General features: G+C 48.4%; 2 protein-coding genes across 6 annotated transcripts in view; both read left to right on the top strand.

Annotated features, from left to right (window-relative positions):
• Positions 1-16621: 16621 nt before the first annotated feature.
• On the top strand, positions 16622-70783 carry LOC119976226 (hepatocyte cell adhesion molecule-like). 5 transcript variants are annotated; one of them, XM_038816570.1, is made up of 6 exons: positions 16622-16710; positions 27259-27363; positions 44206-44565; positions 59221-59502; positions 64919-65010; positions 69767-70783. In XM_038816570.1, the coding sequence occupies exons 2-6, from the start codon at positions 27315-27317 to the stop codon at positions 69878-69880; spliced, it is 897 nt and encodes a 298-aa protein (XP_038672498.1). In that variant the 5' UTR covers positions 16622-16710; positions 27259-27314; the 3' UTR covers positions 69881-70783. The 5 variants fall into 5 exon arrangements, with proteins under 5 accessions (XP_038672498.1, XP_038672497.1, XP_038672496.1 ...); XM_038816569.1 differs by lacking the exon at positions 16622-16710 and adding an exon at positions 17854-18215; XM_038816568.1 differs by lacking the exon at positions 16622-16710 and adding an exon at positions 17854-18290.
• A 21498-nt stretch (positions 70784-92281) lies between these two features.
• The window catches only part of LOC119976227 (hepatocyte cell adhesion molecule-like), a 42325-nt gene continuing 32806 nt past the window's right edge, over positions 92282-101800 (top strand). Inside the window, exon 1 of the mRNA XM_038816573.1 lies at positions 92282-92381. The gene's annotated coding sequence lies outside the window, so the exon portion shown is untranslated. The remainder of the gene's footprint in view (positions 92382-101800) is intronic.

Raw genomic sequence — 101800 nt, 5'->3', positions numbered from 1 at the left:
GCCCCGCACGAGTGGAGGATGTGGAGTTTCTGCTCCTTGGTGGGCTTGCTGGCTGCAGTCGTCAGGTAACTGTTGAAACACGCCAGCCAATGTTTAAAGATTGAAGGCGCCTTTGAAGCATGCGGGCTGATGCGGAGGCAGTCAGGCTTGATGCGTAGCTCCATTTCAAAATTCTAGCTGATTAAATTGATGTACCATCAATTGGACGCGAGACACGATGAAGGTCCAAACTTAGGTTTTAATCAGCTAGATGTTAGCCCGGTGTTCAACGAGAGTGAAAGGCCGACCGCCGGGAACTCTGGGTACTTATATCCCGCCTCGGAGGCGGGGTCTACTTGCCTCTTGACCAATTGGTGAGCAGTCACATGACTAGTCCCAGCTAATCAGCCGAGAGGCACATGACCAGCCAGAGCCAATGGGAAACCAGTGCTCTGCACCAATGGCAGTGCTCCTATTCATACCACCACACACCCTCACATCAATGTGGTCAGTGCAGGCCATGCTGGAGATGGTCAGGAAATCACTGGTGTTAAGGAGCTGATTTTTAAGAGGGGCACCTTTTCTTTAGTTTGCAGTTGGTGTGTGACTACGCATAGAAAATCATGGCAACAAATGTTTACTTTCCTGGCACCATCCACAATGCTTTTATCCTGTGTTAGTCAGCTGTGCAACCAGAACAAACAAGAGGTTGGCTGTTTGGTAATAAGGGCTACCAGCTCTCCATGTGGTTGATTCTTCCGCTCTGCCATGTGATCATAGGAGAACAGTGCATGTACAATGAAAGCCCTTCTGCGACTACAAATGTTCTGGTGCAAATCATCAGGTCTTATAAAACTATGGTTCCATTGCTTTGACCGCTTGGCGTAGCCCTCCAATACGTACTGGGTATGTCTCCAAACTCCTGATGTTCTCTGTGTTCTCCATTAACTATCTCTCATGAGGGTGCAGCCCTTGCCTCTAGGACATTGTGAGGAACTCGCAAGAACAAGAGGAGGAGGAAGAGAATGAGGAGGAGAATTGAAGTCATACAGGATCTCAACCAAGCTGTTGATGAGCGTCTAATCAGATTTTGGTTCCCTATAGTAGCATCCCCACATCACTGCTGCTCTATACTTCCCCTCTTCTCCCCGCTACTCCAACCCCAACCCATACACCCCAACCTCCCTTCCATTGCTCTGAAATACAGAATCTGTTTAGTCAAAACCATGAAATAAAAGACACCACAAAACAATTCCGTAACAACTTTATCCAAAAGCGATTCCAATATTTAACAGAAAATTGAAATTCACTCTCATTCATTTCCTTAGTGCCTGTCTGGCGGCTGCCTTCAATTATCCCAGTTTTTCCATGTAGTACCATCCCAGTCCTACAGTTGCAGCATAGCTGGTGGGGGATTACTGACTTTCACTGGAGAGACTGTAGATGGCCAAGTAGAATGACCTCAAGCAGCTGGGCTGTGAGGGCCTAGCTTGAGGCTGCACCACCTCAAGATAGATGGCAGCAGCCTTCGCTGCTTTGCTAACATTCTGGCAGAATAGTAATGGTGCCAGTATTTATTTTAAAAATTTGTTCATGGCTGGGCTAGCGTTTATTGTCCATCCCTCATTGCCCTTGAACTAACGAAAACAACCTCAAGTCCATCAGCCTTTCCTCATAAGATTTTCCCTCCATACCAGGCAACATCCTGGTAAATCTCCTCTGCACCCGTTCCAAAGCTTCCACGTCCTTCCTATAATGAGGCGACCAGAACTGTACGCAATACTCCAAATGCGGCCGTACCAGAGTTTTGTACAGCTGCAACATGACCTCATGGCTCCGGAACTCAATCCCTCTACCAATAAAGGCCAACACACCATAAGCCTTCTTCACAACCCTATCAACCTGGGTGGCAACTTTCAGGGATCTATGAACATGGACACCGAGATCCCTCTGCTCATCCACACTGCTAAGAATTTTACCATTAGCCAAATATTCCGCATTCCTGTTATTCTTTCCAAAGTGAATCACCTCACACTTCTCTACATTAAACTCCATTTGCCACCTCTCAGCCCAGCTCTGCAGCTTATCTATGTTCCTCTGTAACCTGCAACATCCTTCCACACTGTCTACAACTCCACCGACTTTAGTGTCGTCTGCAAATTTACTCACCCAACCTTCTGTGCCCTCCTCTAGGTCATTTATAAAAATGACAAACAGCAACGGCCCCAGAACAGATCCTTGTGGTACGCCACTCGTAACTGAACTCCATTCTGAACATTTGCCATCAACCACCACCCTCTGTCTTCTTTCAACTAGCCAATTTCTGATCCACATCTCTAAATCACCCTCAATCCCCAGCCTCCGTATTTTCTGCAATAGACGACCGTGGGGAACGTTATCAAACGCTTTACTGAAATCCATATGCATCACATCAACTGCTCTACCCTCGTCTACCTGTTCAGTCACCTTCTCAAAGAACTCGATAAGGTTTGTGAGGCACGACCTACCCTTCACAAAACCATGCTGACTATCCCTAATCATATTATTCCTATCTAGATGATTATAAATCGTATCTCTTATAATCCTCTCCAAGACTTTACCCACAACAGACGTGAGGCTCACCGGCCTATAGTTACCGGGGTTATCTCTACTCCCCTTCTTGAACAAAGGGACCACATTTGCTATCCTCCAGTCCTCTGGCACTATTCCTGTAGCCAATGATGACATAAAAATCAAAGCCAAAGGCTCAGCAATCTCTTCCCTGGCTTCCCAGAGAATCCTAGGATAAATCCCATCAGGCCCCGGGGACTTATCTATTTTCACCTTGTCCAGAATTGCCAACACTTCTTCCCTATGCACCTCAATGCCATCTATTCTAATAGCCTGGGTCTCAGCATTCTCCTCCACAACATTATCTTTTTCCTGAGTGAATACTGACGAAACGTATTCATTTAGTATCTCGCTTATCTCCTCAGCCTCCACACACAACTTCCCACCACTGTCCTTGACTGGCCCTACTCTTACCCTAGTCATTCTTTTATTCCTGACATACCTATAGAAATCTTTTGGGTTTTCCTTGATCCTACCTGCCAAAGACTTCTCATGTCCCCTCCTTGCTCGTCTTAGCTCTCTCTTTAGATCCTTCCTCGCTTCCTTGTAACTATCAAGCGCCCCAACTGAAACTTCACGCCTCATCTTCACATAGGCCTCCTTCTTCCTCTTAACAAGAGATTCCACTTCTTTGGTAAACCACGGTTCCCTCGCTCGACCCTTTCCTCCCTGCCTGACTGGTACGTACTTATCAAGAACATGCAATAGCTGCTCCTTGAACAAGCTCCACATATCCAGTGTGCCCAACCCTTGCAGCCTACTTCTCCAGTACCAGTAACAGTACCAGTATGATGCTCCTTCCCCTATGATGTGCATGCATGGCAATTAGCATGGATCCCATGATCTCAGTTTGCACTGCAGTGTGATTAAGGCTTTGGTTGTTTCTGTATGTGTTGCAATGGAAGCTATGACATTGGCCACTGCCTGCTGCCTCATGGTTGAAGCAAGTTCCGCCATATTGTTGACCACCTCTTCCACACAGGAAAGGATTGGCTCCAAGCTCTGAGCAAATCTTGTGTCAGAATCCTCCATACTCTTTGGTAGTAACACTAAGCTCTATGGTAGGCCTGCCAATCCATCAAGCATATCTGTGTGGATACCCATCCTAAGCATCACTGCATTGAAGCCCTTGTCTGAGTCCTCTGCAGGACATCTCGTGTACAAATTAACACTTTGGGGAGCTGGCACATATGCTACCCTTTCCCGCCGACCTGACTCGTGTGCAGTGATCCATCAATTCTGAGTCACATCTCAATATTGTCTTCCAATGTTCATGTTATACCTGTTCCTGAGCTGGTGGTTGTAAATGTTAGATCAAATGATGGTGAGTCTTCATCAGGAAACTGCCTTCGGGTGCAACCTACAAATTGAGGCTGTACTGGCTGACCAACCAGCAGGTCTTGAGTATCTGACAACAAAAATGGGTGGGTGGAGTAGGAAGCAAGAGGTCGATGGTTACACCATCTGCAATTTTAATTCCATGGCAGATAGCAGGATGAAGGGGACATAGGTCTGAGAATGGGGCATAAGGCAGGTACATTCCATCATCTTGGATGTACATAGGCACACTGGCTACAACTACCTCAGTCACTGGCAGCCCAATAATTCACAGCATTTCTCTTCCAAAGGCTTGGCTCTACCTGTCCTGTGCTAGGACCCTGCTGCTGTTTCCTGCTAAGTACAACTATGTTTTTCAAGCGAGGAGGAAGAGGCAGTTAGTGGGCACTAATGTGTTTGGGTAATGAGCTGTCAGAGATGTGTAGCTGGAAGCTGTGAGATGTAGGTGTGAGATTTTCTTAATTTGTAAGTGTGAGACTGTGGTGAAGCTAATGAATGTTGGCATGAGTCTGAATTGCTGATTGATAAGTGATAGGTGAGGCGCATTGAGCAGTGTGGGAGGTTGGTGTTGCAGTGGTTTGAACAATGCAACAGCCAGAATGCACCCTTTTTTAAAGAGGTCCAGACTGTCTATAGGCTGTGCAGGTTGTGGTGTTCTTAGTGATTCTTGTTCTCAGGATGGATGTCGTAGTGTTCACAAAGACTACAGAAGCTAAATTTATTTACAAAGCTAACTTTTATTTACACTGCTGATTAAAGCTCGGCCACTTAATCCTATAGTAAACAATAATCCACTAATCTACATTCTACACTCCAACACTAGTCACTACACTCCATCTATAACTACTCTGATCTCTCTCACTTCTCCTATGCTGTTCTCCCCAGCTTTCCCCCAGAAGCCTGTGAGTCAGTGCCTAGTAAAGTTCTGAATCTAGCTCCATCTAGTGGGTAATTATGATATGACATCAACCCTTTGTATTCTGAACATTTCTATAATGTCACACAGGTTAGCTGTAACGGGTGCTGTACACTCGTATGTGCAGCCGGTCAGCAGCATATTTAGTATTCGATTCCATATGACAATCAGTGCCGGAAAAACTGCAGACCATCCTCAGGGCAGCCAGGGTAAGTAGGCAGCTCTGTGCCCCTGGCACTAACCCAGTCTCACACACTCGTAATATGACACCCCCCCCCCCCCCCAACCCCCCCCCCCACCCCCCCCCCGCCCCGGAGGGTGGCAGAACCCTCACCCTGCTCCACATACCGGCACCATACTGGCCGTCATGGCTGGGTGCCATGGACATGAAGGCCACCAGCTCCCTACCACCTGAACTGCATGCGCCGGATTGTCTGACACTGTCATTTTCTATCTGTTCCCCCTCCCCCATTCTATACCACTCCCACCTTCAACACACTGCACCCCCACCCACAGGCTCACCCCCACCACCCCCCCTCCCCCCGGGTCCGCGGTCTTTTTGTGTGTCTTGCAGCACCTGCTGGAAATGGGGCAGGTTCATCTGGTGTCCCCCGCCCCCAGCCAGTGCCACAGCCAGAGCGCCCCCCCCCCACCTCCCCCGCCACCAGTCCCGTGAGCTGAGCAGCGACAAGGAGAGAAGCTCAGACACAAGCCCTCCGCCCGAGACTTAGGACATCCCGGAGTCCGGGGTAGAGGCAGATTTCCTGTCACAGCTATCTCCAACACTCTCCACCATAGGTTGGGCACTTTAGTGAAAAGGGCCCTGGGACACTCTCTGGTGCTCACCACACAACTGATCCGGTACAGGAGGTGAAGGTCGGAACACCTGAGGGGGCGGACAGTCGGAGGGCAGACCGACCCCAGGAACTAGCTGCCGTCCAGATGGGATTCGGCCTTTTGGAATGGACAGTCCCATCAATCATGGAGATACAGTCACAGAGCCAGAGACTACATGAGTGTCCAGCACCTGCAGGTGCAGTTGGAGGAGTCCAACCCTGTACAGGAGTAGAATGTGGTGGCGACAATGCATGTCACCCAGGCCAACATCGCACGGGTGGTGTCTGCGGTGGAGACATTGAGGAATGGTTTTGGCTATGGATCAGCATGTCCAAGGCCTGGGGCATTCTTTGTAGTTGTTGGCCGAGGCCCGGGACAGGGTTTCCACCTCACAAGCAACCCTGTGCCAGAGCCACCTGGACACGCAACGGCAGTCCTGAGCGTGGCCCAGTTACAGAAGACCACAGCTGGGAACATCGGCGGCATTGCCCAGGCACTGGCCCGCATGGCACAGACACAGAGTGAGATGGCCCAGTCCCAGAGGGAGATGGCGCTGTCACTGGCTGATTTGGCACAAATTCAGAAGGTGGTGGCATAATCACAGCGTGATGTAACACAGTCCCAGGTGGAGATGGTCCACTCCCTGTGCTCCATTGCTGCGAGCATACAGACCCGGGTCAAGAACAGAGCGGGCCTCCAGGACCGGCAGTGCCAGGTGGTAGGGGAGCCTCAGGGGATAGCTCCCCTTGCACCCACATCCTATGGAGTAGCCTGGGGGCCATCGGGCATCTCGAGGAAGGAGGAGGTGATGGAGCCCGTGTCGGTGACACCCGCAGGGGAGGTGCCAGAACACCGCAGCACCTCAAACTCCACCCCTCCTTTCCCTGGTGCATCTGGTGGGCAGCGGGAGAACAGGGCGACGCACACCGTCTGGGACACCCAATCAGCAGTCGGGCCCATCCAGGACTGGTCGCCCCAGAAGACGGCTGCCAACGGGGCTCAGGTCACAAGGCAGAAATCATAGCAGGCCGCCTCCACTCCTGCTGTACCCACCTGGGAACCCACCTAGATGTAGCATTAAGGCCCGTAAGGCCAGAAAGGTGGACACCATTTAAGTTGGCACAGGTACGCTCTCTTGGATCCGGCCTATGCCTAAAGCCAAGTGTAGCATTACGACCAGACAGACAAGTTCAAGACCAACGATCGCTACCAGATGGATGAGCCCAGCAGAGACAGAGCCACTTATTCCACCCAGCCATGCAAGATCTGGACAAAGGCCTTTTCCATCTGCATAGAGCCGGTTGCCCTGAAGCTAAGTATAAGTTATTGTAGTTGTTAGGTGTAGTTTAACTTGTAGTGTTTTGTGTTGCATGTCGAAGTAATCCTTGTGTATAAATAAACCATCTTTGAACTTAAAAAAAAAGAAGTTGGCACGGGTGTAGGGCACAGTTTAGTTATAAGGGCTCGGGCACATATTTGTGCACATTAAACATCTGTTAGCACTGTTACAACCTGCCTCGGTGCTTGTCAGAGGGGTAGGCTGGTCTGGTCTGGCCAGAGATAATAAACTTTTCCGGCTGGTCTGCTCTGGCCAGAGATAATAAACTTTTCCCAAATCATGAGTTTCAGTGTAAAACCTGCAACCATAGTCCTGGGAAGTATAATGAAATGTTCCCTGCATAACAGCAGGCTGCAATGATAACTCTTCTATTTTGCAAAATCAGAAAACAGATCAGGAATGTGTCTGATTCAGAAATATGCATTCCATTAATGTGTAAGACTTCACACTGCAAACAAAGCCTTGCACAATCAATCTTATATGTCACGGATGATAAACTTTGGAATGACAAATTTGACAAGTTTTTTATCCTGAGAAGAGATTATTCACTGCCGGGAATGGAATTGAAGCTGAGAAACTAATAGCCAAGCACAAATCAGTGAAGCGGGAGACAGTAATGTGTCAGCTCCGTGGTCAGGGTGCATTAAATGAAATTGGAGGATTTACTGTGTTTAAAAATACCTTCTATTCGAAGAGCGAATGTAAGTACTGAATGAATCATACAAGCGTAATGGCATATCAAACGTCTTCTAAATCAGTGCAAAATTGAAGCAAAGTTGTACTATATCTGTGTGAACAAAATCAAATTCCTGTTTTTTACACGAATTAGGCTGTGTCGAATATTAGTATTTAATAGCACACACAGCACGATGCAAGATAAATCCACATTCATGTGATACTCAACATCATCGAACCTGGGACCTCGGCGCCGTGAGGCCGCAGTGCTAACCAATGCGCCACCGTGCTGCTCATCATCTCCATATTTTAATGTCCAGGGTAAAACAACTTGGTGTAAGCCAAATTTATAATCACTTTTATTATGATCCTAAACCCCAACAATGGCTAGGATACTGGTCAGACATTCCAATATTTTACTTTATGTTAAAACTGTATGGAAAGAATGATTCCCTCCACAGGTGATTGCATGATAAAAAGGGCGTTGGTATTTTTAAAACATTATTATGAGTACTGTTAAACTTTTAATTTCACACCCATAAAGAACAGCTTACTCTTGCCCATTATCACAACTAGACAATTTCGCATTGAAAAACAAGAAAAGAAACATACAGCCCTTAATCCATCTTAGAATTAGCAAGGATAAAGTAATGCATAGAGTAATGCTTGCTTTATAAAACAGATTTGACTCCGGTTGGAACCCCTTCAGACTCTGGCTGATTATCTTCAAAATTGCTGCTTCCCCTAGGTTGTTTCAGCCTCTTTCTTGTCTTCAGACAAGTCTGCTCGGCTTTAAAATATTATTACTCATTTTTTTAACTATCCTACAGAGTCAGACAGATCAGAAATCAGCTCCTCTTTCTCAAAGCTTCTCCAAACTCACTGTCACTCTGCCTTTCCTGGTCTCCATCAAGCAATGACCTAATTTCCCCAAGCAAAAAAAGCAAACCATCTTTGCAGGCTGCAAAAACAAATCAACTACCCAGGGAATTCCCCAGTCATTCCCCATTTCTCTGGTCAATTTCACCTGCTATTTTATAGATGCAAAACAAAATCATTTTTAAAGTCATGACTGCTGCAGCCAAACACACTATACCCTCAGGCTTTTAACTCTTAACTTGTCTCAATATTCCTAAAATCCTCCAATCGTCTCAATATATATCGAGCAATGACTTATCAAAGCGAATTCTGACATATTTTCTGATCAGTTATGGGTATTTTAATGTTGACACCAATTATACCCATTCGATAATCCCCACATCCACCATCACTCAGATAGTACTGATGCAAGTCATCAATTTTGAGCCATTTGTACATTAGAAAAACTGCAATTGTAAAACAAGATCATAATCATAATCGTTATTAGTGCCTCAAGTAGGCTTACATTAATACTGCAATGAAGTTACTGTGAAAATCCCCTCGTTGCCACACTACACGCCTATTTGGGTACATTGAGGGAGAATGCAGAATGTCCAACGCAAGCACGTCTTTCAGGACTTGTGGGAGGAAACTGGAGCAGCCGAAGGAAATCCATGCAGATTCGGGGAGAATGTGCAGACTCCGCACAGACAGTGATCCAAGCTGGGAATCGAACCTGGGACTCTGGAGCTGTGAAGCAACATTGCTAACCACTGTGTTACTGTGAACCAAAATAGGCTGCAAATATAGTTAAATCATCATTGCAAAATAAATAAGACATTCCATTCAGACTGGCGCAGCTCAAGACGGGACTGAGACCAGAAATAAAACTGAATGAAAATGTTAATCTTGTTCCAGAAACAATCACAATTTACATTTTCAACCATTTCACCCTTTGGTGACTTCAGTCTTGCTGCAGCAGTTTATTGGCGAGAGGTGCCCGATAACTAAGGAGACAAAGATTTTCAAAAAGCAACCCATGAGAGGTTTAGGTTGATGGGTGCTATTCCTGATTCTGATTTCCTCTGCCCTCTGCTGGCTCATTGACTTCATCACAAGGCAACTATGAAAAGCAGCAGTTCCCAATGACCAACTCTGCATTTCAGTGTTCCTAGATTCCAGCCTGTCTCTCCCTCTCTGCTCATCGCTGATCTGGGGAAGAAAAGTACAGCAATGTTGCCAGCTATGACATTTAAACTAAGTTAGGACAGAAAATTGTGAATTACATCGAGACAGCAGGAGAAAGTCATTTAAACAACGTGGAAGGCCAGCAGCACAGTTCAATTCCCGTAACAGCCTCCCCGAACAGGCACTGGAATGTGGCGACTAGGGGCTTTTCACAGTAACTTCATTGAAGCCTACTCGTGACAATAAGCGATTTTCATTTCATTTCATTTCACATGGGGAGGTAGAGATGGGGCAGAGAAAGACAAGATACAGTAAAATAGAGATCATTGGGATGGACTTTATGGGGATGGTGGGGGGGGGGGGGGGGGGGCGTGTGGATTAAAGCCTGCGGTCAGCCCACCCACCTGAATCCTGGTTTCCCCAACAGTGATATTACCATAATATAGCGGCAGAGGCAGAATTAGGCCCTACAATGGTCACTTAATTGGCCACTCAAGGCCCTCAATAGATCCAAAGGTAGCCAGATTGCCTGATGCCTTCCCCACCCACCATAATATGAGGGACAGGTAGGGGGTAGATGGAAATGCCCAGGGGTGGGGCTGCTCCAGTCCACAGGGTAGATGTTTGTGAGCAGGCTGGAATGAATCAAACTCAAGTGGAACAACCAAAGCAGAGACCAGGAATAGCTAGTCATTGTGGTACATGAGGGAAGATAGATATATCATAATATATCTATTATGTATATATATGAACTAGAATTAGATGTAAAGTCATGGAAATGAAGGCTGTTATGATCATATGTTGGGAACATTAGAAAAATGGCTAAAACTAATGGATGGAAATGAAAATAACATCTACACGTGTGGAATGATTACAACAAGAGAATCACTATAAAAGGAGAAGGTGTGACCCTGAATGTCAGGAACACAGAGGAATATGAATCGGCTTTTCAGTCTCTCAGGCTTCCTATAGATTCAATTAGATTATAGCTGATTGATACGTCAAACCCATTTATTTGCCTTTGCTCCATATTCCCGGAGATATGATCTAAAAAGAATATTAATCTCAGTCTCAAAATTTCAATTCAATCATCATCCACAGTTTATTGGGAGGCAGCATTCCAGGAAATGAATGTACTCTAAATGACCCAGCTCTGATTTTAACAATAGACCCTGTGGTGATCTTTGTGAGGTTGACTTCTGGATGGAAAGCATAGTTTTTGCAAAGACACTTGAAGCTCTTTTCATGAACTAAACTAATTTTATTTACACTACTTGATTTAGAGTTCGGCAATTTTTCCTCTGGTAAACAAATAGATTGTGAAACTACACTCACTGACACTATTTCTATATTCTAACTATAACTATATTCTCTGGTTCTACAATGAACTTTACTCCAGTCTCCTCTACCTCTACTCCACTCTCTCCCAGAAGCCTAAAGAATCAGTGCCTTTTATAGTGCTGTCCCTTAGCTCCATCTAGTGGCTAGTTTTAACATAACATTAGATAAAAGCAAATTACTGCGGATGCTGGAATCTGAAATGAAAGGGAAAATGCTGGAAAATCTCAGCAAGTCTGGCAGCATCTGTAGGGAGAGAAAAGAGCTAATGTTTCGAGTCCGATGACTCTTTGTCAAAGCTTTGACAAAGCTTTGACAAAGATCGACGGTGAATTGAGGAAGCCCGTAGACATAATCGTGAAATTTCACAACAAGTCAGAAGGCCCAGGCATTCCTTTTCTATCTGCGCGTAGCTCTGCTCCGTGGGGGTCTTCGCCCATGACACATATGCAACGGGGGCCCATGACGAGGCCTCATCACGTTGCAGGAACACGGCTCCAATGCCGGATTGGCTGGCATCTGTCGAAATTTTGGCCTCCTTTGCTGGATCAAAGAAAGCCAGGACCGGGGTTGTGGTTAGTTTAGCTTTGAGTTCCCTCCATTCACGCTCATGGGCAGGGAGCCACTGGACGTCTGTCGTCTTCCTGACCAGGTTCCTGAGAGCCGTGGTATGAGAAGCGAGGTTAGGGATGAACTTCCCAAAAACATTTACCATCCCCAAAAAATGGAGGACCGCCTTCTTGTCTTCTGGCGTTCTCATAGCTGTGATGGCAGCTACCTTGTCCGCATCCGGCTACTCACCCAATTGGGAGATGTGGTCCCCTAGGAACTTGATGTCTGTCTGACCGAAAGAGCACTTGACTCTGTTGAGGCGGAGGCCATGATCATGTATGCGTCTGAAGACGCGCTGGAGGCGATTAACGTGCTCCTGTGGGGTGGTGGACCAGATGATCATGTCACCGACATAGACGCGAACACCTTCAATCCCTTCCATAATTTGTTCCATGATCCTATGAAATACTTCTGACACTGAGATGATCCCAAACGGCATCCTGTTGTAGCAATATCTTCCAAAGGGGGTATTAACGTGCAGAGTTTCCTGCTAGATTCATCAAGCTGGATTTGCCAGAATCCTTTTGAGGCGTCGAGTTTGTTAAGAGCTTGGCGTGAGCCATTTCACATGTGAGCTCTTTGCGCTTGGGAATTGGATAGTGCTCCCTTATAATATTGCGATTGAGATCCTTGGGATCGATGCAAATTCTCAATTCGGCGGAAGGCTTTTTTACACATACCATGGAACTGACCCAGTCGGTTCTGTGACCCTGGAGATCACTCCTTGGTCCTGGGGGTCTTGCAACTACTGCTTGAGGCGGTCCTTAAGGGGCGCTGGGACCCTGTGAGGTGCGTGCACCACAGGCGTGGCATTCGGCTTTAATAAAATCATGTAGGTGAAGGGGAGCGTGCCCATGCCCTCGAAGACGTTGTGGTACTGGTTGATAATGGCATTGAGTTGCGCCCTGAAGTCAGTGTCCGGAAAGGCAGACGTATCAGTAGGAGAGAGTGAACCCTCTGAACTAGGTTCAACAGCTTGCATGCTTACGCGTCAAGCAGGGAGGCTTTAGAGGAGCCTATGATTTCAAATGGCAAGGTGGCTTTGCGTGACCGGTGCGTCACTTCAGGTTGGCATGAGCCGCTGGCAGCAATGGCATTGCCATTGTAATCTCATAGTTGGCAGGCTGATGGCAGGATGGCTGGTTTGAAACGAAGGCTTTGGAGGTCAGACCGCGCAATGAGATTGCCGGAGGCACCGGTGTCCAGGCGGAATCGTATTTGGGACCGGTTGACCGTAAGGGTGCCACAACACTTATCATCCGGAATGATGATGTGTATCGGTAGAGGCTTGTTTCTGTGCTTCCGGGTCACCCTGTTTTTTGTTATGATGCCAACTTGAAAAGGCGCCTTCGGATCCTCGGTGTCAAAATCAGGTGACAGGTCTGAATCGGGCTTGGTGACTGTGGGTTGATTGGCCCGGACATCCCTGCGAGGCTGGCTGGAGCGACAAAAGCTGGCAGGTTGAGTTGATCTGCATAAGGCAGCATAGTGGGGATCGCGGGATTTGGCAGGACACTGCCACTTTAAATGGGCAGAGCCACAGTTGCCGCACGCTGTTGCGTCAGTGCGTTTGTTGCGCCACCACGCATGATAGCACCGCGCATGCATGGTGTCTGCCTGCGCAGTATGTTCGTCGACGTCCCCTCGTTCGGTGCACCCAAGCGTGGGAGTCCGCGAAAAGTGTACAAAATGGCCGCCCTCATTCAGGCTGAGGTTGGAGTTGTTTGATTGCTTGGACCTGTTCTGCCTCTTGGGGAGCTTGCCACGCCATTTCAGCCGCTTGGATGTGGGAATACCGACTAGTGGCGTGTTCAGGGAGCACGCAGGTCTCGATGGCAATCGCTAGGGTGAGCTGCTTTACCTTGAGGAGCTGTTGGCGAAGGGGGTCCGATTGAACACCGAAAACGATCTGGTCGCGTGTCAGGGAGTCGGAGGTGGACCCGTAGTTACAGGACTGCGCAAGGATGTGGAGATGGGTGAGAAAGGACTGGAAAGGTTCATCCTTACCCTGAAAATGCTGTTGGAAGACATAGTGCTCGAAACTTTCATTCACCTCAATGTCGCAGTGACTGTCAAACTTGAGGAGGACTGTCTTGAATTTAGATTTATCTTCACCATCGGCAAAGGTGAGAGAATTAAAGATGTGGATGGCATGGTCCCCGGCTATGGAGAGGAAGAGAGCAATCTTCCTGGTGTCTGAAGCAGCGTCCAGGTCTGTGGCTTCCAAGGTAGAGCTGGAAGCGTTTTTTGAAGATCTTCCAGTTGGACCCTCGGCTGCCAGTGATGCGGAGCGGCGGCGGCAGGTGGACACTGCCCATGTTGCAGGATGACTGTATGCTGGTGGAAGGCAGATCACTTGCAGGTAGGTCTAAGAAGTTCTAACATCCCTCAACTACTGGTACTGTGATGTGTTGGCTGCTCTGGATCCGTGGAACACATACAGGCCACCAACACTTAAAATAGTACAACACTATTTTATTAAACTATAAACTGTTGAACATACTCTTACTGTGGGTTAACACAATGTTAGATTAAACTAAATACCTGTGCCTATCCTAACCAGTCTGATCACTCAGCACATGGTGAGGGTCTGTGCTGTAAGCTGTAAACTCTGTACTTCTGAAAGGCTGCATCCCAAATGAGTGGGAAAACTGATGCCCCCTGCCCTCTGTCTTCAGCGCCGGCCCTAGGGTTGCTGGCGCCCCGGGCAAGCTGAACTTCGGCGCCCTTCGTGGGGGGGAGGGAGGGGGGGCGGTACCTTGAGCCGGCCCTGTCTGTCTTTATAGTGAGTGAGCTCTAACTGGTGATTGGCTGCGGTGTTATGCATGTTGATTGGTCCGACTGTATGTCCATCAGTGGGTGTGTCTGCACCATGAAATACTCGTGTATATTATGACACTGGGGTCCTCGTCAATATTTATCCCTCGATTGCTTAACTATCCATGATCATGTTGTTGCCTGCGGGAGTTGCTGTGCACGAATTGGATACTTCATGGCCTCCATTTTAACAGTTTTAACACTTAAACAAACACTTCATTGGTTCTAAAGTATTTTTAAAAATAAATTTAGAGTACCCAATTATTTTTTTTCCCCAATTAAGGCACAATTTAGTGTGGCCAATGCACCGAACATGCACATCTTTGGGTTGTGGGGGTGAAACTCACGCAGACATGGGGAGAATGTGCACACTCCACACGGACAGTGACCCAGGGCCGGGATTCAAACCTGGGTCCTCAGTGCCGCAGTCCCAGTGCTAACCACTGTGTCACATGCCGCCTGGTTCTAAAGTGGTTTGACACAAGTGGATGGACATCTACATATTTGTCATTTTTCTTCTTAGGATCATTTCAGATACAACTGGATACTTCACAAGGGAGGGAAGCATTAGCATCTCTCTGCAGAAATGGATTAGGATGGAAGCCATTGGATAGCACAATGGCTTCACAGCTCCAGGGTCCCAGGTTCGATTCCGGTTTGGGCCACTGTCTGTGCGGAGTCTGCACATCCTCCCCATGTGTGCGTGGGTTTCCTCCGGGTGCTCCGGTTTCCTCCCACAGTCCAAAGATGTGCAGGTTAGGTGGATTGGCCATGATAAATTGCCCTTAGTGTCCAAAATTGCCCTTAGTGTTGGGTGGGGTTACTGGGTTATTGGGATAGGGGGAGGTGTTGACCTTGGGTAGGGTGCTCTTTCTAAGAGCCGGTGTAGAGTCGATGGGCCAAATGGCCTCCTTCTGCACTGTAAATTCTATGAATGAAGAGTCTTGCTTACCTATAATTATTGAGATACACTGACAACCACTGAACCCTGACTTAGCACATGGCTAAATTGCGGGCTTTGAAAGCAGACCAAGGCAGGCCAGCAGCACGGTTCGATTCCCGTATCAGCCTCTCCGAACAGGCGCCGGAATGTGGCGACTAGGGGCTTTTCACAGTAACTTCATTTGAAGCCTACTCGTGACAATAAGCAATTTTCATTTCATTTCATTTTCAACTCTGAATTGCTTCTGATATGTGCAATAACTACAAAGAGTCAGTAGATGGTGCGATTCCTGCTGCACGCATGTTCGTGTTCATGCTCCGAAAAGGGTTAGAATCTACAAACATCCTTGTGAACTACCATGAAGGCTTGTTATTTCCATCTGTTAAAGGCCTAATTACACATGAACATTTTATTGCAAACATTTCTTTCTGGGGTTTTACACATTTTGTGAACTGCTTACAAATATTAAATTGTTCTTACAGTCGGGTTTCGCTATTCAATTCTTCAATTCTCATTGCTGTTTGCAATTTAACCAGTCTCAGCTGAACCACAATTTCTGTGTATTTATCAAGATAAGTACATTTTGGCAGTAAACAGGTTTTGCTGATTATTCAGATCTAAACATGATTTGGATTGGATTTGTTTATTGTCACGTGTACCGAGGTACAGTGAAAAGTATTTTTCTGTGTGCAGCTCAAACAAATCATTTGTACATGAAAATAAATTAAATGTCATCATTGTTGCTGAGGTACAATCAAAAGCAGAAGAGAACCCATAGAAACTGAGGACAAATTGGAGAAATGACAGAAAGGAACATAGAGCACAATAGAATTACTGTAACCATTACTAGTTTCCATTCATTTTAAGATTAACTATTCATGGGCAAAGTGCAGCTCCAGCTGTCAGGATTCTCAGCATTAGGGATAACAGAGAAGAGATGGAACTCCAGTGCAACTGAACCAGTGACAACACATTTCTGAAGATCAACATTGACACTGCGGTAAAGCTTCTGTGAGAATCCCCTAGCCGCCACACTTTCGGGTGCACAGAGGGAGAATTCAGAGTATCCGGTTCACCGGGCAAGCACGTCTTTCGGGACTTGTGGGAGGAGACCGGAGCACCCGGAGGAGACCTGCGCAGACACGGGGAGAACATGCAGACTCCACATGGACGGTGGCCCAGGCCGGGAATCGAGCCCAGGCCCTGACGCAGTGAAGCAACAATGCTGGCCACTGTGCAATCGTGCCACCCTTTGTAAAGGTCAGTGTGTTTGCATTTGAGAATGTTTGGGGTCGGACAGGTATATGGAGATGAGCAAAATGTTCTTTTCAGACAATTAGTGTAGAAGTATATAATGTCTTCTGTTGCTGCAGTTGACACTCCAAAATGTTCTTGCACTCTTTCGAAATGATATTTTGTGTGGCAATAAAGGTTATGAAAAACGTATTCTTCGACATTAACTATTCCAGTGTATTCCTGACAGACCTGAAAGTGTTTCCCAGCAAGTCTGAGAGACAATAATCGCTACTTGCATGTAGGAGCAGAGATTAGTTATGGTGGACAGTGAGAGCCTTTTTCCTCGGATGGTGATGGCTAGCATGAGGGGACATAGCTTTAAATTGAGGGAGAGAGATATAGGACAGATGTTAGAGGTAGGTTCTTTTCTCAGAGTAGCAAGGGTGTGGAATGCCCTGCCTGCAACAGTAGTGGACTCGCCAACATCAAGGGCATTTAAATGGTCATTGGATAAACATATGGATGATATTGGAATAGCGTAGATGGGCTTTAGAGTGGTTTCACAGGTCGGCGCAACATCGAGGGCCGAAGGGCCTGTACTGCGCTGTAATGTTCTATACTGCTGCAGGAAATAGGAGCAGGAGTAGGCCATTGAGCCCCTCAAGCCTGCTTTGCCATTTAACCAGATCATGGCTGATCCTCCATTTCAATGCAATTTTCCTGCACTATCACCAAATCCTTTGCTGTCAACAGTGTCCAGAAAATTCTCGATTTCTGTCCAGTGACCATGCTCAGTGATTGAACTTCCACAGCCCTCTGGGGTAAAAAATTCCCCACCCTCTGAGTGAAGAAATTCCTCCTCATCTCGGTCCTAAATAGCCTTCCCTGGATTCTAAGAAGATTCTAACAGGCTGCAGATTCACTGTTGATACAGCTGCTGTTTAAAAATAGGACAATTTGAGAATAAGTTGTCACTTGTTTTCGTACACTGGGAGTAAACTACAACGGAGCGAATCCTGAGCAGACTCAGACTCTGGGGTTGGATACTCCTAAAGAGCAGCAGAATGTGTCTGAAATTGAACACTGAGCAACATGGTAACTCCTGTGTATGGAAAGTGGCTTCTTCCAGGTTTTGGCAATTCCCAAACTGCCAGAAGATCAGGCTTGGTTATTTATTATGCAAATGATGTGTTGCATAAATCTGCCTGGAGGCAGCAGCAGATGACAGTATTCAAAGGCTTCAATTCGTATGCGTCTCTCCTGGTGCTGATTTGAGAAGAATCAAGTGATATTAATTTATTAATAATCTGTCAACGCTTATCAGTTAACTCCAGATACAATGTATCAAACAAGAGATTTCAGTAAAACATGAAGATCGATTCCATCGTCAAAGACAACTTATTTTAAAATACGTTTAAATTTTAATTTTAACGAATTTCCTGACGTGTCGTTTGTACGAGAGCCAAGAGGGAAGCTGCGCCTGAACTGAAAATTGAACAAAAGTACAGGCATTTGATTATTTGCTGAAGGCAAGTTTAAGTTTAAGAAGCTGCTGTTTCTAAAATTCCAGCCCGGTTTGAGTCCAATCGGATCGAAATGGAAAAGTAGGTGAGTTGGTGGTGATTGGGAAGTAGCTTCTGGACGGAAGGGAACGAATCCCGTAAAACATGAGCTAGTGGATTTGAATAGACGGGAATGAATGGGGCTGAGTTCAGCTTGACTGTCACTGAGACTCTGCTCAGTCACTGCCGGTCACTGAGACTCTGCTCAGCCACCAACTGATCAAATTGTCCATAAAGGACAGAGAACAACTATTGGAAGGAGAGAATTTCAGGAATAGGTTCAGATGAGGTTCCATATGAAAGCTTCTCTTTTTATTGTGAGGAGTAAATGGGATTTGGAAAACTGTTTGATGAAAGTGTCCCACAGATATTAAATTACTTTATGGATCAGCACAGAAAGGTAATCTTTCAGGTGACTTGATAGTGATCCATACACTGGGAATTTAAAAACAGGCTGCATTCAAAATAAAGTCCTCAGCTTGGCTCAATACATGGTGAAGTTTTATTCAGTTAGCTCCATGGCTACAGGTTAGACTGAGAAACCCAGGCAGCTTCAACTGTAAATTTACTGTGATCTGTTCAGTTGTGTGACAATTACATTTAAATTTAGCTGTTAGCAAGATCTGTAACCTTAGAATTTGAGGTTTGAATGTTCAAAGTATTGCACAATTTAAAACATTCATAGAAATAGATCTAGACAGTTTTAAAAAATTATTCTTGGGGTGTGAGTATTGTTGGCTCGGCTGGCGGCATTTATTACTGATCCCAAATTGTCCTTGGGTCGGTGGTGGTGAGCTGCCTTCTTGAACTGCTGGTGTCCATGTGGAGTAGGTACACCCACAGTGCTGTTAACCCAGTGACAGTGAAGGAACGGCAATATATTTCCAAATCAGGATGGTGAGCAGCTTGGAGGGGAACTTGCAGGTGGCAGTGTACCCCTGCTTCTGCGGCTTTGTCCTTCCAGACTGCAAATTGACAGGCTTTTACGTTGCTGTTGAAGGAGCCTGAAGTAGATATTGTACATGGCACACACTGCTGCAATTGTGCACCAGTGGCATAGGGGAAAAATGTTTAAAATGGTAAAAGTGGGATTCTACGGCCTCCCAGCCACGTGTTTCTCTGCGATAGGAACCAACGCGCCATTTTCTGTTAGTCATATTCTCTGCTCCTGCCGTTGTCAATGGGATTTCCCAGTGAAGCCACCTCATGTCGTCAGAAATCCGTGGGTGGGGGGAGGGTGTTAAGTAATGGGTTAAGAGACATTGCAATTAGTTGTCTCATTTATGTTAAGTGTTCAATGATTGTCTCATTTATGTTAAGTGTTCAATGATTGATACTGATATGTAAAGGGGCTTCAGGTGGACTCTTGGGTTGGTGATGATCTGTAGAGTTCTCTGCAGAGTGAGTTGAACCATTAAAGGTGTGTTGGTGAAAAAGGAGCTGAACTCTTGCCTCTTCATATCACAGCATCTAGTACATATTAACAATGGTAGCAGAGGATGGTTGCTGTGTAAATGTGAAGGCTTGAAAGATACAATTTTTCCAGATCAAACCAAGGAGTGAAAAAAAAAGGGAAACATGACTGAACCCAGGACAAAGATGGCTGGTTATGATTATCCTCCCCTCTTTTCTGAAAGGGAATCATACGACCAATGGAAAAGTGCAGTAGTTATGTGGACTAAGGTGACTGCTTTAGGAAAGAGAAAACAAGGTATGGCATTGGCTCATTCTTTAACATATGGCAGTAAAATCCGAAACAAAGTGCTTTCTGAGCTGGAGTTGGAATGTTAGACTCGGAAGAAGGTCTGGTGACTTTATTACTTATATGGACAAGATTTATAAGAAAGATGACTTGTTAAGTGCGTATGGAGCATGGTTGGATTTTGATAAGTTCCGGAAAATGGAGGATTTATCTATGGAAGATTATTTAATGGACTTTGGCAGACTATATAAAAAGCTGCAGAAACACAGGCTGAAATTTCCACAGTCTGTGTTGGCCTTTAAATTACTTGACTGTGCTAGAGTGAGCAACATGGATAGGCTCCTGGTTTTGACAGGAGTTCAATTTACGGATAACGATACCTTATTCGAACAGATGACAGCAGCTTTAAAAAAAATTTGGGGGAAACTTCAATTCCAATGGCTCTGATGACCCAAATAGGTTAGCCTGCTATAAGGCAGAATATGGAAGATACACTACTAACAGGATGGTGAAATCGTATGGCTACGAACAGGCCTCAAGACTATAAAAGAAGACCGAGACAAGGAAATTATGAAGACAGAAACCCAGTTAGAACCTACAATAGGAGGATGAACCCCAGAAATGCACGGGGCATGATAAATCGATGTTTTCGATGTGACTCTCAATACCATTATGCTTTCAACTGTCCAACTCGTTATGATAGAGTATTTGAAGTGACACATGACACGGAAGAATCAGAAGAGGAAAAAGATAGTGACCAGAAAGAAGGCATTGTCCTATTAACAAGCTGCTTTATGCTGATAATGAGGGTGTTGGTTGCAGAATCTTTTAACTGTGCTGTATTGGACAGTGGCTGCACATCTACTGTGTGTGGGATTGACTGGTTAAAATGTTATCTGGACTCATTGGATTCTGAAAATCGTAACAAGGTTAAGGAATTTAAAAGTTCCACAAGTTTCAGGTTTGGGGATGATAATACTCTGAAGTCGCTGAAAAGAGTGGTGATCCCTAGCAATATTGCTGGAGTGAATCATTTTATTAGCATGGATGTTGTATCAAGTGAGATACCTTTGCTTCTGAGCAGACCGTCGATGTAGAAAGCACACATGAAGCTGGATATGGAACAGGATAAGGCAACAGTTTTTGGAAAGACGGTGGACTTACAATTTACACAGTCGGGACATTATTGTATTCCATTATTGACAAATAATGTTTCAAGTAGAGTGGTTAAGGATGTAATAATGACAGTTGATAAAAAGCTTATTGTAGTAAAACTGCATAGGCAATTTGCACATCCGTCTCCTCGGAGGCTGAAAAATTTATTAAAGGATGCAGGGGTAAGGGATGATGACTATACTAAACTGATAGAACAGGTTGATGCAGGGGTAAGGGATGATGACTATACTAAACTGATAGAACAGGTTAGTGATCGCTGTGAAGTTTGCAGGAAGTACAGAAGGACACCAGCACGACCGATAGTAACCCTACCTTTGGCCAGGGATTTTAATGACATTGTGGCCATGAACCTTAAGATCTGGGATAAAGCAAATAATATATTTATTTTGCATTTTGTAGATTTAGCTACCAGATTTAGTCAATCAACGATTGTACGAAGTAAAGAAAAGAGAGTAATTTTGGACAAAATTGTGGAAAAATGGATCGGGACAGGAATGGGTTCACCAGCAAAATTCTTTACGGACAATGGGGATAATTTGCTAATGATGAGTTTAGGCATATGTGTGAAAACATGAATCTTAGAGTTATGAACATGGCTGCCGAAAGCCCGTTTAGTAATGGTGTCTGCGAAAGAAATCATGCTGTTATCGATGACATGCTTCGTAAAATTTTGGGAGATCGACCAAACTGCACGCTAAATTCAGCTTTAGCATGGGCGGTACATGCAAAGAATTCATTGCAGATGGTTGGGGGCTATAGTCCTTATCAATTAGTGTTTGGTAGAAATCCAAAAATTCCCTCCATTTTGGATGACCAGCCTCCAGCTTGGGAAGGGACTACAATTAGCTCAGGTTTTGCTAAACATTTAAATGCGTTACATAGCAGTAGAAAAGCATTTTTGGAAGCAGAAGTCTCTGAAAGAATTCGCAGAGCTTTAAGACATAATGTACGGCCATCAGATGCCGTGTTTCAACAAGGAGAAATGGTATACTATAAGAGAGACAATTCTAATGAATGGAAAGGCCCAGGGAAGATCATAGGCATAGATGGCAAAACATTTATTTTGCAACATGGTAATCAAACTGTTAGGGTACATTCATCAAGGATAATGGGTACCGATTACAAATTTTCAAATTTAGACAGAGCAGACAGACAAGACGAGGAACCAGAGTCATCTGGTACGCATATGTTACAGGACTATGAGGACCAGTTAACTGATATAGACAGGGTTTCTGTAGAGGAACACAACACTTCTGATAAATTAGATCAGGCCATTTTTCCGAAAGGGCAACTGCCAAAGGTTGGTACAAAAGTGACATACTTGCCTGAAGGGTCTAGTCAATGGAAGAATGCAACTGTTATTAGTAGAGCAGGGAAGGCCACTGGAAAGTATAAACATTGGTTGAATGTCCAGCATTCAGGGGAGGAAGTTAAGACAATGGATTGGGAAAACAAAGTTCAAAAATGGAAGGCACAGAAACGCAATGCCAGTTCAGATAGTACATCGGATAGTGAACAGGTTCGCAGGAAAAGGTCAAGAACTATTGAAAGGACATCCCGCTGCAGAAGAGAAAGATCAAGCAGTAGCAGTACAGAACGAGATACCAGGTAGGAACGGGGACGTAGTTTATCAAGATCTCGGAACAGGAGTAAGACTACGAATACTAATAGAAGTAGAAGCCCACATGCACGTGAGATTTTGGTGGCTTCAAATAAATTAGATGAAAAAGTTATCAAAGATGCTAAACAGCAAGAATTGCATAGTTGGAGTGAATTTGGGGTATACACGGAAGTACCGGATAGGGGACAAAAAGCTCTATCCCACAGATAGATTTGTACAGAAAAGGTTCTTCCAGATGGAACTTATAAGGCAAAGGCCAGGCTTGTGGCAAGGGGATTTGAAGAAAACAGACGATCAGGACCTAAAGGTAGATTCGCCTACAGCAGGAAAGGTTATTTTAAAGATCTTCTTGGCTCTATTAGCCACAAAGGAATGGGAATGCAAATCTATAGATATAAAAGCTGCCTTTTTGCAGGGGCATCAGCTCCAGAGAGACATTTTTCTCCGTCCCTCTAAAGAAGCAGCTAACACAGAAGGGGTACTGTGGAAGTTGAACAAATGTGTATATGGATTAAATGATGCATCTAGAGTGTGGTACTTTTCAGCGAGGTCAGTCTTGTTAAAGTTAGGCTGTTGCCAGCTGAAAGCAGATCCTGCAATGTTTTACTGGCACTATAAAGGAAATCTTGCTGGCATCTTCATGATGCATGTTGATGATTTTTTGTGGGGTGGGACTAGTGATTTTGAAGCTATTGTAATCTCTGGTTTGAGGAAAGAATTCAGCGTTGGAAGTCAGGCTTCCGGTGCATTTAAATATATTGGTTTGGAAATCGGACAGACTCAGTTAGGAGCAACTTTACGTCAGCAATCTTACTTGAAAAGCATCAGTCCAATAGCAATTAGTCGTGGCCGGGTTTCACAAAAAGACGCAATGGTTTCGAAGATAGAAAAAGAGCAACTGCAAAGTTTAATTGGGCAACTGAACTGGTTAGGAAGACAGACTAGACCGGACGTGAGTTTTGATGTTTTAGAGTTGAGTACAAAGATGAATGATCCCAAAGTGGAAAACATAATAAGAGCAAATAAAGTGTTGGCCAAACTAAAAATGCAGGAGTGTGTTTTGAAGGTCCCTGTTTTAGGTGATCCTAGGCATTTGAAACCCATAGTTTATAGTGATGCGTCCTATGCAAATTTATGTGATGGAGTTTCAAGTGCAGGAGGTTTTATAATTTTTCTTTTGGGAAACAATGGTAAATGTTGCCCTCTTGTGTCGGAAACAAAGAAAATAAGGAGAGTGGTCAAAAGCACTTTGGCTGCTGAGACATTAAGCTTAGTAGATATGGCCTTTTATATAAGTCAGATATTGGGATTAGAGGATTTAGGGAATATACCTATTGACTATCACATTGACAATAAATCCCTGTGGGAAAATGTGCACTCTACAAAAAGTGTCAATGAAAAGAGGTTCCGGATAGACATCGCAAGTTTAAAGCAGATGTTGGACAGAGGGGAAATAACAAAAATTAAATGGGTTGACAGTAGCTATCAACTGTCAGACTGTTTCACGAAAAGAGAGGCTAGTTCACAGAAACTTTTAGATATCTTGAATGAAGGGCGCCTATTTCTGTGAATTTTTTTTTTCTTCTACTTAAAACAAAAGGTGGGGAATCAGGTGTGTGTTTTAGTTTCTTTAAATTTTAGTTTCTTGAAATTTTGTTTTTACCTAATTGTTTTTTTTTCTCCAAGGAAGGGGAGACTGTTAAGTAATGGGTTAAGAGACATTACAATTAGTTGTCTCATTTATGTTAAGTGTTCAATGATTGATACTGATATGTAAAGGGGCTTCAGGTGGACTCTGGGGTTGGTGATGATCTGTAGAGTTCTCTGCAGAGTGAGTTGAACCATTAAAGGTGTGTTGGTGAAAAAGGAGCTGAACTCTTGCCTCTTCATAGCACAGCATCTAGTACATATTAACAAGGGTGGGTGGCGGGTGCTGTTGGCAGCACCGGAGTATCCCGCTGCCGAGATTCCAATGAAGCAGGCTGTTTTGTTCTGGGTGTTGTCAAGCTTTCTGAGTGCTGTTGGTGCTGCACTCATCCAGGCAATTTGAAGATACATTCTATCATACTCTGGATTTGTGCCTTGTAGATGGTAGATAGTTTTGTGGAGTCAGATGGTAAATTTTTCACAGCAGAATTCCCAGCCTCAGGCCTGTTCTTGTGGGTACAATATTTATATGGCTGGTGCAGTTGCATTTCTGCTCAATGTTGGTGTTTGCACCCAAAGTAGCAAAGACTAGTAAATTAATTGAATCACTACAATTCATTTGCAGGGGTCTTCCCCGCGGGGTCTTCCCCGTCCATACACATTCTATGATCAGCGCATTAAACTTCTTTAAAAATGCTTTCGGGACGAAGATTGGGAGGTTCTGAAATATAAACAGGAACCTTGGCAGCACCGTCATCTTCGCTGTCGGCATGTGTCCTGCCAATGACAGTGGCAACTCATGCCACCTCTTAAAATCCCCCTTCATCTGCCCAACCAGCCAAGTCAAATTCAACTTATGCAGCTGTGCCTACCACCAGGTCACCTGACTGCCCAAGTACCCAAAGGCTGCCCCCACCACCTTGAATGGCAGCTCCTCACACCTCCTCTGCTGCCCCCTGGTCTCAATCGGGAACACCTCGCTCCTTCCTGTGTTCAACTTGTACCCAGGGAACTGACCAAAGTCCTCCAAAATCCCCATAATACTGCCAATGCCCCCCAGTGGGTCCGAAATATATAATAACAAGTCGTCCACGTACAACATCCTGTGCTGGACCCCCCCCCCCCCCCCCCCCCCCAAACCGTACAACCCCTTTCCAATCTCTCGATGCTTTAGGCGCCATAGGCAATGGCTTTATAGCCAACATGAAAAGCAATGGTGAGAGTGGGCACCCCTGCCTCACCCCACGGTGCAACCCAAAATATCCTGAACTCACCCAGTTCGTCCGTACTGTTGCTCGTTTTACTGGAGTGTGATTAACACGCCTCCGTTTAAAGGCCGTGTGCTTAACACAACTATGGCTCTGTGTATGTAATTATGCTCAGGAGTCACCAGGTGCCGTATTTAGACACCGTCACAAGTATATCAAGGTCAGGTTCAAAGTAATAAATCTGTACACCGATTAGTAAGTCCAAACGATTGGTGTTTATTATAACAAATATAATAAATACACATGCATACGCTAAAGAGACTAACTTACTTCTAATACTAAACAACTAAAATACTTATCTAGACAGGAACAGGCAAGGTCAGGGGACAAGGCCTTCGTCCCGTTCTTGGTCTGCAACTCTCAGGTTCTTAAAGTTGTCAGGATCTAGCAAGGTCTGGATCACGTAGCGATCATTGTATTGGCACTTACAGTTCGATGGCTGATGGCTCAACGGCTGGTGTTGGAACTGGAGTCAGGATGCGATGTAGCAGCAAAGCAGAGCCGGAGCAACAAAACAGCAGAGCCGGAGCAACAACAGACCGGACCATGTGCGGGGTCTATTCTTATAGGTCCTAGAAGTCCGTGCCCCCTTGGGGCGGTCCTTTTACCTGCCAGGTATCGATTGGGCCTTTCCCAATCGACATCTTCCAAACCCCCCAATCTGAGGGTCGTTCCTTTACTTTAAACCCTAATATGCTGCAATGTAAAGATATTTAACAGTCTATTCTCCATAATTGATGTGTGCCAACAGTTGCAGACTGCCATTGAGAAGGTGATAGATATGAAAACTGGTGCAAAATGGCCACCGATTCCCTTTCCCGGGGGGTGCTAGCAGCCAAGCAGCAGAGAGCTCCCAGTTCTAACTGCCAATACGGCCTGAAGAGTTGCTGGATCCATGGCTGCGCATGCGCAAGGCGGCAGCCTGCAGCGGCCACACCATGCTTCATGACGAATGCCCTACCACAGTGCCCCCAGCCCTGAGTATGTCCCCCGCTGCCCGCGGATCGACCCTCCTCCGACTGTGGCGCCGCTGGACTGAGTCCGCAGCTACCATGCTGAGATCCCGACAGGGATAGAGCATCGCGGGGCGGTACTCAGCCAACATACGGAGGCCGTGGATATGGCAAGCGCCGTACTCTCTGAGTACGCTGTTTTTCAGGAGGCGGAGCATCGTGAAAGCTGCGCCGCACCCGATTTCGGTGTCTTCGGGGATTCTCTGCCCCATCGCCGAACGCTATTGAGGCATCGGTGATCGGAGAATCCAGTCTTTATTTCAAACACATTCCTGACCTTTATTTAACCCCCAACCAACACCACTAAAAGCAAATTACCTGGCCATTTTAACATTGATGTTTGAGGCACCTTCGTGTTTGCAAATTGGCTCCTGCATTTTCCAAATTTCCACAATGGTAAAATTCAGAAGCACCCAGTACTTTATTCGCTGCAAAGTGCTTTGAGATATCCTGACATCAGGGAAGACATTATATAAATGCAAACCTTTCTTTCTTTTCCTGGATTCGGGCAGCTGATGTTTCGAGGAGAACCTCGGCTGAGCACTGTACCTTTCCTCATGCTGTAACTTTTATCCCCTTTTAGGATCAGCCAGAGCTCATGAAGAAAAGGAAAAGGATTCACGTTGGGCAGAATAAACAATGAAGTGCTCATATTCATTGAACGTTGACATCTTCAGATTTACCTCAGGTAATACCTGTTAGAGGTCGCAAGCCAACCTTTGTTGCCAATTATAGAGTTGACATTGACTTGTGAATGTAAACTTTCTGTTTGTCGGAACATCTCCCAGGGGTTCCCAAACTTTCGAACAGCGCAACCCCTCGTGACTTCCCAAGAGTTTAGGGGAACCCCAAACAGGCCTTTTTTGCCACAAAATATGTTTGAACACAGAAATCAGGGCGGGATTCTCTGTTGAATGACGCAGGAGTCGGGAAAGATGATTGGGCACAGTAACAGTTTTGACGCCAATATCGTGGTGGGTGCCGGATTCACGCCAAATCGCAACTCTCCGGTGCCTCGACAGCAGTGCCAATGTGTTCTACTCCGCACGTACAGTAAATACCATTAGATTACCATTAACGGGCCTGACCCTGTATTCTCCGGGCTCTCTACGATTCTCCGCCTCCACTGGGGGGAATTCCGAACAGCGAGGTTCACTTGTGCTTTCAAAATTGAGAAACAGGCGCTGTGGCTGATGTCAGGAGGTAAGACACAGGGAGGCGTGACCGTGGGCTGTCGGGCTGTACACTGGCGGGGCTGGGGGGGACTCTGCCAGGGTCAGTGTGGGGGGGGAGAGGGGGGGGCGGGGGTGGGGGGTGGTGGGAACCAGGGGATGGACCATGAGGCCGGTATAAACCCCATGGGACTGTGTAGTGTTGAGGCACATACCACCATTGCCATGGCCTGTATGACAGCCGGGCACCGAAGGGGATAGTGAAAAGGGGATGGGAGGGAGTAACATGGGGGGGGGGGGGGGGCAGGGTCCACAGTGCCAACTGGGGCCACCGTTTAGCCCATTGGACCATGCTGGGCATGGGGGTAAGAAAAATCCTGACATGTCAGCTTTTCACCCCCGGCACACAATGGATATTGGAATTCAGCCAGCAATGGTGGCCTTCCTCCTAGTCGCCGCAGCTCTGGGGGATGCACTATGACTATGAGCTGGAGCTGCTCGAGGAGGAGGAAGCTGCAGCAGTGGAGCTTGCACCAGAGGAACAGGAGGCAGTCGGTGAGGATGGACAGTTGGCCGCCCAATAGGCCGAGGAGGTGCCAAGGAAACGCCGCACAAGGTCTCGCGTGGACCGGCAGCGGCTGTCATTCGAGGACCTGCCAGACCGGGCATGCTGTTGAAGATTCCGGCTGAGCAGGGAGACAGTGCGACATATCTGCCAGATCATGGCACACCTGACACTGCATGGGAATGAGGGAGGCACCCGTTCCTGGTGACTGTCAAGGTGGCAGTCGCCCTGAGCGTTTACACCATGGACTCTATCCAGGTGCTGAGTAGGGACCTGTCCAGGATCTCACAGAACTCGGTGCACAGGTGCACCTGTGCCATCAAAGAGACCCCGGGTGGGATACTCCCAAATCCCCCGATGGCCCGACGCCAGCGTAAAAAAATGGCGCAAACCACTCCAGCGTCGAGACATCTGGAAGTTGCGGAATCCACACTTCCGGGGGCTAGGCCAGTGCCAGAGAGAGGTTGGCGCCGCGCCAACCGGTGACGAAAGTGCAGCACGAGTTAGCGCATGCGCAGAACCGCCGCCGTGGTTCTGCGCATGCACTGACCTGCCGGCGTATTCTTGCCCGACAGAGGTCGGCGTGGAAGGAAGGAGTGCCCCCACGGCACAGGCCCGCCCGCAGATCAGTGCAACCCGATCGCGGGCCAGGCTCCGTGGGGGCCCCCACCAGGGCCTGATCCCCCCTCCCCCGAGGACCGCACCAGCCGGCCTACCAGCCAGGTCCCGCCGTGTGGGACCATGTCCATTTTACACCGGCGGTACTGACCAGAAACCGACGGCTGCTTGGCCCATCGGGGCCCGGAGAATTGCCGGGGGACCGCTGCCAATGGCCCCCAACCAGCGTGGCATGATCCCCGTCCCCGCCTGAAACCGGTGCCGGAAAATACGGCAGCCGGTGTCGGAGGGCAGGGCGGGATTCACACCAACCCCCGGGGATTCTCTGACCTGACGGGGGGTTCAGAGAATCCCGCTTCCTGTATGCCCAGTCAGCACAATACATCCATTTCAATGTGGACCGAGCCCACCGGGATTCCCGGGCAGCAGTGTTCGCTGCCATCGCCGAGATGCCCCGGATCCTGGGGGTTACCGACGAGACGCATGTTGCCTTACGAGCATCTGCAGATGACAGGCCGGTCTTCACAAACTGATAGGGGTTCTGACAAACAGATACACATCATTCATGTCTGCGCCTGATACCCGGGTAGTGTGCATGACGGATTCATCCTGGCACACTCGACGATTCCCGACCTCTTTGAGGTGCACCCCCGGGTGGGGGGTTGGCTCCCTGACGACAGGGGTTATCCGCTGCGGTTGTGGCTGATGATATCTATTGGAGGCCACAGACTGACACGGACACCCACCATAATAACACCCATGCAGCAACCGGGACTGTCAATGAGCGGTGCTTCGCCCTCCTAAAGGTGGGTTTCAGGTACTAGTGTGGGAGGGCACCCACATTGTGGCGGCCTGCTGCGTCCTCCACACATCGCGCAGCAGAGGGGTGACGTGCGGAAGGAGGAGGATGAACGCCAGGCCTCTTCCAATGAGGGGGATATGGGGGAGGGCAAGGATGGACAGGACATGGGCCCCGAGCAGCACAGGAGGCCGCACAATGTGTGCGACAGGCCCAACACTCACGGGGCACTCTGATCGCCTCCAGGTTCACCGACTGGGGGTGGAGAACTAGCCAGGGGCACAGACACTGCATCCCGCCTGCACACAACAACCCCCACCTCCCCACGCACCGCCCTCCCTTCCCTCCCGCCTGCAACCCACTCCATCATATATACCTGCCGGACAATGGGATGAGGGCCCTGGGCTGGCAGTAACAGTGGGTCTGGTCCATGGGATGGAGGATGATGACAATGCACTCTGCAATGATCTCTGATGCTTCGCATTGTTTGCCAATATCTGACGTGCCCACGGTAGCACTTTCCACCATCCACCTGGATGATCCCTGCATGCAAGTTGGTCAATCCATCGCATGGTGCCATTGTCTCCCCTGGGGTCACAGAGATGGGGACGGTGGGGAGGAAGGGGAGAACGGATGAGGGTGAGACACTGGAGCCGTGAGCGCTGGCTGGACTGCAGTTCCTGAGACCAGCTCACCCCCAGCATCCACCCACGCCCCCTCTGTGGCCAGCTGAGACCAGCCTACCCCTCACACCCATCTGACAGAGCACCGAGCAGGTTGTAACATTGTGCACCGGTGTTTAATATGAAAACATGTATACAGATTTGTGACCTAGCTCCTATCACTAAATTACACCCTGCTCCCGTGCCAACTGTAGCCACCTAAGATGGACACTGGGCTACCAAAATGGAGAACTGCTAAGGCTGCAGGGAGAAAACAGTCTTAGCAGGACAAGCAGTTTGCAGAAGGCTAATTAGCATTCTGCACGTATCGAAACCAGTTTATGGCCAGGTGCAAGATCTCAACCAAAGGTGTAAATGGCAACAACGCTTTGCATAGTAATGAGGTAATCCAGATCTGGGCCCACACAATAGAAACATTTGGGTTTGAATGGATACTTTGAGTGGACGCCCAGACGAAACGGCACCAGAAGTATCCATCACAAAAGACCCTAGAGACCGCCCCACCCATCGAGAAGAAACCCTCAGATTGGGGGATTTGTAAAATATCGATTGGGAAAAGACCCAATCGATACATGGCAGGTAAAGGCCCGCCCCGAAGAGGCACGGACTTTGGGGGACCTATAAAGGTAGACCCCGCACATGGTTCTGTCTGTTGTTGCTCCGGCTTGCTGTTGATTCCGGCCCAGATCTGTTTTGCTCCGGCTCCGCTTCTGACTCCGACTCCAGCCTCCAGATCCTGTCTTTCATCACCGGCCGTTGAGCACCAGCCATCGTTCAGTAAGTGCCGAAACGACGCTCGCTACGTGACCCCGGTATTGCTTATACTCTAGCCGACTATTAGAGAACAGAAGGTGCAGTCCAGAAAGGAACAAAGGCCTTGTCCCCTGACCTTGCTGGTTCCTACTTAGATAAGTATTTAGTCATTTAATAGTAGAAATAAGTATTAGTCTTTAGCGTATGCATGCGTATTTATTATATTTGTATAATAAATATCAATCGTTTGAACTTACTAATCGGTGTATAGTTTTATTACTTTGAACCTGACCTTGATATACTTGTGAGGTGTCTAAATACGGCACCTGGCGACTCCGAGCTGAAATTACATACACAGAGCTGTAGTAGTGTTAAGCACACGGCCTTTAAACGGAGGCGTGTTAATACACTCCAATAAACGCGTAATACACTCAAGTAAAACGTGCAACACAACTTAACTGTTTTCTCATTTTCTGGCCTTATGGGCCCTAACATTATATCTAGGTGGATCCCCAGACAGTACATCAGGAGTGGAGGCAGCCTACTCTGATTCCCATCATGCAACCTGAATCTCCGTTTGCAGGCATCTTCTGGGGTGGCCGGGCCTGGATGGGCCCGGCTGCTGCTCAGATATCCCAGGTACTGTGGTGCCTCCCTGTTCTACCCGCTGCCCACCAGATGAGCCAGGTACAGGGGTGGGGGGAGACCAAGGGTATTCTGGTACCTCGCCTGTGGGAGCCACTGGTATGGGCCCCATCACCTCCTCCTTCCTCAGGCTGCCCGATTGGCCCTGAGCTACTCCATGGGACCAGGGCACGAGTGTAGCTATCCCGCCACCTGCCGCATCCACTCCTGGAGGCCCGCTACCGTCTCGGCCAGGGTCTGCATGCTCGCGGCCATGGAGAACAGTGAGTGTCCCGCCCCCATCTGGGACTGCGCACATCATCCATTGACTGTGCCAACACCTTCTGGATCTGTGGCACATCAGCCAGTGACTGTGCCAACTCCCTCTGGGACTCGACCACTTCCCTCTGCATCTGTGACATGCCAGCCAGTGCCTGGGCAATGCAGCCGATGCTCTGAGCCATGGTCCTCAGTGACTGGGCCACGCTCAGGGGCACTGCAGTAATATTCTGGTGGCTCTGGCACATGGCTGCCTGTGAGAAGGCAGACCTGTCCTGGGCTTCGGCCAGCACCTGCAACTGCATCTCCACAATCGATGAGACTGTTTGCTCACACACACAAACACTCTTCTCTCACATTCACCCCACTCGCACACACACATTCACCCCTCTCACACACACTCACCCTCTCTCACACAGCCTCGCTCCCTCACTCACAGACACTCACTCTCTCTCACACACATAAACACCCCTCTCTCACACAAAAACTCACCTATATCACACAGTTACCACACTCACACACACTCACCCCTCATCCATACACACACAGTCACCTCTCTCTCATACACACATTCATACTTTCTCTCACATACACTCACCGGTTTGTGGTCGCAGCGACCAGCAGTAGCCGAGTAGGTCAGTGTCCCGTATGGGTGCTGGAACTCCGCAAGTATCTGCAAGGAACCCTTTGGAAAGAGTTCTGTATGAATGAGGAGACAGGTCCCGAAAGTATAGGACATACTTGGTGGGAGAACCTCTCTCAAATTCATAAGAAAACCCTTAGTAAAGCACGCAAGCCGATGGCAATCGTGTCCTGTTTGGCACAATTGCGAGGCACAGAGGAGGTCGTTCAGACGCTCCGGGCAGAATTAGAAGAGAGAAATCGGATGAGCAAAGTGGATGTCAGGGACATCGAGAAAAAGAATATGGAACTTAGAGGGAAGCTGGCAGAGAAAGGTAGAGAGGTGGATGATGCCAAGAGGGCACATCAGTCTTGTCTAGCCCATCTCAGCAGTTCCCAGACCCAGTACGAAAAGGCCTACCAGGACGTGCAACGTGCCGTCCTGATAAGAGAAGAATCAGAGAAGCAGGTAGAGGCTTTGCAGAGGCAATGCTCTGACCGAAAGGCAGCTTTAAGAGCACTCCATGCTGCCACCACAGAACAAAGACAGAGTACAGTAGACCATGCAAAATGCAGGAAGCAGATTGCGGAGCTGCAATCGCTGCTTTCAGTGCAAAATGGGTTCCAAAGCACCTTTGGAACGCAGTTAGATGAGGAGAATGCCCCAAACTGGAAGGAATTAAGCGAGAGAGCGCAGCGTTATGTTCAGGGAACATGTGCGCCAGCAGCGCAGCAGAAAAGACAAGCACCCCAACCCCCCACAGATCAGATAGTTACCGCACCAATGAATCCAGTCACCACCCAAAGGAAAGCGACCACAGAAGGCGCACCCGATATTACCTACACCACCCCCTTAACTGTAACCCAACTCAGGGATGCGTGTGAGAAGATCACTCCGTTTCTCCCCACCGCAGACCCCCACCAATTTTTCGCAAAAGTAAAGCAACAGGCAACCATGTACGGCCTGGACGAGAGAGAGCAGGTTAAGCTCACGGTTCTGAGCTTAGACCAATCGGTTGTAGCAGCCCTCCCCGACCCACAGAACGTTGGCGGAGGCACCCTAGAGGAAATGCACACCTCCATTTTAGATGCCATAGGGTATAACCGAGGTGACCCAGTCGAAGGACTTAACAAGTGCCGACAAAAGAAAACCGAGCACCCCACAGCATTTGCAGGAAGGCTGTGGATCCATTTTAACGCAGTTTTCTGCGATTTAAATAGAGCCCATTTGAACCGTGAAAACATGGTTAAATGGACGCGCACCATAATTTCCCATGCCACAGATGCAGGACAGAGTGCTTGCAACAGTTATGACCCCTCAGAAGAGGCCCACAATGAGAAATGGGTCCTGAAAAGATTGTCCCGCGCTTGGGAGCAATCAGTTCAGGGCAGAGGCAAAGTGAAATCCCCAGAAGAAGCTCAGGCTGCAGCGGACATTCAGGCAGTGAGAGCGCACCAAAACTCCGCATGGGTAAATGAAGGAAAGAACAGCCCTCCACAGAAGTCGCAGGAATGCTACAACTGTGGCCAGTTAGGACATTGGGCTAAGGAATGCAATGCACCCCAGAGATCACAGAGAGGCCAGCAGACAGGCACTCTGAATAGAAACAAAGCAAAACCGATCCATAGCATAGGGATACAGTCAGGACAGACCAATGTGGACGGGACGGACTGACGGTGTTCGGGCTCCCCCACTTGGGTCTGTGACACTCTTTGGGATCAATCCGGAAGACCGGTAGTCACAGCTAAGGTTAGAGGGAAGCCCATAGAGTTACTTTGGGACACAGGAGGGTCCCGCACCACGATTAATTCCACCACCACGGCACAGGCAGACACGTGGCCGACCACCTCCACCATCACACTTAGCGGTTTCACAGGACACTCGCAGCAGGGACACATTACAGCACCCGTAGCAATCCAGCTAGGGAACATTTCCACCAAACACCCCGTCGTTCTAGTAAATCTTCCCCGGACAGAACACATACTGGGGATAGATTTTATGAATGTCCATAGCCTGTCATTCGACCCAGTTAACCAGTGTGTCTGGCGAATGGCGAGATCAGACAGAGCACCCGCTACTCTCACAGTCGGAGAGTACGCCAATAGAATTAGCGCAGTAGGCGACTATTCATTTGACCTGACTGCACTAAACACGGACAGACAAGTAAAGGCAGTATTACACAAACACAGGACAGCATTTGCCAGTCACCGGCACGACTGTGGCAGAATGACTGGACAAATTCACGTTACCGGACCTGACCCCCGACCACAGAAACAATACAGATTTCCCCTAGAAGCAGAGGGAGAAATAGAGACGGTAATAGGTAGCTTATTGGAGCAAGGGGTACTTAGAACAGTAGCCTCCACCAATAATGCTCCTATTTGGCCAGTGAGAAAGCCCGACGGATCATGGCGTCTGACCATTGATTATTGGGAGCTCAACAAAGTAACCCCAGCAGTAGCCCCCACGGTAGCAACAAGTCCCGAGACCATGCTCAAACAGGGACTCAACTCCAAATATTTCACGGTATTGGACATTAGCAACGGCTTCTGGTCAATCCCATTGGCAAAGGCGTGCCAGTACAAATTTGCCTTCACTTTCAAAGCACAACAGTATACGTGGACATGCCTTCCACAAGGATTCCACAATTCCCCCTCCATTTTCCACCGACAGCTGGCGAATGGTTTAGAAAAATTTTCCCGCCCCGAATGCCTGGTACAGTATGTAGACGACCTACTACTGCAGACAGACACAAAGGCAGAGCACATTATGTTTCTGGCCGAGCTCCTGGAACTTTTAACCGAGATTGGATGTAAAGTTAACCCCAGAAAGGCCCAGATTTTGGAAAATAAAGTGATGTATTTGGGTACAGTCATCCCACACGGCAAACGCGAGATCGAATTCAAAAGAATTGATTCGATTGTCAAATTGCCCCTTCCCCAGAATGTTTCAGCCCTCCGGTCGTTCTTAGGACTGGTTGGTTATTGTCGGAACCACATCGACGGATTCGCGACAAAGGCAGCCCCACTCTCAGACCTCCTTAAGAAAGGAGCCCCCTGGGAATGGCTTCCGCAGCATACAGAGGCTGTGGAAGAGTTAAAGAAAGCCCTTAGCGCAGCACCCACGCTGCAAGTCCCAGACCACCTTTCCCCCTATGCAATAGAGGTAGCGAGCACAGATCTGACCCTCTCGGCCGTGTTACTTCAGGAACGGCACGAGCAGCTAAGACCAGTGACTTATGCCTCCCGACTTTTAGACCCAGTAGAACAGGGATTTTCAGCCTGCGAGAGGCACCTCCTTGCAGTTTTCTGGGCAGTTCAGTACTTCTCGTACATTACCGGACTCAACCCCATCACCATTTTAACCGAGCACACCCCCACACAGTTACTCCTAGACGGTCGACTGAAGGACGGTTCAGTTAGCCAGATTAGGGCAGCTAGGTGGACACTACTTTTACAAGGACGTGACATTACGGTAAAACGGACCCGGACACACACATTTTTAGCCGACAACCTCCAATATCCAGGACAGCCCCATGAATGTGAAATTGTAGCACCCCTACACAACACAGGACCCTTCATAGCGAAGACACCCCCCAGGAAGATAGGGAACCCAAGACAAAGCCCCCAACACACAGACACGTGTGGCCCACTAAGGATATACGTGGACGGTTCGTCCACGGTTTTAGATGGTGAACGTATCATGGCATGCGGCATCTATGTCGAGGACGCGCAGGGTCGCGCACTCGAAGAAATAGCTTTAAAATTGCCAGGTCACTTAGGCGCGCAGGCAGCAGAGCTCGCGGCCATAGCTTATATAGTGGACCACCCCGATTCTTTCCCCAGCCCGGCGGACATATATTCGGACAGTCTATATGTCTGCAACAGTCTAACAGATTTTCTACCCCTGTGGAGGACACGAGGTTTTGTCTCCGCAGACGGGAAACCCCTTCCATCAGCCCCTTTACTCCGCCACATCCTAGACAAAGTGAAGGACAGAACCTTCGGCATTATAAAAGTTAGAAGCCACCATAGGTCATCCCCCCATGGAATGTAAAAGCCGACGCACTGGCTAAAGCAGGTTCCAGGCGAGGACACTTGTGGACACCCCCAGCTAGGGCACCAGCTAGCGCCCCTGTGAGCGCAGTTCAAGTCTCACAGACTGACATTAAGGATTTAGCAGAAGCACAGAAACAGGATGAGGATCTCGGAGATTTTTAAAGGCAACTTTGTGCCTCAGTTTGACAAGTTTAGACATGCACTGACCACACATGAGGGTGTGATCATCAAGGACCAGCTTTCTGTGGTCCCGCAGCAGGACAGAAATCAAATGATTGCCTTGTTCCATGACGGGCATGGACATCAAGGGATCGACACGACCACGAGGCACGTCAGGCAGCTCTGTTGGTGGCCTAACCTAAGGACCGATGTAACCCACTACATCGAGAATTGCCTTATTTGCGCCCAGAATAACCCGGAGAGGTATTCCAAAAAGGCACAGCTTCGGCATACTCGACCAGTTAATGGCCCCTGGACAAACCTCCAGATCGACTTTATAGGACCATTGCCCCCTTGTAGGAATGGCTATAAATACGTGCTGGTGGTAATTGATACCTTTACCAAATGGGTAGAGGCATTCCCCTCTAGAACAAATACAGCTAAGACAGCTGCAAAAATCCTGACCCACCACATCTTCACGAGACGGGGTTTACCCAGAAGTATTGATTCGGACCAGGGATCTCAATTCACAGGACGTGTCATGAAGAACCTCCTGACCATATTCGGCATCAAACAAAATTTTCAAATTGCGTATCACCCACAGTCCAGCAGGATTGTAGAGCGCATGAATCGGACCCTAAAATCCACACTTCGAAAAATGGTTCAAGAGAACAACTCAACATGGGATTCAGTGCTCCCATTTGCACTAATGTTTATCCGAAATACGGTTTCCACATCTACAGGTTTCACCCCACACACACTCATGACCGGACGCCCTATGAAAGGTACAGAATTCCTTTTGGGACTGGACATGACTAGCCCCGAAGTGACGGCCCTCACCCATGAGAAAGCTGTTAAAGACCTAGTTGAGACTGTGAGGTCTGCACAGATCGCAGCCGCAGTTCAGCTAGGGAAACGGCGCAGACAACGCACAGCCTGCTTTAACAAGACCGTACACCCCACAGAATTCCAGGTTGGGCAACAGGTAATGCTATCTGTATATAACTCCAGCAGTTTTTTGGCACCAAAATATTCCGGCCCGTATTCAATTTCGGACAAAATTAGCCCCTCAGTTTACAGGATAAAATACCCCAATGGAAAGACCGCGTGGTTCCATATTAACCAGCTAAAGGCATATGGAACACAGTCTAACCATGCACACCATGTCCTGCTAGACGCAGCAGAACACCTCGCCCCGCCCACTAGAGACACGTTTCCACCATCCCCCTCACAGACCAGTTCTTCATCGGACTCGCCCACGACTCCGCCCACTGACCATGACAGACCACGCCCCGAAACGCCCACAAGCTGCCGCAGCAGAGACAGCGATACAGACACTGACTCTGAGGACAGCCACAGCACACAACACTACAGCCCACACTGCAGCGACTATGACCCCGACTCCAGTGACCCCATGGAAGTCACCTATATCAAATATCCAGCCCCACCACCCGACCCCGACTACCCCGACAATGCCCATTCAAGTTTAGACCCAACACTTTGGCACAGGGACAATTCGTACAGACTTGTCCGCAACGACGAAAGTGACCCCTGGTCACACAATTACAAAATTGCATGCCTGATCCACACAAGGGTGTGGGATCCGGGAGAGCAGGATGACACGGTGTCTGAATCCCGATACGGCAACCCCTTTGTGACCCTGTTCACAGAGGCAGAGAAAAAGTGAGGTGTCCAGATTATGTAAAATAGGAACCGCTTGAGGGAAGCGATATCCTTTCTGATGGAACCTGCACGTATGTTTGTTTGTTAGTTTATGTTTGTTTGTTTTAATGTTATTGGTTCAGTTGGAGGTTGGACACCTTCTTTTCAGCTGAAAAGATTGTGACCACCTCGCACGCACTTTAGCTTGTCCGCCGATACCTTTGAGAACTTCGGTTCCCAACCCAATGGTTTGATTGGAGATCTTTTCAGCTGTAAGGCTTGTGACCGCCTTACACGCACACTATGTTTCTCTGCTGAAATCTCTGAAAACTTCAGTTCACTGTTTTCAGATGTTGGAGCATCTTGGCTCCTCCCTTGTTTTTTAGGTGCCCCTCTATTCGGTGAATAGAGGCTGCAAACCCACGGTAAACACATTCTTGCCCGTTTATTCCAGGTTACTCAGGCAGTGGACAAACGGCACTGAGGACCTGCCCTGTCTGAGAACCCACTTTGGTCAGCCAAGCTCGGGTACGGCACAGCACGCCTTACCCAGGGATCCAATTCAAATCTTACCCGTAGCGGCCCATACGCAACCCATTCGACCTTTTGTTTCAAATTTGTTTTCATTTTTCTTTAGGTAGCCCTTAGGCCGCCATCCCACATGCTATTTACATCCAGGAACATTCGGATGGTAAATTAGCAAAGCCTGCGAGACGGCTCGCAGGAGGAAAGTTGTTAGGTGTATTCTGTTCCTAAAATTCGCTTTTGAAAAAAAAAATGAGGGGAGTCACAGGGTGTGACTTGGCCAGTCATTTTAATGGGTCAATTGGAATTGGAGGACAGATACACTAACAAGTATGGATATTAAACTGTGTATTGACAGATACTGTGCTTGATTCCATAGCTTTCGAAGGACGAAAGAGGGTTCACAGCAAGGATCGGCCATACAGGAGGAAGAGAAAGAGAACGAAGAGAAGACCATGATGGAAGCCTACCTATTACTGTTAAATGTTATAGTTGTATATGTGGAAGCGAGTCACGTTTCCCCCACAACCCCCGCCGTTAATGTTTCCCTCACACCAACTCCCACGTGCTCAGCTCTGATCAGTGAAGTTCAGACCTGGTGCACAAAATTTATGACATGGTACTCCATGTCATACGTGATTGAATCACTGCTAGTGATTGCAATCCTCTGCATAATTGTACAGACCCTCAGGTTGAGGAAATGGAAAAGGAGAGCCTCCCGTTCCTGCCCCTCAACCGTTTATGGAGTTCGATCCCCTATTTTTCGGTTTCATCAATCCCCCTTGCCCCTTGATGAATAAAGCACAATGTTAATAAAGGATACCCATGTATTATATTGTCCTGGAATCGACTGCCGAGTCAGGAAGCGATATGTAATGTGGTGTGAATGGATAAGGTTTTTAGACTGTAATAAAATGTTTAAAGTAAGGATAAGGATAATAGTTGTGATGGGTAGAGGTTCCCGGTTTTGGTAATGCATGTCCCCTTTGACATAGCGCCAAGTAGAGATGTCAGATAAAAAAAATTTCTTCCCATAGTCAAGGACAGAGTAGACGCCCAGGAACTTTCTGAGGTCAGGGAACACAAAGAGGGCACCCAGAAGCACTCGAAGCAACGTGCATAGGTGATCCTTCACAATTTTATTGTGAGGATCACAAGGAGGGAATGTAGCCACCTAAGATGGACACTGGGCTACCAAAATGGAGAACTGCTAAGGCTGCAGGGAGAAAACAGTCTTAGCCAGGACAAGCAGTTTGCAGAAGGCTAATTAGCATTTTGCACGTATCGAAACCAGTTTATGGCCAGGTGCAAGATCTCAACCAAAGGTGTAAATGGCAACAACGCTTTGCATAGTAATGAGGTAATCCAGATCTGGGCCCACACAATAGAAACATTTGGGTTTGAATGGATACTTTGAGTGGACGCCCAGACGAAACGGCACCAGAAGTATCCATCACAGAAGACCCTAGAGACCGCCCCACCCATCGAGAAGAAACCCTCAGATTGGGGGATTTGTAAAATATCGATTGGGAAAAGACCCAATCGATACATGGCAGGTAAAGGCCCGCCCCGAAGAGGCACGGACTTTGGGGGACCTATAAAGGTAGACCCCGCACATGGTTCTGTCTGTTGTTGCTCTGTTTTGCTCCGGCTCCGCTTCTGACTCCGACTCCAGCCTCCAGATCCTGTCTTTCATCACCGGCCGTTGAGCACCAGCCATCGTTCAGTAAGTGCCGAAACGACGCTCGCTACGTGACCCCGGTATTGCTTATACTCCAGCCGACTATTAGAGACCAGAAGGTGCAGTCCAGAAAGGAACAAAGGCCTTGTCCCCTGACCTTGCTGGTTCCTACTTAGATAAGTATTTAGTCGTTTAATAGTAGAAATAAGTATTAGTCTTTAGCGTATGCATGCGTATTTATTATATTTGTATAATAAATATCAATCGTTTGAACTTACTAATCGGTGTATAGTTTTATTACTTTGAACCTGACCTTGATATACTTGTGAGGTGTCTAAATACGGCACCTGGCGACTCCGAGCTGAAATTACATACACAGACCTGTAGTAGTGTTAAGCACACGGCCTTTAAACGGAGGCGTGTTAATACACTCCAATAAACGCGTAATACACTCAAGTAAAACGTGCAACACAACTTAATTGTTTTCTCATTTTCTGGCCTTATGGGCCCTAACATTATATCTAGGTGGATCCCCAGACAGTACATCAGGAGTGGAGGCAGCCTACTCTGATTCCCATCATGCAACCTGAATCTCCGTTGGCAGGCATCTTCGTGGGTGGCCGGGCCTGGATGGGCCCGGCTGCTGCTCAGATATCCCAGGTACTGTGGTGCCTCCCTGTTCTACCCGCTGCCCACCAGATGAGCCAGGTACAGGGGTGGGGGGAGACCAAGGGTATTCTGGTACCTCGCCTGTGGGAGCCACTGGTATGGGCCCCATCACCTCCTCCTTCCTTAGGCTGCCCGATTGGCCCTGAGCTACTCCATGGGACCGGGGCACGAGTGTAGCTATCCCGCCACCTGCCGCTTCCACTCCTGGAGGCCCGCTACCGTCTCGGCCAGGGTCTGCATGCTCGCGGCCATGGAGAACAGTGAGTGTCCCGTCCCCATCTGGGACTGCGCACATCATCCATTGACTGTGCCAACACCTTCTGGATCTGTGGCACATCAGCCAGTGACTGTGCCAACTCCCTCTGGGACTCGACCACTTCCCTCTGCATCTGTGACATGCCAGCCAGTGCCTGGGCAATGCAGCCGATGCTCTGAGCCATGGTCCTCAGTGACTGGGCCACGCTCAGGGGCACTGCAGTAATATTCTGGTGGCTCTGGCACATGGCTGCCTGTGAGAAGGCAGACCTGTCCTGGGCCTCGGTCAGCACCTGCAACTGCATCTCCACAATCGATGAGACTGTTTGCTCACACACACAAACACTCTTCTCTCACATTCACCCCACTCGCACACACACATTCACCCCTCTCACACACACTCACCCTCTCTCACACAGCCTCGCTCCCTCACTCACAGACACTCACTCTCTCTCACACACACAAACACCCCTCTCTCACACAAAAACTCACCTATCTCACACAGTTACCACACTCACACACACTCACCCCTCATCCATACACACACAGTCACCTCTCTCTCATACACTCATTCATACTTTCTCACACATACACTCACCTCTCTCTCATACACACACCCACCCTTTCTCATACACACACTCACCCTTTCTCATACATATACTCACCCCTCTCTCATTTTCACAATCACCTCTCTCACATACATTCAGTCCCTCTCCTACAGACACCGCTTGCTCTCACACTCACAGCCCTCTCTCATGCACATATTCACCCCTCCCTCAAACACACACTCACCTCTTTCTTTCACACACATCCTCTCTCCCTCAGAGATTCACTCCCTCTCTCTCAGACACACACTCACCCCTGTCTCTCACACACACTCACCCCTCTCTCACACAGACACACATACACTCACCCTTCATTCATACACACAGTCACCTCTCTCTCATAGACAGACACTCACCCCTCTCTCATACATACATTCACCCTTTCTCACACACACACTCACCCTCTCTCTCACACAGACACACATACACTCACCCCTCTCTCATAGACAGACACTCACCTCTCTCTCTCACACACACTCACCCCTCTTTCATATATATAGTCACCTCTCTTTCAATCACACACACTCACCCCACTCTCATAGACACTCACCCCTTTCCCTCATGCACACACCCATTTACCATACACACACATTCACTGCTTTCTCATGCACACTCATCCCTCTCTCATACACGGAAACACACAGACTCCTCTCTCTCTCACACACTTGCCTCTCAAACACCAGCTCCAAGGGCTGCCCACTCCGATGCCAGCCTTCCCACTCTGATGGCCGCCCACCCGTTTCGAGGACCACCAGTTCGCTCCGAGGACTGCCTGCTTGTTCGGAGATCCCATAATGCCACCTTTCCGCACGGGCTTTGCTGTTGGCAGTGAGCTTTTCTGCCCAGTAACAGCAAGTTCAAAGTAATCAAACAGGCTGTGGTGAAAGATTCACACAGTATTATAAGTTACCAATGTCACTCGGTTCCCATTGTATATATGTACCGATATTGTAAGTGCAGTTGCACTACCTGACCACCAGGGGGAGTAGCTCTGGGAGTACTCGAGAGCTTGTACTGGGCTCCCCCCTTGGCTCTGCCCAGAACTCCTCCCCCTGGATCTGCTGTATAAAGATCCGTGCAACAGAGCCAGCCGGCCAGTTCATCGAAAGTTCAACGGCGAACAGGCTGGCTCTGTTGTAAGTATATTAAAACTGCTATTCTAATCCTACAAGCACGTGTGCGTAGAATTGATGGTTCCATCACAGGCCAATCCCAGCAATGCCTCTTGCAGACTCCAGGGCTCCAAGAGGCCTTGCTCTGATTGGCCTATTTGTTTTCTCTAATTAGTTTTAAACTAAACACATTTGGACCATCGTTTGCCAGTCATGTGGCAGCCACCAGTTTGACGGATCCCCTGGAGAACCTTTGCGGACCCGCAGGGTTCACCGGACCCAAGTTTGGGAACCCAGGATATAAACACTCAGCCTGATGAATGTTGGAGCTGAATTTAAATACTGAGGGTTGTGCCCAACACTGCCCACCTCCCCACAACATACAAAGTATTACGATTGGAGCTTAAATCACAAAGATTATTAGCACAGGGAGAAATTCAGCCTCCACTGAAAGATGAACGATTGCAGCACTCACCAAGCAACCCTTGGGCTCAGTGGACACCTTACTGAGTCTGTCACAAAGGATTGAGCAATTCGAATTTCCAAATTGAAGCAAGATGAACCCCCAAAACAACCCCTTAATTACATTTCCTTCCAACCTCACGAGTCATCGGCTGATAATCCATTTTATTTTTCTTAAGCTAGCAACAAAAGATTGATGTATGAAAACTCTGTGTTGTGTTTTCCAGTATTCCATTTCTTTGTCGCATGCGGAGGACGAATACTTGCCCGACCTGATACCATCACAAACGCCCCTGCAGGAGAACAGGTCCTCTTCCCCATCCAGCACAATGGCACTGACCAGTATGACGTAACATTTAGATTGAAGTTTCCAGTGTCCTTTAAGATTTTTACATGGAAATCTAAGAATCCGGAGAAGCTGTACATTGTCCACCCACTGTATAAACACAGAGTTGGAATCCACAGAGGTTTTGTGATGCTGAATGATGTACAGGTTGATGACACTGGAGAATATGAAATACACATTGACTACTATGGGACAGAACTGAAAAACCGTGATGAAAGTACTTTCAGGGTGCAGGTGTTTGGTAAGTGTTTACACTGGAACTTCTGTTAACTTTGAGAATTGCAGTAGCATTTTAACATCAGGGGTGGGATTCTCCAATCCCGCACTGGGCCGGAGAATCGCTGGGGGGGGGGGGGGGGGGGGGGGAGGCGTGAATCCCGCCCCGCCACCCCGACGCCGGCTGCCAGATTCTTCAGCGGCAGTATTTCGGCAGGGGTGAGAATTGTGTCACGCCAGTCGGGGGCCTTTAGCAGTGGACCCCCCCCAGCGATCCTCTGCTCACTGATGGGCCGAGTGGCCGCTCGTTTTCGGCCAGTCCCGCCGGCATCAATCAAACAAGGTTCCTACCGGTGGGACCTGGCTCTGGGGCAGCCTGTGGAGTCCTCGGGGGGACATGGGGGGATCTGGCCCCGGTGGGGGGGAGGCCCCCACGATGGCCTGGCCCGCGATCGGGGCCCATCGATCAGCGGGTGGGCCTGTGCCATGGGGGCACTCTTTCCCTCCGCGCCGGTCGCTGTAACGGTCTGCCATTGCTGGTGCGGAGAAGAAACCCCCTGTGCATGCGCTGAGATCATGCCAGAACACGCTGGCGTTCCCGCGAATGCGCCAATTCGCACCGAGGATTCCGCACCTTCCGGGCGCACCAACTCCGGAGTTGTTCACGCGCTCCTTAGCACCGGTACGGCCTGCCCCGCTAGTTAGGGGAGAATCCCGGCCCAGGTTTTTCATTGAAGCCTGAATGAGTCGAAATAGAAATGTTTTCGCAGCAGTTTCTGTGTTAAGTAACCTGAAGATTCACCTGAAGAAGGAGCCGTGCTCCGAAAGCTCGTGTTTGAAACAAACCTGTTGGACTTTAACCTGGTGTTGTAAGACTTCTTACTGTGCTCACCCCAGTCCAACGCCGGCATCTCCACATCATGTGTTAAGTAAAGACTGGGTCAGAACCTAGGCTCACTATCAGTAATGCAGGATATACGTTTGCTTCAACTTATCATTTGCAAGGTACTTATAAAGCTCCAGTTTCACAATTATTTGCTTCTCTGTGTAATGACATGTATATATGTAGATAAGTAAAGGGTTAATTATTACTTCTCTGGGGATCTTGGGAGATTCTAGCCAGTAGAGTGTAAGAGAGAGAGATAGATCACAGCAGAGTTAAGATTAGATAGAATCAGCATGAACAGACCAGTTATGTAAGTTTTTAGTTGACACAATGAAAGATAAAGGCCTCCACTAAATAATAATAAATATAGTTTCACCACCAGCTTTCTCACAGCTTCATTTAAATAACCATTGACACCCAGTTACTGTTATAACCATTGACACCCAGTTACTGTTGTGCCATTTAGATAAGAATGATCAACCCATACAACCGTCAGTCACATAGCTATTGGTTTTACAATGTGTTCGTGCTGGAAGAATGAGCGAACGTTTCACCTAAATATGGGTGCGGGCAAGCAGGCAAGTAAGTTCACACCAATTGTTGTCAGTTGAGGAGGAATAAGAGGCAGGAAGAGTCAGACCCTCAAGAAGAAGATACCTGGACATTTCAAGAAATCAGCATCACAGGAGACTGAGCCGATCCTGGCAGACAGTTGGTGACTCCTGAGATTTCTGCCCTTGCTGCAGTGAGCTACATTATAACTGACCATTCCCACTCAGGAGCCATCAATGTCACCTTACCGAGACTCCTTCCATAGCACCTTCAAAACCTGCCTCCTCTACCACCTTGAAGAGCAAGGGCAACAGATACATGGGAACACCAACTCTTGGAGGTTCCCCGCATGATCCGCCGTTTCTTCACTGTCACTGGCTCAAAACCCTCAAACGTCCCAACAGTCTCAGAGTATATCTACAGTGGTTCAAGAAGACAGTTCAGCACCATCTTCCCGAGGCTAATTAGGGATGGGCGACAAACGCTGGTCTTGCCAGCCATGTTCACATCCTGGGCATGTTCACATGCCCAGGATGAGGCAACCAGGCTGGTTCAGGGTACAAACCTCTCAACAGAATGGCATGAACATGAGATCATATCTGATACAGGCATGGTTCACCCGAGTGCTACTCAGCCAGCAAGAACACATGTTCTGGTACTCACTTTACTCTGCTTACTACCAATGAAAACATCCTTTCAACACACAATTTTCAATTGTCCCATTCTTACTGACACATCTCTCCATCAATCTCTCTGTCCGTTTCACCACCTCTTCCCACCTCCTTTTTAAAAAAAAATTTAGATTACCCAATTATTTTTTCCAATTAAGGGGCAATTTAGCGTGGCCAATCCACCTACTCTGCACATTTTTGGGTTGTGAGGGCGAAACCCACACAGACACGGGGAGAATGTGCAAACTCCACACAGACAGTGACCCAGAGCCGGGATCGAACCTGGGACCTCAGCGCCGTGAGGCGGTTGTGCTAACCACTAGGCCACCGTGCTGCCCTTCTTCCCTCCTCTCCTGTCATTAAAGAATAAAAGCTGACAGGTCTGGAATTATGGGCTGGATTCTCCGATTTAGAGACTATGGGCGAGATCCTCTCAGCCCGAGGCTGGGCCGGAGAATCTCGGTGACCGGCGCGAATCGCACCACGCCGCCCTGATACCGGCACATGGTGCAGTGGCACTGGCATGGTTGGCACGGCGGCGGTCGCGTGCTGCTCTACACGGCCAGCCCTCCGATTCGCGGGCTGGGATGGGTGGAGCGGCCGTTATGGAAACGCTGAGTCCCCCCAGCGCCGTTCTAACCTGTTCTCAGCCGGCGGGAACTCAGTGTTGAAGGGTTTGGTGGCGGCCTGTGTGGGGGAGCGGGGGTCCTACCCCAGGGGGGATTGTTGCTCGATTTACTGGAGTGTGATTAACATGCCTCCGTTTAAAGGCCGTGTGCTTAACACTGCTATGGCTCTGTATGTGTAATTATGCTCGGAGTCGCCAGGTGCCGTATTGAGACACCGTCACAAGTATATCAAGGTCAGGTTCAAAGTAATAAATCCGTACACCGATTAGTAAGTCCAAACGATTGGTGTTTATTGTAACAAATATAATAAATACACATGCATACGCTAAAGAGACTAACTTACTTCTAATACTAAACAACTAAATACTTATCTAGACAGGAACAGGCAAGGTCAGGGAGCAAGGCCTTCGTCCCGTTCTTGGCCTGTAACTTTCTGATTGGCAAAGTTGTCAAGATCTAGCAAGGTCTGGATCACGTAGCCATCATTGTGTTGGCACTTACAGTTCGATGGCTGATGCTCAACGGCCGGTGATGAGACTGGAGTCAGGATGCGATGTAACAGGTCTGGGCCGGAGTCAGGAAGCAACAGTTGGAGCAAACAGATCTGGGCCGGAGCAAAACAGACCGAACCATGTGCGGGACCTACTCTTATAGGTCCTAGAAGTCCGTGCCCCTTGGGGCGGGTTCTTTCACCTGCCAGGTATCGATTGGGTCTTTCCCAATCGATATCTTTCAAACTTCCCAATCTGAGGGTCGTTCCTCGATGGGTGGGGCAGTCCTTTCGGCTCTTTGTGTTGGTTGCTTTGGCGCCATTCTGTCTGGGCGTCTATGGAAAAGTATCCATTGATACTTAAATGTTTCTATTGTCCGGGGTCTGGATCTGGATCACCTCATTACTATGCAGATCTGTTTCCCATTTGCACCTTTGGCTGAAACTCTGCACCTGGCCAGAAACTGGTTTCTGTACGTGCAGAATGCAAAACAGTCTTCTGCAAGCTGCTTGTTCTCACTATGACTGTTTTTCCCTGCAGTCTTAGCAGTTCTCCATTTTGTAGCCCAGTGTCCATCTTAGATGGCTACAGGATGTTGCCAATCGGCACCGGAGTCACCAATAATGTTGCTCTTTTTAATGAGTGGAATACTCTCCCACCAATCGGCACCAATAATGTTGCCAAATAAACTAGATATGGCAGTTATTAATGACAATATTGCTTTTCAGAGTCGCCAGGTATCAAATGATACCACCACAAGGCTTCAGCGGATATCGATCAAAGGACCACACAACCAGTTAGTCAGTTCAAGTTCAAAGATGGTTTATTTACACACAAGGATTACTTTGACATGCAACACAAAACACTGCAAGTTAAACTACATCTAACAACTAAATAACCTAGACTTAACTTCAGGGCAACCGCCTCTATACAGATGGACATGGCCTTTGTTCAGATCTTGCATGGCTGGGTGGAATAAGTGGCTCTGTCTCTGCTGGGCTCATCCATCTGGTAGTAATCGTTGGTCTTGAACTTGTCTTCTGGTCGTAATGCTACACTTGGTTTCAGGCGTAGGCCGGGTCCAAGAGAGACCGAACACATGGCTGTGCCTCTTCTTATCCCTCTGGGATTTCGTGCTATTTGGGGCGGTCCTTAGTTGAATTATTGGGTCTAAAGCTAAGGACCGCCCCAAATAGCATAAAATCCCAGAGGGATAAGAAAAGGCACAGCCATGTGTTCGGTCTCTCTTGAACGTTATTGTAGTTGTTAGATGTAGTTTAACTTGCAGTGTTTTGTGTTGCATGTCGAAGTAATCCTTGTGTGTAAAACTACTTTTGAACTTGAACTGACTAACTGGTTGTTTGGTCTTTGATCGATATCCGCTGAAGCCTTGTGATGGCTGGGTATGTCCTGAGCGGTCATTGACCTTGGCTGTTTGGGCTTTCTTAGCAAAGGGAGTGGCGCCGGTTAGTCTGTATCTGTACCTGTTACCTGAGTACAGCCCTTTCGTTCTGGGGAAATAGGCCATTAGAATGCAAAAGAGCGGGGTTTTTATTCGGGGCTCGCTATCTGTGTTGGAAATACACACACAAGCTCTGAGTGTGTCTGTGTCCTGGGTTGGCTATAATTCCCATGGTCCTTTGCAGGTGGCCATCTGAGATGGCTACAGGGGCATCCGATGTGGCCTGGCCCGCGATTGGGACCCACTGGCCTCTCTGTCTCCCGGCCTCCTTTCTTGCACGCCGGCACCTGTACTCCTGCGCTATGTTGGGTCGGGGCCGGCGCGGACAAGGGAGACAGCACATGTGCAGAAATCACGCCGGTGGGACTGCGCATGCTGCGTGAACCGCTCCAGTGCCCTGTTGGCCCTCTGGAGGGGCCAGAATTGCTGAAACTCGGGCCGTGTTGACGCCGTCAAGAAACACAACGGCATTTCTGACAGCGTCAACACTTAGCCTCAGGATGAGAGAATCCTGCCCTATATCCCCATGCCAGCGTGGGAATGGTGGCGTTTTACGGCAGGAAAACTGGTGCAAAATGGCCACCGATTCCCCGTTTTGCTGGGGGCTAGCAGGAAGGCAGCGTCAAGCACCCGGTTCTAGCTGCCATTACGGCCTGGAGAATTGCCAGCAGCCGCGCCGTGTTACATGGCGGATGCCGTTCGCTGACGCAGCCTGCGAAATAGTGCTCACCTTCGGCTGGCTTGCACGACCCGGACTACTGCACCACAGTGCCCTCAGTCCCAAATAATGTTCCCCCTACCCACGGATCAATCCTCCCACTCACTCATGATGTGCTCCTCACTCTGTGTCACCCTATCTAAACATGTAACTGTGTCTGTGCTGGGCTTGAATGATGTGACGAATGAACATAGAACATACAGTGCAGAAGGAGGCCATTCGGCCCATCAAGTCTGCACCGACCCACAAGCCCTCACTTCCCCCTATTCCCGGATCCCAATAACCCCACCTAACCTTTTTGGGCACTAAGGGCAATTTATCATGGCCACGCCACCTAACCTGCATGTCTTTGGATTGTGGGAGGAAACCGGAGCACCCTGAGGAAACCCAAGCACACACGGGGAATGTGCAGACTCCGTACAGACAGTGACCCAGTGGGGAATTGAACCTGGGACCCTAGCGCTGTGAAGGCACAGTGCTAGCCACTTGTGTTACTGTGTTGCCCACAATGGGGAATGGTGCTAGCTCAGTTGTTTTATGTTTACTGGAAGCTAACAGTGATGCTGCTAGAGCATCGGCATGTTCCCCTCCACAACTGACAATCATGAGAACACAGTGACAATATATATCTTTGCAGAACTATGGCTCCCAAAGTAGCTGAGGCTTTGACTAGGCAAGTTGTCAGATTGGGAGGATTGCACGGCACAAGATCTTTCCACCCTCTTTTCCCATCTCCCTATTACCCACGTCTTCATGTGACGATGTCCAGTGCCACCTCCTCCATAACAGTCAGAATAGTGAGCTGGGGCACTCCTTCTCCAATGTATGCCCCCGACCTGGCATTGTGCACCGTTTTCTCTTGCAAGGTGAAAAGAGACATCGAGAGCAAGAGAAAAAGCAATGCTGGCCTCTCTCACCAACACCAGTGGCTCATTTACAGAGGAGGCTTCATACACAACTCCTTTAACAATTCTGGTGCTCTGAATCTTGCTGACAGGCACACATTTCTCCCACATTCGAGAACAGCATACATCCTCAAGCTGTTCAACTGCTGCTTCTGTTCCTGGCTGCAGGCCTGTTATACAGATGTTGTGTTGTATTCACCTCGCCAGAACTAAGAAGGTCACTAAACCTCTCCGGCACTGACCCAAGTCCTCTGGCCGTCACTACCGCTTCTCTCATGTTCTTTCACCTCCAACAGGCCTGCTGAGTTCAGCTGGGCGACCTTCTCCTGTTAGCGTCCAGGGATAACCGGGGAGAATATCCACCCCTTTTTTCATTGCCGCCAGCATCAGTAAACTGCAAACCAGCCCAGCTGTGGATACTTGGCTTCTGCCATCTCTGCTGACTGCTGCCTTTTACTGTTTTGCAAAGCAGCAATCAAGCACATTAACATTGAGTGTCACATGGTAATGTATCAACCTCCCTACAAACTAACTTCAGAGATATTTCAGGGAGAATTCTCCAGCCATTCGCTGGTGGCGGGATTCTCTGGTCCCGCCGACAGCTCACCTCCGCCCGTGGGTTTCCCGGAGCATGGGGTGACTTCAATGGGAAATCCCTTCCACAAACGGCAGGAGTGGAGAATATCGCCGCCAGCGAATGGTGCACCAAATTCTCCATCCTCGCCAGCAGCGGTAGCGGAACAGACTCGCAACGGGGAGACTGGGCCTTCATGTCTTGTTTGGAAATAATCACCTCAAGGCTTATTGTATCTATGGTGTATTTATTTCTGCATCATTTTGTAAGGGCTGGATTCTCCACACCCCAACACCAAAATCGTGTTCAGCGAAGGGGCGGAGAATCAAGTTTTCCGCACAAAATCAGGCCCGGCGCTGGTTCCGCGATTCTCTGGCCCCCGAAAGGCGGCGTACTCCCGTGCCGATTATCCACCAGCTGAGGCCATTGCCTGAGGCCCGCCCCGCTATTCCCCATCCCCGACCGGCCGAATTCCCGACGGCATGGACCACTCATGGTCCCACCATATGTGATACCCGCATGGCGGCTGCGGACTCAGTCCGGGTCCGCCACAGTCAGGGGAGGGCAGATTGGAGGGCAGGGGGGGGGCCTCATTCGGGACTGGGGTTTTTTTGTGCGGGTGTCCGGGTAGGGCACGCGGCCAATCGGGGGCACTATTTCCACAGTACAGGACATGCAGCACGACAAGGCCACTGAAGACCGCTGTCGTGCGCGTGCGCGGCCTCTGACCCGGAAGTGCGGGCGGCCGTGTCAGCAGCTGGGGCTGCGATCTCCATGACAGCCCTCTGCTAGCCCCCTGCAAGGCTGTGAATCTGTGGCCTTTTGACACCAGTTTTTCTGGCATAAAAGACCACAGAGTTTTCACAACGGCGTGAGGACATAGTCCCAAAAACGGAGAATCCAGCTCTTGGTTTCTGAGACAGAATAAATACAAGAATGCTGAACGAGGGCTGAACAAAGCTAGGAATTATGCAGTCTTTGATACTTTTATATCTTTACTTGATGGCAGTGTGCACAGAAAGGAATCTTAGAAATATATCGTTCGGGACGTTGCCAGCTGGGGAAATATGTTCTTGAGAGCATTCAAATGAGCGTTTGAAACACAATACACTCACCAGTGAACACCTGTTAACAACATTAACTGTGTATAAAGATAACAAACAAACAGACGGTTTACTATGTACATAATAAAGGGTAGTGAGTCAAAGCACGTGGCTTTTTCCACTGACTACGTTTCTGAAAGCGCTCAGAAAAAATACTTTTTTTATAATCACAGAATCATAGAATTTACAGTGCAGAAGAAGGCCATTTGGCCCATCTAGTCTGCACCGGCCCTTGGAAAGAGCACTCGACCCAAGCCCACACCCTATCCCTGTAACCCAGTAACCCCACCCAAACTTCTTGGAGACTATTGGCATGGCCAGTCCACCTAATCCGCAAATCTTTGGACTGTGGGAGGAAACCAGAGCACCTGGAGGAAACCCATGCAGACTCAGGGAGAACGTGCGGACTTCGTACAGATAGTGACCCAAGTCGGAATCGAACCTGGGACCCTGGAGCTGTGAAGCAACTGTGCTAATCACTATACTATATGTTCCAGTGATGTTTCATTACGTAGAAATGTGGAAAATATGAGCAGGAGGAGGCCATTTGGCCATTCAAGCCTGCTCTGCCATTCATTATGGCCATGGCTGATTATTCAACTCAATAGCCTCATCCTGCTTTCCCACCATCTCCTTACCCCAAGTGCTATATCTAACAGCTTCTTGAAAACATACATGTTTTGGCCTCAACTACTTCCTGTGGTAACAAATTCCACAGGCTCACCACTCTCTGGGTGAAGAAATTTCTCCTCATCTCTGTCCTAGTTCTGGACATCCCCACCATTGGAACATCCTTCTTGCATCTACCCTGTCTAGTCCTGTTGGATTTTTATAGGTTTCTATGAGATCCCCCCTCAATCTTCTGAACTCCAGCGAAAACAATCCTAACCGACTCAATCTCTCCTCATACGTCAGCCCTGCCATCCCAGGAATCACCTTGGTAAACCTTTGCTGCACTCCCTCCATAGCAAAAATATCCTTACGCAGACAAGGAGACCAAAATGGCACACAATATTCCAGATGTGGCCTCACCAAGGCTCTGTATAATTGGAGCAGGACATCCCTGCTCCTGTACTCACACACTCTCGCAATAAAGATTCAGCATTTGCCTTCTTTACTGCCTGCTGCATCTGCATGCTTTCCTTCAGTGACTGGTGTACGAGGATACCCAGGTCGCATTGCACATTCCCCTCTCCTAATTTATTCAGATAATAGTCTGCCTTCTTGCTTTTGCCACCAAAGTGGCATTTATCTAAATTATACTGCATCTGTAATTTATTGGCCCACTCATTCAACTTGTCAAAATCACGCTGAAGGATCTCTGCATCCTCGCACTCAATGGTGACATCTGAAAATTTGGTGATATTGGCCGGGATTCTCCCTTCTGGGGACTAAGTCAGGGGCGCGGCGTGGAAGAAAGAAGTCCCCCCATGGAACAAGCCCGCCGGCAGATCGGTAGGCTCCGATCACGAGCCAGGCCACTGTGGCCACCCCCCCCCCCCCCCCGGGATTTCCCCGCGCCCCCCAGAGGACCGCCCCCGCATACTCACCTGCCAAGTCCCGAGATGGGTGAGGTGAGTAATTCACCGCTGGGACTGGCCAAAAATGGACGGCTGCTCGGCCTATCGGGGCTGGGAAAATCGACGGGGGAGCCGATGTCAACGGCCCCTGACCAGCGTGGTTGGAATCCCTGTCTCACCCGGAAAATTGCGGCGGAGCATCGGGCATCCGGAGTCGGGGGGGTGGGGGGGGGGGGGGGGGGGGGGGAGATTCGCACCTCCCCCCGTGGATTCTCCAACCCGGCACAGGGTCGGCGAATCCCGGCCATTACATTTTTGTTCTATCGTCTAAATTATTAATATATATTGTGAATAGCTGGGGTCCTAGCACCAATCCCTGCAGTACCCCACTAGTCATTGCCTGCCAATTTTAATTCCTACACATTGTTTCCTGTCTGCCAACCAGATTTCTACCTATCTTAATACACTACCCTAATCCCATGCGCTTTAATATTACACGCTAATCTCTTATGTGAGACTTTGCCAAAAACCTTCTGAAAGTCCAAATAAACCACATCCCCTGTCTCCCCCTCACCAACTCTACTAGTTACATCCTCAAAGAAATCCAGAATATGTGTCAAGCATAATTTCCTCTTCATAAATCCATGCTGACTCTGTCCAATCCTGCCACTATTTTCTAAATGCTCTGCTATTAAATGGATTTGATAATGGATTCTAGAATTTTCCCAACTACCGACATCAGGCTGACTGGTCCATAATTCCCTGTTTCCTCTCTATCTCCCTTTTTAAATAGTGGTGTTACATTAGCTACCTTTCAATCTGCAGGAACTGTCCCAGAGTCTATAGAATCCAGGAAGATGCCCACCAATGCATCCACTATTTCTAGAGCTATTTCCTTTAAGGACTCTGGGATGTAGATTATCAGGCCCTATGAATTTATCAGCCTTCAATCCCATCAATTTCCCCAACACCATTTCTCTACTAATATTGATGTCCTTCAGTTCCTCTCTCTCACTAAACCCTACGTTCCCCAACATTTCTGCTATCTTATTTGGGTCCTCATTTGTGAAGAACCCTATTATACATTCCCCTGTTTCTATCTTCTGTAATTGTTTTCTCTTTACTTACATATAGAAACTTTTACAGTCTGTTTATATATGTTTCCTGCAAGTTTACCCCCGTACTCTATTTTCACCCTCTTAATCAAACCCTTGCTCCTTCTTTGTTGAATTCCAAGCTGCTTCCTATCCTCAGACCTGTTATTTTTCTTCCACAATTTGTATGCTGCTTCTTTGAATCGAATACTTGAATACTGTCTCCAATTTCCCTTGTAAGCCATGGATTGGGCCACCTTTCCCATTTTATTTTTGAATCAGACAGGAATAAACAATTGTTGCAGTTCCCACATGCGCTCTTTGAATGTTTGCCAATGCCGATCCACTGTCGTTCCTTTAAGAAGCATTCCCCAATCGATCATAGCCAACTCACGCCTCATATCATCGTAGATTATTTTATTAAAATTCCGCAAATCCTCCATGCAAAACCTCTTTCTTCGTCCTATCCATGTCATTGGTACCTACCTGGACCCAACAACGGGATCCTCCCCCTTCCACCATAACTTCCTCTCCAGCCTGGAGCAAATGTCCCAAACCCTTGCACTGGACAGGCAAAACAGCTTTCATGATTCTCGATCCTGGCTACAGAGAACTACTGTCTCCAAGTATGACTACATTTCCCTTCTCTCACTCCACTCGAATGTCTCCCTGTACCATGGTGCTATTGTCAATTTGCTCATCCTCCCCACAGTCCCCACTCTCATCCACGCAGGGAAGAAGAATCTTTAACCTGTTGGACAAGGGCAAAGGCTGAGGGTCCTGAAGTGCTTCCTTTTGGATCCCTCTACGTGCCTCACTTTTAGTCATATCCTGGTATCCCTGACCACTGGCCAAATTCAAGATAATTAATCTAAGGGGTGTAACTGCCTCCTGAAATACAGCATCCAGGTCTGAATGTCTGAAGCTTATTAACTACGAGTCGAAGTTCCTCAAGCAATTACCACAATTACTACATTTGTGGTCACTATGAACCACAATGGGGTCCACCAGCTCCCAAATGCTGCAGCTACAACACATTGCCTGGACCTGCATCCCTATTTTATTTCATTAGGTTTTCAATTTGTTTTTAATTTGACTACTAGGGGCAGCACTGTAGCATTGTGGATTGCACAATTGCTTCACAGCTCCAGGGTCCCAGGTTCGATTCCGGCTTGGGTCACTGTCTGTGTGGAGTCTGCACATCCTCCCCGTGTGTGCGTGGGTTCCCTCCGGGTGCTCCGGTTTCCTCCCACAGTCCAAAGATGTGCAGGTTAGGTGGATTGGCCATGATAAATTGCCCTTAGTGTCCAAAATTGCCCTTAGTGTTGGGTGGGATTACTGGGTTATGGGGATAGGGTGTTGGTGTTAACCTTGGGTAGGGTGCTCTTTCCAGGAGCCAGTGCAGACTCGATGGGCCGAATGGCCTCCTTCTGTTCTGTAAATTCTATGAAAGCTACTGCTCTTTAATTTTCGCACTATTTTTTTCGACCTAGCTCTCAATATCAAAGCAAGTCCAAAAAGGTAGAAGAGAGAAATATTCACCGACCAAACTTACCTATGATATTGCACAGTGTTCACTCGATGTTGTAGGACGACTGCAACTTATATCCCAGTTCTCTGGATTGGTCTGCTCCTGCCCCCACTGATTCTATTCTGCTTGCTCTGACTTTTACTTATCCCTGGTTCTCCTCAGTTGATATATTTCAACAAGAATTGACTGCAGAACACTGTTCCCAGACTGTTCACTCTAGTGCCGACTGTGGCAGGATAAAGAAAATGCTTCAGAGACACTCTGCAGCTCCCCTTCAAGTGCAGAAACACTGACATTAATGACCTGGAGGAGCCTGCTACCAACTGTTCATAGAGGCAACATCTTGTCCATCAACCTGTAACACACTTTGAGACAAAAGTCTTAATGATGAAGCAGAGTTGCGACAAAGAGGAAAGGAAAATAATTCTACTCTGATCCCACTTGCTCATCATCCTACCCCATGCGCCCAAAAATCTGTTGGTCACAAATCGGCCTGTTCAGTCACATGAAGAACCTTATGGCAGACACTTGTGACCCTGAATAGATATCATCCTCAATCAGGGGACAACCAATGAGAATGCATAATGCACAAACTGGATGCATCTGTGAAGTATATGAACAATGCTTAAGTTTATATCAGGACCTCCATTATATTGGAAGTTTAAGTTATGATATGTGAAACGTAGAACAAAGGGGTAACTTCATGTGATAATGCGCGTGTACAGCTATCAATGTAGTTAAGTATCTTATAGTGTATTAGTCCTTCTTGTCATGTGGCAAATGGAGTTTAATGTGGAGAAGTGTGAGGTGATTCACTTTGGAAAGAATAACAGGAATGCGGAATATTTGGCTAATGGTAAAATTCTTGGTAGTGTGGATGAGCAGAGGGATCTCGGTGTCCATGTACATAGATCCCTGAAAGTTGCCACCCAGGTTGATAGGGTTGTGAAGAAGGCCTATGGTGTGTTGGCCTTTATTGGTAGAGGGATTGAGTTCCGGAGCCATGAGGTCATGTTGCAGTTGTACAAAACTCTAGTACGGCCGCATTTGGAGTACTGCGTACAGTTCTGGTCGCCTCATTATAGGAAGGACGTGGAAGCTTTGGAACGGGTGCAGAGGAGATTTACCAGGATGTTGCCTGGTATGGAGGGAAAAACTTATGAGGAAAAGCTGATGGACTTGAGGTTGTTTTCGTTAGAGAGAAGAAGGTTAAGAGGTGACTTAATAGAGGCATACAAAATGATCAAAGGGTTAGATAGGGTGGACAGTGAGAGCCTTCTCCCACGGATGGAGGTGGCTAGCACGAGGGGACATAGCCTTAAATTGAGGGGTAATAGATATAGGACAGAGGTCAGAGGTGGGTTTTTTACGCAAAGAGTGGTGAGGCCGTGGAATGCCCTACCTGCAACAGTAGTGAACTCGCCAACATTGTGGGCATTTAAAAGTTTATTGGATAAGCATATGGATGATAATGGCATAGTGTAGGTTAGATGGCCTTTAGTTTTTGGACTTCCCATGTCGGTGCAACATCGAGGGCCGAAGGGCCTGTACTGCGCTGTATCGTTCTATGTTCTATGTTCTATATTAATCATTTAAAACACAGAACTGAAAAGAAAGACGTCAGTTGTGTTGTGATTTATCATGTTAATCAGAAGTGTCTCACACGCATAAGATATAAAGTGAATTATTCTAAAGTGCTGTGTTAAGAATTGAGGAAAATTAAAATTAAAAAATGGATTGGGATAAAATAAAAAGGGAAATATATGAGAGGAGCTGTCTTAACGGGATATGATATGTTAATTAGCATGTGGGAAAAGCAAATGTTTACCTATGTGACTGGGAGAAGACAATGGCTTATGTAAGAGTTAACTTCAAAGTCAATTGGCACTTAAATGCTAAAAAGCCATGTCCACAGGGCAGGTGACATCACAGAAAAATAATGATACATCCATCGCACAGTAACTGAGAAAAAGGGCCACAGGACATAGAGGCAGCTGCCATCACAGCCACACCAGCTGCAGAAAACAGTCTCTCCAGAAAACAAGTTATGGCTCAAAGGGCAGCCATTCAAATGAAAAAATTTGAATCGAGAATATTACGTCTTCGCTGAAGGCAGTTTTCCCAAATGTGGACAAATAACCTTTGTGTGATAATTATCTACTGGATTCAGCTCATGGAGTTACGTAATATTGGATGTTGTTTGGGAACAAGGGTGTCTCAGAGTTCAGGAAACGTAGAACAAAGGGGTAACTTCATGTGATAATGCGTGTGTACAGCTATCAATGTAGTTAAGTATCTTATTATAGTGTATTAGTCCTTCTTGTCATGTGTCCTTCTTTTAAGTTAACAAATAATTGATCACAAAATGACCGGACTATTCATTCATCCCTTGTCTGCATATCTTTTCTCACATTATACCAAATTGAAAATATACATCACTAAGAACCAGTGTTCCAAGTTACAAGGGTTTTGGGATGCCCTCGCATTTAACATCAGCAGGGTTCTTAACAGTTTTGTTGGTTAATTAGTATCTGTTTATTTCAGAACCAGTTTCCCAGCCTGTGACAGTGATTCATGGTAACTGCGTCAGTTCACCAAACATAAGTTTGAACTGTTCTGTCTCCAACGGAACAAATGTTATAATTCACTGGGAAAAGGTGTCCAGTTCTGGAGATCACCATGAAATATATGATGGGTCAGTGCTTGTGATAGACTGTGTTACTGAAGAGGAGCAATATGTATACAAATGCATAGCAGAAAACCCAGTCAGTAACGCAACCAGCAATCCAGTGAATATCGACCTATGCAACAGGACCAATCACACTGGTAAGAAATTTGGAAAAGTGATCTATATTATGACAGCAACTCTTTATTGTAGTTTTTTTCTCGCAGGTATTCGCCTGAAATTATTCTGTCATGCTGTTATATAGAGAAATACAGCACAGAACAGGCCCTTCGGCCCACGATGTTGCGCCGAACTTTTGTCCTAGGTTAATCATAGAATTTTGGACAATTTTTCATGGCCAATCCACCCAACCTGCACATCTTTGGACTGTGGGAGGAAACCGGAGTACCCGGAGGAAACCCACGCAGTCACGGGGAGGATGTGCAGACTCCACACAGACAGTGACCCAAGTCGAAATCGAACTTGGGACCCTGGAGCTGTGAAGCAATTGTGCTATCCACAATGCTACCGTGCTGCCCTTAAGAAGTTAACCTACACTCCCTTATTCTACCCTAATCCAAGTACCTATCCAATAGCCGCTTGAAGGTCCATAAATTTTCCGACTCAACTACTACCACAGACAGTGCATTCCATGCCCCCACTACTCTCTGGGTAAAGAACCTACCTCTGACATCTCCTCTATATCTTCCACCATTTATCTTAAATTTATGTCCCCTTGTAATGGTGTGTTCCACCCGGGGAAAAAGTCTCTGACTGTCTACTCTATCTATTCCCCTGATCATCTTATAAACCTCTATCAAGTCGCCCCTCATCCTTCTCCGTTCTAATGAGAAAAGGCCTAGCACCCTCAACCTTTCCTCGTATGACCTACACTCCATTCCAGGCAACATCCTGGTAAATCTCCTTTGCACCTTGTCCAAAGCTTCCACATCCTTCCTAAAATGAGGTGACCAGAACTGCACATGTGGCCTGACCAAGGTTTTGTACAGCTGCATCATCACCTCACGGCTCTTAAATTCAATCCCTCTGCTAATGAACGCTAGCACACCATAGGCCTTCTTCACAGCTCTATCCACTTGAGTGGCAACTTTCAAAGAACTATGAACATAGACCCCAAGATCTCTCTGCTCCTCCACATTGCCAAGAACCCTACCATTAACCCTGTATTCCGCATTCAGATTTGTCCTTCCAAAATGGACAACCTCACACTTGTCAGGGTTAAACTCCATCTGCCACTTCTCAGCCCAGCTCTGCATTCTATCTATGTCTCTTTGAAGCCGACAACAGCCCTCCTCACTATCCACAACTCCACCAATCTTTGTATCATCTGCAAATTTACTGACCCACCCTTCAACTCCCTCATCCAAGTCGTTAATGAAAATCACAAACAGCAGAGGACCCAGAACTGATCCCTGCGGTACGCCACTGATAACTGGGCTCCAGGCTGAATATTTGCCATCCACCACAACTCTCTGTCTTCTATCGGTTAGCCAGTTTGTTATCCAACTGGCCAAATTTCCCACTATCCCATGCCTCCTTACTTTCTGCATAAGCCTACCATGGGGAACCTTATCAAATGCCTTACTAAAATCCATGTACACTACATTCACTGCTTTACCTTCATCCACATGCTTGGTCACCTCCTCAAAGAATTCAATAAGACTTGTAAGGCAAGACCTACCCCTCACAAATCCGTGCTGACTATCCCTAATCAAGCAATGCCTTTCCAGATGCTCAGAAATCCTATCCCTCAGTACCCTTTCCATTACTTTGCCTACCACCGAAGTAAGACTAACTGGCCTGTAATTTCCAGGGTTATCCCTATTCCCTTTTTTGAACAGGGGCACGACATTCGCCACTCTCCAATCCTCTGGTACCACCCCTGTTGACAGCGAGGACGAAAAGATCATTGCCAACGGCTCTGCAATTTCATTTCTTGCTTCCCATAGAATCCTTGGATATATCCCGTCAGGCCCGGGGGACTTGTCAATCCTCAAGTTTTTCAAAACGCGCAACACATCTTCCTTCCTGACAAGTATCTCCTCAAGCTTATCAGTCTGCTTCACGCTGTCCTCTCCAACAATATGGCCCCTCTCGTTTGTAAATACTGAAGAAAAATACTTGTTCAAGACCTCTCCTATCTCTTCAGACTCAATACACAATCTCCCGCTACTGTCCTTAACCGGACCCACCCTCGCTCTAGTCATTCTCATATTTCTCACATATGTGTAAAAGGCCTTGGGGTTTTCCTTGATCCTACCCGCCAAAGATTTTTCATGCCCTCTCTTAGCTCTCCTAATCCCTTTCTTCAGTTCCCTCCTGGCTATCTTGTATCCCTCCAGCGCCCTGTCTGAACCTTGTTTCTTCAGCCTTACATAAGTCTCCTTCTTCCTCTTAACAAGACATTCAACCTCTCTTGTCAACCATGGTTCCCTCACTCGACCATCTCTTCCCTGCCTGACAGGGACATACATATCAAAGACACGCAGTACCTGTTCCTTGAACAAGTTCCACATTTCACTTGTGTCCTTCCCTGACAGCCTATGTTCCCAACTTCTGCACTTCAATTCTTGTCTGACAGCATTGCATTTACCCTTCCCCCAATTATAAACCTTGCCCTGTTGCTCGCACCTATCCCTCTCCATTACTAAAGTGAAAGTCACAGAATTGTGGTCACTACCTCCAAAATGCTCCCCCACTAACAAATCTATCACCTGCCCTAGTTCATTACCAAGTACTAAATCCAATATGGCCTCCCCTCTGGTCGGACAATCTACATACTGTGTTAGAAAAGCTTCCTGGACACACTGCACAAACACTACCCCATCCAAACTATTTGATCTAAAGAGTTTCCACTCAATGTTTGGGAAGTTGAAGTCGCCCATGACTACTACCCTGTGACTTCTGCACCTTTCCAAAATCTGTTTCCCAATCTGTTCCTCCACATCTCTGCTGCTATTGGGGGGCCTATAGAAAACTCCCAACAAGGTGACTGCTCCTTTCCTATTTCTAACTTCAACCCATATTACCTCAGTAGGCACATCCCCCTTGAACTGCCTTTCTGCAGCTGTTATACTATCTCTAATTAACAATGCCACCCCCCCCCCACCTCTTTTACCATCCTCCCTAATCTTGTTGAAACTAACCAGGGACCTCCAACAACCATTTCTGCCCCTCTTCTATCCAAGTTTCTGTGATGGCCACCACATCGTAGTCCCAAGTACAGATCCATGCCTTAAGTTCACCCACCTTATTCCTGATGCTTCTTGCATTAAAGTATACACACTTCAACCCATCTCCTTGCCTGCAAGTACTCTCCTTTGTCATTGTTACCTTCCCCACTGCATCACTACGTGCTTTGGCGTCCTGACTATCGTCTACCTTAGTTGCTGGACTACAGATCCGGTTCCCATTCCCCTGCCAAATTAGTTTAAACCCTCCCGAAGAGTACTAGAAAACCTCCCCCCCAGGATATTGGTGCCCCTCTGGTTCAGATGCAACCCGTCCTGCTTGTACAGGTCCCACCTTCCCCAGAATGAAATGAAAATGAAATGAAAATCGCTTATTGTCACGAGTAGGCTTCAATGAAGTTACTGTGAAAAGCCCCTAGTCGCCACATTCCGGCGCCTGTCCGGGGAGGCTGGTACGGGAATCGAACCGTGCTGCTGGCCTGCTTGGTCTGCTTTATAAGCCAGCGATTTAGCCTTGTGAGCTAAACCAGCGCTCCAATTATCCAAATACTGTTCTGACACATACCCTCCTCTATCCATGGCTAAAACATTTGGGTACTTGGGCTATGGTGGGGGGGTTACAGAAAACGGCCATCTTGCTGAGAGATGGCATTTCGAATTACCATCTGTAGGATAATGGAGAAAACTAGCCTAATTATTGGCCGATTCACAAATTCTCCGAATCTCGATGGTTTTCTGTTCCACAACAATAAATATATTTTGAGCCAGGAAGTTTAAACTGGTTCAAATAAAACAAAAGATAATTGGTGCCAATGAGAACAAAAGGAGAATTCACTTGATCTGTGTTAAAGTATGATAATGCTTTATCACAGGGCTAAAGAGCTGGCTTTTAAAGCAGACCAAGGCAGGCCAGCAGCACGGTTCAATTCCCGTACCAGTCTGCCCAAACAGGCACCAGAATGTGGCGACTAGGGGATTTTCACAGTAACTTCATTTGAAGCCTACTTGTGACAATAAGCGATTTTCATTTCATTTCATTTCAGTGCATAATTTTACGTGCACTACAAAACATTGTTTACACATCTACAATGATCATCATCTGCCGATTTACAATGAAGCTTTTCAAGCTCTACCAAACCCAACGATTCATTCTTTGCTTTATGCTTCGCCTCCCCCCCCCCACATCCAATATAATGGTTTGTTTTAAATTGCTGCATATTTTTACATTAATATAATAGTAAAGAATATTGTAAATAATATGCCAAATGATGCAGGTGCTATTTTGACAGAAGCTGATGTAATTTGTGTCCAAAACATGTAATTGTTGACTTTTCCAGCCAATTTCTCTATTGATGGTTTTGTATAGCTTCAATTCAGCTGTGAGCAGATAGCCATTGCATAATTTGAACTGTAAGCATCAACAGCATCTAAATAAAAATCCCTCATCACAGTGTTCAACCTAATTTTATTTGTAATATTTCACAAGTCAATTTGTCAGGTCTTTAAAAGGAAAATTGACAGTCCTTTATAGGATGTATTGCGACAGAGACATAATTCAAAAAGCTTCCCCTATTTGCACAGCTGACCTGTGGATTTCTAAAGATTCCATAGAGTTTTAAAATTATTGTTCAAATGTTTATTTATGATAATGTTGGCTTCTACCTGAATCCCGTGAATGTCCAATCTTTGTTTCCTATAAAATTATAAATAGTAAACGATAAACCAGTTTATTACTTCAATGTGATAGGCTGCTTAGCCTACTTGAAGACACCAAAGTTGCTGCTTGCCAGGGATTCCCTACAGCTGACACCAGAATGAAGTTAGGGGGTAAAGCTGAACTGCACACACCATAAACCTTCTATCAGGTCAGCATCAGATGCAAAATGCAGTTTTTTGCAACATGAAACCAACCTTTACATTGTGCATAAACTAAGTACATGATCCGGTGTTCATAAATACCCACAAACAGTTCAGACCATATTTTGGGCGAGATACCATCAGAAAGAACAGGGAAAGAAGGAAAAGAGGTAAAGAGGTCTCTTAGAGCTGCCTTGATTGTAACTTAAGAATAACTATTTCCACCCATCTGATTGGATACAAGCTTATCACCAAAAAATAAAAGAAGTTAGCAGATGTTTTTTCATGCAGGTAGTTTATCGAATATGGAATGCTTCACCAGAAACAGCAGTAGTAGCAGAATCCAAAATGGCATTCAAATGAGAAGCAATTGAGGTTTGTAAAATGAAATTTTTAGAAAGGATGTGTATAGGAGTGGGTGGCTGAAGTGGTTCTCTCAGCGTCGGCATGGGGGTGATGAGTTGGATCATCCCCTCTTCTTTCACAAAATACTATAAATCTGTTTTAGGTAAGAGAAAACATTTGATGGTCCTGGCCGCTGTGGTGACATTTCTGATTTTATCCATTGTGCCTTTGATAAAGCTGACCGTACTTAAAGGGGTAAGTACCACAGTTTAAATGATCATGAAACCCCCAAAGAATGCAGACATTACCCAGTGACCTGTCACTTCATTATCAGCTACTATTTGTAGAGAGGCTGCGGGCGGGACTTTCCACGTCCTCCGTGACATGTTTCCTGGTGACGGAGGCAGCTCGGTATTGGCCACCAGCAGGATCTTCCGGTTCCATCAATGCCTTAGGAAAATCCTGCCCTATATGTCTTTATTCTCCAAATGTTTATCAAGTAAGAAAGTGATGAGAATATTTTCCAGCTGATGAAAAGAAAACAGGAAGAGGTCATCATAGGGAACGTTTTCTCTTCCAGCAATGGTCCGGGACTGAAATCCTAATTTCACAGAGCTTCTGACAGAAATTTTAAAGCAGAACAATATCGTCATACATTGTTAACTAACTAGTTCTTCATGAAATGACCTAGTTATATTTTAAATAATTACTTATCTAAAACACACATATTATTCTTGAATCCACAAGGATGATAAAATGACCAATAGCTTTCTTGTTGAAAGATGAACTATTTAATGAGTAATAAAATAATAAATTGTGAGTCCTTTTACTCAATACTAAATTAACAATAAAGACTTAAAATACAATACAGATAACTATATAACTTTACACTATTATAACAAACTAGTTCTAACTTCTCTCACTAGCCATATGTCTTGCTTGATCACTGTTCTGAATCACATCTTCATCATGTGACTTAGAAAAGGCGGGAAACCAGTTCTTATAGTACTGTACCTGACTGTGAGCCATCTAGTGTTGAAATGACTGTACTGCACTTACATACATTGATCAGGTATATTGATATCTCAACACCACTACAGACCTGATGGCAGTTTTTGTGAATAAATAAAGTCCCTTACAAGCAAATCTCTGTGGGCGTGATTCTCTGAGCCCACCCGCCACCGGAATGTCCAATCTTGCCAAACATCAATGGACTTTTAGCAGGGCTGCTGAATCTCCCACGGCAGGTCCCACCACAACAGGGTGAGAAAATCCTGGCCTGTGTTTCTGAACAGCATAGTCTGCAGTGCTCTGAATACAAACAGAAATGGCTCCAAACACTCAGCAGCTCTGGCAGCATCTGAACCCCTGAAAAAGAGTCATATGCAATTCAAAACATTTCTCTCTCTATGGATGCTGCCAGACCTGCTGAATATTTCCAACTCATTCTATATTTATAGAAACTGTAGTAATTTTCTTTTACAATGAAGTGCAGCCCTGCTCCATTTACAATGGGCCATTTAGTGTCTTTAGAAAGGATTCCTCAGTCTTCTGAAATTTGGGAAATGTCACAAGACCACTTTGGGCAAATAAGTAATTCAATTTATATCCAATTCATTTACAGCAGAGAAATTATTAGACAAAGACAACTTGTAGAATAAATAAGTGAATAGAAATCATCTGCAAGGGGTTAGTTCAACATTTTCAACATTCAAACCTTCTCAACGTAAAAGCAATCAGTTCTAGCAATCACTTCTTTAAAGTTGATTTCAGGGATTTTCTTAGTGATAAAGCCATAATTCTTTAAAGGCCATTGTTAGTCAAATGCTTGCACAGTTCTTAAATTTGGCCAGACTCAAGAAACCAAATCACAGAACCTGAATGCGCAAAGATCCTCTTGTTTTATACTCTTAAATTCTTGGATGGTTATCTTGCAGATTAATTATGATCAAAGATGTATTAGCACAGTTAAAACAATGGAATGCAAATGAGACATTGGTGGAATTTAATGCTTTCCCGGAAAAATGTGATAATGTCTGTAATGAATTAGAATCATGGAATCATAGAATTTACAGTGCAGAAAGAGGCCATTCGGCCCATCGAGTCTGCACCGGCCCTTGGAAAGAGCACCCTACCCACGGCCACGCCTCCACCCTATCCCAGTTAAGCAGTAACCCCATCCATCCTTTTTGGACACTAAGGGCAATTTAGCAAGGCCAATCCACCTAACCTGCACATCTTTGGACTCTGGGAGGAAACCGGAGCACCAGGAGAAAACCTATACAGATACGGGGAGAATGTGCAGACTATGCACAGACAGTGACCCAGGCCGGGAATCGAACCTGGGACCTGAAGCTGCTGTGCCATCAAGGGTGGGACGAATTCAGAGCAGTATCCCTCCCAGAGGTCAATTAAGGCACTGTGATCAATTCAGTGCTTCATCCCACAATGGATGGGAATTAAGCCACGTGGGCAACTTGCGTCCTAAACTCGGGTGGATAAGCTTGAATCATTGCCGGATTGGCTCCTCTTACTTAGGCAGCCCATACCCAAAGGAGGAACCAGCCAGTAGCAATGTTCGCCCATACATGATGACCCCCACCTGTTCTGTAAATGGATTCCTTAATCCACGCTCTTCCACCTGCAGTACATCCCATACCCCCTGTATTGGGGCTTCCCTGACTGGCTCCGGTGATTCCACCTTACCGAACGTTCCTCCAGGGCTCCAGCATCGATCATCAGCCTTGGCCTACTAGATTTCCAACAGGAATGATCGCTCCTTACGGTGCTGCCAGTTCTGGCCTCTGATTGGCCAACAGATGGAAAAGTCCCCCTCAAAATAACAAGATCCATGTTGCCAACTAGGTCAGTGCCTGATTGGCATTAAATTAAGTTGGGGGCTGGAATAGTAATACCAGTGCTTGGAAGTGTTCAAAATTGATTTGGAGGAGTTATTAGGCAGGCTGTATTTAATGGGCAGATTTTCCCTAAAATATGCAAAGTCCAAAGATGTGCGGGTTAGGTGGATTGGCCATGCTAAATTGCCCTTAGTGTAAGGTTAATGGGGGGATTGTTGGGTTACAGGTATAGGGTGGATATGTGGGTTTGAGTAGGGTGATCATTGCTCGGCACAACATCGAGGGCCGAAGGGCCTGTTCTGTGCTGTACTGTTCTATGTTCTATGTTCTATGAAGTTGCCAGCCCCAACGCTAGCTTTCTTTATCATTTGATGGATTGGATAAAGAAATGCAAATGGCAGGTACCACGGGGCAGAGTCTGCCCCGCCAGCAACTTAGTTTTTTTTATAGATCAGAGGGAATTAAATATGGAAATTGGAGAGCCATTGGCCATAAGCTTCTCCCCTCCTTTGAAATATGGGTGGTGCCGGAGGACTGGAGAATTGCAAATCTTAGATCCTCATTCTGAACAGAAAATAAGGGTAAATCCAACAACTACAGGCTTGTCAATTTGACCTCAGTGGAGGGAAAGCTTTTAGAATCACTGGATGGAATTCTGTTCCAGTAGCACAGGTCCTGACAACAGAACCAGAAGTGGATGCAACCTCTGCTCACAGCTGGAAAGGCTGGCTGATCATGCAGTGATAAGCAAATAAGATGTGCAGAGGAACGAAATCCAGCCAATGATGCAGTGGGGACTGCCAGGAAGGTGACACACCCACCATCGTCTGACAGGATTGGAGGTCCAGGCATCATTTTAACATTTTTAAGTCGAACACGGCCATGTACCCATTGCTTATAAATCAAGAGTATCTGTTCTGCAGAGTCTGGTATAAATCCACAGGATAACTTGGCTCCAGAATCGCCCTTCCTCTCTGACTCTGAGCCACAGGTTATTCTCCTTCACCTCCAGACTGAGGCATCACAGGTGGGATTCTCCATTGCCCGATGCCGATATTGTAATCGGTGATTGGGCGGAGAATTGATTCCGACGACGGAATTGGAGCTGGCGCCGGTTTGCGAGTTTCCGCCCCCTCCAAGCCGGCGTCACCTTGACACTAGCTGCACGCAGTCGCATTGCCGTTGGCACCTCAACGGCTGGCCCACTCACGATGCACCACCCCCGATGGGTGGAGTTCTTAAAGGCACGGGCCACGTGTCCTGACAGAAATCGTGAATCTGACATGGCGGCTGCGGAAGGTGTCCAGCGCCACCACACTCGGCCTGGATCCGTGCTGCTGGTTGGGAGGGCTTCAGCGAGGACTGGGGGGACTGGTGGGGTTTGGCAAGGGTGTGGACTGTGGGGGTCACAGTCTGCGGGTCGGGTCAGCGCACGGCCGGCGCCATGTTGTACAGCGCGACCGCTACAGGTCATCAGCTGTGCGCATGATCGGCACAGGACCCGGCCATTCTCCGGCCGTTTTCGGCCCGTGAGGTGGGAGATTTGGTCGGTGCCAGAGAGTGCCCCTCACCGGTACCGGAATCAGTGAGGGATCCGTGCTGATTTTCATTGTGTAGACCTCCTGCGGATTCTCCATTCGAGCCGGAACAGACAGGGAATGGCCCCACAGTTTAGTGATACCTCCCTGCAGATTTTCCTCCAGGCTGGGAAACGTGCAAAGTGGTTTTCCCACTGATGGCACCAGGGGACCTTCTGCCTGACCACGGAGGCCCGGGTAGAAATTGCAGCAGAGGTCAGCAAGATAGAGGTCGACAGAGACACCTGGGTCCAATGCAAGAAAATGACCTGTTGGGATGCGTAAAACATGGCTTTACCTCAATGTGGCTCTAAAGAGGGCATCAAACAATGTGCCTCAGTAAGGGGAGAGAGCAACCAGCTGGTGGAATGCATTGCACCCCTCAGCAGCAGATGTATCATGAGGCCTGAATATATGTGAACCAGAATTTGCAGGAAAAATGGTGCAAATGACACGGGAATTAAATTGTGGAATACTTACATAGGAGGCTCCATTATCTATCAGAGGGATGATATGGTGACAAGCTGGGGTTGTGTGTTCTTTGAAGTTATACTAATTCTTCTCTTTTGTCTGCAGGGGCAAATGGCTCAGAACACCAAGGAAGAGGCAACGACAGAAGCAACTCTAAACCAGGAAATGGAAGGGTCGGAACTCAGGAAAATTAGTCAACAGCGAAGTGTCACTGAGTAAATTGTTTGTGCAGGTTGACAAGAACATGGATCCTGGTGGACTTCTTCGTAAGGCTTAAAAGAAATGTCAAGTTAGATAATTGATGCATTGGTTTTAATTTATAATTATCTTTGTTGTCACAAGTCGACTTACATTAACACTACAATGAAGTTACTATGAAAATCCCCGAGTCGCCACATTCCGGCGCCTGTTCGGGTACACCGAGGGAGAATTAAGAATGTCCAAATTACCTAACAGTACATCTTTCGGGTCTTGTGGGAGGAGTCCGGAGCACCCGAAGGAAACACATGCAGACATGCTTTTTCTTTTTTTGTCTCTTCTCACGATGCTGTTTGCTGGTTCATTGTATGTTCTGTGTCTCTGGCTTGTCAGTCACAGCATCGACATCTCTTTTGTTTTTATCATTGGGATGCGCTAGCTCTCCCACTCTTCTTCTCTTCCTCTTTTTTTTATTTTAATGATCATTTGGCGAGTTCTTTTCCTTTTAGGTTTTGGTTTGGCAACACCTGTTTTAGTCCTGGTCTGAACCCTGTGCATAGACATGTACGGATCCTCAGTTGGGACCTCTGGCTCCAGCGTGCTGCTGATGATTGTGTAGCCACAACAATTCTGTGCCCTCAACTGGAGGTTGGAGAGCCTCGCTCTCTGGTGCCTGGGTGGGAGTCACATCTATAACATCAGGTGCTGCCCTTCGTGCCTTATTAGAAGATCTGTTGATAACTCCTCATCACTGGAAATTACGATACAAAACGTTCTCTGGCCCTGATGATCCAGTCGATGGGTCATCCTGGTCTTGCTCTAGTATATGTGTGTGATCCGTGAAGCTGCATAGCGGAATAATCATCAGCTCCTCTTACTCATGTTCCGGTGCAGTAGCATCAAGGATCAAGGAGTCAACTACCGGAAACATTTCAGAGGCCTGAGACGATTCACCATGTGCCTCTGGAGCAAACTTCTCCAAGATCGGTACCATGTCTTCTGTTAATAGCTCATTCGAAAGCTCTACCTCCGAGGTGTCAGCCACTGCAATCGCACTTTTCATTTCAGAGTGTGCCATAGATAAAGATATAGGGCGGGATTCTCCGACCCCCCACCCCCACCGTGTTGGAGAATTGCCGGGGGTGGGGGCAGGCGGCGTGAGTCCCGCTCCGCCGCTCCGACGTCGGCTACCGAATTCTCCGGCACCGGTTTTTTGACGGGGTGGGGAATGCTCCGGTGGCAGTGGCCCCCATGGTGATTCTCCGGGCCCTGATGGGCCGAGCGGCTGACCGTTTTCGGCCAGTCCCGCAGGCGTGAAATGGTCAAGGTCCATACCGGCGGGACCTGGCTCTGAGGGCGGCCTGCCGAGTCCTCGGGAGCGCGGGGGATCCGGCCCCGGAATGTCCCCCACGGTGGCCAGACCCACAATCGGGCCCACCAATCTGTGGGCCAGCCTGTGCCGTGGGTGCACTCTTATCCTCCGCGCCGGCCTGTGTAAAGCTCCGCAATGGCCGGCGCGGAGAAGAAACCCCCTGCGCGTGCGCAGGGATCACACCAGCAATTCTGCGCATGCGCCAGAACACGCTGGCGCTCTGCGCATGCGCCAACTCGGGCCGGCCGGCAGAGGCCCTTCGGTGCCGGTTGGCGTGGTGCCAACCACTCCAGCGCCGGCCTAGCCCCCAGAAGTGAGGAGGATTCCGCACCTTCCGGGCGGCCCGAGGCCGGAGTGGTTCACGGCACTCTTTGGCGCTGGTACGGCCCGCCCCACCAGTTGGGGGAGAATCCCGTCCATAGAATTTACAGTGCAGAAGGAGGCCATTCAAGTCTGCACCGGCGCTTGGAAAGGGCACCCTTATTAAACCCACACCTTCACCTATCCCCATAACCCAGTAACCCCACCTAACCTTTTTTGGACACTAAGGGCAATTTAACATGGCCAATCCACCTAACCTTCACATCTTTGGACTGTGGGAGGAAACCGGAGCACCCGGAGGAAACCCACGCAGACACGGGGAGAATGTGCAGACTCCGCACAGACAGTGACCAAGCCAGGAATTGAACCTGAGACCCCAGAGCTGTGAGTACGCAGTTTTTGAGGGGGTGGATAAACGGTGGCGCCCATGATTTCAGCGTAAAAATGGATACTCCGGCCGATTGCCGAACGTAATTTCGGCGTCGGCAATTGGAGAATCCTGCCCCCTATCTCTGAGAATCTTTTCCAACAATTTCACTGTCACTGACATCATGTTCACTGGCCTATAATTATCTGGATTATGCGTGCTACTCTTCTTAAATAACGGGAAAACTTTGGCTATCCTCCAATTTTCTGGGATCTCTCCTGTGGCCAACGAGGAAACAAAGATTTCTGTTTGAGGCCCAGCGATTTAATCTCTGGTCTCCCTCAGTAATCTGGGATAGATGTTATCTGGCCCTGGGGATTTGTCTACCTTAATGCTTTTTAACACAACTAACACAGGCAGCACCATAGCATAGTGGTTAGCACAGTTGGTTCACAGCTCCAGGGACCCAGGTTCGATTCCCGGCTGGGTCACTGTCTGTGCGGAGTCTGTACGTTCTCCCAGTGTCTGCGTGGGTTTTAATCAGGTTCTCTGGTTTCTTCCCACAGTCCAAAGATGTGCGGGTTAGGTGGATTGGCCATGCTAAATTGCCCTTAGTGTCCAAAAAATGTAAAGTGGGGTTCACTGGGTTACGGTGATAGGGTAGATACGCGGGCTTCAGTAGGGTGCTTTTTGTAAGGGCCGGTGCAGACTCGATGGGCCGAATGGCCTCCTTCTGCACGGTAAATTCTATGATTATGAACACTTCCTCCCTCGTAATAATGACCTGTTCTAAAGTGTTTACATATACCTCTGAGACACCACCAATCAACATGTCCCTCTCCTTTGTGAATAGCGATGCAAAATACTCATTAAAGATCTCACCTACTTCCTTTGGTTCTATACATAATTTCCCTCCTTTGCCCTTGAGTGGACCAACTCTTTCTCTAGCTATCCTCTTGTTCCTAATATACGTACAAAATGCCTTGGGATTCTCCTTAATCCCACCTGTCAAGGACATTTCATGACCCGTTTTTGCTCTCCTAACTCCCTGCTTGAGCTCTTTTCGACTTTCCTTGTATACAAGTGCCTTCATCTGTTTGTAGTTGCCTAGACCTCATGTATGCATCCTTTTTCTTTTTGACGAGACTCGCTATTTCCTTGGTCATCCATGGTTCCTGAATCCTGCCTTTCCTGTCCTTCCTTTTTACCGGCACATGCCTGTCCTGCACTCCCATCATCTGCTCCTTAAAAGTCTCCCACATGCCAAATGTGGATTTAGCCTCAAACAGATTCTCCCAAACAACAGTCTCCAAATCCTGCCTAATCTGGTTGTAGTTAGCCTTGCCCCAATTTAGCACCTTAACCCGAGGCTAACACTCGTCCTTTTCCATGAGTATCCGAAGGCTTACGGAATTGTGGTCACTGTTCGCCACATAGAACATAGAACATAGAACATAGAACGATACAGCGCAGTACAGGCCCTTCGGCCCTCGATGTTGCACCGACATGGAAAAAATCTAAAGGCCATCTAACCTACACTATGCCCTTATCATCCATATGCTTATCCAATAAATTTTTAAATGCCCTCAATGTTGGCGAGTTCACTACTGTTGCAGGTAGGGCATTCCACGGCCTCACCACTCTTTGCGTAAAAAACCCACCTCTGACCTCTGTCCTATATCTATTACCCCTCAATTTAAGGCTATGTCCCCTCGTGCTAGCCACCTCCATCCGCGGGAGAAGGCTCTCGCTGTCCACCCTATCTAACCCTCTGATCATTTTGTATGCCTCTATTAAGTCACCTCTTAACCTTCTTCTCTCTAACGAAAACAACCTCAAGTCCATCAGCCTTTCCTCGTAAGATTTTCCCTCCATACCAGGCAACATCCTGGTAAATCTCCTCTGCACCCGTTCCAAAGCTTCCACGTCCTTCCTATAATGAGGCGACCAGAACTGTACGCAATACTCCAAATGCGGCCGTACTAGAGTTTTGTACAACTGCAACATGACCTCATGGCTCCGGAACTCAATCCCTCTACCCATAAAGGCCAACACACCATAGGCCTTCTTCACAACCCTATCAACCTGGGTGGCAACTTTCAGGGATCTATGTACATGGACACCGAGATCCCTCTGCTCATCCACACTACCAAGAATTTTACCATTAGCCAAATATTCCGCATTTCTGTTATTCTTTCCAAAGTGAATCACCTCACACTTCTCCACATTAAACTCCATTTGCCACCTCTCAGCCCAGCTCTGCAGCTTATCTATGTCCCTCTGTAACCTGCAACATCCTTCCGCACTGTCTACAACTCCACCGACTTTAGTGTCGTCTGCAAATTTACTCACCCATCCTTCTGCGCCCTCCTCTAGGTCATTTATAAAAATGACAAACAGCAACGGCCCCAGAACAGATCCTTGTGGTACGCCACTCGTAACTGAACTCCATTCTGAACATTTCCCATCAACTACCACTCTCTGTCTTCTTTCAACTAGCCAATTTCTGATCCACATCTCTAAATCACCCTCAATCCCCAGCCTCCGTATTTTCTGCAATAGACGACCGTGGGGAACCTTATCAAACGCTTTACTGAAATCCATATACACCACATCAACTGCTCTACCCTCGTCTACCTGTTCAGTCACCTTCTCAAAGAACTCGATAAGGTTTGTGAGGCATGACCTACCCTTCACAAAACCATGCTGACTGTCCCTAATCATATTATTCCTATCTAGATGATTATAAATTGTATCTTTTATAATCCTCTCCAAGACTTTACCCACCACAGACGTTAGGCTCACCGGCCTATAGTTACCGGGGTTATCTCTACTCCCCTTCTTGAACAAAGGGACCACATTTGCTATCCTCCAGTCCTCTGGCACTATTCCTGTAGCCAATGATGACCTAAAAATCAAAGCCAAAGGCTCAGCAATCTCTTCCCTGGCTTCCCAGAGAATCCTAGGATAAATCCCATCTGGCCCCGGGGACTTATCTATTTTCACCTTGTCCAGAATTGCCAACACTTCTTCCCTACGCACCTCAATGCCATCTATTCTAATAGCCTGGGTCTCAGCATTCTCCTCCACAATATTATCTTTTTCTTGAGTGAATACTGACGAAAAGTATTCATTTAGTATCTCGCTTATCTCCTCGGCCTCCACACACAACTTCCCACCACTGTCCTTGACTGGCCCTACTCTTACCCTAGTTATTCTTTTATTCCTGACATACCTATAGAAAGCTTTTGGGTTTTCCTTGATCCTACCTGCCAAAGACTTCTCATGTCCCCTCCTTGCTCGTCTCAGCTCTCTCTTTAGATCCTTCCTCGCTTCCTTGTAACTATCAAGCGCCCCAACTGAAACTTCACGCCTCATCTTCACATAGGCCTCCTTCTTCCTCTTAACAAGAGATTCCACTTCTTTGGTAAACCACGGTTCCCTCGCTCGACCCCTTCCTCCCTGCCTGACTGGTACGTACTTATCAAGAACATGCAATAGCTGTTCCTTGAACAAGCTCCACATATCCAGTGTGCCCAACCCTTGCAGCCTACTTCTCCAACCAACACATCCTAAGTCATGTCTAATGGCATCATAATTGCCCTTCCCCCAGCTATAACTCTTGCCCTGCGGGGTATACTTATCCCTTTCCATCACTAATGTAAAGGTCACCGAATTGTGGTCACTGTTTCCAAAGTGCTCACCTACCTCCAGATCTAACACCTGGCCTGGTTCATTACCCAAAACCAAATCCAATGTGGCCTCGCCTCTTGTTGGCCTGTCAACATATTGTGTCAGGAAACCCTCCTGCACACATTGTACAAAGAATGACCCATCTAATGTACTCGAACTATATCTTTTCCAGTCAATATTTGGAAAGTTAAAGTCTCCCATAACAACTACCCTGTTACTTTCGCTCTTTTCCAGAATCATCTTCGCCATCCTTTCCTCTACCTCCCTAGAACTATTAGGTGGCCTATAGAAAACTCCCAACAGGGTGACCTCTCCTTTCCTGTTTCTAACCTCAGCCCATACTACCTCAGAAGAAGAGTCCCCATCTAGCATCCTTTCCACCACCGTAATACTGTCCTTGACTAGCAGCGCCACACCTCCCCCTCTTTTGCCCCCTTCTCTGAGCTTACTAAAACACCTAAACCCCGGAACCTGCAACAACCATTCCTGTCCCTGCTCTATCCATGTCTCTGAAATGGCCACAACATCGAAGTCCCAGGTACCAACCCATGCTGCCAGTTCCCCTACCTTATTTCGTATACTCCTGGCATTGAAGTAGACACACTTCAAACCACCTACCTGAACACTGGCACCCTCCTGCGAAGTCAAATCTGTGCTCCTGACCTCTATACTCTCAATCTCCCGTACCCCAAAACTACAATCCAGGTTCCCATGCCCCTGCTGAATTAGTTTAAACCCCCCCAAAGAGCACTAACATGTTCCCCCACTGCAACCTTGATTACCTGGCTGGGCTCACTCCCTTGTACTAGGTCCAGTATAGCACCCTCTCGAGTCGGACTATCCACATATTGTTCCAAAAAACGTTCCTGGGCACACTTAACAAATTCCTAACCATTCAGACCCCTAGCCCTAATGGATTGACAGTCAATATGAGGAAAATTAAAGTCTTTCACTGCAACAACCCTATTTTTTCTACATCTATCCAGAATCTGCTTACATATTTGTTCTTCAACTTCCATTGGGCTGTTGGGAGGCCTGTAGTAGACCCCCATCATAGTGACTGACCCATTCCTGTTTCTGAGTTCTACCCTCAGTGCCTCATTACTTGATTCTTCCAAGGTGTCCTCCCTCTGAACAGCTGTAATATGTTCTCTAACCAGTATTGGAACTTGTAGCCACCTGGGGTGGCCACTGCCCAACACAAAATGGAAGATTGCAAGGAATGCAGGGAAAATGGACATGTTGGAAAGCAAGCAGCTTGCAAAGCGATTGTATATTGGGACGACTAAAGAAACCGGTTTTGACTGTTACAGAGACCAGACAGCACTGTGAAAGGAAACCAGTTAACATACTAATGAGGCAATACCGGGCGAGTCCCAGATACAATGGACACATGTTAAGCACAAATCAATACATTCTATGGAAGGCCAGACCCTGTGGCGCCAGAGAAGCCCAAAACAATAGGTCCCAAGTACCGCCCCAGTGACCGAGGAACTGCCCTATGATTGGGGGGTTCAAACATAATCGATTGGGAAGAGACCCAATCGATTCCAAGCAGGTAAGGGAGTTCGCCCAAAGGGGCGCGGACCCCTGGGACCTATAAAAGAAAGGTTCCACACATGGTTCAGTCTTCTGTCTCCTGGCTCCTGTCTCCTACTCCAGCCGTCGAGCAGCAGCCACCAACAAGTGCCTAACAACGACCGCTACCAGAAATTGATAACAATCTGAAGTCTGCAGACCAGAGCAGAGCAAGAGGCCTTGTTCCCTGACCCAGCAGTTCCTTCGAGATAAGTATTAGTTGTTTAGCGGTAGGAGTAAATTTAATCCTTTAGTGTGTGCATGGATAGTTATTATAATTGTATTATAATAAACTCTAGTTGTTTGGACTTACAAATTGGTGTACGGTTTTATTACTTTGAACTTCACCTTGAAGCTTTGGTGGTGTCTTAACGGCACCTGGCGACTCCAGAGCTTAGAACAAGAAACAGAGCCAAATTGAGTGTTAAGCACACTCACCCAGAACGAGCAACATTTAGTGGCAGACACCGCCGGGACTCGATTAGAAGTGGCCCCCCCACTCCGAGAGAACCCAGAAATTTGAATTTGAAATCCAATTGGGAAAAAGGAAAAACCACAAGTGTAAGTGTCAAGGAGTTCAAATCAATAACGATAATTCGGAAGTGTGTTTTTGCATGCGTAACTAACAGGGTTGTAAGGTTAAACTGAGAGATTTTTGTTGCGTCAAACTGTCGGGAGTTTTATAATCGGAACATAGCGAAAGCCGTTTCGTATTTAAAAGCATTACCTGATCATCCCCTGATCCAAATTAAAGAGAGAAAGAGGAAATGGCCATGCAGGCAATGGAACGCCTCATGAACCCAGAACAGTTCGTGGTCGCAGCGACCAGCAGTAGCAGAGTAGGCCAGTGTCCCGTATGGGAGCTGGAACTCAGGAAATATCTCAAAGGGAAAGGATGGTCCCTTTGGAGTGAGTTTTGTTTGAATGAGGAGACAGGTCCCGGGAGTATAGGACATACTTGGTGGGAGAACCTTTCTCAAATTCACAGGAAGAATTTAAGTAAAGCACGCAAGCCGATGGCAATTGTGTCCTGCTTGGCACAATTAAGGAACAGAGGAGGTCGTTCGGATGCTCCGAGCAGAGTTAGAGGAAAGGAATAGAATGAGCAAAGTGGATGTCAGGGACATCGAAAAGGAAAACCTAGAGTTAAGAAGGAAGCTGGCAGAGAAGGATAGAGAGGTGGATGATACCAAGAGGGCACATCAGTCCTGTCTAGCCCATCTGAGCAGTTCCCAAACCCAATACGAAAAAGCCTATCAAGATGTGCAGCGTGCAGTCCTGATAAGAGAAGAGTCAGAAAAGCAGGTAGAGGCACTGCAAAGGCAATGCTCTGACCTAAAGGCAGCTTTAAGAGCACTCCATGCTGCCACCACTGAGCAAAGGCAATGCACAGTGGATCACGCGAAGTGTAGGAAGCAGATTGCGGAGCTGCAATCTCTGCTTTCCATACAGAATGGGTTCCAAAGCACCTTTGGAACACAGTTAGATGAGGAAAATGCCTCAGATTGGCAGGAATTAAGCAAAACCGTGCAGCGCTATGTTCAGGGAACATGTGCGCCAGCAGCGCAACAGAAAAGGAAAGCGCCCCAACCCCCCACAGATCAGATAGCACCCGCACCTATGAACCCAGTCACCACCCAAAGAAAGGCAACCACAGAAGGCGCACCCGACATCACCCCCTTAACTTTAACACAACTCAGGGACGCGTGTGAGAAAATCACCCTGTTCCTCCCCACCGCAGACCCCCACCGATTTTTCGCGAAAGTGAAACAGCAGGCTACCATGTACGGCCTGGATGAGCGAGAGCAAGTGAAGCTCACAGTTTTGAGTTTAGACTCATCAGTAGTTGCAGCCCTCCCCGACCCACAGAACGTTGGAGGAGGCACACTAGAAGAGATGAATACATCTATTTTAGACGCGATAGGGTACAATAGAGGAGACCCAGTCGAAGGCCTAAATAAGTGTAGGCAGAAAAGGACAGAGCATCCCACAGCATTCGCAGGAAGGCTGTGGATTCATTTCACTGCCTTTTTTTGGTGATTTAGACCGAGCACATTTAACCCGCGATAATATGGTTAAATGGACCCACACAATCATCTCCCACGCCACAGATGCAGGACAGAATGTCTGCAGTAGTTATGACCCCTCAGAAGAGGCCCATAATGAAAAATGGGTTTTGAAAGGATTGTCCCGCGCTTGGGAGCAATCTGTCCAAGGCAAGGTTAAAGTGAAGACCCCAGAGGAAGCTCAGGCTGCAGCAGATATACAAGCAGTAAGAGCGCACCAAAACCCCGCATGGGTAAACGAAGGAAAGAACAGCCCCCCACAGAAGTCGCAGGAACCCTGTTAGTTACAACAGCGGACATTTGGGACATTTTGCAAAAGAATGCAACACCCCACAGAGATCTCAGAGAGGCCAGCAGACAGGCACTCTGAACAGGAACAAAGCAAAGCCTATCCACAGTATAGGGACGCAGTCAGGACAGACCAATGTGGATGGAACGGACTGACGGTGTTCGGGCTCCCCCACTTGGGTCTGTGACACCCTCTGGGACCGATCCGGAAGGCCGGTGGTCACAGCAAAGATTAGAGGGAAGCCCATAGAATTACTTTGGGACACAGGAGGGTCCCGCACTACCATTAATTCCTCCAGTACACCACAGGCAGACACGTGGCCAACCACATCCACAATTACACTCAGCGGATTTACCGGTCACTCGCAGCAGGGACACATTACAGCCCCTGTATCAATTCAGCTAGGGAACATCTCCACCAGACACCCCATTGTTTTAGTTAGTCTGCCCCGCACAGCAGAACACATACTGGGTATTGATTTTATGAATGCCCACAGCCTGTCGTTCGATCCAGTCAATCAGTGTGTCTGGAGAATGGCACAATCGGACAGAGCACCCGCAACTCTCACAGTAGGAGAGTATGCAAATAGGATTAGCGCAGTAGGCGACTATTGTTTCGACCTGACCATGCTTACCACGGACAAACAGGTTAGGGCAGTTTTGAACCGACACAGGACAGCATTTGCCAGTCACCGGCACGACTGCGGCAGAATGACTGGACAAGTTCAAGTTACTGGACCTGACCCGAGACCACAGAGACAGTACCGATTTCCCCTAGAAGCAGAGGGAGAAATTGGAAAGGTTATAGAGAGCTTATTAGAGCAGGGTGTACTTAGGACAGTAGCCTCGACTAATAATGCACCTATTTGGCCAGTGAGGAAGCCCGACGGATCATGGCGTCTGACCATTGATTATCGGGAACTCAATAAAGTATCCCCAGCAGTAGCCCCCATGGTAGCAACAAGTCCCGAGACCATGCTCAAACAGGGACTCCACTCCAAATATTTCACGGTATTGGACATTAGCAATGGCTTCTGGTCAATCCCATTGGCAAAGGCGTGCCAGTACAAATTTGCCTTCACATTTAAAGGACAGCAGTATACGTGGACATGCCTCCCACAAGGATTCCACATTTCCCGTTCCATTTTCCACCGACAGCTGGCAAATGGATTAGCCAAATTTTCCCGACCCGAATGTCTGGTACAGTATGTGGACGACCTATTACTGCAGACAGACACCAAGGCAGAGCACATCACGCTTCTGGCCGAGCTCCTGGAAATTTTACAAGAGATCGGATGTAAAGTTAACCCCAGAAATGCCCAAATATTAGAGAATCAAGTGATGTATTTGGGTACAGTCATCACGCACAGCAAACGCGAGATCGAGTTCAAAATAATTGAATCGATTGTTAAATTGCCCCTTCCCCAGAATGTTTCAGCCCTCCGGTCGTTTTTAGGACTGGTTGGATACTGTCGGAACCATATTGATGGTTTTGCGACAAAGGCAGCCCCACTCTCAGACCTCCTTAAGAAAGGAGCCCCTTGGGAATAGCTTCCGCAGCAGACAGAGGCTGTGGAAGAGTTAAAGAAGGCCCTTAGCGCAGCACCCGCGCTACAAGTTCCAGACCAACTCTCCCCCTATGCAATAGAGGTAGCTAGCACCGATCTGACCCTCTCGGCCATGCTCCTTCAGGAACGGCACGAGCAGCTACGACCCGTGGCTTATGCCTCAAGACTTTTAGACCCCGTAGAACAAGGATTTTCAGCCTGCGAGAGGCACCTACTAGCAGTTTTTTGGGCAGTTCAGTACTTCTCGGACTTAATTACCGGACTTAATCCCATCACCATTTTGACCGAGCACACCCCCACACAGTTACTTTTAGACGGTCGACTGAAGGACGGTTCAGTGAGCCAGATAAGAGCAGCTAGGTGGACACTACTGTTACAAGGACGGGACGTAACAGTTAAACGGACCAAAACACACACATTTTTAACGGACAACCTCCAATATCCAGGACAACCCCATGAATGTGAGATTGTAGCACCCCTACACAACACAGGACCCTTCATTGCAAAGACGCCCCCCAGAAAGATAGGGAATTCAAGCCAGAGCCCCCAGCACACCGACACATGTGCCCCATTGAAGATATATGTGGACGGTTCATCTACAGTTTTACAGTTTTAGATGGAGAACGCATCACTGGATGCGGGATTTATGTTGAGGATGCGCAGGGTTGCGCACTAGAAGAGATCGCATTAAAATAACTAGGTCACTTAGGCGCGCAGGCAGCAGAGCTCGCGGCCATTGCATACATAGTGGACCACCCAGATTCGTTCCCCAGCCCAGCAGACATATATTCGGACAGCTTACATGTCTGTAACAGCCTGACCGATTTTCTACCCTGGTGGAGGACAAGAGGTTTTGTCTCCGCAGACGGGAAGCCCCTTCCATCAGCCCCATTACTCCGCCATATCCTAGAGAAGGCAAAGGATAGGACGTATGGCATAGTTAAAGTCAGAAGTCACCATAGGTCATCCCCCCCGGAAATGTAAAAGCCGACGCACTGGCAAAAGCAGGTTCCAGGCGAGGTCACTTTTGGACACCCCCAGCTAGCGCACCAGCTAGCGCCCCTGTGAGCGCAGTTCAGGTCTCACTAGACAGAAACCAAAGATTTAGTACAGGCACAGAAGCAGGACGGAAATCTCCGGGAGATTTTTAAAGGAAACTTTGTGGCCCAATATGATAGGTTCAGACACGCTTTGACCACACATGAGGGTGTGATCATTAAAGACAAACTGTATGTGGTTCCTGAACATGATAGGAATCAAATGATTGCCTTATTCCATGACAGTCATGGACACCAAGGGATCGACCCGACCACAACCTTAGACAACTCTGTTGGTGGCCCAACTTACGACAAGATGTAACCCACTAAATTGAGAATTGTTTAATTTGTGCGCAGAATAACCCGGAGAAGTATTCCAAGAAGGCCCAACTCAGCCACACTCGCCCCTTTAATGGCCCCTGGACAAACCTCCAGATCGATTTTATAGGACCATTGCCCCCTTGCAGGAATGGCTTTAAATATGTTCTGGTGGTCAGATACCTTTACCAAATGGGTAGAGGCATTCCCTTCATGCACCAATACAGCTAAGACAGCTGCAAAGATCCTGACCCACCACATCTTCACGAGATGGGGTCTCCCCAGAAGTATAGAGTCAGATCAGGGATCTCACTTTACAGGACGGGTCATGAAGAATGTCCTGACCATATTCGGCATAAAACAGAATTTCCACATTGCATATCATCCCCAGTCAAGCGGGATAGTAGAACGCATGAATCGGACCCTAAAATTGAACCTTAGGAAGATGGTACAGGAGAACAATTCGACTTGGGATTCAGTACTCCCATTCGCACTAATGTTCATCCGAAATACAGTTTCATCATCTACAGGTTTCACCCCACACACACTCATGACCGGACGCCCTATGAAAGGATCAGAATTCCTTTTAGGACTGGACATGACCAGCCCAGAAGTGACGGCCCTCACACATGAGAAAGCAGTCAAAGAATTAGTTGAAACTGTGAGGTCTGCACAGTTAGCAGCCGCAGTAACATTGGGAAAACAACGAAAACAGAGCACGGCCTGTTTTAACAAGAATGTACACCCCACAGAATTTCAGGTTGGGCAACAGGTTATGCTATCTGTCCTTACCCCAGCACGTTTTTGGCTCCTAAATTTTCCGGCCCGTACTCAATTTCGGCCAAAATCAGCCCCTCAATTTATAGGATAAAGTACCCCATCGGTAAGACTGCTTGGTTTCATATTAACCAACTGAAGGCTTATGGAACACAGTCAAACCACTCGCACCATGTCCTACTCGATGCAACAGAATATCTCGTCCCGCCCACAAGAGACACATTCATTTCCACCCTCCCCCTCACAGACCAGTTCCTCATCGGACTCGACCTCGACTCCGCCCACTGACTTCAGACCATGCCCTGGAACGCCCACAAGCTGCCACAGCAGAGACAGTGACAGTGACTGTGAAACTGAGGACAGCCACAGCACTCCACCCTACAGCCCCCACTTCAACGACTACGACCCCGACTCCAGTGACCCCATGGAGATCACCTACATTAAATATCCACACCTACCACCCAAACCCACCACACCCACCACCCAACACTGACGACCCTGATAATGCTCCTTCAATTTTGACCCCCCGATTTGGCACAGGGACAATTCTTGGTGGCTTGTCCGCAATGACGAGAGTGACCCCCGGTCACACAATGCAAAGATTGCATGCCTGATCCATACACGGGTATGGGATCTGGGAGAAGAGGAGGACTTGATGTCCCTTTGCGACCCTGTTGGCAGAGAATGAGGAGAAGTGAGGTGTCCAGATGATGTAAAAGAGGAACCGCTTGAGAGAAGCGATGTCCTTTCTGATGGAACCTGCACGTATGTATGTTTGTTTGTATGTTAAATGTTTGATTGGAGATTGGCCACTTTCTTTTCAGCAGAAAAGCTTGTGACCACCTCACATGCACGTTAGTTTATCCGCAGATATTTCTGAGAACTTCACTCAGTTGAAATGTCCTCTGGTGAACCGACAATGTTCACGACTTGTCTTCTGTTTACAGATGTTGCAGCATCTTGGCTCCTCCCTTTTTTTTTAGGTGCCCCTCTACTCTGGGAATAGAGGCTGCAATTCCACTACGACTACATTCTTGCCCGTTCATTTCAGGTTGCTCAGGCAGTGGAGAAACGGCATTGAGGACCCGCCCTGTCTGAGGACCCCCCTTTGGTCAGCTAAGCTCGGGTACAGCACAGCGCGCCCTACCCGGGGATCCCATACAAATCTTACCTGTAGCGGCCCACACGCAACCCATTCGGATATCTCATTTCTAAACTTTGGTTTCATTTCTGTTTAAGGTAGCCCTTCGGCAGCCATCCCAAATGCTATTTACATCCAGGAACATTCGGATGGTAAATCGCAAAACCTGCGAGACGGCTCGCAGTGGCAAAGTTGTTAGGTGTATGTCTGGTCCTAAATTCGCTTTAGGACCAGACATACATGGAAGTGGGTATCCCATAACTCTTCAGGAGTATGAGCTCCTCCAATGAGGGGTGGGGGGGGGGGGGGGGAATTCATTCGCAGTTTTGCCTGTATAAATAAAGCTGGCCAGTGTGGTACGAGTTAGTGTAGGAAGCAGTGGTGAACTACTGCTGCTGTGTATATATTATTGCAAATAAAGTTACTTTCTATTTGACTCTACAAACTCGTGCTGGATTCTTCGTGACCCACACAAAACCCCCTACTTCCTAGGGACTCCCTCCCCTTCTTGTTATCTGGCGTGTTTTCTTTATTCACTATTCTTTAATCCTGTACATAGTGGGGTAGTATAGTTACATTGTGGTAGGTTTTTCTTATTTAGTTGCCTGTATTGATGATCTTTTGGTCCATTGGGGGAGGGGGGGGGGCATGGGGTGTGGTCAGTTTATGTGCCTCTCTATTCTCTCCCCTCCACCTCCCTCCCCCATCTCCCTTTTCTTTGGTGTCTGTTGTCCCTCTGTGAGGCCTCCCTCCCCTTGGCCTATTTGCTGTTTGATGGAACCATCAATTCACCAGACACGTGTTTCCGATATGAACATAGGCTTTAATCGACTTACTACAGAGCCAGCCTGTTACCCGTTGATGAACTCTCAGTGAACTGCAGGCTGACTCTGGACAAGGGTATTTATACAGCAGCACTAGGGGGAGGAGTCATGGGCGGAGCCAAGGGTGGAGCCCTGTACAAGCTCCTGAGCATTCCCAGAGCTACTCCCCCTAGTGGTCGGATAACGCTACTGCGGTTACAAAGATATAGTGTGAATTATCATGTTACATTCATCACACTGTTGTCTACAAACAAGTCTTGGAACAAGTTGGTGGATGTATCCCCGTTTTGTGGAAACCCTCTTCCGACCCACAGATGGTGAATTTGATTTTTTCCATTTGGTAGAAAAATCTGACAAGTCGACCAGCCAGTCTGCAACTTTAGGTGGCGCCGCAGACCGCCAGCTGAGCAGGATTCTTCAGCGGGAGGCAAAGGCTAGGGTGTGTCCCCCTCCCCACAAACAGTTCTGGCTTGTCAAATACTCCAAAGACTCTGCCACTTTTAGGCATGACTCCACCCTCACCCCCATAACCTTGGGCATTGCCTCAAAGAAGAGCCCAACAAGCCTGGGATATGCCCAGAACATGTGGGTCTGGTAGGCCGGGCCTCCCTGGCAGGCTCACAATTCTCCTCCACCTCCAAGAAGAACCTGCTCATTCAGGTTCTGGTTAGGTGCACCCTGTTTGACTTCCAGCTGCATTAGGCTTAGCCTTGCACATGTGGAGATGGGGTTGACCCTGTTCAGTGCTTCGCACTAGAGTTCACATCCTACTTCAAACACTAGCTCTTCCTCCATTTTTCTCTTGTCTCGTCCAGTGGGGAGTATGCATTTCCCAATGGTGATGGTGTTGGTGGAGATGAGGGTGGTGTGGGGATGAGGGTGAGGGTGGTGTGATGGTGAGGGTGGGGTGAGGATGTGGGTGGTGTTGGGAGGAGAGGCTGGTGTGGGTTGTGGTGTTGGTGGGGGGGAGGAGGATGACATACGTGTCACAGGGAACTGCAAATCAGTGGGATCTCACTTCCTTGTCCGCGGCTGACCTCCCTTTCCTCCGGGAAGCCTACCACATCCAGGGCCCTCTGCTCTGCCATGGTGAGGGGAAGCAGGTCCTGCAGTCCCCCTCCAGTTTTCTCCTGCTCCCGGCAGATATGAGCGGCCTTCTCTTGCGGGGGTGTTGAACAGAAAACGCACATTGTTAGACGGTCTGATGCATGCAGCCCAGGGCGTGCAAGCTGATGGCCTCATTGATGACTGGTATAGGTGCCGGAAAGTGGTGCGGGATGGGGGTTCGGGTGCTGAGGGGAGTGTCGGGTTCCGGGTGTGTGGGACATGGGTTAGTACCAAGGGCACAGTGCTGCCTATTCACCCTGTCCCATTCTTTTTTTTTTTTAATTTTTTTTTAAATAAATTTAGATTAGCCAATTATTTTTTCCAATTAAGGGGCAATTTAGCGTGGCCAATCCACCTACTCTGCACATTTTTGGGTTGTGGGGGCGAAACCCACGCAGACACGGGGAGAACGTGCAAACTCCACACGGACAGTGACCCAGAGCCGGGATCGAACCTGGGACCTCAGCGCCGTGAGGCGGTTGTGCTAACCACTAGGCCACCGTGCTGCCCCACCCTGTCCCATCCTGAGTATTTTACGGCACCGCTGGTCAGTCCAGACGGTGTTGTACACGGCTTTGACCACCTCTGCCACCTGCGCCTAGTCGTGACGAATGGCAGCAGCTGGCATCCTCCTTCCTGGGCCAGGGTACAGGGTCAATTGCCTCTCTCCCATCGCATCCAGGAGGGTCTGCAGCTTGGCGTCTGTAAATTATGGAGCTGCTCTCTTCGCTGCCATCCTGTTGTAATACAAGAGTACAAGTATTTATCACATGGGAGATAAAAAAGAGTTGACATTGGAGGGGGGTGTGGAGGCAGGAGATTTTTTACATTTAGGTGGGCATTTCGAAATCTACAAAATGAACTACTCTGATTGGCCATCTCTAAATCCGGGTGCTCAGGTTTCCTCCCGCAGTCCAAAGATGTGCAGGTTAGGTGGATTGGCCATGCTAAATTGCCCTTAGTGTCCAAAACATTTGGTGGGGTTACTGGGTTACGGGGATAGGGTGAAGATGTGGGCTTGGTGCTCTTTCTAAGGGCCGGTGCAGACTTGATGGGCCGAATGTCCTCCTTCTGCGCTGTAACTTCTATGATTCTATGAATTCTATGATTCCCTGATACCAAACTGTGCAGCTATTCAACCTTAGTGTACCACTCTACCACTCATGAGGAACCAGTTGAAGACTATTGGAATAAAATAACTAGTCCTTTATTACAAGCTATGGCAAGGGCTATTCTAAATTGGGACACCAAAAAGCGAGATTCAAGGATATTACTGACGGTCTTGCAATTAGTGTATTGGTGATCCGATATCTGGGGTGTAGCTATCAATCATCTGCCTCCCTGCTGTTTGATGGCTTGGATACTATCCATCTCTGCTGTATTCTGCAGACATACTGGAGCCATAGTAAATGGTACAGCGTGTAACATTCTAGAACAGACCTTGGGGTTAACACCTGCAGATTTCATGTCTGAAAGCTGGCCCCTCAGAGACAAATTGGATCTTTGTAGTATCTGTAATGATTTGCAGTTCCCACAGTCCGAATTAAAGATTTGAGCTTCCCCAGTAAATAATGGAACTACAGTTTTTAAACTGGTTACACTATAATACCTAAAGATGCCCAAAATGTCCCTCTTCACTGGTGTGTAGGTATGGCAGATAATAAGGGAGGCAAATTGAATTTTGCTGCAGGAATTGAGTATAAAAGTAGGGAAGTGTTGCTGCAACTATACAAGGCAATGGTGAGACGGCACCAGCAGTACTGTGTACAGTTTTGGTCCCCTTACTCAGGGCAGCACGGTAGCATGGTGGTTAGCATAAATGCTTCACAGCTCCAGGGTCCCAGGTTCGATTCCCGAGCTGGGTCACTGTCTGTGCGGAGTCTGCACGTCCTCCCCGTGTGTGCGTGGGTTTCCTCCGGGTGCTCCGGTTTCCTCCCACAGTCCAAAGATGTGCGGGTTAGGTGGATTGGCCATGCTAAATTGCCCGTAGTGTCCTAAAAAAGTAAGGTTAAGGGGGGGGGGGGGGTTGTTGGGTTACGGGTATAGGGTGGATAAGTGGGTTTGAGTAGGGTGATCATGGCTCGGCACAACATTGGGGGCCGAAGGGCCTGTTCTATGCTGTACTGTTCTATGTTCTATGTTCTATACTTGAGGAGGGATGTAGTTGCATAGAGGCTGTTCAGAGGAGCTTCACTAGATTGATTCCAGAGATGACGGGTTTGGCTTGTGAAGTGAGATTGAACAGTTTAGGCCGAGACTCTCTAGAGTTTCAAAGAATGAGAGAAGATCTTATTTAGGTACATAAGATGATCAAAGGCATTGACAAATTGGACGTACAGCGGATGTTTCCTCTTCCGGGACAATCTAAACAAGAGGTCATAGTTTTAGGATAAGGGGTAGCAGATTTAAAACAGAGATGAGGAGAAATTACTTCCCTCAAAGGGTCGTGAATCTGTGGAATTCACTACCCCAGAGTGCAGTGGATGCCAGGTCAATGAGTAAATTTAAGGATGTGATAGACAGATTTTAACCAGCGCTGGAATGTGGCGACTAGGGGATTTTCACAGTAACTTCATTGCAATATTAATGTAAGCCTACTTGTGACAATAAAGATTATTATTATAATTAGTAATGGTTGAAGGGTTATGGAGAACGGGCAGGAAAGTGGAGTTGAGGCCGAGATGAGATCAGCCATGATTGTATTGAATGCAGAGCAAGCTCAAGGAGCTAAATTGCCTAATCCTGCTCCTAATTCTTATATGTTCTTTTATGTTCATATAATTCCAGGGGATTCAGAATAAATCTCCCTGAAAGATAGGAAATTTTAAGTACTGGTTGCGGAGCTATATCAGTGAGAAAGGGCAGGAAACCCAGTGTGTGGCACCTCAGAGCTTAGCACAGGGACCAATACTATTGCCAATAGAACATAGAACATAGAACAGTACAGCACAGAACAGGCCCTTTGGCCCTCGATGTTGTGCCGAGCCATGATCACCCTACTCAAACCCACGTATCCACCCTATACCCGTAACCCAACAACCCCCCACCCCTTAACCTTACTTTTTAGGACACTACGGGCAATTTAGCATGGCCAATCCACCTAACCCGCACATCTTTGGACTGTGGGAGGAAACCGGAGCACCCGGAGGAAACCCACGCACACACAGGGAGGATGTGCAGACTCCGCACAGACAGTGACCCAGCCGGGAATCGAACCTGGGACCATGGAGCTGTGAAGCATTTATGCTAACCACCATGCTACCGTGCTGCACAAAAACATCAAAAACCTGGAAATGGAAACACGATTACAAGCGATTCAAATGTTCTGAATGTATCAAACAGGGAAGGGACTTGGTAACAAAGGATGCAGCTTAAAAATTTCAGAAGAGTGGGATAAAATATGAGTTGCTTCCTACTGCCTCCTTTATTCCTACGGCACAGACCTTGGTCTCGGTGGTGTCAGGTGATCATATGCCAATACTGCAGCAGCTTAAGGGTGGTGGCCCGATTCAATTGAACAACTTGAAGGTTGTGTCGAGATACCCTGTGGACCAATGATGATTTTAATGTGCTGGTGACTATTTACTGCTCCCGGTTTGGAAGCAGTGTAAAATGCTGGTGTTATTTTGTATTGTTGCCTGTTTATTTTTTCATGTTTGGAATTTGTATGCTTGTTATTGTAATGTTGTTGTTTACTGTTTACTACATAGAGACTGTGGGCTTTTCTGCTGTGGCCCCTCTTGCTTCTGATCGCCCGGAGTTTCTGGAATCACTGCCAGTGCTGGAGAGGGGCTGGGGGTGCTGTTCTCTTTCTCTCTTCAGCCGTGCTCTGTGACGGTGTGACTTTTCCAGTGGAGTGGTTGAGCAATTTTCCGCTGATCGGGTCTACTGGTGGGGCTGCAGGAGGGAGGGAGAGTTAATGTACTGTTGATTGTGTCTTGCTTGATGTCTGGAGGCCATGTGTTTGTCAGCTATTGGCTCTTTTGCCTGTGGCTTGGCTCCCTGAATGGGGTGCTCCCTCATTATTCTGCCGTACCCTGCGGCCGGGTGATGTGGGAGGGGGAGGGAGTGGTGCGTTGATTTAGATACTGGTATCCTTATTTATTGTATTGTTAATTCTGCACTGTTACTATTTGGAGGCAGTGTGCTTATCAGCTACAGCCCTTTATCCCTGGCTTCACCCTTGGAAGAGGGCATTCCCTCGCTCTTCCGCTGTGCTCCATGCCAGTGACTTTCCTGTGTATTGCTGCATCATCCCCTTTCACTGCTTTGAGTCTGCTGCCGGGAACTGTGAGGCAGGGAGGGCGGGACGGAGGGAAAGGTGGGTTGATTTGGTTGCTGGTACCTTCATTGTACTTTGGTTTCTGTCACTGTTCTGTGATTTTGTTTTGTCTTCTTTGTAAAATGTTGGCTGGGTTTCTCCATTTCTGTTGACGCCGACGCAGAATTCCTGGACTTTCACGACAGCGAAACTGTCCCCGAACCTGGACCGATTCAGCAATGGTGAAGAGGCTAGACCGGCACCACATGGAACACAATCGATTCTAATGAGATATGAAGCGGGATTCGCCGGGTCCGTGATTGACACTTGGGAGGCTGACAAGCTGCAGCCGCATATATACATTACGATCCCCACACACACTCATCCCAGCGAGCAAGTTGGCACTGGTTGTGCTGGAGCTTGCTGGGGCCAGAGGGCACCTAGGGGGGGGGGGGGGGGGGGGGGTACTCTGAGGGGGCAATTTTACGACCCATGGCACTTAGTTCACAGTGGGCTGTCAGTGAAATGTGCAGCTGCATGGCTGCCTTCCAGCTGCAGCAATGGTGGTTTGTGCTCACCCACCATGATCCCACAACCCATCTCCACACACACACTCTGTTATCCCCCCTCCCCCAGTATTGGGGGAAGCCCCCCCAACCATTGGCCCAACTGTCAGCACACTATGGCCATGTTGGACACTTTCCGGAACTTTCCCTCAGCAGCCATGATGCTGGTTTCACAATTTTTTAAAACACGAGTGAACCGCGCCGTCGGGAACTCAGCCCATTGGAGGTGGAGCATCACGGAGACCACGGAGAATACTGGGTCGGGCCGGCTAATGACATGCAAATGGTGTTTACTGTCCGTGTGTTCTGGACTGCATTAACATCGCTGTCACGGTAACGGAGAATTGCAATTTGCCATCAAATCGGCCCCTGCTGCAATTTTAGTGTCGGAACCTATTCTCCACCCCAATCGCGTTTGCCAATTTCGGCGTTAACCAACAGCGAATCAAGCCCGGAACGTCTGTGACCTTATTATAATGTTGCCTTTTGTTTTAATGGAATTGCTTTGTAATTAGATTTTTTTTGTACAAATGAACTGTCAATAAACTAAAATAAATCCACGGGGTAGTGGATCATCCTTATCCCGTAAGCCCTGTGCGGGTTACAACTAAGTGCCAACTGTGACCAGAGGGTGGGATTTCTACTCCACCGCTGGGTTAAACGTGTTTTGATGTTAATGTTCTGAAGTTAGATGTTTAGAATCTATAACCATCACTGGAAATTTCCATGTGGAAACGGGATAATTAATACCACTCGGTGTTTTCTTACATTGGGAGTAAACCACAAGATAATGAATGAGCGGACTTCAGACATTGGAAGTGTGCCTGAAATTGAATGAAACTACTGGCTTCAAGCCAGAAAACAGCCAGGTTTAGCACCAGATCCGAATCTTTGTAAAAGCGCCAATCAGTGCTAATCGTCTTAAATCGAGAATTAAATATATTTTGTGTTAAGTTTAGTTGCATTGGGGTGAATCAGCTCACGCCAAAATGTAAAACAAACACTTTAATCCTTTTCAGCATTAAATCCACAAAACTACAATTCATTGGCTTTGGACAGGTGGGAGAATGTTAATGTATTTTACAATGATCGCTGAAACTGAAAGCAGTCAAGCCCCACCTAAATACAAAAAGTGGCGGGAGAATCTTGGCAGCTAACTAGAAACTGGAGAAGCTGCTGAGGGATTGTGCGAAGTTCCGGCCCCGTTACAATTCAACCGGATCGAAATCGCAAAATAGGTGAGGGTGAGGAGATTGGGCAGCAGCTCCTGGACAGGAGGGAACCAGTCCCCTCAAACACGGGTTTGGTGTTTTTAAACAGACAGGAATGAATGGGGCTGAGTTCAGCCTGACTGTCACTAAGACTCTGCTCAGTTACTGCGGGTCACTGAGACTCTGCTCAGTTACTGAGACTCTGCTCAGTCAACTGAGACTCTGCTCAGTCACTGAGACTCTGCTCAGTCAACTGAGACTCTGCTCAGTCACTGAGACTCTGCTCAGTCGCTGAGACTCTGCTCAGTCACTGAGACTCTGCTCAGTTACTGCGGGTCACTGAGACTCTGCTCAGTCACTGAGACTCTGCTCAGTCGCTGCCGGTCACTGAGACTCTGCTCAGTCACTGAGACTTTGCTCAGTCGCTGCCAGTCACTGAGACTCTGCTCAGTCCGGCGCCGGCCCTAGGGTTGCTGGCGCCCCAGGCAAGCTGAACTTCGGCGCCCTTCGGGGGCGGGGGGGGGGGGGGGGGGGGGTTCGGGTCAGGGGGGGTTCGGGTCGGGTCGGGTCGGGTCAGGTCGGGGGGGGTTGGGGTCGGGTCGGGGGGGGTCGGGTCGGGGGGGGTCGGGGTGGGGTCAGGGGGGTGGGGGGGTCGGGTCGGGTCGGGTCGGGTCGGGGGGGTCGGGAGGGGTCGGGGTCGGGGGGGGGGTCGGGTCAAGGGGGGGTCGGGTCGGGGGGGGGTGGGTCGGGTCTGGGGGGGGGGGTGGGTCGGGGCGGGTTGACATTGATCCTGAGCTGCTGCGACCTGTCTGGTAGTGGTACATTAATTTTAGTTGCTGTATCTATGCTCTGGATATACATTAACATTACCTGTCTAATATTTTTCGCTAAAGGAGCACGGACGAATTCAAGCCTCTGAAATTGTAGCTTCTATGCCTGTGGCCATGTGGCCATCCGCCATGTTTGTGCTGGGCGGCCTAGGGGAGGGCGACCACCGCGCATGCGCTGGTTGGCACCGGCCCAACTGCGCATGCGCGGGACCCGAGTCTTTTACGCGGCGCCGGGTCTCGGATGGCGCCCCTTAGCACATGGCACCCCGGGCAATTGCCCGAGTTGCCGGTACCTTGAGCCGGCCCTGGCTCAGGCGCTACTCAGTAACTGAGACTCTGCTCAGTCGCTCAGACTCTGCTCAGTCGCTCAGACTCTGCTCAGTCGCTGCTCAGTCGCTGAAACTCTGCTCAGTCGCTGAGACTCTGCTCAGTCGCTCAGACTCTGCTCAGTCGCTGCTCAGTCGCTGAGACTCTGCTCAGTCGCTGCTCAGTTGCTGAGACTCTGCTCCGTCGCTGCCGGTCACTGAGTGATGCACGATCAATTGAACAAAGACTAGAGTTTGATACAACTGAGGCTTTATTGCTCGAAGATGTGTGGCCTCCCACAGCAGCTGGCGAAATGGCTACTGCATGGGGGGACACACACATATTTATACTCTGCCTACTGGGCGGAGTCAGCAGGCAGGGACCACCGGCGAACCTGTAGTACAGGTCCTACCGTACATCACCTAATACAGGTGTAACAGTGGTTTACCACATTAACCCCCTGTTAAAATTGAGTCCGGTGGGGTGGTGGAGAATTATATACAGCAATGAATTTATATTTACAGTATTTGATCAGGAAAAAAAATGTCTTTTGAAGAGTGGTGCCAGTTAGAGATTTATCCGGTCCGTGGCCTTGATATTCTGCTGAGAGCGATGTAGTGGTGGCGGCGATGTCGATGCTGCCCTGATGTTCGGTGACTCCGGGAGCGTGCTGAAATCCTCTTAATCCTCGGGCGTGGGCAGGGGAAGGACGGGTGATCCTGGAGTTAATGCTAGGAGCACTGGGGGTGGGGAGGGTGGTGCCGTGCCGGGGAGGTGTGTGTGTGTGTGGGGAACCTGCTGGTGCCAGGTCCCTGAGGGAGACAGTATCTTGGCGGCCATCAGGGTACGCCACGTAGGCATACTGGGGGTTTGCATGGAGCAACTGCACCCTTTCCACCAACGGGTCCTGTGGTGAATGTGATTCACACCGGATTATAATCTGTATATACATGTGCCTGTATTGTAAGTGCAGTTGCACTACCTGTCCTCCAGGGGGAGTAGCTCTGGGAATGCTCGAGTTGTATGGGGCTTCTCCCTTGGCTCTGCCCAGGACTCCTCCCCCAGAAGCTGCTGTATAAAAGCTCAGTGCCACATAGTCAGCCGGCCAGTTCAATGGCTAACCGGCTGGCTCTGTTGTGAGTATATTAAAACCGCTATTCTAATCTTACAAGAACGTGTACATAGAATTGTTGGTTCCAACAATTTAATATACTTAGGAAACAGTCGAAGAAATCATGGAAGCAGCCTAGAACTCGACCCAGAGGATGCAGAGGCTAAGGAAATTTTTTCCCACTGGCTGAGATGTTTTAAAGCCTACCTGCCAGAAGCCAGCACCGCCGGAACAACGGAGGAACAGAAACTCAGCCTACTGCACGCGAGGGTAAGCCACAGAATCTCCACACAGCGGCCTACAGAAACGCTAGCCAAGTTTGTAAGGGAATTGAACAATCTTTCCAATGACTGTAATTATCAAGCCATTACCGGGGCGGAACATAGGGAGCTTGCTGTGCGGGACATTTTCGTGGCGGGCCTTAGGTCTAACTATGTGCGCTAAAGACTGCTAGAAAAGGGGGCCCAGGACTTAGACACTATTGTGGAGGCTGCTACCACTATGGACGTTTCCTTCCGCAGCCTCACCTCATTTCCCACGGACCCCGTGACCTCATCGTGGACCCCCGACCAACAGTCCCCCCAAGCATGTGCCGCACGGCCCCCCAGCTACCGCGCTGCCAAAGCCAATTACTCTGCTGCCCCAGCCAGCTACTCGGCTGCTTCAGTCTGCCATTTCTGTGGCTAAAGCCAGCACCCACGGCAGCACTGCCCGGCCTGTAACGCGACCTGCAGCAGCTGCGGGCGAAAAGGACACTATGCCAGAGTGTGTCTGGTGAAGAAAGCCCCAGCCTCTAACCCTCCCATGGCTCAAAACACCCGTTCCCTGAATTCACAGGCCTGCAGGCCCCGAAATGCTGCAGCCTGCCCCCACCCGACATGTGCGACTCATGGGGGCGGCCATCTTGGCAATCCTCCTCCATGCGGCCAGCCATGTGCGACTCATGGGGGCGGCCATCTTGGGATCCATCCCCTTCAAACTCTGAAACTCACCTCGATGACTACGAACTGAAAGGGCAGTCATCACGGGGCCACTCCAGCACAGCTGATCGAGCCGCCGACTATCCGCAACTCAGCGCAGTCACCCTGGATCAATCCCGCCCCAAGCACCTACAAAGTTCGATGGCAGAGGTCCAGATCAACGGGTACAGCACGCCATGCCTCTTTGACTCCGGGAGCACCGAGAGCTTTATACATCCAGAGCTGGTAAGACGCTGTTCACTTTCTATTTTTCTGGTGAGCAAAACTATCGCCCTCGCTTCGGGCTCCCACTCAGTCCTAATCCAAGGACGCACCGTTGCTACGCTCACAATTCGAGGCGCTAGTTATTCTAAATTTAAACTTTATGTCCTGCCCGGCCTCTGCGCGCCACTCTTATTAGGCCTGGATTTCCAGTGCAACCTCAAGAGCCTCACCCTCAGCTTCGGCGGGCCCCTGCCCCCACTCACTATCTGCAGCCTAACCACGCTGCGCATCTTCCCCCCCTCCACTCTTCGCCAATCTCACTCCAGATTGCAAGCCAGTAGCTACTCGCAGCAGGCGATACAGCCTACAGGTTAGGGTCTTAATCCGATCGGAGGTCCGACGGCTGCTCAGTGAGGGGATCATAGAGGCCAGTAATAGTCCCTGGAGAGCTCAGGTGGTGGTCGTCAAGACCGGGAAAAATTTTGCATGATCGTCGACTATAGCCAGACCATAAATCACTTTACGCTCCTAGACGCGTATCCCCTCCCCAGAATTGCAGACATGGTTAATCAGATCGCCCAATATCGGCTATTTTCCACGGTGGATCTGAAGTCTGCATACCACCAGCTCCCAATCCGCCCGGAGGACTGCCACTACACGGCATTCGAGGCTGATGGCCGCCTCTTCCATTTCCTCCGGGTCCCTTTCGGCGTCACTAACGGGGTTTCGGGGGTTCCAACGAGCAATGGACCGAATGGTAGACCACTACGGGCTGCGGGCCATGTTTCCGTATCTGGACAATGTTACCATCTGCGTCTATGACCAGCAGGACCACGATGCCAACCTCCACCGTTTTCTCCAAACGGCACGGAAATTAAATCTCACTTATAACAAGGAGAAATGCGTTTTCCGCACAAACAGACTGGCCATCCTCGGCTACGTCGTGGAGAACGGAGTCCTGGGCCCAGACCCGGACCGCATGCGCCCCCTCTTAGAACTCCCCCTCCCTCATTGCCCCAAGGCCCTCAATCGGTGCTTGGGGTTCTTCTCATACTACGCCCAGTGGGTCCCTCAATATGCAGACAAAGCCCGCCCACTCTTTAAGGCCACACGATTTGCCCTGTCAGCTGAGGCGTGCCAGGCCTTCAGCTGCATCAAGGAGGACATCGCCAAAGCAGCCATACGGGCGGTGGATGAATCCACTTCCTTTCAGGTTGAGAGCGACGCCTCAGAGGTAGCTCTAGGGCAGCACGGTAGCATGGTGGTTAGCATAAATGCTTCACAGCTCCAGGGTCCCAGGTTCGATTCCCGGCTGGGTCACTGTCTGTGCGGAGTCTGCACGTCCTCCCCGTGTCTGCGTGGGTTTCCTCCGGGTGCTCCGGTTTCCTCCCACAGTCCAAAGATGTGCGGGTTAGGTGCATTGGCCATGCTAAATTGCCCGTAGTGTCCTAAAAAGTAAGGTTAAGGAGGGGGTTGTTGGGTTACGGGTATAGGGTGGATACGTGGGTTTGAGTAGGGTGATCATTGCTCGGCACAACATCGAGGGCCAAAGGGCATGTTCTGTGCTGTACTGTTCTATCTAGCAGCCACTTTAAATCGGGCAGGGAGGCCCATTGCATTTTTCTCCCGTACCCTGTCCGCTTCAGAAATCCGACACTCCTCAGTCGAGAAGGAAGCACAAGCCATCGTGGAGGCTGTTCGTCACTGGAGGCACTACCTCACAGGTAGGAGGTTCACCCTCATCACCGACCAACGATCGGTTGCCTTTATGTTTGACAACTCGCAAAGGGGCAAAATAAAAAATGATAAAATCCTTCGGTGGAGGATCGAACTCTCCACCTATAGTTACTATATTAAATATCGACCGGGGAAGCTCAACAAGCCCTCGGATGCCCTATCCCGCGGGACATGCGCCAGCGCGCAGATCAGCCATCTGAAAGCCATCCACGTTGATCTCTGCCATCCAGGGGTCACCCGGCTCGCCCACTACATCAGAGCCCGAAACCTGCCTTTCTCCAAAAGCGGTCACCAGGGACTGCCCGATCTGTGCAGAGTGCAAACCGCACTTCTATAGACCAGACAGGGCCCACCTGGTCAAGGCTTCTAGGCCCTTTGAACACCTTGCGATCGATTTCAAAGGGCCACTCCCCTCCACTAACAAGAACATTTATTTCCTCAACATCATAGACGAGTTCTCCCGATTCCCTTTTGCCATTCCATGCCCTGATATGACCTCCCACACAGTCATTAGGGCCCTGCATAGTGTCTTCACCCTGTTCGGTTTCCCCAGCTACGTGCACAGCAACCGGGGTTTGTCCTTTATGAGCGACGAGCTGCGTCAGTACCTGCTCGACAAGGGCATCGCCTCGAGCAGGACTACCAGCTACAACCCCAGGGGGAAAGGACAGGTGGAGAGGGAGAACGCGACGGTCTGGAAGACCGTCCTTCTGACCCTCCGGTCTAGAAAACTCCAAGTCTCCCAATGGCAAGAAGTCCTCCCAGACGCGCTCCACGCAATCAGGTCCCTCCCCTGTACAGCTACAAATCAAACCCCTCACGAGCGACTCTTTATTTTTTCTAGGGGCACTGCCACGGGAGTTTCACTTCCGGCATGGCTGAGGACACCAGGCCCGGTCCTCCTGAGGAAGCACGTCAGGGGCACAAAACTGACCCCCTTGTTGAAAAGGTGCACCTCCTCCATTCCAACCCCCAGTACGCATTCGTGGAGTTCCCGGACGGTCGCCAGGACACAGTATCCCTTCGGGACCTGGCACCCGCTGGATCCAGCCCCCCCCCCTACCCCCACTGAGGAACCCCTTACCCCGTTTCCTATGCTGCCGCCCCCTCGTGCCACCGATCCCGCAAGCTCACCCCACCGGTTCCACGCACCAGAACCAGCCCGCGCCCAGCGCCCCCAGTCTCCGGTCGAGCCAGAGGTGTATAAAGTTCGGACGGGACCCGCCCCGGAGTCTGCCATCGTACCCCAGCTCTCAACACCCACCCAGCCACCGCAAGAGGCTGCAACCCCGGTGCTCCGCAGATCGAAAAGAACAATTCATCCACCGGACAGACTAACTCTGTGAGCCACCACCCCCACTGGACTCGATTTTTTCACAGGGGGTGAATGTGGTGAATGTGATTCACACCGGATTATAATCTGTATATACATGTATCTGTATTGTGTGCAGTTGCACTACCTGTCCTCCAGGGGATGTAGCTCTGGGAATGCTCGAGTTGTATGGGGCTTCTCCCTTGGCTCTGCCCAGGACTCCTCCCCCGGAAGCTGCTGTATAAAAGATCAGTGCCACATGGTCAGCCGGCCAGTTCACCGAAAGTTCAATGGCTAACCGGCTGGCTCTGTTGTGAGTATATTAAAACCGCTATTCTAATCCTACAAGCACGTGTCCGTAGAATTGTTGGTTCCAACAGGTCCGCCTTGTGGAGTCAGACGTGCCTACGGAGCAGGACTGGTCCTGGAGCTGCGAGCCAAGTCGGGAGCGACACCCCGGATGTGGACTTCCTGGGGAAGGCAAAAAGACATTTATGGGGTGTGTTATTCGTAGTGGTGCACAGTAGTGACCGGATGGAGTGTAGTGCATCAGGGAGGACCTCCTGCCAGCGAGAGGCTGGGAGGTTCCTGGACCATAGGGCCACTTGGATGGCCCTCCATACCGTCCCGTTCTCCCTCTCTATTTGCCCGTTTCCCCGGGTTTATAGCTGGTCATCCTGCTGGAGGCGATACCCCCGCAGAGCAGGAACTGACGCAGCTCATCGCTCATGAATGAGGATCCCCTGTCACTGTGGATATAGGCGGCGAAACCGACCAGAGCGAAGATAGTGTTTTGGGCTTTGATGATGGTAGCAGACGTCATATCGGGGCATGGGATGGCGAAGGGGAATCTGGAGTACTCAATGACCACACTGAGAATATATGTGTTTCGGTCGGTGGAGGGGAGGGGCTCTTTGAAATCCACGCTGAGGCGTTCAAAGGGGCGGGAGGCCTTTACCAGGCACGCACGGTCCAGCCGGTAGAAGTGCGGCTTGCACTCTTCACAGACATGGCAGTCTCTGGTGATTGGCCGTACTTCCTCGACGGAATAGGGCAGATTGCAGGCCTTGACAAAATGGTACAGACGAGTTACTCCTGGGTGACAACAGCTGTCGTGCAGGACCTGGAGTTGGTCTACTTGTGCGCTGGCACATGTACCTCGGGATAGGGCGTCTGGGGGCTCGTTGAGTTTACCGGGACGATACAAAATCTCGTAATTATAGGTGGAGAGCTCAATCCTCTACCGCAAAACTTTATCATTTTTGATCTTACCCCACTGTGTGTTATTGAACATGAAGGCTACTGACCGTTGGTCAGTGAGGAGAGTGAATCTCCTGCCGGCCAGGTAATGCCTCCAGTGCCGCACAGCTTCAACGATAGCCTGGGTCTCTCTTTCGATGGATGAGTGCCGAATTTCTGAGGCATGAAGGGTGCGGGAAAAGAATGCCACGGGTCTGCCTGCCTGGTTGAGGGTGGCGGCTACGGCAATGTCTGATGCGTCGCTCTCTACTTGAAAGGGCAGTGTCATGTTTACTGCGTACATCCCGGCCTTGGCTATATCGGCTCTAATACGGGCGAAGGCCTGTTGCGCCTCAGCCGTCAGGGGAAAGTGGGTGGACTGAATGAGTGGGCAGGCCTTGTCCGCATAGTTTGGGACCCACTGGGCGTAGTACGAGAAGAACCCCAGGTAGCGTTTGAGGGCCTTGGGGCAGTGAGGGAGGGGAAGCTCCATGAGGAGGTGCATGCGGTCGGGGATCGGGCCCCAGAACTCCGTTCTGGACCACAGAGCCGAGGATGGCTAAGCGGGTCGTGCTATACATACACTTATCCTTGTGGTAGGTGAGATTGAGGAGTGGTGGTGTGGAGAAATTTGGCGAGGTTGGCATCGTGGTCCTGCTGATCATGGCCACAGATGGTGACATTGTCTAGGTACGGGAAGGTGGCCCACAAACTGTACTGGTTGACCATTCGGTCCATCTCCCTTTGGAAGACTGAGACCCCGTTAGTGACACCAAAGGGAACTCTGAGGAAGTGGTAGAAATGACCGTCTGCCTCGAAGGCAGTGTATGGACGATCCGATTTACGAATGGGGAGCTGGTGGTAGGTGGATTTGAGGTCTATCGTTGGGAAGACCCGGTACTGCACAATCTGATTGACCATATCAGGAGGGGTACGTGTCGAGCTGTGTATACCGATTGATGGTCTGGCTGTAGTCCACGAACATTCTGTGTTTCTCCCCAGTTTTAACGACTACCACTTGGCTCTCCATGGGCTGTTGCTGACATCGATACCTGACCAAAGCAGCCGCTGGACCTCGGACCTGATGAAGATCCTGTCCTGGGTGCTGTACCGTCTGCTCCTGGTGGCAATGGGTTTGAAATCCGGGGTTAGATTGGCGAAGAGGGAAGGTGGATCGACCTTTAGGGTTCCGAGGCCGCACACAGTGAGGGGTGGTAGGGGCCCGCCGAATTTGAGGGTTAGTCTCTGGAGATTGCACTGGAAGTCCAGGCCCAGGAGCAGGGCAGCGCAGCGGTTAGGGAGGACGTAGAGGCGGAAGACGCTCAATTGAAAATGAAATGAAATGAAATGAAAATCGCTTATTGTCACGAGTAGGCTTCAATGAAGTTACTGTGAAAAGCCCCTAGGCGCCACATTCCGGCGCAGCTGATACGGGAATCGAACTGTGCTGCTGGCCTGCTTGGTCTGATTTAAAAGCCAGCGAGTGAGATTTAGCTCACTCATGAGCTAAACCAGCCCCTACCAATTCTACGCCCTGGACCGTGAGTGTGACCGTGCAGAAACCCCGGATTGCGACGGAATGGGATCCGGAGGCCAGAGAAATTCTTTGGTTGGCGGGGTATACCCTGAGGAGCAGCGCTTACTGTATCCAGGTTATGAAGCTTTCGTGTGCTCCTGGAGTCCAGCAGGCAAGAAGTCACAGCCGTTGGTTTTTCAAAACTGGTCGA

Source organism: Scyliorhinus canicula, chromosome 13 (genome assembly GCF_902713615.1).
Source record: "Scyliorhinus canicula chromosome 13, sScyCan1.1, whole genome shotgun sequence".
NCBI classification, from domain to species: Eukaryota; Metazoa; Chordata; class Chondrichthyes; order Carcharhiniformes; family Scyliorhinidae; genus Scyliorhinus; species Scyliorhinus canicula.
The sequence above is the reverse complement of the archived record's forward strand: the minus strand, read 5'-3'. Positions and strand labels throughout refer to the sequence as shown.

Bases quoted from the DNA above. Each gene is read 5' to 3' on its own strand.
- LOC119976226 (XM_038816570.1), top strand. From the start codon at position 27,315: ATGAAGTGCTCATATTCATTGAACGTTGACATCTTCAGATTTACCTCA. The intron at 27,364-44,205 runs GTAATACCTGTT...TGTGTTTTCCAG, and splicing joins CATCTTCAGATTTACCTCAG to TATTCCATTTCTTTGTCGCA. The intron at 65,011-69,766 runs GTAAGTACCACA...TTTTGTCTGCAG, and splicing joins AGCTGACCGTACTTAAAGGG to GGGCAAATGGCTCAGAACAC.